At 38.2% G+C, this 124532-nt stretch overlaps 14 protein-coding genes, 1 long non-coding RNA gene and 1 pseudogene across 22 annotated transcripts; 6 read left to right on the top strand and 10 right to left on the bottom strand.

The window, feature by feature from the left end:
- Positions 1-675: 675 nt before the first annotated feature.
- Positions 676-2552, top strand: LOC113711228 (uncharacterized). Its single transcript, XM_027234405.2, has 2 exons — positions 676-1827; positions 1959-2552. Exons 1-2 carry the CDS (start codon positions 840-842, stop codon positions 2345-2347), a joined length of 1377 nt encoding a protein of 458 aa, XP_027090206.1. The 5' UTR covers positions 676-839; the 3' UTR covers positions 2348-2552.
- A 6926-nt stretch (positions 2553-9478) lies between these two features.
- Positions 9479-12492, bottom strand: LOC113711220 (zinc finger CCCH domain-containing protein 66). The gene is made up of 2 exons (XM_027234400.2): positions 12352-12492; positions 9479-11898 (listed from the first exon to the last, which is right to left on the bottom strand). Exon 2 carries the CDS (start codon positions 11871-11873, stop codon positions 9774-9776), a length of 2100 nt encoding a protein of 699 aa, XP_027090201.1. The 5' UTR covers positions 11874-11898; positions 12352-12492; the 3' UTR covers positions 9479-9773.
- Positions 12493-17076: 4584 nt separating this feature from the next.
- On the bottom strand, positions 17077-22802 carry LOC113711213 (protein SMAX1-LIKE 6). Its single transcript, XM_027234392.2, has 3 exons — positions 21104-22802; positions 19249-19495; positions 17077-19128 (listed from the first exon to the last, which is right to left on the bottom strand). The coding sequence occupies exons 1-3, from the start codon at positions 22315-22317 to the stop codon at positions 17266-17268; spliced, it is 3324 nt and encodes a 1107-aa protein (XP_027090193.1). The 5' UTR covers positions 22318-22802; the 3' UTR covers positions 17077-17265.
- Positions 22803-35774: 12972 nt separating this feature from the next.
- On the top strand, positions 35775-40481 carry LOC113711206 (uncharacterized). Its single transcript, XM_027234387.2, has 6 exons — positions 35775-35877; positions 36033-36127; positions 36994-37334; positions 38756-38851; positions 39917-39976; positions 40056-40481. Exons 2-6 carry the CDS (start codon positions 36040-36042, stop codon positions 40263-40265), a joined length of 795 nt encoding a protein of 264 aa, XP_027090188.1. The 5' UTR covers positions 35775-35877; positions 36033-36039; the 3' UTR covers positions 40266-40481.
- An 806-nt stretch (positions 40482-41287) lies between these two features.
- LOC113695882 (putative serine/threonine-protein kinase-like protein CCR3) lies at positions 41288-43881 on the top strand (annotated as a pseudogene).
- A 406-nt stretch (positions 43882-44287) lies between these two features.
- On the bottom strand, positions 44288-48997 carry LOC113711196 (phosphoinositide phospholipase C 2). Its single transcript, XM_027234378.2, has 9 exons — positions 48542-48997; positions 47438-47634; positions 46972-47107; positions 46646-46891; positions 46322-46551; positions 46094-46211; positions 45425-45577; positions 45256-45342; positions 44288-44833 (listed from the first exon to the last, which is right to left on the bottom strand). Exons 1-9 carry the CDS (start codon positions 48860-48862, stop codon positions 44534-44536), a joined length of 1788 nt encoding a protein of 595 aa, XP_027090179.1. The 5' UTR covers positions 48863-48997; the 3' UTR covers positions 44288-44533.
- Positions 48998-55929: 6932 nt separating this feature from the next.
- Positions 55930-57207, bottom strand: LOC113711179 (probable pyridoxal 5'-phosphate synthase subunit PDX1). Its single transcript, XM_027234363.2, has one exon. The coding sequence runs from the start codon at positions 57089-57091 to the stop codon at positions 56159-56161; it is 933 nt and encodes a 310-aa protein (XP_027090164.1). The 5' UTR covers positions 57092-57207; the 3' UTR covers positions 55930-56158.
- Positions 57208-60323: 3116 nt separating this feature from the next.
- Positions 60324-64374, bottom strand: LOC113711170 (uncharacterized). The gene is made up of 6 exons (XM_027234355.2): positions 64089-64374; positions 63045-63646; positions 62393-62582; positions 62207-62271; positions 61527-61737; positions 60324-61007 (listed from the first exon to the last, which is right to left on the bottom strand). Exons 1-6 carry the CDS (start codon positions 64206-64208, stop codon positions 60765-60767), a joined length of 1431 nt encoding a protein of 476 aa, XP_027090156.1. The 5' UTR covers positions 64209-64374; the 3' UTR covers positions 60324-60764.
- A 1917-nt stretch (positions 64375-66291) lies between these two features.
- Positions 66292-71996, bottom strand: LOC113711161 (E3 ubiquitin-protein ligase APD2). The gene is made up of 10 exons (XM_027234346.2): positions 71077-71996; positions 70709-70815; positions 70498-70623; positions 70295-70391; positions 69676-69750; positions 69426-69508; positions 68065-68208; positions 67404-67476; positions 66978-67320; positions 66292-66706 (listed from the first exon to the last, which is right to left on the bottom strand). Exons 1-10 carry the CDS (start codon positions 71357-71359, stop codon positions 66631-66633), a joined length of 1407 nt encoding a protein of 468 aa, XP_027090147.1. The 5' UTR covers positions 71360-71996; the 3' UTR covers positions 66292-66630.
- Positions 71997-76584: 4588 nt separating this feature from the next.
- Positions 76585-79592, bottom strand: LOC140019609 (uncharacterized). Its single transcript, XM_072071540.1, has 2 exons — positions 77367-79592; positions 76585-77274 (listed from the first exon to the last, which is right to left on the bottom strand). Exons 1-2 carry the CDS (start codon positions 79590-79592, stop codon positions 76585-76587), a joined length of 2916 nt encoding a protein of 971 aa, XP_071927641.1.
- A 3969-nt stretch (positions 79593-83561) lies between these two features.
- Positions 83562-86108, top strand: LOC113711129 (E3 ubiquitin-protein ligase NLA). 5 transcript variants are annotated; one of them, XM_027234325.2, is made up of 6 exons: positions 83562-83759; positions 84248-84384; positions 84727-84966; positions 85053-85190; positions 85565-85623; positions 85755-86108. In XM_027234325.2, the coding sequence occupies exons 2-6, from the start codon at positions 84355-84357 to the stop codon at positions 85861-85863; spliced, it is 576 nt and encodes a 191-aa protein (XP_027090126.1). In that variant the 5' UTR covers positions 83562-83759; positions 84248-84354; the 3' UTR covers positions 85864-86108. The 5 variants fall into 5 exon arrangements, with proteins under 5 accessions (XP_027090126.1, XP_071916981.1, XP_071916991.1 ...); XM_072060876.1 differs by having other exon boundaries at positions 83563-83759; positions 84151-84384; XM_027234301.2 differs by having other exon boundaries at positions 83563-83759; positions 84142-84384.
- A 1109-nt stretch (positions 86109-87217) lies between these two features.
- On the top strand, positions 87218-89504 carry LOC113711153 (peptidyl-prolyl cis-trans isomerase CYP19-4-like). Its single transcript, XM_027234339.2, has 7 exons — positions 87218-87472; positions 88037-88115; positions 88316-88363; positions 88465-88488; positions 88725-88907; positions 89009-89084; positions 89195-89504. The coding sequence occupies exons 1-7, from the start codon at positions 87395-87397 to the stop codon at positions 89331-89333; spliced, it is 627 nt and encodes a 208-aa protein (XP_027090140.1). The 5' UTR covers positions 87218-87394; the 3' UTR covers positions 89334-89504.
- Positions 89505-90208: 704 nt separating this feature from the next.
- On the bottom strand, positions 90209-93239 carry LOC113711125 (uncharacterized). Its single transcript, XR_003453097.2, has 2 exons — positions 92345-93239; positions 90209-92044 (listed from the first exon to the last, which is right to left on the bottom strand). It is a non-coding gene; the product is annotated as an uncharacterized lncRNA (long non-coding RNA).
- A 2010-nt stretch (positions 93240-95249) lies between these two features.
- On the bottom strand, positions 95250-103755 carry LOC113711111 (SMR domain-containing protein At5g58720). Of its 2 annotated transcripts, XR_011819790.1 has the most exons (12): positions 102694-103755; positions 102333-102358; positions 101438-101551; positions 100529-100614; positions 98514-98743; positions 97797-97873; positions 97631-97687; positions 96672-96739; positions 96483-96589; positions 96270-96340; positions 95784-95950; positions 95250-95706 (listed from the first exon to the last, which is right to left on the bottom strand). XR_011819790.1 is itself a non-coding variant. In XM_027234275.2 (11 exons), exons 1-11 carry the CDS (start codon positions 103259-103261, stop codon positions 95581-95583), a joined length of 1530 nt encoding a protein of 509 aa, XP_027090076.1. In that variant the 5' UTR covers positions 103262-103754; the 3' UTR covers positions 95250-95580. The 2 variants fall into 2 exon arrangements, 1 of the variants encoding a protein (XP_027090076.1); XM_027234275.2 differs by lacking the exon at positions 95784-95950 and having other exon boundaries at positions 102694-103754.
- Positions 103756-105045: 1290 nt separating this feature from the next.
- LOC113711102 (inositol 3-kinase) lies at positions 105046-110228 on the bottom strand. Its single transcript, XM_027234263.2, has 2 exons — positions 108927-110228; positions 105046-105596 (listed from the first exon to the last, which is right to left on the bottom strand). The coding sequence occupies exons 1-2, from the start codon at positions 109764-109766 to the stop codon at positions 105465-105467; spliced, it is 972 nt and encodes a 323-aa protein (XP_027090064.1). The 5' UTR covers positions 109767-110228; the 3' UTR covers positions 105046-105464.
- A 5832-nt stretch (positions 110229-116060) lies between these two features.
- LOC113711078 (vacuolar cation/proton exchanger 3-like) lies at positions 116061-119621 on the top strand. Of its 3 annotated transcripts, none has more exons than XM_027234231.2 (11): positions 116061-116466; positions 116866-116933; positions 117066-117094; positions 117368-117564; positions 117783-118004; positions 118279-118401; positions 118522-118638; positions 118716-118769; positions 119065-119181; positions 119268-119358; positions 119472-119621. In XM_027234231.2, the coding sequence occupies exons 1-11, from the start codon at positions 116200-116202 to the stop codon at positions 119492-119494; spliced, it is 1308 nt and encodes a 435-aa protein (XP_027090032.1). In that variant the 5' UTR covers positions 116061-116199; the 3' UTR covers positions 119495-119621. The 3 variants fall into 3 exon arrangements, with proteins under 3 accessions (XP_027090032.1, XP_027090041.1, XP_027090024.1); XM_027234240.2 differs by having other exon boundaries at positions 116090-116466; positions 116869-116933; XM_027234223.2 differs by having other exon boundaries at positions 116090-116466; positions 116863-116933.
- The last annotated feature ends 4911 nt before the right edge of the window (positions 119622-124532 follow it).

The raw sequence follows: 124532 nt of genomic DNA, 5'->3' as shown, positions 1-124532 counted from the left end.
TTTCACCCACTCTGCCCTTTCCACTCTCACCATCTTGACTCTCTATTCCGCCTTCTACAGTCCTCTCTCTTGACCTCATCCTCCCACATTCACCTGCACGCATGGAAAGAAGAAAGCGTTTTACCAGCGAAAACGTTTCTAATTCGACCATTTGGTTTATAGACATTAATTAGATACATTGCAAGAAAAGCATCAACCTGAACAATCCTATAGATTGTCTTAATTAGTTGCACCAGCACTTGTTTCGAGATTATCCAATGATTCTTGGTCGTAAATGCCAACAAATTCTATTCATCATTACACTGCATCTCACTTGATTCTATCCCATTGAGAGCAATGCAAGCCAAATCTAATCATGATCTAATAGTAGCAGCATGATCTCTTAGAGTCCATTCGGATTTCAGACCAAAACTCCACTCTATGCAGCCTTTGTTCGACAGATGCTATGACTGATTGCCAAGGTAGGCATGCTCAGTCGTTAGCGGTACACACCATTTGATGGAGCCAATTCGGATAAGACAAATTGCACAAATTGACTGCTCGTAGCGCGTGGGAACATAACTTCCTTCCTTTCTCCATCAAACTGCTTACATTACATTACAATATACAATGCCCTTTAGATTCAAATGTAAAGCCCGCCACCACCGCTTCACTGTCTCCCATCCCTCCCAACATTCAAATCTATCTTAGCTTTTCTCCATTCGCTTTTCCTCGCATTCACTGTTCTCTTTGCCAGTTCCAACTCCAAATAATTCAACTCTCAAACTGACTTTTTCTTTCTTCTTTTTTCTCGTACTTCTCATTCAAACACAAAAGAGCCCTTCCACTTGATCAAGAACATGAAGTTCTTGACTTCCTCTTCATCCACCGCCTCCTCGACCATCACCTCCACCACTGCCTCCACTTCTTTCGGTGGCAATGTCCACAATTCCAGGAGCTCCCCAGCTGGGTGCATTGCCGGGGTCTTCCGCCGACTTCTTTGCCTTAAAAGCCTTCCCACGCACCCCTCTGATCACTTCAAAGACACCGACCACGACTCTGTCTCCGTGGAGCTTGACAGGCTACAATGTACTAGTACTGTAAGTGCAGAGGAGAGGGCTGAGTCCTCCGCCACACCGTGCATCGTGGCAAGGCTAATGGGTTTAGAATCATTGCTGCCTCAGACCGATTTTTCTGCCGCTGAAAAAAGTCCGAGTTCAATTGCACGTAGCCGGTCGATGAATTCTGTGGATTTGATGAAGGAGCTTGTGTCAATTCAGGGGAGGCATAGACGCGTGAAGAGCTTCAGGGAGACTGCTCCCACATTTCTTGAGCTAGAAGATGAGGATTTTTTTGTTCTTAGCTTTGAGAATATTGTAGGTGAAAGTAGGAAATCGGAGACGGGTTCGAAGCAGAAGAAGCAAAGAGGCAGAGGAGCAAACGATAAATCCCAGAATAGTACGAGGAGCAGGGAGAATGTTTATGAAAAGAATAAAGAAAATCAAGATCCCATGAATGTTTTAAATAATGAGAAGCAAGAGCGGACGACGGATTCTAGGAAGGCTTCTCAAAGAGCTGTTTCTGAAGTAATGAGCGACGGTATTCGTCCACTGAGTATTAGTTCTTCCCAAAATTCATTTGAGGGGAAGGAAGTCGAAAACAGGGCAAAGCCCATAAACCGCAAACCTGAGAATGAATTAGGAAGGAGAAGAAGGATGAAGAAGAGAAAAGATGATTGCTTGCCAGTAAAGAAAGTAGAATCAGATTGCTCTGATTCTGAAAATTCCAGCCCAAATTCTGTTTTGGATATCGTGAAATTCCCATGTGATCCAGAAGTTACGAGCTCAGGTTTGCTTCTTATACCCCTAGCTTCACATTTTTTTCTTCTAAATTCGATTTTTCTTTCAATATTAACTATAGTAGTATAACTTTAGTGAACTTCATTGCTCTCTGGCTGAGTTTTGAATATGTTGCGACAGAGGGGCTCTCACGATTGACGAATTCAAAGTCAAGGAGGACTTTAACAGAAGAACTCGAGAATTATAGGAAGCTGAATCATCAGTACGTTGATAAGAGTTTGACAAGCAATGCTTCTGGTAAATCTAGGACTCGCAGCGAAGGCAAATGCGTTGAGTTGAGGAAGAATGATCGTGGAAGGCAGAATAATTCTGCCAACATGTGGGGTGAAATTTGCGAATTGGCAGAAAAAGACACGATTCGGTCGAATTGGATACCACTGAGCAAGGAGATTCAGAAGTTTGAAGGCTACAGAGAGATCAGTGGAGAATTCGAGATACAAATTTTTGAGGAATTGTTGGGAGAGCTGGTGGATCAGCTCGGTGGGGGGACTTGCCACCAAAATCTTTGACTTGTAAAATCACACCAACTCAACGTATTCATACTTCCTTGCTTTTTTTTTTTCTTTTTTTGTAGTATATATATTATATATAAAATGTCTACTATGTAAACCATTACAAAATCTAGATTGCAATATGGCACGGGATAGTATTCCTATGTAGAATGTAAGTAATAGCTAGAGATCTCAGATCACTTCTTGTTCTCCGATATTTGAGTTCTTTCTTTTGTAAAAAATAATAGCCTAGTTCATCATAATACTACTACTACTTCTAATTTATCGTTTCCCTTCTATTTAATAAATTTAGTGTCGGGATAGAAAAGATTATTTGAAGATGTGAGATAAAAGAATGGTTAAAAAGATTTAAAAAAAAAGTTGATTGAAAATTGTATTTGCGATTCAAGTAAAATATTATTTGAAATAATAATATTTAGAATAACTTGTTTCTTTTCTTTCAAGAGCCTCAAGAAACAAATTGATGAGATTTGCTCTGTAGAATCACACCGTCAAGTAATTATACCCCTTTTCATGTGATTAAAGAACGAAAAATGGTTGGGCCCATATCCAGTAAAAGAGCAACCGAGACGGCATGGACAGCTTAGGCTTTTTAGCTGCTTGTATTTTGATTACAACGGCCCAATAACTAATGAGACGGACGTTTTGATGTTGTGACAAGCTGGGATTAAGGAACTGCTAACTTTAATTTTAGGGATTGTTACATTGGTAATTGGTTATTGTTCCTCCCCATTTTGATGCCTCTCTATAAATCTAAAATAGCAAGAAAAAAGACAATTACTTTGCCTACTCTGCTTGTCAAACTCACGCACTTGTAATCGTTTGTACTATATTAACAACGAAGATGTACACACATACTCATTCAAATGTACACAATTGTTAAGAAAATAAAAAAAGTTACATATATTTTTTTACATATGAGGATGTGGTTTCACACACACACACAGAGATATATATATCCTTACTGTACTAAAAGCGCGAGTTGGAGTTGCTACAGTGCTCATGGACCGGTTATCCGGTAATTTTGAGCAACTTCAGTGGCTTTTGCATAGGCAGATAGACTGGTTATGCTGTAAATTTCGACAATTCCAATGGCATTTCATAGGAATTTGTTTGGGCTTGCCCTCTTGCTCCAGAGTTCAGACACTAGAATTCTTTCCCCTCTCCCTCCGGTGGTATTTTTTAGGAAGCATATATGTGCCATATATAAAGCTTGATGCCCTTTACGGTGTTGTATTGTTAGTTCTTTCTTCTTCTTTTTATTTTTTTTGCCTTTATTATAAAGGATAAAATGGATTTATTCTCTAACAAAATAATAAAACAACAATTTTACTATAACTTCGAATCTTCCCGCATTTTTACGTTCAATTTCTCCATGTTTATCTACTATATTTGACACACATTTCTTCAATTTTTCTTTATTAACATCACCGAAATTAAGCCCATGCACTTGTTTCCCCTATAATACTTCACTTTTATAATACTAAAAGCGCGAGTTGGAGTTGCTACAGTGCTCATGGACCGGTTATCCGGTAATTTTGAGCAACTTCAGTGGCTTTTGCATAGGCAGATAGACTGGTTATGCTGTAAATTTCAACAATTCCAATGGCATTTCATAGGAATTTGTTTGGGCTTGCCCTCTTGCTCCAGAGTTCAGACGCTAGAATTCTTTCCCCTCTCCCTCCGGTGGTATTTTTTAGGAAGCATATATGTGCCATATATAAAGCTTGATGCCCTTTACGGTGTTGTATTGTTAGTTCTTTCTTCTTCTTTTTATTTTTTTTGCCTTTATTATAAAGGATAAAATGGATTTATTCTCTAACAAAATAATAAAACAACAATTTTACTATAACTTCGAATCTTCCCGTATTTTTACGTTCAATTTCTCCATGTTTATCTACTATATTTGACACACATTTCTTCAATTTTTCTTTATTAACATCACCGAAATTAAGCCCATGCACTTGTTTCCCCTATAATACTTCACTTTTATAAGAGAATTATTATTACAAATATTTTTATTCTAATTAGTTATACACACATCTGAGCGTGCCTTAATCACTATTATGTATAACGAGAAAAGAATTATTGAACATGTTTGAACTAATTCTTGATAAGAAATTTCAGAAAAGTAATGTACTACTCAACCTTTATCTTTAGATACTTTTATTCGTATTTTATTCATTCAGAGTTTTAATTTTTGTTTATATTCTTAATTAGGTTGCTATAAAAATTGAAACCTAGAAATTGGAACATTCGATTTGTTTTCTTAGGGTTTGGGTGTATGTATGGTGGAAGTTGGACCAGTTTTGAGTGCTTCAACTTTTAGATATAATATGGCATATTCATTATTATCCTCTTTAGTTCTCTTCGTGTAAGGCATTAATAGTGTAATATCATGCAAGCAAACTTTTCTTGCTGCAATAGAACGATGAAACTTGGCATCTTTGTGTTTGATTCACGTTGAAAGCAGCATCTTACATTTCCACTGTTTTGCATATGTAGCTTTACGAAATATTCTTTAATTATCTTACATTTCAACCAAGAGTTTCAGAATATACAGTATACACTGAGTTTATTTGGATGATTTATTTGAGATAATTACTGTAGCATATTTTATGATGTGATATATGTGAGATAAAAAGGTGATTGAAATTTGTGAAGCAAATTATTTTTTTCAAATCATTTCAATCCAAACACACTCACTATCATTTTTGGATACATGTCATATATACAAAAGTTGATATTAGAATTCAAATTTGGATTAAAAAAATATGCATTAAAATGTGAAAATGTATATTGTCAATATAAACAAGAGGGTCCTCCTGTTTTGGAAAAAAAAATTAAAAAAATATGAAGGAATCCCATGGCCATGTAAAAATTTTTTCTTTTTTTTTTTTTTGCAAAAGGATAAACTTTCTTCATAAAAAAATATGCAATTTAAGAAATGGATTATAGTTTTTAAACTTTTACAGTAGTCCCAATTTTTCTTTCGAGCATGAAAAAATGATTCTATAAATACATATTTTCGGATTTTAAACACGAGTTTGTTACTAAAAATATGAAGGTATCCCGTGGCTATGTAAACTTTTTTTTTTTTTTTTTTGCAAAAGGATAAACTTTCTTCATAAAAAAAATATGCAATTTAAGAAATGGATTATAATTTTTAAACTTTCACAGTAGTTCCAATTTTTCTTTCAAGCATGAAAAAACGATTCTATAAATACTTATTTTTGGATTTTAGACACGAGTTTGTTACCCCATTTGTAAAATAGATCCACCACCTAAATTATGGGCAACTTCGGTGGCTTTTGCATTTGTGCTTCAATTGTGTGCTTGGTCAACTTTGGGGGCTTTTGTGTTTGTGCTTCAGAGTTCAGACGTGTATTTGTATCTTCATCGTATAGTTGTAGTTGCTTGAGCTCCACTGGTGAGTGGGCAGTGGGTGGTGTCCGAAGGGGTCTGTGGGAGCCGCACAAAGCTGTATTGCCTATGTAATTTTGAGAGAAAGCCATCTGAAAAGCAACATATTGGATGTGTTTCTTTCTCCAATTGAAGACCTGGATTTGGCGGTTTATGATATATGTATGTACTTGTACATTTTAAATGAATGCATCATTTAGTTATAATATCAAGAATTCGCAAAGATCTTAAGCCAAAGACTTGACTATCTAAGAGAAAATTACAAATCAAATGAGTAAACGAGTAACAACAATATTCAATTTACCTAAAGTCAAATTCTCCCCATTTATTAACACCTATCATGTATTGAATATATAACCATTTTACATTAATTCATTTGCCTTCATTTGATCTTGATTAACATAGACCCAGGGCATCTTCACGCATTGCGTGAGGCTGAAAAAACTAGTATATATATATATATCACACAAATGATCAATATGGTCAACTTGTTTGTTTGATCAATGATGTCACTTATTCGTCAAAAACAAAACATACTCGTTGAATAAATGGTGAAGATGATCAACTTAAAGACGTGATTGCTTTTTGAAATTGGCCCTTGCTAGTGCCGAAAATAATCATGTTTTGGTCAAACAACTGCATCACTCAATTAATAAGAATAAAACTTTAGGACTAAATTGCCTAAAATAAAAGTTTAATTCCATAGACTCAATTTTACGTTCTTTTTTTTTTGCGTATTCTTAATTATTAGAGAAAGAGATAACCATTTCCTTTTCTTTTTTATGTTTTGGAACCGTTTACTTTTTATTTGTGGGAAGGAATAGTCAGATAATCTGGGTTTGTGTCAGTAATTTTTCCTTTGATTTTTGGCAATAAGCGAGATTCTTAAAGTAAAGGGTAATATACCAAAAAAATTCCCTATGAATTGACAAATGTTCAATTTAACTCCCTCTGATTAGGAAACCTATACTATAACTCCTTATAGTTTCGACTAAATTGAAAATTGGACAGAAAGCATTCAATCTTATGGTTATATATGAAATGTCAATATTGCCTCTACCATACATGAGATGTTTTCAATTCAATTTTCAATTTAGTCGAAACTACAGGGAGTTATAGTGTAGTTTTTCAAACTAGTGGGAGTTAAATTGAATATTGGACAAACCATAGGGAGTTCATTTATGTATGGGCAATATTGACATTTCACGTATAACTGTTAGATTGGATGTTTTACATCCAATTTTTAATTTAATTGAAATCATAAAGAGCTATGCTGTAGGTTTCCAAATCAATGGAGTTAAATTAAACATTTAACAAACTATAAGGAGTTTTTTGATATTTTACTCTTAAATAAATAGAGTCGGTCAACAACATTTCTGGCCGCCCCGTGCGCATTATCTGTTTTACAAGTTACAGTTGAGATGGGCACATGAAATCAAAGAGATCGGAAAGGCAGAAAGTTAAAGAAAAAGCTACTACTCCATAAAACTTGAGAAAGTGTTCAGATGTTATCTGGCTACCATGCATGGTTGCACTCGTGGAGTTGAACTTGTCAAGTTCTTCCCTGAAAATGCCACTGCCCTTGAGGGAAAAAAAAATATATTTATAGTCATATTCAGTCACCCCAAAATTCTTGGGAAATGGACGATGAACAAACTACAAAAGAATATGCCAGGCAACAACTTGAAAAAAGGGTTTAGTCGTTTCAAGGGATGTTGAACTCAAGGTACTTCAGCTCCGATAGCCATCATGCAACTTCTCTTTGTTCTGTGATTTCTGTGGACTTATCTGTATAGTATTTGTTAGTTTGTTTGGATAGGCTACATACATGGTGCTTCAATTAGTAGTATTATTTTAAGGATTGGTTACTGATTACTATTTGATTGCGGGAGGAAATCTAAAACTCCTTAAAGCAGTTTGTTTGAAGTCCACCATTAACCAAGTGCATGCAATGCAAAGCTGTGCGTCCCACAAGCCCACGGCCTCAAATTGCCTCAATTTCTCATTCATTTCTGGCGGTCCTACCCACTCATTCATAATCTTTTCAAGAACTTGTACCCACTTCTGGCAAATGTGTTGGGTTGAGAAAGAATGATCAGAGGAGACATATTAATGATGTGGTGGTGTAACATGGCAGAGAAAGTCACAGGATTCAATTCAATTGGACTTCACACAAGAAGGAGTTCCAGTGAGTTTGAAGACAACAAAAAGAACTAATTTTTCTTTTTTTTTTTTTAATCTTTGTTTATAGAAAACATCTCTAGTAGAGTACTCCGGTAGAAATCTAGAATCCAAATGGGAATGTTACATTATTGGTAATTGGTCATCGTCGTCCCGGCCCATCTATATAATGGAGTATTGACTTATCCGTCCAACATTCAACGTTCAAGATTTAAAAAAATTTGTAAAGAAAATTCCAAGAAGTGCAGCCATGCTAATATTGGCATATCCGTCCAACATTGACTAAATCACGTGCTAAGAGTACAATAATCTGTTTCAACTTTCGAGCCCAGGCACCAAATTTTCAAGAAATAGCGATAGCGCACCAAGGCGAGGAACCTCTTTTTTTTCTTTTTTTTTTTCCGGAAACGTTAGAAAAAGAAATCAAAGCGAGGAACCTCTGCATATACAAAAGTTTCCCCTTTTTTTTTTCCTCTTTTGTGTGGTGCTCTCTACATATACAAAATTTCTCTGGTAGTAGACAAAAGATGTCCTCAGTTTCAAATAGGCAACTATCAAATGTGTGCAAGGCCGGCGAAGTTTACTAGCTGTCGCTTTAGATTGAGTTCAGAAATGCTCTCCATTCGGCAGCTGAAGTTCTTTTGTATCCTTGCAGCTCTATAATCCAACAAGTTATGTGACCAATTGAATTGACCGAGTAAAGGCAATTTACAACTGTTGCAAACCAATTGAGCAAAATTTGTTACTGCTTATTTCTCCTACAATTCTGAAAGCAACCTCCTCCTCCTATCCGGCAAAGGAAATTTCCAGTGGCCGATTGAATGACGATCAGCATCAGGAAGATAGAATACTTGAGAAATTGTCCATTAGTAGTAGTATTCTCTATATCTAGATGATAGCTTTGTGTCGTGCCTTTATGCTTTTTCTTCGTAGAAGGTGCGAGAGAATAGGACTGGCAATATTCATACGGCAGAGGAGAGTTGATCCCTAACGAATAAATAAGGTAACGAAAGGAACCCCATCAGTGCTCATCTCATTTCCAACTAAAAGACAAGAAACTTCAGCTCTCGCCTTTTTTGAAATGCAGGACCAATTACCACCATTTTCAAAAGGTAAAGAGAGAGAGGAAGTGGAATGAAACAGCCACACACATGAGATGCCTTGAATCGTCACAAGGATCCATGAATGTGTATCATGTGTCCAAAATTCATGATGGCAGCTGTAGTCATTTTATCTTCATTGGATCAGCCAAGGAAATTTCGGACAAATTGAGTGGGAATATGTATTTCAGAGAAGGGCTGGATCATCGTCGCCATTATATATTCGACAGGTAAAACAATTATGACTTCATCACGAGGGCATTAGAAACAACTAAAATGGACAGGCAGAGGATCTTCCTGGTCTGAAGTAACTGAAGGAGCAGGTCCTACAGCAACGAAATGGAACATACCAGTGACGTTCCATAACATTCTGACAAGTTTCTTGCAACAACTTCTGGTGAATTGGGATAGTTGCGAAAGAACATAAACGCATAAAAAGTGGGGGGACTTGTCCCCTTCAATTTGCTTTAAGGTAGTACAAGATTGAGAACGATATGACATAAAATTTAAGTATTCGAAGGAAATCTAAACGATAACAAACGAATGGACAAAAATCTATGGAAAAGGCAGAATGCTTCTCTCTGCCCTTTTATCTTTCCTCAATTTCTTTCCTCTGAATCCATTCACCTATATATGGTGAACAAAAATGTCAATCAAAAAATGACAATAGAATTTGTTTACGGTCGAACTGACAAAGAATATGGTTGTCAAGACTAGTTTTAAGCCAAAATGTGCTCCTGCTCCATGTATAATTGATCTACCCAAGATGGATGCATCTCAGACCCTCCACTGTTTAAAAGGTATTGCTGATGATCCTTGCCGTGGAATTCAGCTTGCCCAGGCGTTACAGAAGGGCCATCCTTCACCGAAGACTCAACCCAAGACGCGTCCGGCTTATTAGCAGCTGTTGACCTTGAGGCTGCAGTTGACACAAAATTGCCACCACTATTCCTGAACCCAAAAGAAGCAGATTTCCTTAACTTGTTAATCTCTTCTTTCTGGATACCCCAGTCCAATTTTCCATCAGGGGAGCTCCAGTCTGAAAAGGGTGACAGCATCATGGATGCAGAAGAAATGGGTGAAGAAATCCCAGAGTGACGGTTTACTGCACTACGATCAATGAAACTCTGGCTCCGCTTTGCAAACGCAGCAGACCGCGGATTCAGAACTGTAGCCGTTGACCCAGATGGATCCATTCCAAATGCAGATGATGTCCTAATTGAGGATGACGCGAGGTTAGAAGGGTAGCTTGATCGAAGCTGCTGATTCATATTTTGCCGCATCTGATGAGCCGTTGGAGAAAGCAGCTGATTTAAACCAGCATCTGTGGATAGCCCCTGCAACTGAGACAAAATTGTGGAATCAAGACTTCCAAAAACATCATCAAGATTAGTGGGTTTCAAGCCACCATGCCTAATCCCATCACTATTTTGCTCGACAGAGGAAGCAGCAAACGCTCCAGGTGTGCCTAATCCATGGTTCCAGCTAGATGGCGAAGAAAGGCTAGACAAGTCATCCAACAACTGCTGGCGCCACTGACGATTACCATCTAGACCAAGTAGTTCAGCATCTAAATCAATATCTCTAGCATTTATGGCAGCTTTCAACCTGCTGCCAGGCAACTGCAGGGTTGGAGGTGCAAGGGTGGGCTGGTTTGGCCACATAGATCCACCAATAGGGGAAGAGGCTCCAGAAGGAGTCATCGGCGGTGTTGAGGTTGGAGGCATCATGATAGAAGGAGAACCAAGGGCGAGTGGGCTGATTGATGCAATATCAAACGTCGAAGCGCTGGAAGAGAATGATCTAGGGGAAGGCACTGCTGAACCAGTGGAAGCATACAGGGGTCGTAACTCTTCAGGTTTGTGGGCAAAGAAACATACCCTTCTTGTACAATTAGTCTCGTCCTTGCACAGACGAGTACGATATTGGGCAGGGTGAAGCCAGCACTCAAATATTCCATGTGCATATTCACATGCGTCTCCCCTCTGGCATGTACCCTTGCGAAAATCAGGGCAAGGAACACAGCTGTAATGATACTTTCTTGGATCACGCCGCCTAGCATTTTCACCAGGGTGAACAAAGGGACATTCAGTCCAGTCGTGCGAGTAGGCCCTCGAGCAAGGCTTGATCTTAAATGTATACATCCTAAACTCATCCGTCCCGTATATACCATTCTTTATGTCAGGAAGAGAGGGATCAACAGGATACTCTTTCTTCTCCATTCCATCTTTAGAGGGCAAAGGTGGGGACACCCGCCCATCTTCTCGTTCAGTGGGTCGATCATCTGATTCTGAGGCTCCTTCGGTATAATTTCCGCCATTCAATATCACCTCCAGAGCCTTACTCCTCAAATTAAAGGAAGAATTCTGAAATGGAGCAATCAAGTCGACAGGCCGCTTTCCATTAGCATCAACAGAATTTACATCAGCAGAAGCATCAATCAAAAGCCTGACAATCTCAAGTGAAGCAGCAGAACCACCCGCAGCAGCGCAATGGAGGGCAGTAGCACCATCAGAACCACAAGTTTTGTTGACATCAATCCCACCTTTTTCCAGGATGTAATTGACAACCCTTTTGCTGCCAAACATAGAAGCCATCATGAGAGGTGTCCTCTCCTCGAGCCCCATCTCCTTTGAACCAATTCTTCGACCATACCACACAGCCAACTCATCAATACCATGTCCCTCCCTTTCCACAGCAACCATAAAGGCAGAAAGATCATCAGATGCTGAGAACTCGAGCAACTCTGAAGAACTAGAGGCAAAATCCCCCATGGCCAAATCAACAGCACAATCTTTCCTCTTGGAACCGTTGCACATGTTTATATTCAACTCTGTCCTCTCTCTACAAAATAGTCAGAGAGCAAAATTAGCCACACAAACTTCAAATTTTTCAGCACAAAAGCAATCAAAACACAGAAAAAAAAAGGTATAAACTTTTCCTTCAATATAGTAAATTATCCCCAATTAGATCATTAAAAGATCAAATTAAACCGAGAAAAAAAATCATGCATCCAAATCACTTCAAAGGGGCGATTATAGCATTTCTAAGTAACAAAGCTGCAATCTTTATACCCCAGAAGCCTAGCTTTATAGAACATAAGCAAAAATTAATGTGCAAAATTGGCCTACACAACATCAACGAAATGCAAAAAAAGATATAACTATCACTTTACAACCAAAATCCCAGAAAGAGGAAACCAAAACAAATCAAGTGAAAATTTTCATGCGTGTAAACTGTAAGCTATGATACAAACTAGAAAGTACACATAGAAAAGAGCAGAGCAAGAGAAGATACCTCAAACTTTGCAGAGAGAAGAAAATTTCTGAAAACCCAGTTTTCCCTTAGAAGAGAAAATGAGAAGAAAAACCACTACAACTTGATCTTTGCTATTAACGCAAGCAGGCCAGCAGCCCCTCTTTATTAACTACACAGCATTGAGAGGGAAAGCTAGAGAGAGAAGGAATGGCCTAAAATAATTAATAAAATAAATAAGGAATAGAAAATATTTGAGAGAGAGAGAAGGAGAGAGAAAAGACTTTTCTTTCCATTGTTTTTCGTATGTCTTCCCTTTCGTCTTTTTGTTTCGGAGTCAAAAAGACGAGCCTACCAATGTAGTACCGGTACTATTAACCTTCCATTTCGTTTCCAATCAACCTAAATCCAGTTAACACCACCCCCGATTTTCCTGAAATGAAATGCACATTCAAATGCGATCAAATGCAAATTTGAACACATATTTTCACTTTGGGGCCCTTACGTTTTAAATCCTCTCTTAATTAGTCTCTTAAGTTTTCCTTATAACATTCTTACTTCTGCACGTTGCTATTTGTATTTGCGACTTTATAGACAAAAGTGAGATTTTCTTTTTAATGACTCCAACGAATCTACTATTCAAGAAATTTTTTTAAAAATTTTCTTCTTTGTTTTAAATTATTTTTAGTTGGATTGGTCCTAAATATCATGTATTAAGATGACCTTAAACTTTCAATATTGATTATTAGTCTCTTATCTTTTTAAAGTTTATTAGTTGAGAACATTGAAATAATAAATATTTGACTCACTTTATAAAGAATCAAATGTTTATAAGTGAATAAAAATTAGTTAAAAAATTAATTGAAACAAGTACAATGGATATAATCATTGAGATTGGTTCAGTGTTTACAAAAATACTCTTAGAGGTTCATTTCCACAGGTTTAATATTCAAATATTATATTTAATAGATAAGGGTGAAAAATGTATAGGAAGGGATGGGAGGTGGAAAAAATTGTTATCGATGAACCATTGTGATACTAAAATTGTGATACTGGGAGTGTTTGGATACTAAAATTATTCCAAATAATATTTCGCTTGCATTACAAACACATTTTCCAACCTATCTTTTTATATTTCCAATCACCTTTTTATCTCACATACATCATATCACAAAAAGTGCTACAGTAATTATTTCAAATAATATTTTAAATAATACACTATCCAAACAAGTACTATTTTTAAAAACAGTGTGATTGTAAATAGTACAATTGTTTTTTTTTTTTTTAAGTACAATGGATATGGAACTAAATATGTGATAATTTTAAGCGATGATCTCAAACTAGTCCAAAACTTAAGGACTACAGTTGCAATTTTCTCCCTCACATTTATAGTTCCGCGGGTCATTACGGGGACTGCCCGTCTTTGTGGTGCTTGAGTGCCATGTGTAATTAGCACTCTTAATAAAATAAAATAAAAAAACCGGCCGGATTGAGATCCCTTTTGGAGTCATGCTTTGTGTGTTCGTACTCGACTTGCATTCAATGACGTGGACGTACCTGTTAGAATTTTAGCTCAATCCCTCTAGGCTTGCAGGTGATCTCGCTGGGCTTACGGTACACATCTCGGACGTGGAGAGCATTTATTTGTCTGTCTTCGATGAAGTCACCGCGCTCAGTTACTTTAAGAACAAGTCATCCGCTTTTCAAAAATAGTAATGCTCAATTCGACAGCGTTGAAGCCATCGACAAGTTGTATTGTATGACTTGTCTCCAGTTTAGTACATGACATCCGGCGATTACACTCGCCTAGAAAGTCTCGTTCGCTCTGATTTTTTTTTTTTTGGTATTTCTTTTTTCTAGTAAATTGTTTTCCGGGTATCTTCGCGTTCCTTTTTCTTTAAAAAAAAATTAAGAGGATATTTTGTATAACTTTAAATATATAAGTTACGTCAAAATAATTGTATCAGTCACAAGAAATACTTTAGTTGACAATCTGACCTGTCTAGAACTAATTAAATCACGGGATCTTATGAATATTTAATCCCTTCTAATCCTTCCCTCTTTTAGAATGGCAAATTTTCAAAATTATGGAGGCAACTGTATGGTCCATATGGGTGCGATAGCGGTTCAATTCTCATATGATTCGATAGTGGTTTAGTTTCTGTCGATTTTTTTTGATTTATTTGGGTCACTCCCTTAAAATATATTAAAGTAGGAGTAGGAATAGATGGTTTGATAATTGACAAAATAAAATTTAAAAAAAAAAAGCAACAATGGAAGAAACTCCAAGAAACAAAGAAGCCTGGTCAATGGCAACATTCTAAGAAGACTGGGCTGGCCCAATTAGACTTGGATCACTTGCTTGTCAATTATCAACAATAAGCTGACTGGGCCTTCAAAAACCTTTATTTTTATTTTTTCTTTTTGGTAAGTTGGAGGTGTTGAAACATAATTTGATTACTTCTAATAGGGCAATTACTGTTCCTATCTTTTGTTCCGGATTTAAATAGTTGACTGATTTTATTACTTTTATTATCATCGTTGACTCTCTATAATATTGGCCTGTTTGACAATTGAGTTTTTTGGGTGTTTGTCTAAAATTTTATTGTAATTTATTGTAGAAGTTTTTTAAAAATTTTTGAAGTGTGTAAATTTTTGAATATTTTGAAGTGTATAGTTAAAAATTTTTGAGAAGTTTTTTGAGTTTACTGTAGCTAAAGTTTTTAAAAAACTTGTAGCAAACAAACTTGACAAAAAACCTTTTCTGCCAAACAAGGCCTTAAAAATCTTTTACTCTGGACCGTCTTTAGTTCCTTTTTCCCCTAAATCACCTCTCCCCCAGAAAATTGCTTGGGAAACAGAACCACAATCATAAACCTCACGATTATCTGTGCATACTCTTTTGATTGTGTGCTGTTAGCCTGACGTTTAGCAGCATAATAAAGGGATTCGAGAATTCCTTGAAGTTTGGCAGTAAAATAAAGGGAGTTGAGAATTCATCTGTGTCTTCAAGTGTTGAAGAGTTCACCATAGGGAATTTTTTTTTTTTTTTGCTTTTTTTTTTTCCAGTTTAAAGTATACGTAAGATTGAAAAGTATTTGAGGAATGAGGAACATCTGGTGTGGTCTCCGAGGAACAATTTTTTTAGAAAAAATCAGGCATCCAAACCGAAAGCTTCTGAGTTCCAAATATAGCAGGGTTCATCTCCCAGATGCAGCAAATGTGAATCCCTTGGGCACTGCTGTTCTGCTGCTCAAGTATTCAATCTACACTTTTACTCCATTTGACCCCCCAAGTCCCTGTCCTTATGCCCTTAATTTGAACGTCTTTCGGTTGCTTTACGAAAACAGTGTAGGATACATTTATACTATCATTATCATTAGTATGAATCTTGATATTAGGGAGTATAAGTGTAAGCTTTTTTTTTTGTCTTAGTTTTTGTTATCCCTAAATTACCCTCGTGTCTTTTAATTAAAATTATTGCATTTTAATGTGGCATTGATTAAAAGAAAGAAAACAGTCCAATTGATTACATCTTAATAGTGTTGGTAATTATAATTAAACATTGTTCATTAATAACTATTTACCTACCCTTGGACTCCATCGCCAATTATTATACATATCAAAATTTCTTAATTGAAACATGAAAAATTTCTCATTAGTCATTAGTTGAGATTGTTAAAAAAAAAAATCAATGTCAAAAAATAGATATTCTCTAGAAAATGGAGAAACATACAAGGAGAAGAGAGACCTTATTCATATGTATATCTTTATACAAATATCACGAGCAAATTTTACAATTATGCACGTTTATCAATATGAAGAATTTTTCATATTGCACCCAATGGAATTTCAATACACAAAAAATGATGACACCTTTATAATTGAAATAAAAGTATTAAACTGAAAAAAAATCTGAAATAGTACCAAACAAATCACTATTATCGTTAACAACAACCAATCAAAACAAGAAGAGCTAAAAAAAATTGAAAACCATTTATAAAATGACATAAAGCAAATAGCAAATGAATTAAAAAACTAGAATTGAAAACCAATCAAAAGTGTTTGATTCACGATTCTAAATTTAATCTTATGGGATATGTCAACTGCATTGAAATATTTTGTCTCTTTTCATTTAATAAAATTTTTAAAAGTAACTAGCTAAAAAAAATTATATAAAAATACGATATTATGACGTTGATGATCAAATTTTCATAAAAAAATTGTAATATCTAAAAAAATAATATATTTTAAAATATTACAATCACGCAAAATACTACCAGTAACATAATGAATTGAGTCTAAATTGGATACGAGGCAGGGACGGTCATCAAAAGGACTGTCCCTGGACAATTCATGACCAAGATTTGGTCCAAAAGATTTGTACGGTCCAAAATTTATCTTGTATTTCAATTTTAACAATATGTGTGGGACTCATAAAATGTTTTAAAGTTATACGTTGTTGACAGTAAATTACATCAAATGCAAACAAAGTTGTACCGCTACTCTCGAAATAGAAAGTCTCGACGATATCTGACAACTGATTGTGGGGCAGGGCAAAACAAGATGCTGGTTCCATAGAGTTGACTCTGCAGAAAAAGCAAGAAGCCCACGCATTGTTGCCTTGTAATTATTATACTACATAAAAGCATTGGGAACGCCAGAGAAGCACATAAATGATATGTATAGATTCTGTTGCTAGAAAGGTCTGCGAAAAACATGGGAGTTCCGTGGCTGGCAAGTACAAGAAGGTCAGAAAAAGCTATCTCAAGAAAAATCACATTCATAAATGGAGTAAAATTTTCTATTGATTAGCTATCCAATTATACACTAATCAATAAAAGTGGACTCAGAAAATTACATCGCACCTCCGAAAACAAGGCCAGGATACTAATTACATAACCATTCATATACATTCATCAATTACATGCAAACCTACCCAATCAGGGGAAAAGATCAACTTATAGTTAGTCTCGAAGGAAGCCGGATTAAAGCACTATGGTCTTCCACAAGGAGATCTTCACAAGCAATTAACTTCATTACATTTACAGTAACAGGGGTACGGGTGCACCTTTGTAAGGCTTCCTTAAAGCTCGTACAGAGAACTCCTTCAATCCAATCCTCCACAGCTTTCTTTCTCTCTGATAACCAAGCAGCTGCAAGTATCTGCACCACTATTTCTGACTCAATCTCCAGGCGAAAGTTAGATCCAACTATCTTCTGGAATCCTAGGCTGATTTCCTTCAAAACTTTCTGAGCAAGAGCATCAAAATCGAAAGGCTTGAAGGCCACATTTTCATCCATTTGGTCCAAGAAATCTTCCAACCACCCCTTTGTATTCTCAGAGCCAGAGTCATAGTCACTGCTATTACAATCATTGTCTTGTTCCATCTCCTCCACAGGCATATTTAAATCAAAAGACGACCTTGTAGCTTCGGGCTTGCGTTTTGGTACTGGCAGCATCCTATTTTCAGCAGATTCAAGATCATCACTCAACTTTCTTTTACCTGCAGATAGAGAGGCTGATTGTTTTTTTGAAGTGATCATTAAATTTGTACTTTTAACTCTGACCACATCAGCAGAATCACATCCAACTGAAATTTGCATTTGCACGTCTTTGGCTGCCAGAATTCTTTCTTCTGAGAACTCAGTGGATGTCTGCCCAGAGAGGAAGCCATCACAGCCTTTTGAAACCCTTGAAGTAAACACAAAAATCATATTGTTCAAACTGATTTCTCTCCCATGGGAGTTTGGAAACTTGTTAGATCTGATAGCTTGAGACAAACTGTTCTGAAGAAGGAAATCAGCCTTATCTATGTTCTCCAAGAGCACAACTGAATGAGACTTCTTGCTCAGCTCCTCAGCAATGTAGTCAACCATGGTCTTTCCCCTAAAGTTTAGCTCACAACCTTTCAGATCTTCACGGTCAAAAATAGTGCTTGAGCGTCTAACTTTATCTATGAAGCAAAGGTCAACTTGAAACAAGCTTTCTCTGCGGCCAAAAATTGCCTCAGCGAGTGCAGCAGCAATTCTTCTCTTTCCCACCTTGTCTGGTCCAAGAAAGCTGAGCCAAATATTTCCTTTGTTCGAACCATGTCTTTTTCCATGCCCATTTCTGCAAGAAGCCACAGTTTGGTGAATGGTATAAACAGCCTTATCTTGCCAACCAACTTTTTCAGAAAGAACCCTCCAAATGTACTTGAAATCATTTCCATCTGATGGAGGCACAGAGCAGGGAGAAGATTGGGCAACATGATTCGAGGTGTTCTCACTAGATGTATTAGCAGAAACTGAACCTGAATTGTCAAGGCAATCTTTATACTCTTGAAATATTGGTTTAGTAGGCTCTTCCAAAGCAGATGTGTAAAGGGTTCCAAGCCCCAAATCTGTTGTAACAGAGGTTATAGACGATGATGTTGTTTGATCCAGGGCAATGCCTAAATTGTGGAAAGTACCATATGGGTTTAAAAAATTTCCTGTCTGCAATCCCTGCGCTGGTGATTCTGCTGGGGAATCAGCAAAAGCATCATGAGGAATTTGCTTTACAATGTTCAATTTTGGCAGGGAGGTGGGTTGCAAGTCCAAGGGCATGCAAGAATTTGGTTTTGCAGGTTTTCTCTCATCAAGCAGTGAATCTGTAATACTGCTCTCACTCCTAGCAGAAACAAACTGAAAGGTATCAGCTTTTGGAACTTGCAACCTGGCCTCTGAAATATTTTGCTGGAATGACATTTTCTGATGAAGATGCTTGCATATATCATTCCACTTTTTTTCAAGGGCCAATAGCTTGGCATTCAAATCTGTTCTATCATCTTTGGCCTGGACTGAAATAACAGGAACATGTTTATGAAAATATTCAACTGACGAACTATTTGAATTGCAAACTTTTGTAGCTTTTCCCAAGCTGAATTAAGAGGAGGATTTGAAGGAGCATCACACCTCTTCTACACCCAATCTCTTGTTTTTGTCACGCTCCATAATCTGCAGCCAAGGAGATAAATTTGCTGAGCATTGATCAGCAACTGAAATAGTGGATCCTCCTTTCTGTATGACAGATGCTTCTACTTCACACTTTTGATTGCATACATTGCACCGACCCATGGGTTGATTCTTGATACTCCATGGATTTTCATAATCAGATGGTGTAGAGAAAAAGCCACCAAATGGGACAAATGACCCCATCAAGCTGCAAGTATGTGAGCACCCAACTGTCAGATCTAACGAAGATAAGTCAGAAGCCAAGATGAATATATTACCACAAGCATTTTTTCTTTTCTTTTTCTTTCTCCTCACTTTTCTTTCTTAATTGAAGTTAGTGGCAACATTTAAGCGGTCTGCCATCCATAAACTAAACTCATTTAATAAGAATGAATAAAAGATTGGCAAGGAAACCAACAAGGTCTGAGAATCTCAGCAGAGGCTGCATGAGAAATTGCAATAAGGGATCACTTTTGAGCTTGACCAATGACCCATAGAAGAAAGAAAATCACCATTACTAAACCCCGCCTCCTAGCTCCACAGCTAAATAAGTTCTGATAACAATAGAAAGATAAAAAAAAACTTGTAAAATTCTTTCTTAGTTCAAAGCACTTTTAGGAACAACACCTACTTATAATAGCAATCTGTCAGGACAATCTAAACCTTGGTTAGCCCTTTTACCATCTAGATGATTATTGAAAATATCAAGCACATCGAGGGTGGGTTTCACATGAACTCTTGCATTTTACAGTGTGGAAATTTTACACATTCAAAAGAGGGTATAGATGACAAAAACCAGAAGGAGAGGATTCATTGGAGTTCAATACTATCAGCTGCTTCAAAAGTTGGACATACACCTCTGCATGAATGTAAGTTCTGTGATACATGTACTTTTTACTTGAGAAATCTCAAACTCCTCTTCTTACTCCAACTAGAACTGCAACTTTATCTTTATTGAGATACCTCACTTTCTTACCTACATTGCTGACTTTTATTGGATTTTTAGATATTTGACCTATCAAATACTAGACATACATTTAAGAATCATCTCAAATTACTTTTCTCTCCATGTTGGAATTCTAAAGATAGGCAATAAATTCAAAATTCCCAAAAATGGAAAGAAAAGACCACAACAAGAGCATTAACACTTTACAGCAATGATAGATCAAGACATGTACTTTTCTATATTTATATCCTCCCACCCTATTTTGTTCAATTCAAAAGTAAGGATATTAATACCATAAGCTAGAAATCGTAAATCACAACATAAGATCCAGTTTTCAATCAAAGGATTCATTATCAAGGATCCAAGTAGCTACCTTCAACCTGCAATTAAACAGACTACTCCGCTTGTTAATTTGAAAAAGTTGCAACATAAAAGAATGATATGGCATGGTAGCAAACAAATGTTCTACATGGAAAAGAAAAGGGGCAAAACTTGAAGAAATTTTGTTGATTAAAATATGTAGTCCTTTGTACAGATTAATAATCCCTATAATCGACAAACAACCGTACATGCTATCTGTGATGACAAATCCATTCGACAAAGTAACAAACAAATGCCACCCTGAAAGGTAATATTGTTCCAGCTATATAGTACTGCAGATTGCTTACAGCATACCGATTTCTTTAATCAACCCTCTTCTACCATCCAATTGTGTATACTCATATTAAAATACTATGCAGCTGATAAACTAATCAAACAATTTGCAGCCTTATCCCATTCAAATATAACACGATAACACATGCTGCATAACAAGACATGGGAAACAGAAAAGTTTAGAACAAAACCAAAACACGAGGACTGAACACTAACCCGGGTCTGGAGTAGACTCCTCCCACCAGAGGTTTGGATGAAGTAATAGGCACCAAATGCAAATCCCAATCTTTGTCAATTGATGGAAACCGACCTAAAAGCTTCATATAAGTATCATAACTAGCCGCACATCCGATTAACCATAACTTCCCACAGTGAACCTCCACCAATCTACTTAATTGAGAAACGACGTAGTTCACTGCCTCCCCAGATTCCTCATCGCCCACAAAAGCCTCCAACTCACCATAGCTAACAAGTAAACCATTTCCTTTATTAGCCTTAACTAAATCATCGACTTCCTTAAACTTAAACCTCATCATTTCCTCATTCCCACCCGCCTGCAAAAACTCGGATATCTCCTTTTCCAAACAAACGACACCTAACCCATCAATTTCTCTCCTCAAGATTCCAACTTTACCTTTCTTGACAACATCTGTGAAATCATGAAGCGCACCATCAGCACAAACCCCAACCAATAACGGATTTTTCCCAGTCTTTTTCACAAGAACCTCACCAATCCTCCGAGAATTCTCATCCAAACTGTCATTTGCCAGAGCCCCAGAAAAAGGGAAGCTAAACCCACGTTTACTTAGCTCTAAATCACTCAAATTACACAAGAAAAGAGGTGGGCACCGAGCTTTCGAGTACCTCGAAACATTGGGGGGATTTAAAATTGCCATCTTTATATCGAAGCTCCGAAAGCCGGCCTCCCCAAAAACCTTGCTGACAATCGGGTCATCAAGAATTGACAGCATAAAATGCTTTAGTTCCACTTTGACGGTTGAAATCGAGGGTGGAGATGACGAGCTAGTGTTATTACAATTAATAATATTATTCTGGTGCTGCAACTGCTGATAAAGGTGAAAAGTTTCGGGGTGTCTTCTTTGATTGGCTTGGGATCTTTTGATGGCGGCCATTAGCGAGTTGGATATCGGCGGCTCGTCTTGAGCTTTAGTCGTGGGCAACCGGTCGAGGGAAACGCCGACGGAGAGCTCCAGAGCTCGGAACTGCAATCGTGGGGAGTAGGCGCTGCTCCTGGCGCGTGCACAGGCCTCGCGGAGGGTGGAGGACGGGAGAGCTAAAAGTGCTGAGACGGCGTGTAGTGAAGTCGTCTGCGCGTGGCTCCGCCGCCTCGCCACGGTGACAGCATCGTCCAGTGCACGCGCCGCCTCCTCCGTCAAGCATTGCCTCGCTGTGCCGACCGGCGTTGGCATCACCCGCCAAAGCTGCTATTACTAGTTAACAAAATCCCAACAGAAAAAGGGAAAAAAAAAAAAGAACGACAAGAATTTAAAAAAAAAAAACAAAACAAAAATATGGGTCGTGAGATTTGTATTTTTTTTAAAAAAAATTTCCCGTTTTTTAATGAGGGAAACTGGGGAGGAAAATAAACAAATTGGCAAGAGTGTAAAATTCAGAGGAATTCCAATTATTTATTGGTGCCCCGGGAGAGGTGATGGGGGGGGGTGCTTTTAGCTGATTTGAGAGACTTTGTTGTGGTGGCGTTGTTGGATGGAGGGGCCCAAGATTGCGAGGAGTGGACAAACACATGGAGAGAGTATAGATTCTGTTAAAACATTATTATTATTTTTTTTTTTTGCCCTTTCTGAAAAGATCAGAAAGATCTTCCTTTCAGGCATACTACTAAAATTCCAGTAGTACTATTATGGTCATGTAACCTTTTTCTGCAAGATGGAAATTGGGGCCGATCAAAAATTTAATAATTGCAGCAGACACTTCACCGCGGCCTGATCATCATCAACATCAAAAGTGGAATCAACAATTTGTGAATTGCGAAGCTGTTTTCACCAATACATACATATATACATATATATATATATATGCGTGTGTATGTGGGTTGGGGAGCATTAATTGGCGAGGAGAGGAGGAGGAGGTACAGTCTGTCTGCATAGATATGGGCGGGCATTACATTATATTATAGTATTAAATATGGTGATGAAAGTTTGAGTAGATGATTTAACGTGATGCGGAACTTGTAACGTTGACTGCTGTAACGGTAAAACTAATATGTTCCAAATTGACCTGTTTGTACTACTCATATTATTAATGTCGGTCATTTCACATACAGATGTATGTACTGACAGTTAAATAAACTGTGTGGTGGAAGTGAATTTGAAGGCGGTATGTAATGTAACTACTAACTACTACTACTAGTACTACTCTCTCTCTATTTGTTGGAATGTTGAGCAAATTCTACCTGGAGTTCCGTTGTACAATTATTCATGGCAGTTATTAGTGATTGTTTAATTAATTGTAATAAAGACAGCTTGTGACGATTTAAGGTTAGAAGTGGTAAACTAACTAGGATACTACTCTCCAGCCAACTAAGCCCCCCTCCCCCGAAAAAAAAAAAAAGAAAGTAAAAACCAGAAAGAAAGAAAGGAAAGGAAGAGATGCCGTGTCCACTGAATAATCACTCAAATGAGGGCCAAATCCACAGTAAGCGTTGCGGTCAGTGTCAAGCTTTTTAAGTCGTAAAAGAGAGCTTTCTAAGGTGATAGGAGAGAGAGAGAGAGAGAGAGAGAGGGTCAATTCAAAGCACAATTTGCTAAAAGATTGCATTTGATAAGGTGGTAGGGATGGGAGGGAGAATTATTAAGCAGTTTTCCACATTCTCCACCACACACGCATATGGCATATATCTTCCCTCTTCCCCATCATCCCATCAGCTTCTGTATTGCTGATTCAATTGGTATAAACGTACTAGTAGTATTTATTCTTCTCTTCACCTTGAAATTTTGGTAAGATTCCCATTTGTAGGGTCTCATGATCGATCTCCTTTAGGCCAGCCAGGGTTGTTTTTTTTGTCTTAAGGAGTGTTCAATGTATAATCTCTTTAATGCCCTTAAATTCTACTAAATCTATTACATATAACAATTAGTACTATTTTTTCTTGTATTTATATATTTTTTTTAATTGATAATCTTATCTTTTAAAAAAATCTGACACTTGAAATATATTTTAACGACTATCTAACGGACGCTCATTGGACAGACCTATATTTTATTATTATTTTCTCGCTTCTCCTAATTCATGCATACATATACGCAGGTCTAGTCATTTTCCTATTGATATTAACATGGGAAATTATTAAGATAGACGAATGAGACGTGCAAATTTTATTATTTTTTTTTTTTTAGTGGTCGCGGTGTGAAATTGGAAATGCCTGCATGCGCTAACACCAAACCTGTCCGAAGATACCGACCGGGGGTTTGTACTCGTTAATCGTTATAGTGTCAATCCTTGTCTAATAAATTTTTTCAAAAAAAAAAAATCCTTGTCTAATAAATGTATGACACTAGAAAGTCATCTTTTTCGCATGCTACCCCGCATTGTTAACCCATAAAAGCCGGGGAGAAAACCATAGTCATGGTTGTTTAACGGGTTAACTCATGCAGGCGTCATAATTTTTTTAAACACTTGTGTTAATATACGGATTAAATAGCATCAAATTATTATCCTTGTCTTGTTTCATATTTGGTTTACCTTTGGACATGGAATAACTATTTTTACTTACAACGCTTATTCCACTCGTTTTAGCTCTATTGGGATTGCTTTTTTTTTTTTTTTTTTTTTTTGCAGGAGATAGTAGGAAAATATTACTATAGCACTTTGTTGAGAAATTCATCTATATGTATTATTTGGACGGTACTTGGAAAAATATTTTAAAATCTGTTTTAATTATTTTTACCTCAAATTTATCGTATCATTAAGATGCTAGCTACAGTAAAAAATGTTTGTAAAAAATATAATCCAAATTGCCAATTTGGAAACTTAATTTATTTAAAGAATCTTTTGAAACAAAAAGAAGGTGGCTAAAATATTTACTAACAGAATCGTTTGAAACAATATGTCTAAAAATAATAGCTATTTCAAAAGAGATCGACGTGTCAGCATCAAACAATGAGGATAAAGTTAATATATTTCCTGATTCGTTGCTAAGATACAAATTCATATTATTAGAAAAACCACGGAGTATTTTAGTTTAGAAGGGAAGAATACTTACTACTAGTTTGTCGTGTTTGGTGATCATGGTCCTTTTTTAATTGGTTAGGACAATCCATCCGCCTCCTTTCCCTCCATGCGCCCCCCGCCTTTCTTTGTCAGCGTTCAATTATTCTCTTGAAAGACCCCGTCAAATTTGCAATTGCGACGACAAATGGAGGCAAGTCACAGGAGCTGCAAGTAGCACGGATGACTGCCCTTTCTTTCCTTCTCGAAGCGGCATAAAGGCGTGATTATGACCTCTCCATTTGTCTGGTCCCCTTCGCTTTTTCTTTGATATCTTCTCCTTTTTCTTCCACTTAAATATTTGTAAAACGTTGAGGCTGAGAAAAGTAACTATCAAAAAAATTTTTAATAGAAAATTATTTGAAAATTGCTGTGGAATAATAATTTTGCACTGATACTTTTCATGATGTGATCTATCATGTATATAAAGTAAGAGGAAAGATAAAAATTTGATTGAAATTTGAAAAACGTATTTATGATATAATTATTATTAAATTTTTTTTAACATACAAACATATCCAAACATGTCCGCATGCAATTTACATTTTTCTTTTCCTTTTCGTAAGAGATAAAAAGAGTCACTTTCAAGTGAGCAGAGAGTGCTTAATTATGCAAAGTTCTTTTTATTGGATATGATATGGCTAAAACTCCGCAATTAACCCAATTTATGTGGTATATATTCTTTCAAGATTTGGAGATCACGTCCTTGAGCGGCCAATTTTATCATCATCCACGCGACCACGGTAATGGTTTATCATAACTTCTCTCGCAGACGAAGAAAATGACCAATGAAAGTTAAGCTGAGGTTGTACCGTAATTTCTGTTCCGCAACTATCTGTCTCTCCACACACCAAAATTTTCACGTTTTCATGTTTATATATGTATCCTTTATTAGAAAAAATATAAAATTTAGCATGGAAACGAAAAGACGTACCTTTTTTTTTCGTATTTCATTGGTTTTAGAGAGACCATTATTTATTTACTGTTAAGATTAATAAGGTAGCAAATGTTAAGTGACGTTGAAAACATAAAAAATTTTTGAATTGTAGCGATTTGATACATGCAAAGTGAAAAATGAGTTTATGAAAAATGTAAAAAATTTTTGATCAAAAATGGCTTTCCAAACAAGGTTATGAGCTGCCCCTCGGGCACAAATCGGTTGGCTATGGAATAACTTTATTAGGCCCCAAGTCGTGTGATCGATTCTAACTCTCTTACTGTCTCGTATATTCTTGAGGGACGGGGTGCACGAGCGCAGGAAAATTAGTCTGGCAAAAAAATTGGGACACTCCTTGTGCTGACAAAAAAAAAAAGGTTAGGAGCTCCTCCTCTTTATGAACCCAATAAAACATGAAAGAGAATTGAAGATAGAAACAAATTAAGTAAACAGTGTTAATCCACAAGTAAACTTACGTTCAATGAAAGGAATGTAACAAGACATGATGCTAAATATCCCCCAAGTGACGACGGATCATGATCATGATAGCTCAGTATACCGAATTATCAACCACAACCAACATCTGATCTGCACAATCTTGTGCCATATTGTTCAATGGTCTCCTCTTCTTTTCGGCATATGGTTTGAAGTTTGATGGTGCCATTTGAACCAGTTGGTGAAGGACACGCCCTCACCTTTACCAAAAATTTCCTCCTTGTCCTAATTCGTTTGCTGAAAATGGTAGAGGAGAAATACGTGTTTTATTGTACCGTCGCAACGTCACTTTTACTTACTGCGAATCGAGTTGCTTTTTAAGTCTGCCAGGTCAAAATCCATGATCCATCGCCATCAATTGATTAAGGAAAACAAACTTCTAAGTAAATCTATGATAGCATAACAAACCACGATTACCTGAAACTTCAGAAGATCCAGGGGACAAAGTTATACGTGTTAACTATGAGAGAAATGCAGTTTTCGTATCCAAAATTTGACAAACAAGAGATTTTAATTCCCAAATTTTAGATAAAAACAAATCTAGTACCTCATCTTTCAACTATTAAGCATATTTAGTGCCCTTGATGGATTTTTTCCAAATTGCTACAAAAATAAAAAATAAAAGTCCCGTGATAATCACATGTTTGGCAACTATTGTACAAAAAAATATCAAAAAATGTAAAATATCATTTTGACATTAAGGATGCGTTTGATAAAATTAATATCTGAAATTTGAATTTAGTAAGTTATTGAATTGTTAGGTATTAAATCTAATACATTTGAGCGCATATCACATTTAGTGATAAGTGAATAGTTTATCACTTAATTTTGGGAGTAAGTTTTGACTAGAAAATTCAGTGCTACTTAATTAATTCAGATGTTTAATTTTTTATTATCAAACGGTCTGAATATGTTAAGATCCAAATTTAAAGTACTGAATTGGGTTATCAAACAGGGCCTAAGTGTCATGTAAAATATCCCTTTGACACTAATTACAAAGTTTAAGGACTAATTTTTTTATCAAGTAAAATATCCTTTTGACACTAAATTTAAGGACTAATAATTTTATCAAAAGGATATTTTACATTTTTTTTGATTTTTTTTATATAATAGCTTATGGACATATAGCTGTCACGTGACTATTTTTTTATAACAATTTGGGAAAAAATCGTTAACGGTACTAAATGTGCTCAAAAGGTCTGTTTGATAACATAAAAAAGTGTTGAAACTGAATTCATTCAGACATTCAGATGTTTTGGGTGTTTGATAAATAAAAATTTTTCTGCTGAACTTATTAAGTAGTGCTGAATTTGTATGTATTTTTTTCAGCACAAGAATCGTAACTGAATGCTTAATTTGATAAGAATCAAGAGATTTACTTCAATTACTTTATTTTATCTACCAAATCTATCATTGTTTGTTAATTACATTCAAAATCCTTATCTAATTAAACAACCTAATATTTTCTATCCAAAATCCTTATCTAATTAAACAACATGCCATTCTCTGTCTAATGGCTTTCTACTTCTATTTTTTCCCTATTTAATGACTTTTTTACAATTTCTCCATGCTCCTCACATCTGTCTACTCCTTATTTTTTTTCCATCTTTCTACTCTTTCATAATTTTGTCATTTTTTTCCTCCCAATTTTTTTTATTGCTACCGCACTCACCGATCTCAAATTCATTATTTCCAAGGTAAGTGACATTGATTATTTGTTGTTTTGCTTCAACATTTTTCCATTGAAGTAATTAAATTTCTAAATAATTTGGTATGAATTTAAAACTTGTTTATTGCAGCTTCCTTTTGCTTATATTTGGACTTTTCTTATCAAACTCTGATTTAAAAAAATATTTGCACCGATATTTGGACTTTTTCATAATATATTTATTCTTTTATATTACTTTGATTTAAAAATAAATATTGTCATTTTCATACCTAACAATTTTAAGCTAATTAAATCATAGGTTCCATTTCCTTTTTGGATTAAAAGATAGAAGGGCAAAATTGTACAATTTAGCTTATTAAGCATTAAGTTATAAATGTTTATCAAACAGTATAAATATGTTCAGCATTAAGATTCAGATATTCATATATCTTTTTTCAGTGCTTAATATTCAGCAAATTAATTGTTTCAGTATTCAGCATTCAGAATTCAAAATTCAGAATTCAGATTCAGTTTTATCAAACGGAGCCTAAATGTGCTCAAAAGTTAAAGGTTTGGGTACTGGATTTGTTTTTGTTCAAAATTTGGGGACTAAAACTGCTCATGAGTCAATTTGTTTGGATACTAAAACTGTATTTTTTTCTTTTAAGTAAATAATTTTACTTTGGTTTTGGACACTCAACATGAGGGGGTCAGGTTTTACAACTCGAGGGGTACAATAAATATGATAAATATGAGTGTATAGGTAATATAATAATTTAGGTGCTTTAACGTATTAGATATCTAATGGACACTATTAAAAAATCTATTTTACTTCGAGACAAAATAAATGCATGATCACATTTTTACTTTGTTCCCCACCACATTTCATAGAAGACTTGAGACTCTGGATTTTTTGTTTGCTTTATTTCGTTTTCTTAATTTCTCCTTTTTTTTCTGATTGGCGTAAATGATTCCAATGGTTGAAATTCTGAAAAGATCTATGTTGTTATCATTTCATGTTTACCCTGTGAAGAAGCAAAGAGCCAAAGCTCCCTCACAAAAAGCTCAGCAATGTGACAGCTTCCTTTGGATCTACGCGCAATCAATCTCTGGAGCTAGCAGGAGGCTCTATAGCGCCTGTCTTAAGCTATTAACCCCTGCTGGTCAATTATTGGTTGTACAAATTGATAAAGTATAAATACTACTGTCGGTAATATTTATTAAGCAAGTAAAATTTAGAGCTAAAACGCGTACAAGAGCTTCAGAAAACCCCAATCCTTATTTTTTCAGTGGCTATTATTATTATTATTTTTTTTTTTTTTATAAATGTGAGATCCAAAAGGACCCGAACTTATCATTTATAATTCCTCTCATCTTACCTTTCCAATCCTTTTCCTCCCCACCTTTTTTTAAATGGAAGGTTCGAAACTCATCAAATCTTTCACTTATATTGTAACACCTAATCCATCCTTCTCCTAACCATTTTTTTTAGCGTTTCCTCCCACTTACATCTTCATCTTTCAAACCACTCAATCCATCACTCCACGCCAAGTTGAATATTTTGTATTATACAAGTGTAGTTAATTCATAAAACATATTTGGCTTGGCATTTTGTAAAAAATTATATGTGGATATTGGTTGTTGAATTACATCTTGTTAACAAGGCATGTATGTGATGTTTAAAATTCCCCTTATTTATGTATACATACGTAGGATGGGTATTCATTTCGATGGACTTGGTTTCTTCTGAAAGCAGTCAATGGTGGAATAAAGATTTTGAAGAATGTAATGATGGGTTGTGTATCTAAGTAGAAATGGAACGGGCTCATGGATTTCGCTTTCTGCTAAAAAGATGCTCTTGCTTTAATTGTCATAAACAGTGTGGAATTCCTATCCAAGTGTGTTTAGGCATCTTCTATCCTTGCCCACTAGAAGGTCAAATCAGAAGGATGTTGGAGGGCAATTGGGCATTCTTCCCTTTTCTTTTTTTTTTTCTTTTTTTTAAAGAGCCAAACAGAACCTCCAACAGTTTACGACACCGCCTTCCACCTTGCCATTTGCCTAGGCCTGTCAATGGGTCGGGTCTAGACCCGGATCCGTGAAATTAATGCGGGTATGGGTAGGGATTTAATTCCGTTTTCCGGATCCGGATCCGGATCCGTTTTGTCAAACAAAAAACGGGTCGGATACGGAATATAGTATTCCGGCCCGTATTAGACCCGGATCCGGATATAAATGAATTAATAATTTAAAAAATATATATTTATCAATATAATTTGATTAGGGTGATGTATTTTAATAAAGTTAATTTGATTTGATTTCTTATTTGATTTTTTCTTTGCATTAGTTAGAAATTAGTTTACAAATATATTTTTTTCTCATTTTTATTAGAAATTATAAAATTTGGTAAATTTGTTCGGGTAGACCCGGATCCGGATCCGGAACGTAGAATAAAGGACCCGTCGGATAAACGGGTCGGGTCCGGATCCGGCATAGTAATTCGGGTCCGGATCCGGAATAATGAATTCCGGCCCGGACCCGACCCGTTGACAGCCCTACATTTGCCACTTGCCACCCCAACTGGCCAGACTCCGCATATGATAAATGCACTAAAAGGCATGAATGCAAGCATAGACCTACCACGTCCGTCACGATCTTTGGGAATATTTTCGACAAATTTGCGAAGGAAAACATAATCAAGACGCCCCATTTATTGTCAAAACACAGGAAAAGGCACAAACAAAAAGAAATGTGTTAATGCTCGAGATCCATTGACTTAAATGGCAGTTTCTTTTTCAATTTGAGCACGTAAATCATTTGCTCCACTGGACCTAGATTCATTCGTTGGTAAACTTAATTATACAACCGATAACTCCGCTATAAAAGATAATTTATTTAAATTAAATGTGACGTGTGTTACTCTGCATTTTTTTATGAATCTAGATTCCCAGTCAAATTAAAATGTCCTCTAGAATTAACAAGGGTCTTTTTAACGGGTGTGTATTGAGCACTCGTTAAAATGTATTTTAGGTGTCATATTTTTTGAAATGTAAGATTAATTAGAAAAAGTAAATAAATATAAGAATGAATACATAATATTAAATAAAAAAATATATGAATGTAAGAATATATGATAGTTATTAACATATATATATATATATATATATGATATGTTAAATAAATTTTAGACGTAGTGCTTATTAAGCATCCGTCGTCATATAGAGAAACCCAATTAATAAATGTGTTTCTACCATTGGTAGTTGCGAACATTCTAAAATGGAAATATCCTTTGGGTGATAATAATGAGTCGGGAGGGAGGTTCATCATCTAGTCTTCCACTAAAAAAAGACCTTGACAACTGTGTGATACATTTGGTTGGTGTCAGGCGACAGGCCCACCCACCAATAAGCCTACAGAGGTTCATGCCAAATTGCCAATGGCTGGGTTTCTGCTATTATCTGGCCAGGTCGTATCTCTATGCATAATATCGACGTCAACCATTTCACTTCAGTGCACTGGTGATCCAGGTCCAACAAGTAATCTTGTCCACTCGAATCTAATCACATTTGCTGCGTGCATATACTACGAGATCTAATCACATTCTCCCTAAAGCTAAAAGTAAAAAAAAAATCATCGAGATCAATATATCGCTTTTTTTTTTTTTTTCCTGTTCGTGTTTCCCTGTAAAAAAAAATAATAATGAAAATAAAGTCCTGAGGAGTACTCGTGTATGTCATGCGTATTCATTTGTATTTTATATCAAATTTGTCACTTTCCAAATTTCTTATCGAGAAAAGGCGAAAGCAAATGAAGCAACGGCCAATTGAAAAGGAAAAAGGACACGTATGGTAGCAATGAAGGGATGATGCGTTGGCTGCCTTTCCTCATTTTGTTGTGAGCTTTATTTCCTATAGTTCTTGGAGTTTTCGCTTTAATTTGATAAGCCACAGAACCAACAGCGTGCGCATATGGTTTCACTCTTTATTCCTGAATCTTAAAGCTGCATAAATTTGGTGAAAAATAAATAATATGATAGTACGGTAGGAGTATTTTATACGATAAAAATAAAGTAAAGGATGATCTATCTTTTGTTTTTTTCAGCTATTTTCATATCTGTATTATCTTGCACTTTTTCAATCACTTTTTGCAGCTCATAAAATTGGGCAAACCGATAGGGCATAGGTGTGGAGTTTTTAAGGGAAAAATATGCAAGAATGGTGGTAACGTCAACGTGTATTGAGGACTTAGAACGCACACCATACATAGTTGGGTGTTGATAAGAATCATAAGATCACTCCAATTAATGGAATTCATGATGTGACGGCTTTGCTTTGCCAAAAGCAGATTTTAATAGTAAGAAAGAGATTTTGCAATTCTGCATATGATAAAAGGGAGAGAAAAGACATGACTATTGCTTGTGAAGGGAGAATAATGGCTGGTCGGTTTGTGGAGGGACCTATCATGCAACTTCATTCACTTCATCACCAAAATACATAGGTGATAGATGATAGATCTACTACTCCCCCAGCGGCCTAGACTCGCAAGATTCTTCCCCACTAGCTAGAACCTCTTGTTTTATTCTTGTATGATGTAGAAATTAAAAAGGCTGAAGAGTAAAGACTTTAGCCTGATGTTTGATCCAGCACTAAAAAGTCAATTGTTTCCAAACCTAGGCGTAAAAGGCTAATGTAAAAACTAACAGGCGCTGCACCAAATCAGAACTCATCAATGCCTAATAAATACACAATACTTTCCTGTTATATTTATGATATTCTTGGTCACTGTAGTTGATTGAAATGTTTGTCATCAGGATAAGATGGATGCTGGTTAAATGGGGTACAAAGACGGATACCGTTTTCAAGCTTCCATCAAATTAGACAAGTTGTCTTATTACTCAGCGGTGTTTTTGTGGTCGTAGAGCCTTTCCTTCCCGCCGCCCACGCCACAAATCCCTGAAGAAGAAAATCAAATGAAAGTGCCCCCCCCCCCCCCCCCCCCCCCCCCGTGATCGATCAAGAATCAAATAAAAATGTGCGTGGAGTTTTCTATTTTTTTTCCCGCAGTTGTTATTAGATTATCATGTTTCCCGGTGGTAATTAATTAGGATATAAGAGCATCTCATTCATACTAAATTATAATACTTTCGTATAGATGCCGGAATTGTATGAAATGTTTTGCTCTTTAGTCCATGATTTAAGCCTCTAAACTTTTTAAAGTGACGCATCGTATTATTATTTTTCAAAAAATTATTATTTTTTGTTTCCCTAACTGATTTTATTGGGCTTATATATCATAGTATGAAAAGTGTTATAGTAAATAGATAAATTTCAATAAACTTATAGTTATAAGAATTGGGAAATGTTTTTTGTTTTTTCACGATGCAAATGACTGGCATTTCCCAACTATACTACCCAACACACTACCCGACCCACTGTTGTGTTGTTAGATTAATATGAACGGGAGTTCATGAAAGGAAATAATATAAAGAATTAATCTTTTGTACACTGATAATATATATGCCATGATGTATTTGGATTAACATTATTTATAAAAAAATTATTTGCATGCATCACAAACAAACAGACACGCTCTCTAATCAAAATTTTTTTATATTCTCAATTACCTTTTTATTTCATTTACATCATCTTATAAAAAGCGCCACAATAATTATTTTAAATAATATTTCAAATATTCTCCTATACAAACATACTCAGTAAGTTAAATATTGGTTTTAAAGAAAATAAAAAACAAAGAATAATAAATTACTTAAGTATATTGGGTATTGACTCCATCCTCAACACTAATATAAGCGCTGCACTACTCCTAATATTCGGTTAGTTATTGACAGATAGTTGCATGATGATTTAGTGTTAAGAAATTCATTGGGCTGACTATCCCGTTATTCAGTTATCAGATTTTAGAAATTAATTCCAAACTAGTTTTTTTTTTTTTTTTTCTAAAAAAATTTTACCTAATATTTGATAATGAACTTGAAACATATGTTCCCGACTGTTCAACCTTTCAAGTCCTAACAGGTAAGTGACAACCATAGTTGACAAAAAAGCGATAAATTGAAGACTAACCGATTAGTGGAAATTTTGCGATTAGCCAAACAGCGAGGATGACTCGACACCAAAGCATTGCTGATTGGCTCATGAATCACAAGGTGCCTTGTATGGTTTTGGAGCAAAGGCAAAAGACCATTGGCTATACTTGGGATATCTATTAGTAATTGCTAGTAATATGTTGTTGTTTCGATCTCAAGAACTTAACTTCTGTGTTTTTCAATCAACAGTCAAAGTTAGAGGGGTAGATGAATGGTGTAATCTCAATTTGATTTTAAAATCTAAATTTTGTGTAGGTGTAATTCATTTAATCATCATGATAGTGTATATTATCAGTGCATATAATATTAACTTTAAAATGAAATCATCAATAATAAAGTTCTTGTTTTATAAAAAAAAACTTTAAAATGAAATAACTTATATTTTTACTCGTGGATGTGATGGAATTATTCAATTTCTACTTTTATTTTTTAATCTTCTCTTGACATACGACTAAAATGATTGATCCATATATCTCATAGTCATTGGAGTACACAACACTTTCGAAGAACACATGCAGTTTCCTCTGAATTCCAAAGAATTTGTGTCTAATATCAATCCCTAGAAAACAAACAGCAAATCATCCTAGCTTACGAAACGAGAGGATAAGAGTAAAACTTCATGCTTTATAATATTTCACTTGTATTTTTAATTTTTATAAGCATGAATAATTTAAATAAAAAATTAACAACAATCCCATGTGTTTATTCATATTAATTTTAGAAAATTGATTTATCTAAATGTTTAACTATCATAGTAATTTTTAAAAACCTCTTTACATAATCTCACTATAATATAGCATTATTCATCAAATATTGTAATGCATGTCAAAAATATTGATAGATATCCTTTTAAAAAATTAAAATTTTTAAAATGAGCATAAACCTAGAATGACATATTTGATTAAGCACCAAAGATCCAGCAATTTATTTTCTTTATTAACAAATATTCAGCTTCTAACAGTATTGATAAATCTATCAGTGTAAAAATTCAAGTTTTTTTTTTTTACACTAAGTTAATCCATATGGATAGAAAAATTATACAAATTTATCAAAAGAGATGATATTGTTAGAATAGAGTGGAACATAATAACAAATTACTCAAATTTATTTAAAAAGATAAAACTGTTTGAAGAGAGAAATTGTAAGAAAAACTAATTATAAAGGAGTTGAATACAAATATAAATAAAATCCAAGCATCCAAATAATCAGTTAATTCTCTTCAATTAGAATATGGATGATTAATATAACTTTTATCATATATAGACTCACAGACACACACACACACACATGCACTACTCCTCTCAGCAATCAGCATAAACATTTAGTCAGGCGCAATGAATTTTAAGAGTTACACATTAAAGGTCAATACAGGCCCAACATGGTACACAAATCCAGCCCGAATACAAATACATCATACCGTCAACGTTGGGCTTCACCAAAATAGCCCACTAATGAGTAATACACCTACTCATGCATTAAAATCACACTCTCGAGTCTTGAGCGTTCCTGGTGCTTCCATCTGCAGTTCTGCTGAACTTAACCATCGAAGGCGAAAGGTCCTCCTCGTTATTTTTCTCTTTGTCTCTCAATTTATTCGAATAGAAAACTATCCGGGTTTCTTTTAGTTTTTATTCTTTGAAATATTTTTCTATTTGACATGGGTTGTTTTGAAAATTTTTTTTCCCTAAATCTTTAGTGTTATCAAATTCAGGTGAGAGATGAGACTGATAACGAGGGTTTTGCAGTCTGCAAACATTCAACTGTCTCAAGTATTCAGAAGTTTCTCTACTTTTAGTCGGTTTCCTGGTATGTATTTCTTTGTATGTTCGTTTGTTAGCATTTCTGAGAATATTTCGTTTTAGTCTAGAAAGGTTTATTGGTTGGTTTAATAGTTTTTGAGTGTTTGGTTGATGCTTTGACCATATTTATCTGTGTTTAACAGAAAAATGCTAACTTGTTGCGGAACATTTTCCTTTTTTCACGATGAACTAAAGTTGTTTTATTTGAATGCGCTCTGGTTTATGAGGGAAGTACGTAGTTCTAGATGGTGTGTTGTTCTGCATCCTTCTAGTCTGGGCTTGAACAGGACGAATATTGGTGTAAGTAATGGTAAAAACTAAAAAGCTTTATTCTGATTTTGGTGGTCATTGCGTGGATAAATATTCGCCTTAAATTTGATTTATACAGTTGTATCGTAGAGTATCATGTCTTGTAATGTGTACACTAATTTGAGAGTACAAAGTCTGAGTTTGTTTGCGTGTTTTTATAATATGCGCAATTTTGAATAATCTGAGTTTTTTTTTCCTTTTAATTAATGATACGGGTATATTTTAAAGAAAACGTCAATAGCATTGTTGAAAAATGAGAGAATTCTTAGAGAATATCGGGAACTTGAGATGGGATACGTTTAATTAATCATAAGGTTTCTTCAGGGTATTTTATGGAAAGAAGAATGGGTCTTTAGACAATTGGCAACCCTGGAGTTTAGCAGAGATAGTGAAAACCATAAATTGCTGAATAGGCTTTTACATATCTGTAATTATCAGTTCCTGGCTCTGGTTCCATAAACATTAATTTGTTTTTCTTGGTTTCTTTTGACACAGCCTCTGTTTGAGTTTCTCCATTGTTCTATTGTTGTGTTTCTTCATTTTTTTTTTTGGGTGTCAATACAGGTACTCGTAATGAGAACAACTTTAACTCTTTTGAATCTCTTGATGATTTTGAGCGTCGGATTTTTAGCGATATTACTGGAGACGAGGGAGATTCTAGATCATTTTTTCAAAAATTAGATAGGATTGAGAAGGCTTATGACAGATCGGGACTGAGCCCTGGAAACAGATCTGGAAATTTTGACCGTCTGGATGAAACTTTTAACACACTGTCAGATGGGATGGATGAGAAGTTGGGGGAAGCTGCTAAATATTTCGACGTTGATTCTGATGAATTGGAGAGCGAAGATTATTCCTTCAGACCAGATGTGGACCATCAGTTGGGAATGACATACGATATTAAAGTACTTTCCCTGATCTAAAGCTTCTCTCATCTTAGTACTGCTGTTCTGGCACCATATGCAATAGATATGCCTTTGAACTAATGCTTCTCTATTCTTACTATTGCCTTCTGGTATCTGTAAGAGCTGTGCCTTGCTACAGGGTTTTGATATTATGCTCTTTTACTATATTGTGTTTTAGTGTTGTCTTGTGGTGTTTCTGCATCTAGAATACAAGGCCCAGTGCTTGACTTGGGAATGACTTATGACACGAAGTACTTACCCTAATCTAATACTTATCTCAGCTTAGTATTGCTGTTCTGGTACCATCTGCAAAAGATATGTATTTGAACTAATGCTTCTCTAATCGTACTAGTGCTTGCTGATATTGTAAGAACTGTAACTTGCTATAGAGTTTTGATATTATGCTCTTTCACAATTTCACGCTTTACTGTTGCGTTGTGGTGTTTCTGAATTGCAAATAGAATTCAAGGCCCAGTTCTTTTTTTGCCTTTTTTAACTTGTTTGCGTCAAGATCTGCATTTTGTTAGTCTAGCTAGTTGGGCTAGATTTGCATGTTGTGCAATTTATTGATTTGCATGTGACCTGAACTTTCAATTTCCATTTTAATGTTGTTTTAGTTGTGTCCACCCAATAAAAGCATCATTTTCTGTTAAAATGGATCTTTAGGTACCTCACAGACTTCGACTTGCATGTTGGAGCCTAATTTAGTTGCTAAGATTTACAAGTGGAATAGCTGACTTCCTAAACAGAAAGGTAATATTGAAAGTTTAAGCGCTTGTAGATGGCATTGCATTTTCATCCATAACAATCTAAATGGACTACTCTTCTAAAACAAATAGTTGGGCATAAATCTGTTTCTGTCATTAAATGAGTGTAGAATAAAAAAAATTTTAAACATGTAGGACCTGCAAGTTGACGATTCAAGATGAGATTTTTTAGCATTTAGCAATGTGCATTTGATAATTGTTTTGATTTTAAGCAGGTGTACTTGGAAACTAATCAGAAAACTCAAAATGAAATTGCAAGAAGATTAACTGCCTATTTTCTGATGTTGCTGTTTTCTTAGCTTGGTATATTATGTTCTTGTGTTTAGTATCTTAATAAACCACGTAAATCTGTCTAATTCTCTTTGGGACTATATTCCAGTTGCTAATATATTTGAACCCACTGTTTCAGCGAATCTAATGAAACACTTAAGAGTAGAGATTGAATTCTATTTCTTATGCCAACTTTGTAGTTTGCAGCCTAATTTTATCTCCTGTCATAGTATTTCCTTGAGCTAACTCTACATCTGCAGACAATCTGTACAATCTTGTATAATTCTTAGATGGTGTCTGTTGATGCTATTGTCATTCTTATTATTTTGAGCTCTTTCTTTCTTCAAGTGAGACGCTTATATTATTCATACATGACCTCTGCAGGATCTTGATCTCAGAAAACCAGGTGTGCAAAAACCTTTCAAGTGGGATGAGTTTGAAACTACAACAGCAGAAGTTCTGCAAAAAGCAGATTTCAGGGTGCGTATTCTTTGATCTGCATCAATATGTTTGTTGAAATGCATGCTCATATAAACTCAGGCTCATATCTTGAGCACCTAAGATATACCCAATACCAGTTTATTAATTCTTTTACTTTTACAGTTTTGCACAATTAAGTCATGGCTGTTTTGCATTCAAGATCATCAATGATAATTCGTTTGGTGGAATGCTGATAGCTTTTCTTTTGTTGTCTTGCCTCCAAAGAGAGTTCGTCATATTTTTAAGAGAGTTCCTAGCTTTGGAAGTGTTATCTTCCTGCAGTTTTTTTTCTCTATGTTTAGCTACCTATATAATTGAAGATTGGATGCTTTGGTCTCATTGTGTTGGACCTACTATAAAACCTGTATACATAATCAAATCGCAAAAGGGATGTGTAATTAAATTAAATCAATGGCATTGATGACTATGATTGTTTGGCCAATTTTATGCAAGTGTTCAAGCGAGGCATCAATTCTTCTCCACACCTTACTACAAATTCCTTCCATTTATAGCTAATAGGAGTTTTGGCACACTAAATGCATGGGCAAGGGTTTTACAATGTTTTTCGATGAAATGGAAAGTAATCTTGGACAGTTTGCAAATTTGTAAGAACTATGGGCATTACAGTATTTCTTTTGATTGTATGAAAATGATTTTCTCTTGCTTATTTTGACTACTTCTAGGCAGTGGAAAATGTTAGTACATCATTTTAACAAATTCTAGTCCATTCTGTAAGTAGAAATACGAGTCAAAAAGCAGAGATTTAATGAGTGTGCTGTCCATGATACACTAGCAAACATGTCACTTCATGAAAAAGTGGATTATATGCACCAAGAAGCATTGAGCTTTTATCGCATAAAGAGGCAAGTATGGGTATTAGCATACAGATCGTGTAGGAAACTTCTTTTCTGGACTCTTTCTGTGCATGCTGGTCATCAGTCTAAGCTAATTGCAAAGGCTTTAAGATGCCATGCCTGCTTAAACGAGTATTTCTGCTTTAACGCTTTAATGCTTTAATCTGCAGCAGTTTGCTGTGTACTGATTATGTTTTAATTCTCACCCCAGAATGTGAGATTTCTTGCCAACTTTATCACTGAGGGTGGACTCATCATCAAGAGGAGCCAGGTAAACTTAACAGTGTTTAAATGCAGTTGAAGCTAAAATAGAGGGACTGGATTTGACAGCATTTTTCTTCTTGTTTTAGACTCGAATTAGTGCCAAGGCCCAGAGAAAGGTTGCTAGAGCAATCAAGACTGCTCGAGCTTTTGGTTTAATGCCTTTCACCACGATGGGGACCAAACAATTTGTATTTGGAAAAACGATGGAGAACCGTGATGAAGACTATGAATTCCAGACTTACAATCCTCACAGTTTTGTTGACATGAAAGGCTCTGAAGATCCTGTAGAAGCCTGAGTTGTTTGTTGTATTTTTGCCTTGTTTGAATTAATGCTGCTGGTAGTGTCCACAATTGGTGCTTTTAGACATGAGGGTGCCCATATTGAGCACCACCCCCCCTCCCAAAAAAAAAATAAAATTGGTTCTACTCTGTTAGAAGTCTGATAATTTTTTATCCTTAACAAGTATACGTGCTTGTAGTCCTAATTTAAGTATGGTTTTCCATTTTGTTCATCCTTGAGCGAGCAAGCAAGCTTGTATTTGGAATTTGCTCTTCTTTTAAGGGACCGGGCATCGTTGATGAATGTGATATTGCACAAGGAAATGATTACTGTTTGGAATTTTATAACAAAATATTTCAGCTTCTTTCGTCTTTGGTCACTCTTCTCCCATTTCAATGTTCTCATGGGATTTGAAGAATAACTCCGGTGATGATGGACTATGCTCATTCACGTACAGCGATTTTCTCTTTCAGTCCCTCCAACCTGGATGCTTTAAGTCCAAGAGAGGTTCTGGTCTGTTAGTTGACCCAATTGGATCCAGACTCTAAAAAGTACGAAATTCTGATTTGTGAGAGGTACAAGCATCAGTTACTAACTTGTTTACCGTTTATGTTGAGCTATATGGCCTCACCACCAACAGGGGATCCGGGTACCAGAAAAGTCAGGGTTGCAAGTTGCAGCCACCCACCTAGGGGAAACTGAAGCAACAAAGAAGATCCAAAACTTATGTCCTTAAAACTATGATTAGCATAGGCCCTGAATTAGGGTGAGGCAGTGATCAAGTGGGATTTGCTGGCTGGGATACAAAAGACATTCTTCAGCTTTGGCAAGCCACCTTCCACATCCCTTGTGTGTATGCTATCTTCACTTGTCCCATTTAGGGTAACTCCAATCGAAAATTTCAACAACTGAAAGAATGAAACTTAATTAGGTGCAGAATTCTCGTCTGCAGATAAAATCATCCCCACTTTCAGGGGACCACCATCCCTCCAACCTGACCTGTGTCTTTCATCTTATTCCCTTTCAATACTTCCACGTAGTATTACCCATCTAGCTTTCACTTCTATCATCCCAACCAATCTTTCTATCTCTTCTCTTTCACAATGAAGAACGACAGGAGAGACAATTATCTCGAAGTGCACATTCATCTGCTGACATGAATTCCCCAGCTTTTCCCTCCACCACCATCACCCTCCTCATCATAATCATTCTTACCACCTGTTGTCAACATGGAGTTACCAGCCTTGGTTCAGGCTCCACCATTGCAGTCAGCTACACGTCTGGCTCCACAAACACAGTCTGCGGCATCATTGCCAGTAAGCTTACACAGAATCCCTTGCTACAAGAATTGCCAAACCATTTCAATCCAACCAGAAATTTCCTACAAATCCATATCTGGAGGTCTGGGCTATTTCTGTGGCCTACAGTCCGGCGGGTTGAGCATCATATGCTGGGACACAATGAGCTTTCGAGCCAAAAGAATTTACTATAGCAAGGATAACCGTTTAAAGGGCTTATCTGTCGGAAACTATCAGGTCTGTGCACTTCAGTTCACCACAGGTGCGGCCTTATGCTGGCGGTTTCCATCATCCGAGGAGGGAACGAAATTCCGGGCAATAACTTCAGGTGAAGGATTCTCTTGTGGAATATTAAAGAACGCTGGTAGAGTCCACTGTTGGGGTCGTAGTGAAATTGGAGCAGAGATTGAAATACAGTTTAAAAGCTTGCCAATGCTCAACTTAATTGCAGGTGAGTCTCATGCATGTGGAGTGACTAAAGCTGGAACTTTGATTTGCAAAGGTAGTAACATTGGTGGACAACTCAATGTTCCTTCTCATTATGCTTTCGAATTTTCGAGTCTGGCTTTGGGAGCGAATCATAGCTGTGGAATTAGTAAGAAGAATGGTTTGGTTGTTTGTTGGGGAGGAGGTTCAAGAAAATTGGAGTTTTCCAGTAATGTAGTAGATGAAGTGTCTTTCGAAAACATAGTTGCCGGATTGGATTTTACATGTGGATTGACAACCAAGGATTTATCCATTATCTGTTGGGGGCCAGGATGGTCTAGAAACCTTACTGCAGGAGATGTGGTTTTACTGGAACCAGTACTTCCTGGACCTTGTATGCAAATGTCATGTAGTGTTTGTGGGGTGTACCCAAATTCAGGCAGTCTTTGTGCTGGTTCGGGGAGCATATGCAAAGTGTGTGAAGTTGAGCTCCCAATTCCAGTGAATCTACCTCCACTAATGCCATCAACCCCCGGATCACAAGTTCCAGAGCTAGCATCTTCCCCTTCAAGGACTAAGAACAGGCTCTTCTTGGCATTTGGGGTTGTGGGCTGTATCGGGGCTTTTGCCGGCATTTGTACCATTGCCTACTGTTTCTGTGCTGGATTATGTGGGAATGGACATAAGAATGTCTATAAACCCGTGGTTCTGCAACCCACTAGTGCTAGATCAAATCTGGAAGACTATTTAGCTGCTTCCATTCTTCCTCCATCAGGATCATCATCCATCAAGCGCAACAATTCTTGGGTTTTAAGGGGTCAGAGGAGTGGTACTTCATCAAGGCAGACTGAGAGAACGGAGAACTTTACCCTGTCAGAGCTTGCAGCTAATACCAGTAATTTTGCACAAGAAAACAAGATTGGTGGTGGTAGCTTTGGCAGAGTTTACAAAGGCAAGCTTGCTGATGGTCGTGAAGTGGCTATTAAGAGAGCAGAGTGCAGTTCCAAAACAAAGAAGTTTCAGGAGAAAGAGAGCTCATTTCTCTCCGAAATAGCTTTGTTATCATGCCTCAACCACAAGCATTTAGTTGGACTTGTGGGTTTTTGCCAAGAAAATGATGAGAGACTTTTAGTTTATGAGTACATGAGAAATGGATCACTGCATGATCACCTGCATGGCCAAAGAAACAAGGATAGCAGCATGCTAAATTCTTGGAGAATGAGGATCAGAATTGCACTAGATGCTGCAAGGGGAATTGAGTATCTGCACAACTATTCCATTCCACCGATAATTCACAGGGACATCAAGTCCTCAAACATACTTCTTGATGGAAATTGGACAGCAAGAGTGTCTGATTTCGGGTTATCGTTAATGTGGCCAGAGTCTGAAGACGAGCCCATGTATATGAAAGCGGTTGGTACCGTTGGCTACATTGATCCCGAGTGCTACGTGCTCAATATTCTTACCGTAAAGAGTGATGTATATGGATTTGGGGTGGTGTTATTAGAACTTTTGACAGGGAAAAAAGCAGTATTCACGAATGAAGGCGCTGGCCCTATGGGAGTTGTTGAATATGCAAGGCCATGGATAGTAGCAGGAGAACTGGAAAAGATCCTGGACAAGCGAGTGGGACTGCCAGAAATGAACGAGATTGAGGCGGTTGAGGTTGTGGCTTGCACAGCTTTGCATTGCATAAGCTTACAGGGTAAAGATAGACCAACAGTGAGTGATGTTGTGGCTAAATTGGAGAGGGCACTTGCTCTTTGCGATGACAGTTCAGCTATGGTGATTGCATCTCCAGCTTGAAATTGCAGTGATCCCCAAGAAATGTTCTACTTCAAATCCTCATGAAGTGAATTTTCTGTTCTTCGTATAAAGTAATATTTTCTTAAACCATCGTTAAGTCCAGATCCCGCTTCTTTGCAATTTGATGAGGCAATTCTTTTCCCTCACCATGTTATGTTGGCTTTCGTGGATTATCTTACGCGTTTAGTAAAGCAAAGATGCAAGAGAGTTTATCATCATTATCTCTGACCCAAAAGCGGAAAAAAAAAAAAGTGACTAATCCACATTTTTGGGCTTTCGGGTATTTGGCCAGACATGGATACTGGCTCAGCGTGAGATGAAGCATACGATGTCTACGGGGCCTGGTCAAAATTTGACCAAAGATTCCAGCAGATAGCATCTTAATGATTCTACAGGAAATCAGCTGCTAGAAGAAGCTGTGTTTACTTGACCTCGTACAATAGTACAAGCCTTTAGACACAGATTGAAATAAAAATAATCACTTTGCAGAAACATCTGACAAAAATCGTACTCAAAGATTACAATCAATGCATTATTAAGTTATCGTTATCAATACAGAACAGAACCATTTTTCTACGAGCCTATGTACAAGCCGCCATAAACACAGATACAGCACTTAACACTTGATACCTAAAATAACTACATGCAAACACAGAAACAAAAGAACTCTAATCCAGAAACAGCTCACAAAGATGAAAACAAAAAAGGCTATATCACGCGATAACGTCAGACACCAAGGGGGAAAAAAGAAAATTTAACATTCTACAAACTCAAAGCGCATCAAAAGCCTCACAGAGTTGTACTTCTCTCCTTTGTGATCACATAGAGGAATTGCATGTATCCCAGGCTTTAATTCAGAGACAGGTAGACATGTTTGGCCGGCAAAATCATCCTTCTCAGACATGTCATACTCGTGCACTTCAATTCGCAACAGAGCTAGCTCGGGAACAGTCAATGGGAAGGTAAATTCTTCTTCCCAAATTGGTGTCCAGTTATCCTCCTTTTTCTTGGTTTTCTTCATGACAACATCAGCTGGCACTCCAGCTATGCCAACCTGATTTTATTAAACAACCAAAAAAGGACATAAATATACTCTGACATATTGCTTTTTCTGCAGAGGAAAAATTTACAACTTGTTCCATGTGCTTTTTCTGCAGAGGAAAATTTTACATGGGCAGTTTTTTTCCAAGTGGTTGATGATCAACTTGTTAGTCTCCCAGAAATATACCTAAAAAAATCGAGCATATGGAAAGGCCACATGGAAAAAGAAGACTCTTCACTGATAACTCTTCTTAGCACCAGCATTTTATGAGAATGTCAACTTTCTGTAAGTATTCTTCAATAATTGTCATAACTAGCAAATTTTGCCATTCTCTGGAGAGAGTAAAGACTTGTCCAAATGATACAAGACTTGGGACTTATATGAATTGTGTGTCTTAAAAGTAAGTGCATATAAAAAGGAGACAAACAACTTACCCTAGTGTAGAAATCAGGTGGAGAATACATATCAAAGTGAGTTTGCTTAAAATCCAGATGCCATCCATCTCCCATGTAGACCTTAACCTGTGAAAACAAACATTAGTTAGTAACAGACAATCTTTTTCTAACAATTGAACAACTTCTTCAGCTTTTGCATCTTCCCCACCTTCAAAGTTGTCTTCACAGGCTGCTTTTCTTTAGGATAAAACACCTGACCATTTGGACCAATTTTCATCAAGAAATCGGGCTTTTTAACGTAGCCACACCCTCCATTCGCTTTGAACATCCCTTGCATCAACCAAAGTGATCGACCATAGCCCTGGATCAGCATATATTAGTCATTCCAACTTCAATGCATATATTAGTCATTCTAACTTCAATGCATCTCTGCATGCTTAATCATGCCTATCAAAATGTGTGCCTGTTCCTGTCGTACATGTTCTAGAATATCTGTGTGTAGGAATTAAACAAGCAACCTCAAGTCATTGCTTTTAAGGGCAAGTCAATGCAAAACTAAAATCATTATCCAGAATGAGAAGGCAACTTCAACCAACCTGTAATAGATATGAACTAAAGATTGCTTTTCTATATATTACTTTCATGATTTGCAACGTTTACGTAATTCCTGTGTAAATAAAATTGTGCCAGCATCACTTTTTGCATGAAAACTTTAAATAATTCAAGTCACTATAATTATCCTTTTGTCATACACAAGATTCAAGAATAGCTCGGGTTGATTTCAAAAGATGAGTAACATGCAGCGAGGGCAAACAAACAAATAACTTAAGCTACAATGAATATGAATATGACTATGAATATAAGGTGTTTCAAAGACCTGCATGTTAAATGCAACCATCTGAGCTCCGTGCATCCAGCTAAGAAGTGGTTTGTAATTGGAGGAGGTAACTCGCATACCTTTAGGGTAAACCCTAAGAATATTTTTCTGGGTGAACCTATTAAAGTATAAAGCAACTATCAGAATGCAAATATGTAACAGATGGTCATGTCAACAAATTACAAACATTAAGCCCAGCACTTATGCACTAAGGATGTCGACCTATACCTCACAACATCCATTCCATGAGATTCGGCAGCCTTTTCAAGAGCCTGTTCACTCAAACTCAACCGTCTCACTTTATCTGGTTCTACCCTCAGTGCCTCCACTAATCCACCTTTGGGTTTGCCAGCATGAATAGCAATTAGACTCTTGTAAACTGGTGCTTGGTGTGGTTTGTCATCAGAGTCGTCATCATCTTCATCGTCCTGGTTACGATCACTCCCACCATTGTCAATCTGCAATGGGATATGAGAAATCTCAAAACACTTGAGCTGCTAGCCTTTAGATGAAACCAAATTCAAGACCAAAGACTTCCATGTTCCAACCAACCTTGTCATCATCTTCTTCGTCAGCTGCAGCGTCAGTGCTTGAAGGCTCTTTTCCCCATCCATCATCATCAGACTCCCTTTCTTTTTGTGAATTTTGTTTGTCAGCAAGCCTTTTAGCTTCAAGGTACTCTTTTGGAGGTTTAGTTGAAATAATAACACGATATTTCAAATCTTCTGGTGAAGGAAATTCTTTTAAGGATTCTGATTCAGGACAGAAGAGTATTTCTCCAAATGTTTCAGTAAGCATCTATATGAAAAATGAAAAGATTAAAATGACTTCTCACATCAAAAAACGCATGATATGAATTGACCAAACAGGATATTCACCTGAGCAACTTTGGCTTGAAGGTTAGCTGGAAGGTGATCTTCAAGTGTTATTACAACAGGGTATGGAGAAGCTGAGAATGCATGCTCTTTTATTGACTTTAAACATCTTATGAGTTCCACAGGCGTCGTAACCGTCCTACATTTAATTTGAAAAAAAAATATTCAAAGAAGTGATGAAACACAATGAAACAAATGAGAAAGAGAATGACAAATAATTAAAGCCAAAGAATGATTATTCCCTGCCTAATTAGGAAACAAGTTCCCAAAAACTGAAGTTTACTCTCACCAAGTTAAAGAGCTATGAATAGTTTAGTAAAGGGAGTGAACTCAAACGATTACCACGCACACATTCAGTCTCCAGGCAGGCTCATATCGTGTATTCTATGTTACATGAGGTAGGGCCGACAAAGTGCTGTATGATAAATAATAGAGCTTCAAGTCAACAACATCTCATAGGAGGTCGTACCTTCCATGGAGAACGTGCACATCATCCTTTGAAGAATTCGGCCATATATCAAGTTCTATTACCCGCACGCCTTTTTTCAATGCCTCAATAATTGGGACGTCGCTGCAATCGCTGGTCAGTTGGTTTCCAGTCAAGTAAGAATTATGCCCAGTGAATATAAAATAATGGGACAGAGGAGCAGTCATATCATGGTGAACCTGCAATGAAAAAATGAAAATCTTTCAACAATAGCAGCAGAAATCCTGAATTCAAATAAGAATATAGTCAACACCATATCATAATACTAAAAATAAGGCAATGCCCTTCTATAATTTCAGATGTATCAAGACAATTTATTGGATAAAATTCCATAGTAACCAATATGGATGATCCACAAAGTAAAATCATTGAAACCTGACAAAAGAAATTGACAAGTGATTATGCAGTGGTTGTAAGGGCTAGCTGTAGTCGTAAAGCTACTCTTCCCAATGAAACACGTCAGGTTTTGAATCTCAGTTTCAAAGAACCAATGCAGCAGCCAATGCTCCCTTCCGCTATAATTTTTAATTGATGTTCTTCGAAAAATAAAATAAAATAAAATAAAACTGAGCCCCTAACTATGGCATAGGAGGTGTTACAGACTCAAAAGAGGAGGGCCAGCGACACACAGGTAAGAACACTCTACTTTTTGCTTGTGGCATTCCACTTACTTTTTTTACCTATAAATAAGGAGATGGAACAGTCGCTAGCAGAACATAGATTGCCAATATCCTTTCCCCAGTCGGAAACCTGCACTAAATCCGACGAAAAAAAGTTTGCTCCCAAGGTTGGAACTTTAACTACTTTACTGATAATTCCATATCAGGAACTTGAATACAACAGAAGATCGTATCGGGAATAGATACACCAAAACCTCATCAAATTGATGGAATTGCCTATTCCAATTTTTTCTGAAAAATTCTAGGCCAAGATCCTAACTTTATACTGCAAAATTTCGAAAACAGGCCTAAATTCTTGCGTTAAGGTCAAAACTAAACGCGAACCCGGATTCCTAAAGTAGGAAAAGGTAAAAGGACGATATGATGAGATATATAGTAGTATCAGAGAATCATGAAGAGATCAGACCTTGTAGCGAATTGGCGGGTTAAGGTCAACGCTGAAGAGGAAGTGAAAGAAATCATCAGAAGTGAGAGCGTGGCGAGTGAACTTAGTAATGTGGTGCCTCTTCTGGAGGATCTGCTGCAAGACTGCCTCCGCATGGGCCAAAGTGGCCTCAGTCTCGCCCTGGACCTCCACCAAGAAGCGCCGGAGTTGCTCGGCGTTCATGTGGGTCCCTCCTTCTGCATACTCCTTGAAAGCTTCTTTAACGTCGGACGGTGGCTGCACCTCTGCCACCTTGAACTTGCGCGTAAAGCACACGCAAACTCTGTAACTAGAGCTCCCCATTGCACAGACAACAAGAGACTCCCTCGATGATCAGCGGAATTATTGTGGAAGGAAGGAAGGAAGGCAGGAATGAATGGACAAATAATATGGGATTCCGGGAGTGAATTGTAAAAGAAGACTAGGACAGTCTGATGATGGGTGATAGAGAGTGGACTTTACGTTCAACGCTCTTTTTGAGTTTTATTTATAACACAACAATTTATACGAGATGAAAATGTGGTTCGAAAAATAGAAAAACAATGAAAATTTATGAAATAAATTATTTTACTTGAAATCATCTCAATTCAAACAAACTAAGCTGCACAAATACTTTATATTCCGCAACAAAATAAATATTCACAGGTATAAGGATATCTTTACAATAATAAATTTTGTGTAAGTTAAAATCTTGTTCGTTTATACCTAAAGCAATGCTCGTATTGTAATGATAAAAATGCATTCTTTTAGAACTTTATAAAGACAAATAACAGAATATTGGACATTATTTATACATATTATTCCTTTTGTTTGGATTGTAGTTTTCAGCAGAAAAATTTTTACATTTTCTGTAAATATCTTTTTTTATCCTACACACGCTAAATCGCTCCGCACATGTGTTTACGTGTGGAAATGAATTGTTGTACAGTAGTATTAATTAGATTAGGTAACGGTTTCCAATGGGGTAGATACTAGATAGACAGTGAGTTAGTAACTATAAGCTTTATTGGGGATTTATTTATTTTTCGTACGTTGTCCGGGAAGATGATATGACCTGTTGGGATTCCTTTTCAATGCCGGGAGCCTGGACATTTTTTTTTTTTTAAAAAAAAAAAAAAAAATTTAAACTGGGGCTGGGGATTGGATGGACCCTTGGTCTTCCCGCGCTGATCTTCTCATGAGCTGTTAGCATTTGACGTTGGCTTATTTTGTTCAGGGAGGAGGAGCACTGCTACTAATTTAATCAACCACGGTATAATTACTTGCATGGATTACAAATTTGTGGCTTAAAGTTAAAATCAAAAGAAAAAAAAAAGTAGGGAAAATAAATTAATTGTTTAGTGGGGGGGGGGTAAAGCCTTTTGAACAAGCGTCCTTCGATATTTTGAATTGAATGATATTTCCTTGGATATTTTAAAAATTACATTCATAAAAGTTGTAAAAATTTTTGCAATCCAAAATGAACAGCTTGAGAACCTTACCAAAAATTATTGGACTAGTACAATAATGTGGTTTTGCGTCTTCCATTTTTTTTTTTTTTAAATCCTTACCAAACCTTATCCTCTTTATTAAAGTCTTAATCCTGGGATGAGTCATTGCGGGGTATTTTGTCTAAGGTTTAAATTCTTTGCCATGTCTTTGGTCTTTTTAGCTGACGATTAAAACAAGAGGGAAAAATAATAATATATTAAAAGCCACGGAATGCTGCTGCTGCTGTCGGACTTGTATGCCAAGTAGTAGTACTACTACTGTGCGAAACCAAAAGTTATAATAATAAGAGTACCACTCTTCTACGCATTCCACGTGTACGGGGCTCCACTGCCATGCTTGATGCTTATACTCGTTCGTTCTAGAATGATTGTAGTAGTAATCACGACTTATAAATCATTTTTAAGAGTTAAATGCCTTTTAATAAATTGTCAATTTAGTACTTTAAATTTATGTTAGAATTTGATTTTCACTACTTGCGGATCAATTGTAATTTTTTGTTAAATAGCAATCAAAAAGTATTGTGGATTTTTTTTTAAAAACAAAATTTATCAGGGGAAAAAAGAAGAGAGGGAAAGAACTGAATAATTATCTTCAGACCCATAAATCGGTGGAGACATGATTGAAAAGAAAATAAAAGATGATGGCTGTCAAAGCGTCATCTTGGGCATCAACCCAACCCAAACAAACAAAACAGTCAAAAAAGTGATGGAACAAAACGAGGATTTTGTTGAAAGCCAAATTGCTGCAAGTACGAGGAGAGGACCACTAATTTTGTTTGTTTACCCCATGAAGGGGTGGATATGAGTTTATTCGAATGATTTAGTTGAAATAATTGCTGTAACAACTTTTTTGTGATGTCTATATATATATTAATTAAAAAATAAGAAGATAATCGAAATTTGTGAAATAAATTATTTTATCTGAAATTAGTTCAATCCAAGCAAACCCTGATTCTTACGCCAACACATATTTTTTATATTTACCTCTTTTTCTTTTATTTGCTCTCTAGAAAAGATGCGATAATACATTAAACTCTATTTTTACCTATATGCCATATTGCCATGAAGTAAAAACTAGAAAGCGTACTAGTACCGAGTACGAACACGCTTGGTATGTTAATAAAGAAACAAGACAATAGGTACGCACCGCGTCCACATCAATGCAGAATTCTGCTGCACAATGATCGAATACCGGGGATGACACTTGTCCAACTGCAAAAGCGATCATATCGTGGGCCTAACTCATATTAGTCCCGAAGCAACAAACGCTCAAGTAGACAGCACAGATCATGTACTTCAGGTCTTCAAAGCCCAAATGCTTCCGTTGCCTTAATTGGACATGGCAATGGAGGCCCAACTTTCCTGCCATTCCTTGGTCTGTTTGGAAGCTGCGGACAAACCCGCCACAAGCAACAGGTTATGTAAAGCCGGGCCATTATTGCACTTGTTTAGTTCCGATAAGATAAGATTCCAATTCAAGCAAAATATTTCAGTAAAAATGTTAGGCAGCTAGCAGATTATTCAACTTCAATCATCATTAAATCTTAGCTGAGGCTTGTGAGAAACAAACAGCTTTTTTCGCTTCCTCAGAAGTAGGATACGAGTCCGTTTAATGTTTGCCACTGAGGCCTACGGCCATCACAATGCGACTGCCAATGCCAATTTATGTGAAGGAAATTAAGGGATTTTTTTTCTTCATATTTTGAAGCAAGGAACTACAAAGACAGCGTGGCCAAACAGGATCTCACATAACTGGACCTATGAATCCCACTGATTGAATCAATGACACGAGGACCAACCAAACGAGAAATTTCGTGCTCAACTTTTACAGCTTAAACCATAAGCCGTAAGGCTTACTGGACAAGAAGCATCCACGGGGCCTGACAGTAGTACATGAGGTGAGATTAGGGGTGAAATCGAGCCGAGTCGAGCTCGAGTAGTGGCGTACTCGAGCTCGAGCTCGACTCAGACCACCAGAGCTCGAGCTCGACTCGAGCTCGAGAAATAAAGATCGAGCTCGACTCGAGAAAAGCATATGCAGGCTCGAACTCGACTCGATCGAGCTCGACATGTCATTCGAGCTCGATATCAAGTCGAGTACTCGAGCTCGAATGAGCTCGAATAATCTAAAGAATCTAGTCTCTGTATCTTAAATGCAATACTACTAATTTGTACTAAACAATAAACTAAGTTGCACTAAACATTCGAATTAAAGTACATTAATATCAATTGAACAAGATTAATTGCAATGCAAAGAAACAAAACTTAGAAGCCAATTAAAGTCCTGGAGCCACATGGACAAGACTTAGAAGGGGAGACAGAGCAATATGCACGACAGGGGAGACAGTGAACTTCATTGCTTTAATTGGATGAGCATCAACTTCCTTTTCATTGGTCAAGGTTGCATTCTTGGTGATGAATTGATCCAAACCAACCATAGCAACTGTGTTACCACATCACATGGCACATCCTCAACTGTTTCCTGCTTCTTACCCATCCAAATAACTGTTCTTTGGACATTCTTAACATACAAGTCCTTTTTCTCTCCCGGAACATAGTTGGGACCCATGATTCTAACCTTCATGCCAATGACAATTTTTTCTAGAAAACACACGGCCAAAAGCAAAGAATCTACCTTTGTCAGATGCTGGAATCATCTTGGATACATAAAGCATAAGAAGTCCCTCAGGAAACACCTGTCCACACCTGTCCATGTTGTTGAGATTTTAAGACTTAAGATAGGACGAATCCTTTCTCCCAGAGCCTGTCGAATGACAGTTTCTGTTTGGACACACACACCCTCAATACAATCAACCACCACCAATGCACCATCAGTAATACGAAGGGCAGCAGTCACCTCAGATGAGAAATCAACATGCCCAGGGGAATCAATAAGATTAATAAGGATTCAAGATTCAAGAATTCTAGCTTCTAAAATTCAGAAATTCCGCAAAAGAGAAACCAATGAGAAACAAAAGGACCGGCAGATTAAAGAAACACCATATGCATGCAGAAACTAAGTGGCCATGATCCACATTAACATTTCAGCAATATACATAAGCAACAACCTGTTCTCAACCTCATCAGAATTTCATGAAAATACAAAAAGGAGTGCAACCAATTGAAAGGAACAATTTAGGGAAATTTTCTGGAGTCTAATGAGCATTTAGAAGCTCTTGTTTGTAATCTGGTAAATGAAACAGCTTGTTTGCTCCTTATGCATCTTCAAACTTTGGTGTACAATCTACAACACCTAGCCATACAAATATGACATCTACATGAAGCAAAGGGGAACAAACCCTGAATTGAAAAATGAGGCATTTCTGTCCATTTAAAAAGAAATTAATGTCAAAATGGGAAGTCCTCACCGTGAAAGAAAGTTATCTACGAAAATGGTCCTATCATAAGAAAGTTCGATTGAGCCATTTAACTATAGCAAAATAAGCATCTTTCGCACTTTTTGCCCATTTTGAGTACAAATACCCAAAAAGAAAATAACACAAGCTAATCAATTGACAATACCCAACTTTGATGCATATAACAGACAATTTCCATTATCTAAACCCTCAAAATCCATCTTTGTCTTAATTCCAGCTAAAATCAGTTTCTCTCCAAGCCTCCACCATTTACATTTATAATTAATCTTCCCTAAATAGTCTCATCTCAAGAGCATGGCAATAAAACATAAACAGGGAAAAAAAACTGAACGACAGTAAAACAAATCCCATATGCATTACACTCTGTTAGAATGGCTATATTATTAGTACTTGTACAGCACTTTTAGGCATATTTCAAAGGAACAACCTTCGTGGCAAACAAGAAAGAAAAAGGGTGACAATAAGGAACTACCAACAGTATTGAAGATTGTCTTTAAATTTTCTAATTCCTAGAATAATTTGTTGCGTTAAATAAAACTGCATAAGCTAGCATCAAAATTATTCTCCAGATTCCTGACCTACTTAAGAACATAACTGAATATTCTCATTAATCTCATTAATATACTAACTAGTTAACATTTAATAATCCAACTCAGATGTAAAGCAAATTTCTGAAACTTACCAATTCTTGAAGCTGTCGCGCCAACCACCGAATCACTTGTTGAAGGAATCGAGCTGCCCTCCATTTCCTCAAAGTTCCAGTATAGCAATGGAGAGGGAATGGGATACGCAAATGGAATATATTGAATCGCAGGCTGCAGCCCCCAATTTTTTTGGTTAGGGTTTGGAGATTAAAAATTAATATTACATTTATAAAATTGAACCTCATAATGCACATATTTACTACACAAATGCACAATAAGTACCTTAATTTGTCAAATGCAGCTGTTGAAATTGGTGGGTTTTGATTTGATTTCAAACCCTCACTCAAAGGTCGGCTACTCACGCTGCTATCTACTCCATTTTGAGCTAAACTGCTGAAGTGTTTAAAGCTTTAGATGATCGACTGCCTTGTCAGTTGTGGCTTGTGACAGTTGAGAAGATGAGCCAAAGAATAAGAGATTGAAATTTGAGAGTCAAGGTTGAAGAGTGAAGACTGAAGAGGAACGACCGAACGAAGAAGAAGAATGAACTATGAAGGATGGAATGACGGATTCGAGATTCGACGGAAGCTTTTTCATTTTTCGTTTTTAGTTTTCATCATTTCATCATATTTTCCAAGCCAAAATTACTTATTCACCCTTCATTATTACTACAACATAACTGGTTAAGCCCGTAAATATTCTAGCTAACAAACCTGAAAGAGTAAATTGATATATAAAATAAAATACAATATATATATGCTATCGAGCTCAAGCTACTCGACGAGCTCGAATTTCTTACTCCTAACTACTCGAGATCGACTCGATATACTGTAGCAAGTAGATCGAGATCGACTCGAACTCGAATTAGATCGAGCTCGAGTCGAGTAGCTAACCAAGCTACTCGCGAGCTCGATTCAAGCTACTCGATTTCTCTGCACCCCTAGGTGAGATTTCCTTAATAACATGAAGAGCTTCATTATTCTAAGTTCCAGTTGCAAGGCCATTAGCCATCAACTGGCGAGTGAATGGATTGATTAGCAGTGAAAGTAGCAACTAGCTGTCATATCTGGTTTCATCTAGACTTAAACCATGATGCTGCAGCAACTTATAATTAGAAAACGTCTAGGATACCTTGTCAAAACTGATATATGTGATCGACCACTAACACAGATATCGATCGCATCAAACATGCCTCAAGCAATTTTTCATAGTCTGAAAAGATACATATGTTTTGCTCATTACAGATTGAACAAACTCTTGCAAATTTGTTCATAGTCATTTAGTCTTGGGCTCACTCACACGGATACTACTTTTACACACGCCATGTTTTCAAGTACACATCGTGCATCAGTCACCAAAATGATTATGTAGACTAACCCATGATTGACCCACAAATTGTTCATAGTGGTGCAAAACATCCATTCAACAAAAAGCGTTGAATCCCAAAACACATGCAAAACATCCAAATAACATGAAACAGATGATGTGTAATCCGGAAACAGATAGTACAAAGCATGAAATATGCAACACTCAAAATCTACCCCACTGATCCACCCAAACCCACAAATTAAACATCTATTCGGCAAGAATCCCAGAAGACAAGTGCAAAAACATCTCAAAACCTAAAAAAGCGAAATAAACAGGGAGTCAACAGAACAAGGCGGCGCTCACTCTGCAAATAAGCTTCCAATCCTTGAAGAGTTAGTCAAGCCCAATGACCATTTGAAGAAACCGTATCACCTTCGTTGTATGATTACCATAAAGGCTGAGCATCACATATCCGTTTTACAACTAAAGAAGGAAATCAAATACTGGGAAACATGGATAATATGTCTACTACGAGCTGAAACAGATAGAAATTAAAAAAAAAAATCAATTAAAACGTATTTCCAAATTCCAATCATACGAAACATCGAAACCTAACAACACAAATGGTAGTAAAGGAAGCTAAACTACAGATAGTAAACTGTTGGTCTACGCATGAAAGAGGTTCCTTTAGCCCTCATCTCACAGGCTATAATCACTAATACTATCAGAAATCCAATTCAATCAGGTCTTTTCTTCCCGGTCATCACCTCACCACATATTTTACTCTGAGCGGTTCGCATACCTCTCAACCTTATCATCATTAAGATTAATGCCTACCATAGCCTCGCCAAGCCCGCAGCTCACGTCCGCCAGCACCTCCGGGTCGCTATAATGCGTGACCGCCTGCACAATCGCCCTCGCCCGCCTCGCCGGATCTCCGCTCTTGAACACCCCTGAGCCCACGAACACCCCGTCACATCCCAGCTGCATCATCAGCGCCGCATCCGCCGGCGTCGCAACTCCTCCGGCTGCAAAGTGGACGACCGGAAGCCTCCCCAATTGCTTGGTCTGCATCACCAAGTCATACGGGGACTGAATTTTTTTGGCAAACGAGAAGACCTCATCGTCATCCATGTTTCGGAGGACTCTGATATCACCCATCACGGAGCGGACGTGGCGGACGGCCTCGATGATGTTACCAGTGCCGGCCTCCCCTTTGGTACGAATCATGGCGGCGCCTTCCCTAATGCGGCGGAGGGCTTCCCCAAGGTTGCGGCAGCCGCAGACAAAAGGGATGCGGAAATTATGCTTATTAATGTGGTTTTCGTCGTCGGCAGGGGTGAGGACCTCCGACTCGTCGACGTAATCGATTCCGATGGCCTCGAGGATTTGGGCCTCGACGAAATGGCCAATCCGGGCCTTGGCCATGACGGGGATGGTAACGGCTTGCTTGATTTCTTTGATGAGCTGAGGGTCGGACATGCGGGCGACGCCGCCCTGGGAGCGGATGTCGGCGGGGACACGCTCGAGGGCCATGACGGCGCATGCACCAGCCTCTTCGGCGATGCGGGCCTGCTCGGGGGTGACAACGTCCATGATAACGCCGCCACGGAGCATCTGGGCAAGGCCCACTTTGACGGAGAAAGGGGATTTCTTTGCGGTCTCGGTGATTGCACCGTTGCCATAGACCGTTACGACACCGCTTCCGGCCATTATTGTTTCTTCGTTACGAGGGGGTGTGCGTAGATCGGGTGCGTGAAAATGTGGGGGAGGGATTGAATGAAGAATGGAGCTAAAAAGAAGAGGGCAGGAAATTCTTCTGTGGCTGTGGATGGCTTGGCTTTAAATACTAGCAAAAATAAAAGAATTTTCATCTGGAGGTTTTTTTTTTGAGGTTTTATTTTTCGATTCTTTCATAATGTAGCATTATTGGGCTTCAATCCCTCTGTCCCCAAAGCAGTCTCTGTCCCCTCTGTTCCTTATTTGTACATCTGCCATGTATCTTTAGCCTTTTGTTACTCAAGTTAGCCTTTTGATAATAATCTATTGACAAATTTACTCAAAATCAATTAAAACAGATAACTCAAAACTTTTTTTTATTTTCTTTTTAACAAAGCGTCTTGTTGATCATAAACATAGAAATCAACTAAAACTCTTCTTTATTTTGTTTGAGTTTGGATTAACAAAACTTGTCAACAGATTATTATCAAAAGGCTAACTTGAGTAACAAAAAGCTAGAGACACGTGACAAATGTACAAATAAGGGACAGAGACTACTTTGAAAACTGAGAATTTGAAGCCGTATTATTGCCTTTTGAGTTTTGAGTTTATAAATAGGAAATTATATTTTTCAATTTAATTTTTTATTTTGGGCCAGTACTATTTGTTTGTATCGTTCGCACTGTTGGTGCTTACTGTTTTGTTTCTTAATGCGGCTGCTGGCTCCCCCAATATCTTCTTTTTTTTTTTCCCGTTTATCTTCCGAATTGAAATACTACTAATTATTAAAACATGCTAGCATGAATAAAAAAAAAAAAGGAAAGCTAGAAGAAGAAAAAGAAGGGGTGGGAGTGGGAGGAGAAGATGTGGATGTTGATGGCACACGGAGACGCAAAAATGCTTGTTTCTAATACCGTCTTGGTACTGCTAGCATGGGAATATGGCAGAAGCTGCTTCCTCCTTTTTTACATAATAATAATAACTTATGTGATAAAGAATGGACAACAAAAAATAAATAAATTGAGCACATTTGAATAGCTTTAATTTTGATGCCAACCTTTCTTTTTAGTTTTCCTGATGAAGCCTTAAACACGGTAGGCTGCAAGGTTCACTCCATAATCACGAAGAAAGTAGTGGTGCTGCTATGTTTTACCCTCAAATGTTTACAAAAAAAAAAAAAATCGAGATATTAGATAGGTACTTGTTTCTATTTTTCAGTTATTTTCCAATTTAAAATTGGAGTTCTTAGTCCCGATCATGTGTCATTCATTACTCATGCCTGGAAATGTCATGCGTCAGAAATGGAAATTGGATATCTGCACAAATTTCTTCCAACCAACAATTTGTTTGAATAAATCTTATATACACTAAATAATAGTGTATGTATACACATCAAAGAATGCTTGTTCAAAGATGAAAGTGTATACACAATCGGTGTATAGAATATTAATTAGTAATTCAAATTGTTTTGGTGCACTAATTTTTTTTCCACCGATGATCATAGACAGTAATAAATTGGTTAAATTCTGTTAGAACAAAAATAAAAATAAAAGTGGCCTCAAACAGGGAGCTTTTTCTCCTTAAAGGCTTAAACTATTTAGAAAAATTCTCCTTCTCAAGCACTGTGAAACGACATGAAAAGCAAAAGGCAATTAAAGGATCACTTTCGCCCCTGGCCATTTGGTCCAGTGGTCATCACCATTAAAGGTGATGCTGGAGGTCAGGGTTCAATCCCTGCCTCCCACAAATTTGCCACGATTTGTGGCGGTCTTAATTGACCTTCATCGATGGAGTCTGTACTCACATCGAACCCCCTCCCCTTCCCCTTAGACTAGGCTAGATTAGGTTATAGGACATCTATCGTTTCGACAAAAAAAAAATTAAAGGATCACTTTCGATTGTACATGCACTTTCGTTTCAAAAACAAAAAAATAATGGAGTAATAAGAATCTCTTAAAAATTTTGGGTACTTCATTAACTAGTTGATGGCATGGTGCGCATGATTACGAACTCCATTCAGGGTCGGTCAAAGGCAAGTCTAACTACGCAAGTGATAAAGGCGGCGAATTGTAGGAGAGTTGTAATCAAACACTGGATATAGATTGTGTTGTATCAAACACTGAATTTAAGGTCCTCAGCCGCACTTTCAGTTATCAATTGGCTGGATGGTGTTAGTTTGTGAGCTCTAATTTAAATTGTGTTTTGCACCAGGATTTCGATTATCTCTGAGCGTTTCTTATCTAATTGTTTAGGATTAATTTTTGACTTGTTGAAAAAAAACTGGATATAGAAAGTATTAAGACTATTAATCACACTTTGCAGCCGCCAAATCTTTGACCGCTTTGTTGTCCTAATTCTAATCTTTTTCTTAACTTCTTTCATTCTCAGAAGGAATCTCTCCCATACGCACATGCCGTTTGCTTTCCAAGAAGTTGCTTCTCCTTTTCATGCTTTCCCTTTTCACCTTTTGTTCCTTTTTTTTTTTAAATAATTTTATCATTTGTATTTAAAAAAAAAAAGAAAAAAGACGACCATTAATTCCTTTTTGCCTTTAGGGTTTTTTTTTTTTTTTTTGTCATTCGTCATTTACTTACTTTACTCATATTCTAACATAATATAGAGGAAAACCCAACTAGACCTATAGAAGAACTGATGAAAACTGAACTACCGTCAGATCAAACGAATACATTACGCACCCGTATGAATTTGAGGAAACCTCGTCTTGTGGCAAATGAGGACTAACGGGTGCCTTTGGGGGCTGAGCAACCACCATTTCCTTTCACTTGTTATAAGTAGCACAATTAATGAGTCGACTCCTTCTGGGAACAAAAGCTGTTAAATTCCAGTTCTATTACATGCCACTCCAGCTTACCAAAGTGGTTTAAAGGCATAACTATGATTTGTGCAACTAATGCTACAAAATACTTCACCACTCTTCTATCGAATTTCAATTTGGCATTTCTAGAAAACTTTTACGGGCATATCATTTTCTTGACGCTAGCAAGTCGCATCATTTTCTTGACGCTAGCAAGTCGCGTCATTTTCTTGGCCTTGTTACTTTAAATTTCTAAAATACCAATTGCCAAATCTCCTCAGCCTCATTTTGAACCTTTCAGGTTCTGGGATTGATATGGGTACCGTATCAAATCCAGTTTCTGCCTATTTGTAAACTTTTCGTGGTGATTGTCCAAACACAGATCTTTTTCAAGTTCATATAATGCCAAGCTGAAAAATACCGACATATCTTATTCAACTTTGATAGTAGAAGCTAGAACAACTGTTTCACGTAGGAAATAATAATAATAATGATAAATAAAGAATAACTGAACTAATTAATAAACAGTCAAAAGAAAAGAAGCACTACTTGTCTATCTGAACGCATTTTCGGTGAACTTATCCCTCTACTCTTTCCGTTTGTTTCTGATTTTTCTTTCACGATTCTAAAGATCTTTGTCCAATCCAATGAAAAGGGGCCAAGGCTGGAATTAGCTTGGACTGCTAACAACTTATACTCTCTATCGTTCCTTCTGCTCAACTTATAAACTTACAGAAGCTGTATGACCAAAAAAGCAAATGTCAAACTGCGTATTTCTGTGACTCAACCCTCAGTATGATGTAAACTTGTTTGTTATCCCTATCAATGGTGATCAACGTTGCCACTTGAAAGCTAAATCGAGCAAGGGAGTGATGAAGAGGGGAAAGCAAGCGACTTTCTAAGGAATCGTCTTTGATTCTCATCAGCAAAGCAGAGCACTGAATCCACGCACACCTCCATGGCAGCAGGAGGTTGACGAGGTCTGAAATCCAGCAGCTTCGAGTATTCCACTAGGAGATGATACATGTAATCGTAGACCCTATCCATCGTCAAATTTCCAATGAAATCTTGGGCAGCTCTTCCCACTGCTTCAGCCTATTTAATTAAGATGTTGCGGAGAACTATTCAGTTTATAAATGCCAATTTTTGTTAAAGGAACGCAAGGATGCATATTTGTACACAACTTTTCTCTTGGCAACATTTCCTCTTTATTTTTCACTTGTTATAAATGTTTAGAAGGGGAGAGGGGCGATTAGGAAGTAGGAAATGGAGAGAATTGAAAACTCATTCTAAGATAAGGAATAAAAATTTGGCCCTAAGCTAAATATCTATAGAAATTCTATTCCGATCTATCCGTGAATGCAGAACAACAGTATTTTAGCATGACTTCCACTATGGACATGCTGAAAAATCACACACACTTGCAAATTGAAGGGTAACATTTCCTTATTTCCTTATTATTTTATCCCTCCCAGATGTGTGGTCGAAAGTGTGACTTATATCAGATTTTGCCACTTAAAATTCCAAGTTTGAAACCAACTAACATCTCACGATAATCCTGGTCAAGGAACAAAACAGAGAAAACTTTAATGCAAGATAAGAAAGAAGTGGTACCATATCAGGATGTCCATAGCCCCACTCAACAGCAAGCTTTATAGACAAGCACAAATCAGATGGACGAACCGGCAAATAATTTTTCTGCGGAGTCAGCCCACGACTGAAAAAATCTAGATATTCTGGTGATACTATAAGTGGAACTGAACCACATGCCAGAATGTATTTCAAGCTCACTGACCAAGCGTATCCTTCAGTATAGATCTTGTACCTGCATATTAAAGAAAACAGACACTAAAGGATCAACTAAATAGAGAAAAAGCTCTCTAATGATACACTTTCACAGAACCAATTAGGACTCATAAATTTGGTACCTTGCCATGTACATACTTATTTATTACATACTTTGTACAAACATCAGTGCAATGCGATGATGAGACATGTAATCTGTGGCGGGTGCCTCCAAAATCTAAGTGATTTGAATCATCTTCCAAGCTTGTGCATTTGGCAGGGTGATCAGAAGTGAGTGAATAGCAAAGACAAACCTAGATTACTACCAGACTATAGTTGAGTTTTACTCAGCTATCAGTTCATCCTCAATATATGGAGAAAAAAGAAATCTATAAATGAGGTTCCACTCAATGTTTTTAAACCAGTTGCAACCATGGCAGTATGTCCCAACTGCCAACTCGCTGTGGTTCTTGAAGTGGAGATATTGCAAGACTTGTAAAGCAACTTACTGATGGTTACACTGATCTGATAGTTTTGACTGCTTAAAACCTCCTCTTGCCGCTTCTCCCCAGTCCTGTGATCAGAAAGGTAAGGGGAAAAGGGGAAAATTTAGAAATTCCTTGCCTTCATGGCTCAGGATAAAAATCAACGTATGCAAAACACTGAAGGGGTGATGAAAATCGAAACCCATCAACCTGTCGCATTATTTGTGCTCTCCACATCTCAGTGTCATTGCATTGAAGCAACGCCATCCTAAGAGGAGAAGCAACATCAGGGTTTCCTTTCCAGTATGCTATAGGCGACTTCTTTCGCCAACTGTGAGCTTGTGAACCTTCTTTAATGCTTCTAAATTCTTCTTCCCATGGCTGTATATTGATTTCTGACCTGTCAAACATAGTTATTATTAACCATGAATATCAGACAGAAAATGTTCAAGCATTGAGTAAGAGCTTATGACAGAAAGACCATGCAACAATCACTGCCCAGAGTTCATAACAACCTTGAATTGAAACAAAGAAAACTATAACTAGAATATGACTATTGACAATTACAAATAGGCAGTCTTATAAACAGGAAAGGATGCATTTGGTGCTTCAAAAAACTGCATGAATCTTCCACTCAAATAGGATGATCATTGTCACAAATACATGTGAACTCCTTTACAACATGCTGTCTGTGAGCTTTACAACTCGACTAAATGCTTATTCAGTTCAAACTCATATTAGCCTAGTCACATAAAAAGAGGAAAAAGAACCGTATCATTGTGCCTGTAGATTGTACTTAACTACAATCACTTTACTTCTAAACATAACCAAGATTGGAGTACATAAAATTCCAGAATCTTACCAACCCCAGAAAGACCAATCAGGGAACGGAATATCAAAGTGTGCTGGTGTCGTGCAATAGCGAAACAATGGTAGAGGCATCGAAGCATGCTCAGTGCGATTAATAGTTGGCTTATCCATACAATCAAACATCAAATCCACATCTGGAATCTTGCCAGGGTACCTCCTAAGAAGCTGCAAGAAACTCCAAATAGTGAACATTGCCCGGCTCTGTACACAGGCATAATATAAGTCCACATACAATTTACCACCAATTATCAGAATCCTAAAAGCTGCAAAATTTTGAGCCCCCATAATGTGCCTCGCAGAGATCTTAGACTTAGTCCAGGGCTCCAAATCCCTGTGTATGTATTTAAAAAAATCAGGACAGCTTTCGCTTTTGGAAAGATCATGTTTTGGCGGGTTATGCTGTGAAGTGTTATCTGTGGTGCTGCGACCACAAGAAAGGTAAGAACACTGCAGAATTTTGGAAGCGACCGAGTACTTGGATTCTTGGTCTAAGGAGGATGGTTTTGGCGGGAAAGGATGCCATGGTGTGGGTTCCAAGTTGTGTCCGGCAATTGTTTTGGTGCTTGAAACGAAGCTCTGCACAAATGAATCCACCTGTTCAATCAAAAAAAAAAAAAAATACCGTCATCAATTTGGAAATGCAAAATTGAATCACTTGCAACCTTCCAGTCAAAGCTTTTTTATTTTTATTTTTATCTTTTTGGTGGGGGTGAGGGTTGGGCGTTCAGAGAGATCATGGATTTATAGACTTACGGGCCAATGTGATGCAACTAAGAAATCAATTTATTAGATAACAGACTAGATTTATTGTGATGCAACTAAGAAATCAATTTATCAGATAGCAGACTAGATATCAACTAAGAAATGGTCGGGAAGAATAACTTTCTGAGCAAAGATGAAGGATAGCGCAAACGTTATATGTTGTTCCACTCTAAGCATGCCCAAATAGGTAAAGAACAGAACCAAACACGTCCAAATAAAATACTAAGCAGTAACGACGTAAAGAATCAAACGAAAAGAGACCAAAAAAGGGCACCTCGAAGAAGAGGAGGATGGTGAAAGAGAGTGCGGCAACGACGACAAAGAAGCGGGGAATGAAGAAGGATGAGGAAGGGGAGCGATTGGCAGGCCTGGAAATGTTTGATAGAAGGCCCATTTTGTTAGTTGCTGGCGCTGGCGTTGGCGGTGGTGGAGATTGGGGATGAGGAGGGGCAGCAGCATTTTTTTCATCGTCGGCGAACGATTGCGTGTTTATTTAAAAATCTCTGTCACCAATACCATGCGAGCTCCGTCTCTTGAGCTCTTTGCTCTCTCTCCCATCTCTTTCTCTTTCACTCTTTCTTTCCTATTTTACAGTTGGCGGTTTTTGTTTTATCGGCCGGTACACGCACCCATATTCCACGTGGAATGTCCGCCTACTCCGTCTCCTCCCAATTATTTATTTATTTATTCATCCTTTGGTTTGCAAGTGGAATTGTTTTGGCGTCATCTGAAGCCTTTAACATATTCTTTGTGTGGTCAATAAAATAAATCATAACCTTTTTAAAAGCCAACAACTTTCATGCTGTTTTTTTTACCCAAAAAAAAAACTTGTGTTTGGATAAAGTATTATTTAAAATAATTATTATAGTATATTTTGTGATGTGATGTGATGTATTTAAAATAAAAAAATAATTAAAAATATTAAAAAAAATAAATAACATAGTTATGATACAAACGAAATATTATTTGAGATAATTTAACAATTCAAACACACTCGATCCTATGTATGTTTTTCTAATTAAAAGTTTGGTACCAACCCAAAGAACCGTAACCGGCTGACGCACTTAATTTATCATCCATTTAACGAATCCCATTTATTCTGTTAGTATTAATATCTTCGCCGCAGTCGAATATATCCTTACCAAAATATACTACCAATTAAATTACTCGCTTTAAATTCCCAACCTGCCGTTCATTTGAAATTGTCCCCACACTCCGAATTTGATTGGTGTACTAGAGGAGAGGAATGTTTCCTTCTTCTTTTTTTTTTGGCTTAATTACATTTATAGCGTGATTTCCTTTTTGACCCTATGGTAGTGGTGATTAGGTGAGATCCAATTTAGATGGATATCCAATTTCGGTAAAATGGAATTCAAAAAAATTGATTAATATCTAAAATAGTTTGAGAATGGATGTTTAATTTATTAGTAAATAGTGTTATAATTTCAGCTTCTAACAAATATGTGACATTAATATCGTACTAAGTAACGTATTAGTAACTTCTCTACTGTCAGTTACATATTAAATATACTTAACTATCCACCTAAAACCCCAATTCAAAACTTTGGATATTACCAAAATATCAATTATCCAGTCACAATGTAGTTATCAATATCCAAATTACCAAATAAAAGTTTGGACGATAATTGGATGTCAATTTTTTATTTTTTTTTAAAAAAGCAAACTTTTTTGTACTAAATTATTGATTATCGGCCGATGAACACCCCTAGTGGTTATCTATACAATATATAAAAAGAGGGAGTTGACATAAACATTTCGTGTCATTTCCTTAAAAAAAACCATTTTTTGCCCTAATCACCAACCACATTTGCTCGCATAAGTACTTATAATTATCCCAAATACTGAGATTACCAAATTATGTATTATTTTATTGAAGAAACACAATTATAAGTTTTTTAATGACACAAATTGAATATCCCTTTAACACTAGTTTTTATTATGTAGCTAAACCATTTTATGGTGATGGAATATGTGGATGGTTCGCAATTTAATCTTAAACGGGAAATATTATTGTTAGCCAATTAGGCAACTATGCTAGGGCAACTGGCAGGTCAAGATTTGAGCTATTGATCCTTTTTTTTTCAATAAAATGTGTTGGAAAAAAGTCTTTGGCAACTGGTAATGTTTTCAAATAGAAATGGAGTTTAAGTGGGAAAAAATGACGAACTTAGGGATCATTATTACAATACTTAATCCGAGTTTAAGTGTAGCCGCCGAGGAGATACTCCGCGTAGGGGCAAACTCCACCAGTCCCTTATTCCCCATTAGATAAGAGAAATTCCTCCACCTGTTGCCGAAATTGTCCAGCGGGCTTCTTAGGGCCCATGAACAAAATTTGACTGCGAAACAGAGCCCCAACGTTTCAAGCAGAAGACAATAATAACTGACAAGAGGGCACCAGTACACTACCGTACACCCAAAAAAAAGCAGTCCTATTCTCTTAGAATAAGCAAGGATTCCTCCAGAAAATCATGTACTTCTATGTTGAATACCATTCACTTACAATAATTGTCTATTTATACTGATCTAGGCACGTAAAGAAAGCCATTATGCTTCAAATTTGTTTGAAGCTTTACATGGAAGACTGAGGATTCCTATCAAGAAAAAATTTAGCTACGATTTACATGGACCTGTAACTGTAGTCAAGCTCATGCAACCCAATCTAAAAATGGTATGCATCTTCCTTGTGCTCCATTTCTGATGCATCTTCCAGCAAGGTTTCCGCATCATTTTTTCAGTGAGCAGTTTCACTTCACTCGGTGCTAGACTCGTTTCCCAAACAGGAAACTCAATATCTACACGCTAAAAATCTTCCTCACCTTCTTCATTGCCTTACGGCAGATTGGACATTTACCAGCCTCCTCCATGGCCCTGCATAAAGACACACGGAATTATGGATATGAGATTTTGAAACCACAATTTTCATCTTAACGAACTTTCCAACAACTAAAATGCCATTCGTGTTTTGTCAATTCCCCTTCTCCCCCTTCCACTGCTCCTTCATGAAGGCAGGAAAAAAAAAAATGAAGGGCATAAATTTTTTAAATTTCTTTTCCAAATATGGCACCGGCATTGATAAAGAATGACCATTCCAAGAATCCAAGATTTTCTCGGTATAAGAGCAACAGTGAAGTCAACTAACCTTTTCCCACAAGTAAAGCAGGCAGCACAATGCCCACAAGGAAGAAAGAAACAGTCACGAAATGCATCCGAGCAAAGGATGCAAAGCTGTCTATGATCTTTAAGGCCGTCTCCCTCCTTTAGTTGCTTTCCATCAGGGGTGGCTATTGAGTCATTCAACTCCTCTTCATCGTGTGACATTGAATCAACAGAGCCCCAACTAGAAAGATCATCATCCTTCTGAGAAAGCAGTGGGGCTCTTTCAGATGCTGTCATCCCAGCTTGGAATCCTGTCTCATATTCTCCAGTAATCCTAAATGAGAAGCAAATTTTTGTTGCCAGTATAAGGAGGACGGTCATTGAGGCTGCAAATATAGCAAATCCACATTCAGTGTCACACACTTTTCTGGGTGCCGCAGAAAAAATATCAAATTCAGAAAACACAAACCTGATCCAACAAAGTATGAAATCCATCGTTGACCATAAGATACTTGTGCATGCCATATATAATTGGTCATACCCTGGAAACATTGAATCATGGATTAATATGTGGAGACACTACAATTTAGATGGATGATAGAGGTTCACTTTGACAAAAGACAAAGCTAATATTCTTGACTGCACAACACATTAATGTTGATCAATGCAGCAACTTCCTCATACTGAGCATGTAATATACTTTCTTATCTACATCTAAGTGATAATATCATTAGCCCAGTCGCAAAGGCATAAAAAGTAACAAATCTGGGCCATGAAAATGTAGTGATTAGCCAAAACATTGAAAAAAAAAACCAGCAAGATCTTAATCTGGCGTCCACCTTGGACATGAAGTCAATGAAACAGAACCGCTGAACTTGGATAACTCTGTGTTTGATTTTTTTTTTTTTTAAAAAAAACCCACGATATATTCTAATTAGTTTGAAAGCATTTGTTTTCATGACTGCAGTCATAATCGTCAGGGATAAAAAGCAATCTAACTTGCATAATCAAACTAGAGAGAGAGAGAGGGAGGGAGGGAGAGAAGAATACAAAAAATTAATGTTGACTGTCATGAACTAAATTTCTGCTAAGAATAATAGTAAGACACACACTGAAAGTAGCTGCCTTACCAGCTCTGGGCCAGGAGTAGTGATGATAGCAGCATTTCCCATGAAAAATAGCCTCCAAATGCAAGGCCGATGACTCACTGAGCAATTATAATTGGCTTGAGTTGTATTGTACGTCAGAGCCTCTATTGTGAAGTTCAACTGAACCTATACAATTTGATTGAATTCATCAAACGGCATGATGTAAACTGTCAGATACTGTTTTAGCTCTTTGTAAGGTACAACTAACAATAACCTTGCTTCCCCATAATGTCCCCACATATGGGATCAACTGACCTTTGATTGATACCAGGCATCTATTAACTTTCAAGAGCTAGTTATTCAGATGCAATAATGTTAAAATTACCCTTTCCTGGCCCAACCAAAAATGCAACATGAACTTGATCCCTTTAGTAAGACAAACTAGTTTCATTTGCCCTTGAGTCCTGGTGGAACCAAATATTCTATTACTGTTATTCTTAAACTTAAAAGGTAGTGGACGTGCATTAGATATTTTTAAAATGCTTCCCTTTTTCATCTGTAAAATTCCAGAGACGCATTTAAAGTTTCTTTATTTTCAATAAAAAGAAAAATCTGCTAATTGTCAAATTGTCACCGTAATTGTTGATTTTAAGGGATAGAAAAACTTAAGCTGTAAGACATGCTATAGGGAACCTGGTAGTAATTTCATAAATTAATATCAATCTGCATGAGGCAAGAGGGATTGTGATGATATTACCTCTACTGACAGAAACTATTTTCAGAATTATTACTAGTAATGAAGCACAATAATTCTTTCATCATTTCTCAAAAACATCCATGAGCAGCCTAAAGAAGTATCCTACATGCTTTTACCTTAGTTGAGTTCAGTTCCATCGAGGTATCCTAAGTAATGCACAAATGATGGAAAGCAGTTATACAGAACGAAATAACCTTATGAAAGTCATAAGAACAGACAAGAAATTCATTTGTCTAAACATCTGCATTTAGAGCTCAATGGAATGGTTTTTGAGCCAACAAGTAACAAACCAAATGTCTATCTAAAGTAGCCTAAAGTAATAAAAGAGGGAGGTTGCCAGAAGGGGGGGAAAACAAAAAGAGTATGCTTGACTTTTAACTACCTTCAGAAGCCAGGTCAAAATCATTCCCACAAGAAATTTACAGTGCTGTTCGCTCTTTTCTGCCTTGGAGGAATGTCAAGTAAACATCTAGCACATTATGGGACGTCAATACTTCTACCATAATTTCATTGAAAGATATTTAGTCTATGCCACTGCAGTCGTTCTAATTAATTTCCAATTTTAAAATATGCGTGCTTGAAACTTTTAATCTATAAAAGTGATGTAATCACGAAGTATTTATAAGAGTCAAGATGTTGAGCTTACCTGCACTTCCTCAAAGTTCAAGTTCCCCAATGCAATATAATACATTTTGGATCTCAAAATTTCCTGCTCTACTGTTCCAGTTCCTGCAAGGAGTATCAAATGAAAAAAGAAAGGAAACAAAAGCCATAGATGCTCAAAGCAACTCAAAAAAAAGGGTAATGATGAAACTACTACATCTGTTCTCTCTCTCTCTCACTCACAGAGAGAGAGAGAGAGAGACAGAGAGAGAGAGAGAGATTTAGCTGTTTACCATGGATAATGTTCCAGGATAAAGTCGTAGTGGGTTGTGATGGGTCCCCAATCCAATCAACAAGGTTTCCTTTTCCTTCAAAATAAATTACAGGAAAGTTAGACCAGAAATGGGAATGTAGAAAGAAAAGGGAGCAGTATAAAGCCAAAATTTCAACCAGTTAGAATTAAAAAATATCTCTAGATGGTTTCAGATGAGGACTCTTTAATCAGGATCTCAAGGACAGGATTAACCTAACAGTAGGTCTAGAAACTCACCACCTGCCTTCCTGTCCCAAAAAGCAAGACACGCACACACACAAAGCAACCTTCAAAGTTTTTCAAGGTTCTCAAAAATTTTTCGATGAAGATGGCAAAGATTCTGAAATAGGATAAGTCCTGAAATTCATATTTGAATCCTTTCAGGCCTAGAAATTATATTCTGATACAAATCGTGCCTATTATCACAATCAGAAACTCTAGTCAACACGATCTAATTTTTTTTAAAGACTCTGACCCATTGGATTTTTACCATCAAGCCTTACTAGATCAAACACTTATAAACAACAATTGAGACAGTTGTATGCACTGAATAACTAAACACAGCAATCAGAAAGATTCCAGAGATCCAGAGCTTTTACCTTCAACTATTACAAGGGACAAAGCAGCACCAGTTGGACTTTTTACACAGTATGAAACACGTATTTTCGACCCTTTGTTCAGAAAGTATTGCCACTCCTGTAGAACAAAGATGTTTTCAACTACGCACTTTAGTCAAAAGAGCTCAAAAGACTCAAGAAATCATTGAATTTTGAGACCCAAGAGGCAACCGAAGAAACTTTACCCTGTGGTTTCCAGGTTCAACAAATGCAACATGTGCCTCTGTCCAGGTAATTTTAACATCCAGAGGAGGTAATTCATTAAACCCATACAGAACTGGTCGGTGTTTTGATTCATGTAATTCCTTGACCTGTATGTATATAAACCAACTCAAACTCTCGTGTTTTGCGCCAGAGAAAGCAGCAAGAGTAGAAGAAAAGCATCCAACAACTGACCTTGATTGACTGCACGAAAAATGGATTGGCATCTAAAAGGCGTGAACTATTAGGACCCAACTCAATGTTTGAAGGTCCATAAAATCCCAGTATCACAGCAAGACAAGCTGTCAAAAATCCAAATAAAAACTCAAGATTCGCGCATATGTTGTATGATCAAAATTTACAGAAATACGGAGTCTTTCACGCCAAAAAACAGCACTACAACTAATTGGGTTTTCTCTATTCAAAATCACTATCTCTCTTGACAAGACACCGGAAACACATTTGTTGAGTTCGTCAAACAAAGAAAGAATAATAGAGCAACATTTAGACAAATCATGTGCCCAATTCAAGAAAATTTCAAAAAGAAAAGAAAATAGTAGTACCCAAAATCCAAAGAGTGACGAGGACTATGAATGCAGCACACGCCTCATCTCTGATACTTGCGTTAACCACCTGAAATACTGAAACATTTAGGCGATAAGATACCGGGCGATGGCGGTGCTGATGCGGGGGGTGGTACTGCTCAAGGTCGTTTGGGGTTCGATCACGGGCAAGAAATGCATTCTCCTCTTGTTCTTGAACATGTGCAGAAGATGAAGATGATGGAGCCTCGTGGTTTACTGAATCAGAAGAAGCAACCGTAAGCCCACCAGTAATGACGTCCATTCTTGACCGCAGCACGAAGACAACGAAATACTGGCTAGTACTAAAAGAAACAAATATGGAGTGACCTGGATTTGGATTAGTTAAAGATTGCTTGACAAGTTATTGGAAGTTTGAGTGCAGATAAAGGAAAAGGGAAGTTAAATTGGAAAGAGATAAAGACGGAGGGAATGACAAACTTTCTACTGCAGTGAATACCAGTGCTTTTTCAAGAAAGTAAGGAAAGAGGAAAGTGGGCTTGATTCTGATAGTGTAGGATGAAGGCTAGAGCAATTAACATGGGCAATTGAGAATTCATGGTGGAAATTCATCTGTTTTACTAAATAGCCTTCTTCCGGTTTTTGTACATCTCCTATATCTGATTCTGTATCAGTTTTCGTACTTCTCACACAAATTTCAAAGGCTCTGAAAAATGAATCTGGAAACAGCATCAAATGGTGGACAGTGGTCCAACAGAATTGTTTGAAAAATGTGGACGAGGTGGTTGGGATGGGTGGCAGCGCTGAATGGGGCGATGGCACTTGATGCACTCACCAACCGGTCTCTCGGGGTTTCGCCGTTTCGGTGTGCACAGTTGAGTGACTCAGCTCTAAACTCCCACCAGTTGGGCTGGGCACTTTGGTGTCGCGGGAAGAGTGTTAGTTGTTGATTTGACCCCTTATGCTGAGCCAAAACTGAAAACTGTAACTGATGGATAAAAGTAGGCCCTGGCGGCCTCTGATCAGTGCTCAACTCCAATTATCGTACATCATGGCCTGGACACCTCCTCAGTTTGTTACCTTGTATTCGCAGATAGTATATATATTAATTAATCAGCACCTTTAAATGCGTGGACATATGCAAAAGATGAAATATGCTTCTCGTAAAATTGAAATCTGAAATTATCAAATTAATGAATTATTCAATATTAAATTTGATATATTTAAATATATATCATATTAAATGATAAACGAATAACTTATCACTTATTTTTTTAGACCAAATTTTGCCTATGAAATTTAGTGGCCGCTTAATGAATTCAGATGTTCTAATTTTGATGATCAAACACGTCTGAATATGTTAAAATTTTAATTCATTATATTTAAGTGCTGAATTAGATTGTCAAACAAGATTGAAACCTAAATTCAAATTAAAATCAAATAATATGTATTCAAAATTACTAGTATATACACTACTAACACAAAAGAAATTAATTCTCTTTTAACAGTGTCAATATATGTCTAGATTAAGTAGGGATGTGACAATTAGATTCTCCTAATATTATTTTCTTTCATTTTTAAGTAAATTGTTTCACCAAGATGTCGTAGAGACTTGAGACTCGCTTAGAAATCTTACTTAGGGCTGCTTGGAGTTGCAGCAGTATATTGAAAAGTACTTCTCTAATAGATCTTTTAATAAAAGTACTTATCAACTGCTTAAATGTCTTTAAATATATTATTTGGATATACAATTCAATAGGTACTTATTATATTAGATAATGTGTAATTTAAAAATCTTTAAAAGTATTTATCTTTTTATTTGGTTCATAAATTAGGATAAGATGATTAAATTTGGTATTTTATTTTTCAAATCACAAAAGCTAATTTAAAAGCACCAAATTTGAGTTTTTGCTAAAAGTACTTTTAACACTAAAAACTCTGCTTCTAATTTTATGAAATGATGTTCACCAAACACTTTAAAAATAATTTTAGGAGCTAAAAGTAACGTGATGCGACTGCCGAAAACCGTGTCCGAGCTGATGCGGCCGACCTGATTGGAAAAGTCGAGCTGGGATCGTGCTAGGTGACCTGAGAAGAAAGAACGGAGGCGGGACTGATGTCCCTGGGATAACTCCGACGGTCAAGTTAGTTTGGCCGTAGAATGATATAGTAATAGTAGAGAATACTTGTGAGCGTACCTTGCGTAGTCTTGATAGCGGAGTATATATAGGACCGTTCGAGTTGTAGTTTCCTTATGGGAGTCAAAGTTCCCTTAGGGTTCGGAGTCTTCCTAGGGTTTCCCGCGGCGGCCCCTAAATGTTCGGAGACGGCGGCCCATCAAGCCCATCATAGGAGACATTCAACATGCCGAGCTGGCTTTCTTAGGCCGAGCTGGCCCATGCCAGCCTCGAGGTACCTACTGCCGACCTGCCGCGTGTGGTCTACCGACCTGACACATGTCATGCGCGGATTTGCCCCACTACACTAGCCCCCCTTGAGTCTAGAGTCACCGAGGGGTCGCGTGAATGTAGACCAAATCTCGAGGCGTCAGGTCTGCCAGGGATGGGACCCACGATCCCACGACCGTGCACCTTGTACGGATAACCGCCACGCATGCTGTCATAACCGTTACTTCAGGGGTCACGTCCGCCCATGACGGTAGTTGTCAGCTCAAACGTTTTCCAAGGTGACGGTTTCTCAGCAATAAATTTTGAGATTTCAATTCGGGACTCTTCATCTTCCCGCCCTGGTGGCCTATAAATAGGCCCTACCAGACGTCACTTTCATGCTTCCTTTCTCATTTCTCCTCCTTCACAAATTTTACCAGCTCGCTCCCTGTCTAGAGAGTTCCAGAGTAGCGCTTTCCCTTAAGCACATATCAGCTCTTCATCCACTAGTAAGTCTTCTTTTCCCTTTTATGTCTTCTTCCTCCACGCACTCAGACATCACCAGCTCGGCACCTAGGCGTAGAGTAGTCCGACCTGCACCTATAGAAATAATCTCTTCCTCCTCTAGCTCTTCTTCTTCCAGCTCGTTAGAGTACCTACCTTCCCCCATTCATTCTCCTGCTTTAGAGATGGACCAACCCACCCAACCTGTCCGGCCTGACGCTGGAGCTGCCGACCTAGGGATTCCCCTAGAGGTAACTCCAGCTCGGACCAGGGCGGGACCTTCCAGGGGGCCGGATATCGACTTCGGGGAAGTCGAGCTTATCCCCCCTATCCTAGACCAGGGAAGTGTCGACGAGCTGGTGGGGAGGTATGATATCCCCCTTCAGTTCGAGGCCAGGGCTGCCCGACCAGGGGAGTACGCTTGCCGACCTCCTTCTGAGTTTGTGGCTATCTACAGGGATCAGCTCATAGCTGGTCTCCGTCTTCCCATTCCCCAATTCCTTTACCAAATTCTAACCTTCTGGGGAATTCGTATAACCCAGCTCGTTCCAAACGCCATCAGATCGATCCTCGGCTTTTTTATTATGTGCCGAGTCCTCGAAATTCCATACTCTCTAGACCTTTTCAGGTCATTCTTTCAGATGAAAGTGAGCGGGCCAGTTCATGGCTGGTTCTATTTTGCTTGCAGGAGCGGGGGAGAACTCCCAACCCGCGAGCTGTTCACGCACACCCCCTCTTCCATTAAGGGCTGGAAAGCTCAGTTCTTCTATGTGAAGAACACGGGTTTCCCTCCCCTGACCTGGAGGGAGGAGACCCAGGTGTCCGACCCCATTCCTTCACCTCTTCCTGCGGCCGAACTGGACCTCCTGGTCAGCTCGGATGCTCGATTATCGGTGAAGGAATTTAGCAATGCCCAGCTCCGGTCGGCGGGGCTGATTCGAGCAGAGGTGAACGACCCTGCGCCTGACCTCCGACCTCTCACACCCGAGGAGCTTACAGCTTGTAATCCCTTTGATCTTCTTTTCCTTGCTTTCCTTTCTTTTCCTTTGTCGCACGAACTGACCCCTTTCTTTGCTCTCAGTGAAGAGGTTCTCCCAGCTTCTGAACATAGGAGGGACAGGCAGCTCGCGCGCGGCTACCTCGGTACCCTCCTCAGCTCCTGGTGACGTGGCTCCTCCCCCACCAGAGCCTATTCCCGCAGCTCAGTCTACCCCCTTGGAGGAACCCAAAAAGAAGAGGAGGAAGACCACCGCCAAGAAAGCCAGGACCGAGGTGACCACCTCGGCTACACCTACCCCCCAACCATCTCCTACTGGCGCTTCCACGGAGCACTATGGGGTCAACACTGCCGAGCTGCAGGCCTCATCTGAGTCGCCCCCTTCGATGTGGCGGACGAGGAACATCATTCCTCTCAAGCCCCCCACCGAGCTGAGCACACATCCCCACCCCCTCCATTTCTGCCCGAAGTGGGGGTTGTCGATGAATGACCGAGCTCAGTTTCCAGAGGCTGCTCGAGAGCTCGTCAAAGGTTCGGTACTCCCACGCGACCATCACTTTATCCAGCTCGCATCCAACTCCGAGTTGCTGTCGCACTACTACCTGAGCGCAGCCCAGGTAGCTTCTTCACTTGGTACTTTATTAGTATCCTTAATCCATAGACTTCTCATAGTTGGACCTGCAGCTCAACGTCGCCGGTGCCGAGCTGGCTCAGCGATATGAAAACATGGGAGAGAATCTCTCCCAGGCTGATGCGGCCAAGAACAGGCTGTCCAGTCAGCTCGAAGCGACCGAGGCAGAGCTGGAGGCAACGAAAAAGCAGCTTGCCGACTCCCAGGCCGCCTGCGAGCTTGAGAAGAAAAAGTCCGCCGAGCTGACTTCCCAGCTAGAGAGTGAGCAGAAAAAATCAGTCGAACTAGTGGAAGCGGCCAGGACGGAAGGGCGCCAGCTAGGCGTTCGAGATTTTAAGAAGTCCGAGGCCTTTATGGATGATTTGGCCATCTTGAATGGCCCCGTCCTGCAGCTTGGCTACACCAAGGCCATGGCGGATGTTCAGTCTTTGAATTTGCCGGGCTTTGACCTGAGCAGATGGCCTGATTATAATCCCCAGGCTGCTGACCAGATTGACAGACTCGTCACGGGCTACTCCAATGGGCGCGACCTGGCTGCCTTGGTCGCCAACCCTGCCCTGCCTGCGACCTCCCCTGAGCAAGAGCAAGAACAGCAAGGGGAGAACTAGGGATAGTGACTTAGATAAGTCTATTAGACTAGGGCGAGCTCGGCCAGCTCACTTTTTGTATGGCCCCCTCGATGTTTTTCCTCTTTTTGAAATGAAATAGATAGCCTCTGATGGCCTTTCTCGTCCAACACTTGTAAAAATTTTCCTTTATTCAAAGTCTTTGGGTACATAAAAATATCTCAGCTCGGGCATTGAAACCGTTCTAATACGGGCCGAGCTAACTAATGAAGTGGAGATCAGACCTGTCCAGCTGATTACCTCAGCTCGGACGAACTATCAAGAAAAAACCTCAAAACTGAGTGGTGCCAAGATAGGCCCAACTAGATAAAGTGAACCAATAAAGTGAACTAATAAAATATAGAGCCGACCTGTCCGGCTGAGCACTTCAGCTCGGGCAAGCCCCTAAAGGAAAAGCTTCAGATTTGAGTTGTGCCAGGTACGTGGAACTTCGCTTCCATCCTGGCGGGCCAGCCTACAATAACCCGCTCGGTCAGCCTCTTTTACCACGTAGGGACCTTCCCAGTTCGGATCCAACTTACCGGTGCCCACAGCTCGGCTAACGGAGTTTTTGCGTAACACCAGGTCTCCTGGCTTGAAAGAAATGCGCCTTACCCTAGCATTGTAGTAGCGTGCGACCTGGCCCTTGTACTTAGCCATCCGTATAGCCGCCTCTTCCCTTCGGTGCTCGACCAGGTCCAAATTAAGCCGCATCTCCTCATCATTGTCTTGAGCCACAAAGTGTTGCACCCTACCTGAGGGTACCCCAACCTCTGCTGGAATCACCGCTTCGACCCCATATGTTAGGATAAATGGGGTTTCCTGGGTGGCCGTCCGAGGTGTTGTCCGGTAAGCCCATAGTATGGTGGGTAGCTCCTCCAGCCAACTAGTTCTCACGGACTCTAATCTTGTCCTCAAGCCATGCAGGATGGTTCTATTTACGTTTTCGACCTGCCCATTGGCCTGGGGGTGCCCTACTGAAGTGAAGTGCTGCTGGATGCCGAGCTCCGTACACCACTCTCGGAGAGATTGATCAGCAAACTGTCTGCCGTTGTCCGAGCGAGAGTCCTTGGTACGCCGAATCGACAAACTATGCTTTTCCAAAGGAACTTCTGAATAGACCTGCTGCTTATCGTGTTAAGGGGCTCGGCCTCTATCCACTTGGTGAAGTAATCAATGGCTATCACCAAGTGCTCACAACCCCCTGGAGCTCGGGGAAACGGCCCCAACAGATCAATTCCCCACTGGAAGAATGGCCACGGGCTGCTGAGAGGAATCAATTCCTGAGTGGGGGCGTGATGGATCGGGGCATGTAGCTGGCAAGACCTACACCTGGCTACCAGCTCGGCTGAATCTTTAAAGATGGTGGGCCAATAGTACCCCGCCAACATCCCCTTCTTGGCTAATACTCTCGGGCCGACATGGTTGCCGCAGATGCCCTCATGCAGCTCGCGTAAGACGTAATTACCTTCCTCAGGCGTCACACACCTCAACCAGGGCTGCAAGTAAGATTTCCTGTATAAAATCCCTTGTGTGAGTACATACCTCTGTGACTTGAGGAGGATCTTGCGGGCCTCTGTCCTGTCTGGTGGAAGCTCTCCCTGAGCTAAATACTGAATGACAGGATCCATCCAGGAGCTCACTACCTGAATGACCGCCGTGCTGACTTGGTCATATGCTCGGCTTTTAACCATCTCCACCAGTATTTCCCGACCTATGCCTCCTGCCGAGGTGGAGGCCAGTTTGGATAAGGCGTCAGCTCTCCTATTTTGGCTCCGCGGTATCTGCTCAAGCGCAAACTGCTCGAACAAACCCTTCAATTCGTGTGCCTTCGCTACGTACCTTCTAAGCGTCCCCTCTTTGACTTCGTAGCTTCCCCACACCTGGTTCACTATCAGCTGTGAGTCACTATAGATTTTTATCGACCTGGCCCCTAACTTCCGGGCTATCTCCATCCCTGCAATCAAAGCCTCGTACTCTGATTCATTATTAGAGGCTCTGAAGTCGAATCTTAGTGCATAGGGCAGTTCTTCTCCCATAGGGCTAATAAGGAGGAGACCTGCTCCGCACCCCTCTTTGCTCGACGCACCATCCACGTACAATGTCCAGGTGGGACCTGCTCGTTCCACCGCCTCTGCGTCCTTCCTAGCCTGGATAGTATCCCCTGCCAGTTTAGCATTGTCTGCTTTTCCAAGATGCTCGGCCTCGTCAGCATCGGCGGCCTGTCCGACCTTAGCTGCCTCCTCGGCCTCTCCGACCTTGGCAGTTCCCTGGGTCTGCTCGGCCTCCACTGCTTTTCCGGCCTGCCTATCCTTGACGGCTTTTTTGACCTGCTGAGTCTCATCCGCTTCTCTGGACGGTCTGTCCTCGGCAGCTTCTTCGGCCTGCCGGGCCTCAGCTGCTTCTCCGGACGGTCCTCCCTCCGCTACCTGTGTGACCTGGGTGACCTCGGCAGCATCTTTGGCCTGTAAGACCTCTGCTGCTTCTTGGGCCTGGACGGCCTTGGTAGCCTCGTGAGTCGGTAAAGCCTTAGCTGCTTGCCCGGCAGGTACCTCCTTACCATCTCCCCCGCTCCTCATAGCCTGCATGTCACTGGCCTGATTGACCTCCGCTTCAGGCGATCCCAAGGATACACCATCTGCTATGAAGTCTGCCAATGCTTGGGCTTTGATGGAGGTCCGGGGCTGGTAGCCCAAGTCATACTCCGACAGCTCCACAGCCCACTTTACCATCCGTCCCGAGGACTCGGGTTTGGAAAGGATCTGCTTCAAGGGCTGGTCCGTTATGACCACTACAGGATGAGCTTGGAAGTACGTCCTAAGCTTCCGAGCTGCATGTACCAATGCCAGAACATAGCGTTCTACCGCCGAGTACCTTGCCTCGGCCCCCTGCAGGGCGCGGCTAACGTAATACACCGGCTTCTGCGTTCTTTCTTCCTCTCGCACCAATACTGCGCTAATGGCCCCCTCTCCCGCAGCTAAGTAGATGAACAGGGTCTCCCCCAACTCTGGAGAGGTCAGGGCCGGCAACCGTGCGAGGTGGGCTTTCAGCTCATCGAATGCCCTTTGGCACTCCAGGCTCCACTCGAACTGCCGATTAGCTTTCAGGGCCTTGAAGAAGGGCGCTCCCCGAACTGCCGATTTGGACAGGTACCTGTTCAAGGCGGCCATCCTCCCTGTCAATCGTTGTACCTCCTTTATATTTCGGGGAGGAGCCATGTCCGTGATAGCCTTGATTTTGTCTGGGTTAGCTCTGACCCCCTCTTTAGAGATCATGTAGCCCAGGAATTTGCCCGACCTGACCCCGAAAGTACACTTCTTGGGGTTTAGCCGCATTCGCGAGCTCCGAAGGACCTCGAAGATCTCCCTCAAGTCGGAGACGAACTGCTCCTGGGTTCGGCTTTTTACTAACATATCATCCACATAAACTTCTAGGTTCCGGCCGATCTGTTTTCTGAACAGCTTGTTCACCAACCTCTGGTAGGTTGCACCTGCATTCTTCAGCCCGAATGGCATGGTAACGTAACGTAGGTCCCGTCCTCAGTGATGAACGAGGTCTTCTCCTGATCCCCCTCGTCCAAAGCTATCTGATGGTACCCCTTGAAGGCGTCCAAAAAATAGAAGATCTCGTAGCCCGTTGTCGAGTCCACGAGCTGATCAATCCGTGGGAGTGGGTAACAGTCCTTCGGGCAAGCCTTATTCAAGTCAGTGAAATCCACACACATTCTCCAGGCTTTCTCCTCCTTCTTGACCAGCACCGGGTTGGCTAGCCAGGTAGGATAATAGACTTCCTTAACGATCTTAGCCTCCAGTAACTTACCCACCTCGCTCTTAACGACCTCCTTTCGCTCAGGAGCGAAATTCCTCTTCTTCTGCTTCACTGGTCGGACGTTGGGATCTACATGTAGTCTGTGGACTGCCAGCTCGGTGGGTATTCCGGGCATATCATCAGCGCTCCAAGCAAAAATCTCAGCATATTCCTCCAAGAGAGATTCCAAAGAACTTCGGATCTGCTCACCCAGGCCGGCGCCGACCTTCACTGTGTGCTTGGGTCGGTCGGGCTGGACGGGTAGCTCGACCAATCCCTCATCTGTCTCCAATCTTTCCCCCTTCTCCAGGGGCTCCCAGGATTCCAGACAAATCGTCTGAGCTACCAATTTTTCTTTGCCCTTAAGGGTGGCAATGTAACACGCCCTTGCCACCTCTGGATCTCCCAGCACCTCAGCCACCCCATCAGAAGTAGGGAATTTCATACTGAGGTGCAAGGTGGAGCAAACAGCTCGGAGGGCATTCAACGTGGGACGTCCCAGGATCATGTTGTAGGAGGACGGCTCCTTAACCACCGCAAAGTTTACCGGAATCGTTCGGCACTTCGGGGACACCCCCACCGTGACCTGGAGAGTGATCATCCCTTCCGGTCTCACCGGAGGACCAGCAAAGCCGATCAACGGAGTTCGGACCGGTACGAGCTGTCTATCCTCCAGCTGCAGCTCCTTGAAGGTCTTATAATACAGCACGTCTATGGCGCTTCCATTGTCTATATACACCTTCCTCACCTTGAAGTTACAGGTGATGACTTCTATCACAATGGCTTCATGGTTATTAGAGGCCAAAGGGACTGCGTCTTCAGGTCCATAGATTATTTCCTCATACATCTTCAAACGCTTGGCCGAACTCTCCCCCGTGGGAGGGGGACGGTTATGCCGCCGAGCTGCATGACTATCTCCACCCGCAGGTCCTCCGGCGATGGTGTTAATCACCCCCGCCAGGTTCTGTATTTCCTGCTCGGGAGTTCGGCCGCGGGGCCCCTGAGGCCGGTCCCGCGGGTAGCTCGGGCGTTCCGACCTGGGCCTTCCCCGTTGCTGGTCAGCTCGTTCCTCTCGTACAAACTGCCCCAGATGACCTCGTTTGATGAGCTTTTCAATGTCTTTCTTGAGGTGACGACAGTCCTCCGTATCGTGCCCCACATCCCGATGATAAGCACAATACAAACCTTTGAGATAGTTCATGATTGCCTCGAAGGTGGGCAGGTTTTCGGCCACGGTCTGAACCAGTTGTTCAGGCGGGATTCGTGAGGGCCCTGCCCCTCCTTCTCCGGGTGTTGGACCCCGAGAGGGGTTTTGGGAGCCACCACGCTCGGTCCCCTTGGACCCGCCAGCGTTCCTCTGCGACCTAGTTTTCGGCATGACTCGCAATGAAGTGTAACGTGTTCCCACAGACGGCGCCAATTGATGCGACTGCCGAAAACCGTGTCCGAGCTGATGCGGCCGACCTGATTGGAAAAGTCGAGCTGGGATCGTGTTAGGTGACCTGAGAAGAAAGAACGGAGGCGGGACTGATGTCCCTGGGATAACTCCGACGGTCAAGTTAGTTTGGCCGTAGAATGATATAGTAATAGTAGAGAATACTTGTGAGCGTACCTTGCGTAGTCTTGATAGCGGAGTATATATAGGACCGTTCGAGTTGTAGTTTCCTTATGGGAGTCAAAGTTCCCTTAGGGTTCGGAGTCTTCCTAGGGTTTCCCGCGGCGGCCCCTAAATGTTCGGAGACGGCGGCCCATCAAGCCCATCATAGGAGACCTTCAACATGCCGAGCTGGCTTTCTTAGGCCGAGCTGGCCCATGCCAGCCTCGAGGTACCTACTGCCGACCTGCCGCGTGTGGTCTACCGACCTGACACATGTCATGCGCGGATTTGCCCCACTACACTAGCCCCCCTTGAGTCTAGAGTCACCGAGGGGTCGCGTGAATGTAGACCAAATCTCGAGGCGTCAGGTCTGCCAGGGATGGGACCCACGATCCCACGACCGTGCACCTTGTACGGATAACCGCCACGCATGCTGTCATAACCGTTACTTCAGGGGTCACGTCCGCCCATGACGGTAGTTGTCAGCTCAAACGTTTTCCAAGGTGACGGTTTCTCAGCAATAAATTTTGAGATTTCAATTCGGGACTCTTCATCTTCCCGCCCTGGTGGCCTATAAATAGGCCCTACCAGACGTCACTTTCATGCTTCCTTTCTCATTTCTCCTCCTTCACAAATTTTACCAGCTCGCTCCCTGTCTAGAGAGTTCCAGAGTAGCGCTTTCCCTTAAGCACATATCAGCTCTTCATCCACTAGTAAGTCTTCTTTTCCCTTTTATGTCTTCTTCCTCCACGCACTCAGACATCACCAGCTCGGCACCTAGGCGTAGAGTAGTCCGACCTGCACCTATAGAAATAATCTCTTCCTCCTCTAGCTCTTCAATGGGCCATAATTGTAGGCCTCGAGAATCTCTTTTGATATGTGCATACTATACAAACGTCCACGGATCTAGTGGCTGGAGGCGGGCCACCGTCCCATCTCGTACGAAAGTTATGTATGTTTTTGTTCTCTTCAATTGAAATTATTTTTAACGATATCCATATTTCTAACGATATCCAAAATCTATATATATGTATGAAGTTCGTCTCTTAAAATAAATTTTAAGTCCTACGAACTCTTTAATTGTACAAGAATTTGTAATGTGGTGGTGCATGCATTAGTGGCTTGTACCAGCCATACCCATTTTTTAATTTCTTGGAGTACTGGACCCATTTTATCTTGAAAAGTCAACTTGTCCGAACAGATTGGATCCAGACCCGGGGATAATTAACCCTGATTCCGCCGGTTTTGCATGGATCTCAAAAAAATTACTTTCATGCATGAACTGCGAAGGGAATGTTCCAGTGATAGTTCACCAGCAGAAGCTCAACTTGTAACAGGGAAGCGTTTGGTTCGCTATGGAATTTGAGGATTGGGTTTGGAATTGAGAACCCAATTCCAATTCTGATGTCCAATTTGCTATATTTTTTCTTTGTAAAATTAAAATTCATTGAATTATAATTCCTCAAGCATCCATTCCAATTCCTGCTATATGGGTGGAAGAGTTCATGTGTTGGGCTGGGCTGAGTGTACACATAGCAGAGTACCAACTTAGGCATAAAATCTGTTTCACTTCCTTAATGATGCTTTAATGTGTTAAATGCGGTATGTAATATTATCTATGCTTTCCTTATTAATAGTCAAAATTATTAACCATTAGGTGATTAATATGAGATCAAACGATCTTTCCTTCAATATCTCTCAATGATATGTATTGACCAAGAATTCAGTTGGAATTCATTGACACGGTGAATGTGGATGCACACGATCGATTTTTTGATTGAGATAATGGAAAAGTGAAAGTGGCCGATCGAGCCTCTGTCAAACACTAATGATTGTATTCGTAGAAAAGGTTAGTAGGGGTCCCCAAGAGGGACACATAAACACAAAATATATTGTATTGTGATGATCGATAGGAAAGGAATAATCCAAACCAAATAGCGTCTTTGGATTTGGATATAAAGATGGAAACTAAGTCCACTACCTACACAAGAATGTGAAACTTTTGGGGAATATGCTGGGGGCCGAATAAATTCTCCAGCTGTTTCCCTTTTTTGTGTCCAGACTTCTTGCTGTTGCAGTGACTTCCCTAAGTGCAGAACCTCAGTGAACGTCGAGAAGCAAGCCAGGAGTTGAGTAGACGGCTCATTACATCAACTGTCTCCCCGAAGTTCCTCAGGTCTTCATCTTCCTTTTTGCCAACCTTCATGTTTCCAATCTTTTTCTTGAAAAAAAAAATGAAAGAATTTGTTCCCTTTTGTCAAAACTAAATGATTTAGGTTATCCAAAAAGCTCCGGTAACTTGACTCATAAGGGAGCTGGAAACGAGATATGCATCTTTGAAACTGAGAAATATTATTTTCTTAGTTTGTCAAACTCGTTTATCCTCCTGGTCAGTACTTGGAGAATACTTCGTAAATTGCGGCAGGATGATGTTCATATGACCAAGTGGCATATTCTCACTGCTAGCTTAGCCTGATTTTTCCTCCCGCTTTACATATTATTTTTCCTCCCCCCCCATATCCAGCCCTTCAGTTTTTTCATCTAATTACATGTTGTAGCATGCGAAGGGGCAGTTTTTACGTCAGGTACAAGAAACTCCTCCGCAACTGTAATCTGCTTCAGCAAACCATATGGCTAAATATCTCAAGACCTTGTTGGCTTCAGGATTCCGGAAATATTTCGTAATTTGTATAAACAGGGTGCGAGAGAAGCATGCCGCCCTGGCACTAGAAAGCAACGCTTCAACGTCATCTGATATCAGTACAAAGGCCATGGGAGAAGTCCTGAGGAAATATGACAAGGTCATTGAATTTTTATGATTTGAAATGTGACGAGGTCATTGAATTTTCATTTTTTTTTTCTCAGTACTTTTCAGGTTCCATTTTCAGCTCTGTATAGGTTTTAAAGAAGTCAGATAGCTCATAACCGCATTGATATCTCCCACTTCCAGTATATAAACTACTATATCAAAAGGAACAAACAGAAATTAACTTGCAAATCTTCAAGACAAACAAATTGTGCTTTGAAATGCAGACCGCATAAAGGCAGAATTATGATGAATATGCAACTAAATTTCATCTATACTTGGCCCCTTCATATTGTCGATGCATTAATCAGCAAGATCTGTCTTTTTCTGCCTGCAGGTTCATGGCTCAATAAACAACCTGAAATGCCAAAATGTGCAGCTTGAGGACCTTAAAAACCCTTGCCTCTGTGAATTGATGGCATGGCACATAAATGTGCAGGAAAAAAAGAACAAAACTACTATTCCTGGACTATTGGATGACTGCAAGCTGCAAATAAGTGAAGGAAGATTTTCCATTTCAGCATCTCTTTCCAATTCGAGGGTGCTTGATGTTGATCTAACTTGTTCTATCTGTTTGGTGAGTTAAATGTTTTAGTAGTAAGAAGTGTTCCCTTTAGCTTCAGCACCGGTGAAGTTGAGACTTGTGCATATATTTGACAACAGGAAGCATTATTTGATCCAGTTTCTCTCACATGTAGTCATATGTTCTGTTACATGTGTGCTTGTTCTGCTGGATCAGTATCTACCATTGATGGAATAAAGGCTGCAGATTCAAAATCAAAATGCCCATTGTGCAGAAAAGTAGGTAACTTTACTTTTATGTGAATTCACTTGGTAGATGTATCGAACAAGTGCTGAACATGGTTGCAAAATCAAGAAAATGAACCCGGTTGCTAGAAAAGGCAGCAGGAAGTAGGAATTACCCTCATCAATTGCAAAAACTTCTTGCATATGTTAATGCGAAGTCTGTGGCTACTCATGTTAGGTGTAGGTAAAATGGCCAGCACATAAGCTCTAAAACATAATACACCTGATCTAAGCCAAACTAGTGCCTAAGTTGATGGTAGTTTCCGTGCAAAGTTCTGTTTCCTGATTTTGGTGTCCGAGGCACGTGGATAAAATATTGAGAACAAGATTGTGACAATGTCACTGATTATGGGATTTACTTCCATCAGAATGGTGTGTTCAGTGGAGCAATGCGCATGTCCGAACTAAGCATTTTACTGAGAAGAAAGTAAGTTGATTCAGTTATTGGCTGGTTTATTTTACAGTGCAAATCTAAGTACAGCAATACTTGAGGAAAAACCAAAAAGAAGGAGGTTTACATTAGCTGCATTTAATTGAGCCTTCCTGGTATTTGGATAGATTGCCAGAATACTGGGACGAACGGCGGCAGAAGGAGCGGAAAGCACGGCTGGAAGAAGCTAAAGAATACTGGCAGTTACAATGTCGTGCCTTCGTTGGACTTGACTAAAGTTGGAGACCGAGAAGAAGATCAATCTTGGCAGTCCTCTTTCCTCTGTATTGAGAAGAACCAAGAACTAGATGTCTTTGCTTTTGTTTTGTTTTTCTTCAATATTTCATAGAAACTGTGCTATATTTGTGGAGTTACAAGTGGGCTCATGCTTCATAGTTTGAGCAGAAATCAGATGGTTAACCAAAGAGAAATCTTAAAGAAAGAAATGTTCAATACAAAAACAGCAAATCGCAGTTGGCACTCGTAGAAATGCAGCAAGAAATTAAGTTTTTCTTTTGGTGAATAAGGATGCATTAAAAGTAAACAAAGAGGTTGACAGAAGTAGTCATTATACAGTCATCCAGAATCATCAGAAATCACATCCAGGATGCCTGGAAAGATAACACCCCTAATATCATCTAACACAAAAAGAAGTATGAAATCAGGACAACTATCAAAGCCTGGATGTGTCCTATACAGCTCCTTCCATATTTTGCCAGCACGTCTGCGCATCTATTTGCTTCCCGGAAATTATGGTAGAAACGTACCTGCTAAAATGCAGTCAATAGCTCCCGGCAATCAAAAAGAAGAGGGGAAAGCTCATGAAAAATTAGAGAATTATTTTGGATAAGAGAGACTATAATTTTTGAATTCGATTCCATTTCAAGGGAGGAGATATTAAGCAATTTTGCCAGGTGTAATCCTTCTCTGAGTGCCCAAAATTCAGCACAAGGCACTAAACAAGCTCCCAGTGCGAGCAATCCAGAGACCATTGCAATCCCTGATGATTCCTCGAACACCTGCCTTACTGAGTGAACCAGGCAACCAGCAACTGAGCCATAAATGTTGAGTTTTGCTTAGTTAGGGAATCCATCTAATATAGGAATCTACCTTGCTGGCAATGCAAGTCTTGTTTACAGGACCCAATAGGAAAATTTCATGCGCAAGGTTTAGACGAGCAAGAAAAATTAAGTTACCATACGTTCAGAGTTATAACGATTTTGATCCTGTCACCAGCCAAACCAAAAAAAAAAAAAAAAAAAAAAGGATAGTGAAACTCAAATTTATAGATTATTTTTAGCCACTAATATTTTTCTAAATCCATCATTTTGTACTTCTTTATTCCTATATTTTAATTAAGTTACAATGTCAGTGATACTGCTCCGGAAAAAAAAAACACACACACACACACACACACACACACACATAGTTCATTGCAGATAGATGGAGAGCCATTCCAACTAAAGCGTGAAGACATTTGAAGGAACTAAAATCACGCCTTAGTTATTCTTGCTGCCGTAGAGATTCTGGACTTTCTCGTCCTTTTCTTTGGGCCTTCACGTTCCAGTCTTATTAGTCCATCAAGTCCAAAATTCTACTCCAAAGAACCCCCACAAACCTCTAACCAATAGCATTGATCAGCAACACCTCAATACGTTACGTGTCGCTGTTCTATTGGTGGCCTCCACAAAACCCCCCGGGTCATATACCCTTCCTTCTCCGAGTGGGTACCCGAAAAAGTTGAGGAACACAACTTCGGCAGAAGGATATGGCCAGATCGAGCTCGCAAACTCTCACAGTACTCTTTTGCAGTCTACTCATCCTCGGACTGACAGCCGTTGCTCAGGTTATTTTCGTCATCCTCATCATCGATATATTATAATACACTAATTCTGAATCAAAGTTTCGATCTGTCTTTATCGGATTGATTTCAACTGCAATTTTAGTTGTTGAATAGAGCATAAAACCAATTCCAATATTTTGTCCCGACGTTTTAGGTGATCCTCATTTTTGGCTTTTTGCATGATGGAGAATTTAATTAGTATTATAAAATGATTGACCTGGATGAGGAACTTATAGTACTCTCCAGGATTTCGATTTTTAACGATCTATGTGGATAATTGCCCGCAACTAATAGAATTTAGTAGTAATAGTAGTAATAGATTCTACCGATATGGCTATCGTGTTTGTGGATTGGTTGTTTAACAAAATCGTGAAGTTGGCCGAAGGAAAAATGAAGATATTATTTAACTATTGAATTGCTTTTTCCCGATTTAATGGAGTTACTGAGTATCGTCCGAGATAACTAATTCATGGAATTTTATAATTCTTAAGAAACATTTAAAGTTTGCAATTTGTTCGATACTTGATGTTCGACTACTTATATTTTACTACATAATTACACACGCAGGCTAAAAAATCAGACAATGACTTGAAAGAAGTGACTCACAAAGTTTACTTCGATGTCGAGATTGATGGAAGACCTGCTGGTATGCTCTTGGTCTTCCTTTTCATGCTCTTATCAGTTGTACTTGCATACAGATCTTATATCTAAATCTAATGCTGCGAGTTTTACTAAGAATAGGCCTGAGTATGAAGTGAACCACTGGAGCTGCTAATTTTATAGATTATCGCCTATTTCTTTTTTAAATTTTAGACTTGAAAAATGATCTTTGTCATTCGTGTTCAGGGCGGGTGGTGATGGGTCTCTTTGGCAAAGCAGTTCCTAAGACAGCAGGTATGATGGTGTGATATAAGATAAAAAATGGGTGATCTCATCAAAACGTTCTATTTCCTGATTTTTTTTTCTTTCTCAAACACATTTATTTTGGTTGGCAGAAAATTTCAGAGCATTGTGCACAGGTACATTCTATAATCTGCTTCCTTCTCAAAAATTATTCACCAACTCTGTGAATGCTTAATCCATTGTGTCTTCAAATGATTTATTGATTCATTCTGGTGAATTCTGGTCGATTTAGTGGTTAACTTGATAATTATACCAGTCTAGGATATGTATCTCATCAATGATTTGGCCGCAGCACAAGATTGGTTTGTAACTCAATTAAGCACATGATTTACGGGTAGGATTTTATTTTCAGGGGAGAAAGGTACTGGAAAGAGCGGGAAGCCTCTCCATTACAAAGGAAGCAAATTCCATAGAATCATCCCCAACTTCATGATTCAAGGTGGTGACTTCACCCTTGGAGATGGTAGGGGTGGGGAGTCAATTTATGGAGAGAAATTTGCTGATGAAAATTTCAAAATTAAGCATACCGGACCAGGTAATTTTATTTTTTCAAGGGACTGGTTTACACAGAAGTTTTGAAAGTTCAATGATTCCCCAGCATGATGTAGATTGATTTCACTCTTATCTAATTTCCAGGCCTGATGTCAATGGCTAATGCTGGTCCTGACACCAATGGTTCACAGTTCTTCATAACAACTGTCACAACTAGCTGGTAATTTTCATGCATCTTATGCCATTGTGCTTTTAATCTTTAATAGTCAAATAAGTGGGCCTTTTCTGTTCTTTGTCGGTTCAATGTTGCACAACTTATCCTGCTTACAGGTTGGATGGTCGGCATGTAGTCTTTGGTAAGGTCCTCTCTGGCATGGATGTAGTTTATGCGATTGAAGCTGAAGGCAGGCAGAATGGAACGCCAAAAAGCGAAGTTAAAATTGCCGACAGTGGTGAACTCCCATTATGATGAACTTCTGCTTAGGTGTCTTTTTTTGTTCTGCTAACTGTTTGGGTTTGAATGGCTCAGTTGCAGTTGCATGATTCTGTATTAGTAGACCCTCGTTTCTTGTGACGGTTTCAAACTTCATAACTTTTTATTGTGGAGCTCTTTGAAGCATTATCTTTTTGTTTTCTTGAACGAGCAGTCGTTGTTCTAAAGTTATATTTAACTTGTTAAATTGCAGGAGTAGAATAATGTTGGGTAGAATTGACTCAAATAAAGAAGTAGACTAAGATTGGACAGAATTTGATGTACTCAATTATTTGCAAATTTTACAATATTGAAGTCCTATTGTCGTCTACTCTGCCTGGGAAAAGAGTCGAAATCTAATCTACCACTGAGTACAGTATTTGAATTTGTCTACTGTATAGGTCGCAAGAGATGGCATTGGGTTTTAAATGCTAACACCTCGCCACAGGATCCATAATTTTCACAAAAACCTGAATTTGGACGCATCACTCTTGACACTTGATTACCATTCCTAACTTGCTCTGTTAGGCCTGTGGCGTTTCTAACTCTGAAATTTAGAGGCGTGAACACTTTTTTTTTTAATCTTTAAGAAAAATCAGAGAGAAATAAATCACTTAATAGAACCTGGTACGAGTACTGGGATTCAGTAATCAAATTGCTTTATGACCATCTTTTCCAACTTAAGGAATTGGCCGAGAATGGCTCCTCTCATTTTGTATACCGTTCTTTGAAGTTTGGAACAAAAATGGCATTTGTTTATCATACTTTTCTCGTCATTTTTGTTAGTCAAAGATCAGTCACCACCACCCAGGAGATGTCGGATGCGATCAAGGTGGAATCAGGAATGTAGAAATGCCGAGCTCAATTAGACGTGTACGTAATCGAGATTAAATAGCACGATGCTGTAACAGCCAACAATTTGAAACCTCAACATTGACCATCCTTCTAGCTAAAGACATGAAAATTGAACAAAATGTCGGACGGGGCAATGCAGTTATCCAATTACAAGAGGCATAAAATCCAACGGCTAAAACGTGTATGTAAATGTCACTAAGAGAAAAATAAACAAAATTCTTCCCTATATCACACTAGGTCGAACTTAGCTTCAGTCTTTACGAGTCTAATATTTTGCGATGCAACAACAAAGGTCTTCTCCAGCCTCCGTAACAGAACAAGCGGCTCAAATCGGTAACGTATCAGATTATAGAATAGTAAGGACATTATTTCAGAAAACATCGCACTAACTGAGAAGAAGCTCACCTTCAAATGAACCATACGATCAAGTCTGATATATGCGTGTCTTGTTAACATAAACTCTCCAACGGTGTCGTCAGGAAGCAGATCAAGTGATAACACCAAAGAGAAACCTCATCCCCAATCGCACTAAGTAGACCTCATACTGTCCTGATCCCCGCAGCTTTGTTACTATCACAAAAGCAAAGCGCAGCAAGATAATTTCCTTGGCATATGGCTGCTTGGATATCCAGCAATAGTGGCTAGAATCCAGTTAATTCTAGGAGAAGTTAGTATGATAAATATCAAGAAGCCCTCTCCTTATAGGCACTTGACTGATAATAGCTACAAGTTTTTCAGTACAAGAAATTACAGAAGACACAATAACCTGCTAAAATGATTGTCAACCACAAAAAGTTCTGCATATTCTTTCAGAATCAGGCCAAGCTATTCCCTGATGAACAGTCAAAAGAAAACCAAGTAATGGCAGGAAATATGGTCTTGAAGCTAATGATGTGGAACAATCAGAAAGATACATGTAATTGTGGATCCTTCTGCTAAACGTCCAAAGAGGAGTTCAGAGTCATCGTGATCCCCAAATAATTTTAGCTAGACCATTGAGAATCCCCTTGTTAACTGTTCCGCTTTCTGTTTTCCCAGCACTAATAACCCCTCCACAAGAAGCTTTCTATCTTTACTTTCCCACTACTATTGCTAGATCCCCCGTCTCAAACTGAGATCCTAACCACCATGTTTGACAGATGTACAGCCTCCCCAGTAAAATGAACTTTTTCAAGGGACTCAAAGTGGTAGAATTTGGGAGCATAATCTGTAACACGATTATAGTAGTCATGCCGGGGCTAACCTTCATGAACCCCAGGGGTTGATTGGCCAAGCACAAAAGAGTAAGTAGAAGATGCTATACAACAGTAAACCTCCTACTCATCACCAATTGCAGAGTCTTTTCAATTTCATCCAATTGCCTTCTACTAGTGGTGAATCATTAGTATTTAATGGCAGCTGAGGAGGGTAATAGTGGCAATGGCAAGGGAAGAGGATGACGTTCGCAACAAATTTAACAGTGGCATCAATATTTGTTCTCTTTGTGGTCATATCTTACTGGAAATGCTTTCTCTTTGGGTAGTTTCATCCATTTTCAAAGCTTTTGCGGTGTATCATGTATGAGACTGCTCTAGGAAGGGAGGGGGAGTTCCGGGAGATGAGAAGGGAGCCAAATATCAGGCTTCCTCTTACAGATGGGGACGGGACAACATGAGAATAACACAGGCAGAGTATTTGGCGTTAACAGCAGTCAATCCTAAACAAACATAGCCGCTAACTAAAACAATTGCGCGCCAAGTCAATTCTAGGAACCAGCTGCAGGAAAACAATATCAACCAAATTAAAACATAAATACCTTAATCATGTCTTTGCACAGTCAATAAGCATCCCTGCAGCTCAGCGACTAATCGTTCCTTAATGTCACACCAGAAAACATAAAACCAGAAAAAGAACAGACATAAGCATCACATTAACCATCAGTTCCATCGCCACCATATCACAAAATCAATAACTAGTACAGTCAGTGACCGACTGAACGACACCTTAAAACTTATCCAATCCATACCAAACGACTCAAAACACAAAGACAAGCGTGAGTCAACCAAGCGACTCAACCAATAAAAGACGAGACAGCATAAGCATAGGTTTGACAAGTGAGCTCTAGAAAATGCTTATTAATTCACCAGAGGTATAAAAGAGGCATCGGAGATTACTGAAATTTCTTGAAGGATCCACCACCGATGACTTTGATCAAATCTGATAGTTTCTCGGAGAGTCCCCCGGCTGGCGGTTAGCTATTGCTACTGCTGTTGCTGGTATCGCCACTACTCTTGGATAGAGCTTGTCGCTGTTGAACGATGCTGGAGAAATTGACAGAGAGATCAGAGTAAATCCCCATGACTTTAGAAATATTACCGTTAATCTCCTGAATTAGGGCAACATTTTTAACCAAATTATCTGCAACTTTAGACTGGTGATTTTCGTTGACTTGCTTGATCAAAACTCGATTATGATCCAAAACAGATTGCACGTCGTTAAAGCTCTTGCTCAATGTCTCCCACGCCTGCACATCACAGCCCTCGTCCTCCTCATCCTCGTTCTCACCGTCATCCTCGTCGTGTTTGTCGCCGCTTTTCTTCTCGCCTACTCTGCCTCTGCGTCCGAAGCGGCGCTTGGCAGCTCGAGAGAGTTGGTAATGTTTTTTTAGGGATTTTGAGGTGTCCTCCATGCTCCGGTCGAGTCCACGGCCTTTCACGACTCAGTTCTTCTCAGTCACTTCCCTGCAACAACATAATACTAATAGTAATAATAGGAAAAGGTGCAAATGAAGTGGTTTTAATTTATAGGGAGAGGGAAATGGAGGCGGTGGTGGCATCTGGAAAAAAAAAATAGTACTTTAACCGACTCTTTTAACTGGAAGTAAAGATTACGGTGACAGCAGGCGGAATACCGAAGGATGATCATGGACCGTTGAAAGGTGGTGATGATAGGCTTGATGATTGGTAAAGTTGAGGTGGTTCCCCACAGGCATGTGAGGTCTAACGAGTTTTGCTTTTGGAGCGCTTTATGGATCCGGACTTTGTCATTGGGCGATGGATCAAAAATATCTTCCACCAACTTGGCAAGGAGATATTTAGAAGTGGTATGATGATGACGTGGATGGACATAAGTGGTCGCCAATTGTATAATGAAGACTGAACCAAGCTGGCAGCCAAGGTGGATTTATTCTATTCCTTTGACTGTTTGGGACCTTTGGGTTGGGGGAACCTACTTTTCTTTTCTTTTTTTTTTTATAATTTTTTTATGCACTGTTACTATTTGCAACTATGAGAGGCTGTGATAGTTCATAGATTCTTTGTCCGATGGTTCCCATTTTATGTCAATAGATTTTTGCTGAAGTCGTTAACAATTAGAGGGTCGATGTTAGTTGTATCGCAGTGGAGATGTAATTGTTATATGCTTCTGATTTTGAAAGGTCTCTTTGTAATTTGATCAAACTTGAGAATTTGTTTGCTAATTTGACCAAACTTTGAGGGAGGTAACTGTAATTTATACTTTTATTAATGTTATATGCTATCAAAATTAGTGTTTATTGTCAAAATAACTCTTCTTCCAAGACATATACCCCAAGTAATCTAATTTTAAAATTTATTACTTTTATGATCCTTTTTTTACCGCATAAGTTACACATATGTCAGATAGATGCACGCTCCATTTCTCTTTTCTATCTAATATCTTCTTCTATTCTTTTTTTTAAACCTTCCCTGGTTTTTTCCTTTCTTTATCTTTTCCTTGTTAAACGTAATTTTGAGAAGCCAATATTTATATTAAGAGTATCTAAAACTTTGGTATCACCCTTGATATTGTTTCAGTGGATGAAAATATTCTTCTTGAATCTATAATTTCAAGGTAAATGAAAATTATTCTCTTGCCTTTTCTATTGTGCAGTTTTTGGAACATTTCTACGGTCACCAACAAAAAGTTTTGAATACTAATTGTTTAACAAATGATTTCTCATACCGTATGTTTGATAAAATGTCTCGGAAGAAAATTACATAACAACATAAATTCATGTCTGGGATGACATTTGCCTTTTATACTTGTTAATTACTTATATAATAATATGGTAGTTTTTGTTTGCAAGAGAAAACTTTAAAATTTCAGCTTGATTACTTTTTGTAAAAGTTATTTTCAAGAAGTAGGAAAGATAACATAGACAAATGTGATAGCTTTGAAAATTTTGTAACTTTTCTTGTTATTGCTCACAATTTTTATTGCCATTTTGTTGCAATTTTTGTGCTTTTCAAATCTATTTTTTTAAAAAAATATATGCAATAATTTTAATACATTTCAAAAAAAATGCAAATACCAATAATAGCAAGGTCAATAATGATAGTATTTATTTTAAATAATTATATAGAAATTGTCAAAGCTATGCAATCTTCTTCTGCCTCTGTAACAAAAAAAAAATTTAAATTTTCAGTTCATGTTAGAAAACTATAGATTAGATTAAAACATTCCTTTCTTGTTATCCAACACAGCAATAAGAACAAATAGGTAATAACAACATCTTCATTATGGAAATAAAATTTAAAACTGAATCACATTGACAATATTTTTTAGAAAGTGTTATTTTGACAAGAAAAACTCATCAAAATTAATTTTTCTCACACTAACATATATGCAAAAAAAAATTAAATTTAAATAGGGACCAACAGCGCAAAGAAACTTTAACACTGACTGCACAAATACCACTATTTTTATTGCATGATTGTTTGACAGACACCCCTCAGACCTTATCTGCCGAAGGTATGGAATAACGTAAAGTTAACAAACAATTGTTCTTTCCTTCCTGACATTTTCTTACGAAAGTAAGAATTTCAACAAATAAACCTAGATCCGAGCAACCTTCAAAAGTTGCCACTTTTGAAGGCGCCAGGACTTATCCACCCAAACAATTGCTCTTTCCTTGTTGGAGTCGTCTTTGCCGCTTTGAAAAGTGACAGGAGATGCCCAAAGAAAAGTAAAAAAAGCGGTTCTCAAAAAGAGGGAAAGAAGAGTTAAAAAGACCTTTTCTCTTCTAAGTTCCAACTACACCATCAGTTTGCACTTCACAAGTTACATAATCTACAACATGATTGATATATATATAATGTCGCTAAACATGCCGACACGAATTCGATACAAAAGACACAAAGCATAATGTACATTAAAGTTCAAGCTCACAGCATAGGCTAGGATATGCTGTTAATCTGTTCTGGCTCGAACTTCCGCAATCTAAAGTTGGATGTAAACATAAGTCTGAATCTAAACTAGCTTCTAGATGTCATCTGTAGAATTAGTACTCACAAGAATTAACAGCAAAAGCTAAATAGTACTCACTATTAACAATCTAATTAACCATGCTTTTGCTACAATTCTAAAAATGCGCAACCAAACTGCAGGAAGATTACTCGCCCTCATTGTCAGAATCTAGAAAGCTAAACTGTGTCCGCTGATCAAGCCTGCTGATGAGCAGTGTTCCACTATTTTCTTCACTCCATTCAATACCTTCCCTCTTCAAAAGATTAATGACCTGTACATATGAAAAGGTAAAATTATGGCATGACCAAAGCATTTAGGAAAAAAGTATTCAATATTTGAGTAACATGCATGATATCTGAATCTTCTCAGTTCCTTTCCACACGTATCCAGAGATGGTCTATTATCTCTCCTTTCAAGCAATGATCACAAACACAAGTTTAAGAAATCCGTCCACTTAAGAAATGCTAACAGACAGACTTCTGGCATGTTAGATCAATATCACTTCATCAACCTTCCTGCAAAAATCAGCTGCAGTGAACAGGCTACAACTTTCAAGCTGATTAACACATCTGTGTCCGAGAAGTAAGAACTCCATCCATGAGCAGTTAAACTTTACCCAATTATACAACATATGAAAATCGAAATTCCAAATGTAGGTTGGCTGTGCTGGAACCCATTAGTCCTTAGTCTATAATAAAGGAAGCACACTTTACTAGATACTATATCGGAGTTTAGTGCTAACATTAGTGCTAATATTAGTGTGTGTCCAACATTTTCTTTCAACATTTTTTCCAAATTCTAGTACGAAAGCAGAGCAAGGTTGCTGACCCATACCGACTGTTTCAGCTGTGATTTCCCTACCCCGTGCCTTCCACATCCAGTGATAACCCTGAGTGACCGCACAGCTACAGCACAGGGAAACAAGAACATAACAGAACACTATTCAATTGCTCTGACACAAGAAATCCCAGAGACTTGTGAACATGTTAAGAGAGAGTCTAGGGGAACTTTTCTGATTTATAAATGAGACATTTTACAGAAGCTTACAGCGCACATATGCCCCAAAAAGAAGATGAAGTTTTAAAAGCCTCGTCGCTTCTTTGACATGTTGCCCATGCAAATCAATCGTTATCATATTCTCTATGCCCTTGTTTCTGCAGCACAGATACAGCTCAGTTAGACAATTATCATAGAGCACAGATGCTGAAACTAGAGTAATTTATCCAACAGGCAAACCTTGCTTGGAAGATATCCTGGCTAGCCTTTTCTTCTGCCTCCCGAGCCATCTTACTGTGTGTCCTCCCCTGAACCAGAGCAGGTATGGTCAAACATTTCATCCATACTCGTGGAAATATGAAATAGCAAACTCTGATTGAGGTTTACTAGCAGCTTAGAATACTTATTTTGACATTAAACTAGGCACCATTGACATAAGCACCATTCATATTCTATTTGCACGTCTACTTCATGCTACCTTACAGAGTTTTCCTTATGTAGGTTGCTCTTGATAGCATCACAAAGTTTAGTAAAATAGTCTAACATTGAAGGTAGAGTATGAGAGGCATAAACGAAGCATACAGAAGTTTTTTACCCTTCCAAAAAAGCAACTATTGATGCCCAAATTAATTTCCAGCCAAACCAGAAATTAAGTGGAGTACATTCCAAAACAATCCAAATTTAAAGCAGCTAAAACTGCAATTTTCTATAACTAGCAAATTACCATCCACCTATATTTCACATTCTATCAACGACAAAAACAAAGTTTTATACCTAAGAACCAAGTTCAAAAATGAACATAGTTTCTTATTACATTTGATTAAACTTTATAGGTTGCTTCAGTTTTTTTACAGAAGATAGCTTGGTCAAGACTTTTATACATGTCACCCAAAAGAAATTCAAAAGGAAAGTATAAACATAAGTAAAACACAGTAAACTTGGAAGCTTCGGCCTATGTCACTCATTAACAGCACAAGCAAACCAGCATATCATGAAGGATCAAAAGTTAAAAGGAGAAACAACAGTAATAATCATAAAAGATATGTGCATCATCTCAATGGACATTCTCTACATTGCCAGACTATGGTAATAAGTTGACAGTACAACTTAATCTGATATTTGTTCACGTCTAACTTGAACAAGTTTTCTACTGAAATATACATATGAAAGAGCACAGATATCATCTACTAGATACACACCTTCTCAGACAGAACAGCTGCATAATCTCGTTCTCCATTAGAAAATGCACTTGCAGCCTACAGAAAACTGCACAGGTCAAGCTTATATAGGTTCACGATTACAAAATAAAAAACATACCATAGTAAGATACTCAAAAAACTCCAAAAAGAAGAAAGCATCAGATACCTTTTGATAGCAAAACTTCATCGACTCCCAGTGCTGCTTTGCAGATTGTCTGAAGACCTGATAGTCATCTCCTTTAGCTACAATTAGAGAGACGTCATATGTAGTAGTTCAAAACATAATTGATTGAACAGGAAGAAAGCTCTCTCCTTCTCTCTCTCTCTCTCTCTCTGCTTGCATAGACAAAAAAAACCGACGTCTACAAGGAAACAATAGACAATTGGTCATCATTAAAAGTACTCATGCCTATAAAGTGCAAAGACATGAGAAGGTTGAGGGATGTGCAAGCAAGACAATCCCAAGATTTTACATCAGAAGTTCACATTCTTCCCCAAGTTGCTGCAACATGCAGATGCTATATTAATAGGAAATATGTCAACAGTAGGTCTTGGCAGAAATGCACATTCTTGGAACATATTTCTTGTAAATGAATCACCTATATGTATCAAAATGGTCTTAAGAAACCTGTTGTCTAAAGAAGTATGTTCAGTATACCAAGTGAATCATACCTAAAGAGTAGCATACCATTTACAAATACATGTGCTTCCTAGGAAAATTAAATACACATGAAAACCACAGAAGAAAATCATACCAAGCAAATGGCAAAATAAAGTGGAAAATTCAATAATTGATGGTATTAATAGCAGTTTTGAAGTTAACTTGCAAACACAGAGTGAATGCAACCAGGATTATCAGCCCATTATTAGAAAATACACATACCAAGGGAATTCCGCACTGATGCACCATCTCCTGGATGAGGACCCTGTCCCAAAGATGTCATTTTTTTAACAATGTTCCTCCAGTTCATAGTGTTAGGCTCACGTTCAGCACTCTTGGGAGTCGGCATATTAAACAGGGATTCCAAAACCTGTTGAGAGAGGTCTGACTCCATATGCGCAGGACTTTTTGAAGAATGATTGTCAATACCAGCAAGAACTTGGAAATGACTCCTGAAACATAACATCAAGTGGTGAACTCCTGAATGATATATGGAAAAAAAATTCATTATATCATGAAAAACAGACCAAGTAAAATTCAAATGTCAATTAAAAGTATTATCATCTATCTACTAGGAAAAGAATATACAGGACACCCCACTCGCTCTCAGTGGGTCCGTTATGCTTGCACAATGAGACATCCCAGCTAACCTCTTTTCTCAAATCTCCTTTCCACATCCACCTTCTGGGAGTCTCTTGAAAATAATGTGCTTTGTAGCTTGAATACAAATACCATCAACTTCTTTAATTCCTTCCTAAGACATCTCCATTCTCTATTCAATTCAAAGTCCATGTTTAGCCACCTCTGGGGAACAAAGAAGACCTTCATACAAAAGGAACATGAAAGATCAGGTGTTAGACTATTCTACTCCAGACACACTTCCATAAGCTCACCATATCAGACACCCGGTGCACACAACTCTGGCATTTTTGCGGTCCACTCTTCTCCCTTCTTTGTGTTTGTGTTCAAAGAAATATCAAAAACAATGTTGCTTGGACTCACGTACGGGTGTCGGATATGGGCACATATCTAGGTGTCAGATTTGTTGGACTCTAAATCTAGGATACGGGGACACGTCTAGAGACTTGGACACAAGTACGCAGACACAGCACTAAGTTTAGCAAATTTAAGAGTAGTGACTAGTCATTTAATCAAACACATTTGGAAGGCTCATTAACATTCAATTGTTGGATTTAATATAGCAAATCAAAATTAAGAAAGAAAAGAAAAGCGCGCATCTTAATTGTTAGCTTCTTCCATGCTTCAGCAAACTCAAAACTAAAGGTTGGATGGATAATTAAATCTTGGAAATTGACCTACCATATAAAGTGTTATTTTATACAATCAAATCTTTTAAAGGATGAAATGGGGTATGGTGAATTGCTAAACTCACTTAAAAGGGACCAGCTTCCGGTGACCAACTAGTAAAACAGAAAATATGGACATATTATTTATCCAATGACGGCAATGGTAACCTCTAAAAGGTCACCAGAATGTCACTTTAAAAAAATTCTATTTTCTACTCCTTGTTATTTCCGTCCACCAGGTTGAATCAAACAGTGACTCTAACTCCCAAGACTTGTTTGCAATTGCAAACCATTCTCATCCTCTCCATTTGCTTTTGAAGAGCTTTCTTCATCATCCACTCTGTAGCATCTAATCACCTTTCATCTTTCATCAGTGAACCTCCTGATCATGTGATTAAACCCCTCCAAAATCTCCTATTGGTACTGGTGTATTAGGAGACCAGTTGCCATCCATAGATCCACCACCACTGCTGCCATTTTCAGGTGATGGCCCAGCACTTGAGGATCAAAGTATCCATGGATGAACAACAATTTTCTGTGAAGCCTAATCTGAAGCAGTCAAAGCACCCAAATATTTCTGACCGGATCCGACACGTATCTGCGCCCACCCCCATGTCGTGTCGTGTCGCACAGGTGTGTGCCGGGGCTAACTGGCGAGTCCAGGTAACATAGATCAAAAACACACTTTATTTATTGCAATTTGGAAAAAGCTTATGGTTCATTTGTAATGAAGCAAATGCCTTTTTTATTTGGGGTAAGTAATGAAATAATGCTTGAGGACCAGGATCACAAACATTTAGAACTCTAGAAACCCTATTAGTAATTCATCCCGATGGGAAAATGGAATGCTGAGGAAAAACCAGGTAAAACCATTCAACCGGGAGAGGAACCACTAAAAAAAACTGTGACCCAATGATGGGAATGACTTACCTGCCAATATGTTCTGTACACACCGCATTTTCTGGAAAGTCGCTTTCAGATGAATAAGAAGTTGAGTCAGACGTCCTATCCGTAACCTGCCGAGGGGAAAATAGGAAAAAAAAGCATTTAGAACTTAAGAACCAGAACAGAAACTTTAATATCATACAAGCAGAAGGAAAATCATAAAGACCTCTACATGGACAAGCGTGCTTGTCTGAAGTTTGTAATACATTTAAAGTACCAATCCACAGATTGTGATTTAAGGTCTCAATTTTCTGCACATTCAAGCAAATACAGATAGTCTTGAAGTACAGAGATCATTGTGCCATTAAAACTCAAAAGAAAACTTAGAAATAGTGTACTTGTTCCTCTATCATAGAATTGAATGAGGGGAAAAAATGAGGATTAACAGAGTAACTTCTCTCAAACACACACACCCCACCCCCCACCCCCCCCAAAAAAAAAAAGAAGACCACCAGAAAGTAAAAAGGGGAAAAGTCAAGGGGAAAAGAATGTTCAGCAAGTATGGATTAAAGGGAAATAATGTTTTAACCCCTTCAATACCCTACAATACGAATAGATGGCATGCCTATACTTGAGCATCAAAGTACCATTTAGCCAGCATGAGTCGTCAGGATCCTTGCTAAAAGTTCTTATGAACTGACACATAAAACTGAATCCATTGTTAATTTCCAGCAATTCTTAATATTTGCTTCAGAAGCTCAATTCACACAATAATTTCCAATTCCAGGCCAAAGCCTACATGCAAGATGCGCATACATAGTGAAAGTCAAAGGATTTAGAATCTACTATTTTTCTGCAACTGAATCAAAGTTCAGCAAGAAAACATCACGGTTGTCAAACAAACAAGGAAATAACAACCCAATATAATAATGACACGCCAAATACCCAACTTACACTGCTGTTTCCTTCAAGATTAGAACAAGCATCTTCTCTGATGTTAGCATTAGCGTTGCCAATGTGGGTTTGCTCACCCAAAGAGGAAGATAATTCAAGCAAAATATTTAGAGCCTGAAAAGGGTAAAGAAAAAATAATAGTAACCAAAAGCAATTGTTTCTCTCCAAGAGCATAAAAAATAAAAGCCACTAAACCATAGTGCAACCTAAATGTGAAAGACAGTGAGAACAGATCAAAATAGCTATTACAGTTACCAACCAGACATCAGGGACATAATCAATAGGTTACTAGATAAACCAAAATCCCTGAACCAACCATAACCAGAAATAGAATGAGAATAAAAAATCTAAGAATTCAATGAATACCTCCAGGTAACAAAATGTTCTTAGTACCCAACAGGTTTGACAATTCATTGGCATAAAAAATGCAGAGATTCAAAAATACAGCACTGTTATTCAAGGTGCCGTCTTCTCAATCAAGAAAATCATTGAACTAACTTTCACCCCAAATACTTTAGTCAGTTTTAAAATACGAGATTGAAGTGTTGTGAAATCTTGAGGTTGTCAATGGAATACCAGTATTAGAAGTTAATCACTCATGAAATCTTACAAAACTTGTGGCTGAAGATGTAACGAACTTTTAGTCTGACACTGTTACAAAACTTCCACAAGTTTGGGAGGTGACTTCATCCTACACAATTCATTCTAAGTACCTAGATGAGACCCAAGCAAAAGTACAAATTCATCTAACCACTAAATACCATCGCTTTCTCATAAGAAAGTAAGTACTGTATCTAGAATCAGACAGTGCACCAAATAAGATCTTTTAGAGGGACAAAAAGAACAAACTGTAAATTCAACAACCTTTAGAAAGAACTAAAGTAAGACTGCTCACCTTCTCGACATCATACCCACACCCACCTGCCAAAGCCCAACTGTCAGTCATGTAACAGTCCACTAAACTTTAACTCAAGAATGTGCAATAGCACCTATTATATATCAATAACTTCATAGCATGATATTCCAAGCATCCTCACATACTGATATAGGCATTACAAAAGCATTCCTCAGCTCATTTTTGGCTAGCAATGCTAAATATAAAATTATCTTGATGTAGTCGCAGGATACTTTCCTAGTCTGCTTCCTATGAAATTTACAGCTCTACTACATATGTATTTAGACCCAAAAACAATCCCCCCAGAGTAGCTCAGTTCCATAACCAAAATTTACAAGAAAAATGAAAATTAAGAACTTACAGAGCACATCGCTGACTACAGGCATGCCCAATTCACAGTCCTCCCCAAGCATCGAGAGCAAAAACTGCTCCACGTCCTCCTTATTCCAACTTCCCTTCGATTTTGAGGAACTTTTCTTTGTAACCGACCCCACATAATCCTTTCCCAGCACCGTTGAAACGATCCCAGCAGCTGCCACAACCTTTTTCTGCCTACCTTTCTGATTCCTAACCCCGTTTGGACAGACAACATTAGCCTCAGCAAACACCTCGGAAGCAGACGACGAGCCCGACGAGGTAGATGCAAAATTTCCACTGGAGCTAGAGCAAGAAGTGCTTTGATCCTCGGTCGGACTCTCCTTCACATACAAATCCCCTAAAATCTCCGCCGCCTTGTTGACATCCCCCTTGGCTTCGTTATAAGCCGCTTCAGCTTCTTCGACAGAAATTGTACCAAAAGCCTCCACCAGACTTTCTACAACCTTGTGCTTTTCTTCTTCTTCAGCTTGGTTGCTCTGAGGCGGAGGAGCAGCGTTGCAAACCCCACCGCCACCTTTCTTGTAAGCACGCGATCTCTTCTTCTTCCTCATTTTTCACGAAAAAAAAAGGGAAAGAAAATCCACCATACAGATCTCTAATTATAATATTAGTACCGTATTTACATGTACAACAACAAGAAGGACAAAGAAGGAGATTGATCAGTGGCTAAATTTGATTCAACCGGGAGGAAATAGAGCTAGAGGGTTTTGGAGGACAGAACGTATAGGTCAAATAAACCCTAGCGATTGGCATAACAGAAGGTAAAAATGATTTTTTTTCCTGAAAATCAAGGTGTTTGAGAAGGATTAGACATCAAGGATTGAACGGGGACAATGAACACGTTGGAGAAGAAGGGAGAAAATGGGGACCGACAAATTAGAGATGTGAAAGGTGGGTAGTTTTCGAAATTTACTGTAGCCGTCATTTTGAGAATCCTATTCCCTCTTGATTCCTGGAGGATACCAAGGAGGGCGTGGGAGGCGTGGGAAATGGGGTGTGGCGGGGCCGAGGACTGCCGGGAATAGTTTTTTTTTTTTTTAACAGCTTATATCTGCTCTATTCTAAGTTTCTAACCAAGGATTGCCGAGAATAGTTGGTTACCTTACCAATGTTTTCTTTTTTCTTTTTTTTTTTTTGGCCACTCTTTGGACTCTCAGATCCTCCTGAAATTCCAATATCCAACAAGTACTTAAATTGGTATTATTAAATCATGAGTTTAAATTACTAAATTGTTAAATACTATGATTATTTGTTAATTCAATTAATACTTAAATTTAATGAATTTAGATTTTAATATATCTAAATACGTTTGATAATCAAATATAGAATATTCTTGTAAATTAAGTGTCATTGAAATTTCTAAGCAAAACTTGCTCCAAAACATAAGTAACAAGCTATTCACTTATCCACTTAATGTACTATACGTATCAAATTAGTACTTAATAATTCAATAATTTAACAGATTTTAATTTTCACATTCTAGTTTTATCAAACACATCCCAAGTCCGATACATTTGAATGTATATCAGTGATAAATGAATTAATTAAATTTCACCAATAGATGCTCTATTTTTTATTACCAATTGTGTCTAAAGTATTAATATTTAAATCTATTAAATTTAAGCGTTGAATTGAATTGAGTTATTAAATTTGTTTCTTTGATTTCAGATTTAGTGGATTGAAAGTTGAACTTGGGCCATAGTTCCGCTTCTCTTGCCACTTACGGGCTGATCTGCTACGCTTTTGACGTGTTTTCCATTTTTCCTAGTAATTTTATTTACTTTTAAGTCCTAAAATCTAAATTAGATGGCAAGTTTGACTGCTGAATCCCTTCTTTTCCCCCTTGAACGAAAAAAACCAAAAAATGTTCTTTCAAGTTCATATGGTATGGGCTCTCGGGCAGCTTATAAACCGCTAGAAGTGGGCTTTTAGTCCAATATATCGTCAACTTGCATTCACCTGATGAATGTCAAAATGTGGATATCAAATTGCAGAAGCATCCCTCGTTTAAGTCATATGCCGGGAGAGGAATTGGTGTTTGCTTGCATTTGTGTTAATCTTACTTTCATCAATTCCATTTCTTTTCCGATTGTACTTGCAGTCTACAAGATAGTAGTATATTGAGGATCTTTTTAGTTCTTCTCTGCAGTTTGCTGTCGCTTATCATCCTGTACCAGATACTGGGAAGCTTTACACCACAATGGGATGCTTTTCACCATAACGCAGTAGATGCCACCTTATCTTTGGAGGATTCACAAGAAGGTGAAAGTAAAGATTAATGCAGCAATACAGGCACACTAAAAAACAACTAAAAAGTAATAAGCACGATCTCCAATTCCCTGTAAATTATGCTAGAATTAACTATGCAAGTTCATGCTTGATATCTGTTCATTACAACAACAATTTTCTATCCAAATTTTCAAGAAATCTCTTTCCAAGCACAAGAGTATTAAACTTCGGAGAAGGCAACATGACAATTTTGTAATGGTCAACCGTCAGCAGACCTAACTGGTTTTTCATAAACATAACAAGTAACGCTTTCTGCTAAACATTGGAGTGCTGGTGCATTGCTGCCCTACTGCTAGTCTGCCACAAGAGAATCAGGCAAACTTCAACTGCTATCTTTCACAGCATTAGCGGAACTTGTATCGTCGCTGCACTAAGTACGGTATGGAACTCTTCATGATCTAGTGGCTTTACAAACTTCAGCCCATTGTCTTGACCCATGTGGCTGCACTAAGTACGGTATGGAACTTATTTGGCTTTACTAAGTACGGTATGGAACTCTTCATGATCTAGTGGCTTTACAAAGTTCAGCCCATCGTCTTGACCCATGTGGCAGCCAAGACACTGCAGCCTTCTCCTCTCCACCTCATCCTTGACTCGCTGCAAGTATAAAGAATGATCTAAGATAGAGTCATTGCAGAAAGTTGGAACATCCTCAATGCAGAAATGGCAATAAATCATCAGAGATTCTCAAAAAGTCCTGCTAAAGCTAATTGTGGACAGCGATAAGTTTTCATATAAAACAATAAAGAGAGCCATTATCCTTCGTGCAATGATCAGGCATAGTAGTGGCAGACCAATCCCCAACAAGTCAATCCAAACCAGGACAAGCCAGTCAAAAATACATTTGCAATTGCAAACAGAATTCTGCATTTCGAAATGTTGACACTAAAATCCATATATTCAATGACGTAACACATTTGAATGCTAAACAGCGTCGGTGGCCTTAAAAATTCCACTCCAGAGGTATATGCAGCAGTATACCAAAAGAACAGCATCAATAGCAAAGCCCGCCATTTTATCTATCACCATGATAACGAGAGCACCACGTAATACCAATTGGCAAGATTTATAAAAATCAAATAATTTAAATTTTTGACCAAATAGAAGAACATCGTGGTTTTAAAGGATACATGTCAACCCCCTAGATAGAGCATAGTGGAGACATCTAGCTAAAAATGAAGGCTTCAATTAAATGGACAAGAAGTTATAGAGGAAACTTGTTTGCCATGATACAAGGGAAAGTAGCCTTATGGTCATGCATTTGTTTCAATGAAAATAGCAGTTAGAAAGTGCATCGCAGGCATAAAAGTGCAAACCTTCACATTTAAGAAGTTAATGTGGCGCTGGCATAACTTCAACTAGAACTCTACTATCTTACAAGAAAGAAAGTAAACGAGAGAACTTCACCTAATTGCGCTAAGAATGCTCCACACTAAAATCCAAAGGCTCAAGCAGTATGCTTTAATAATATTTTATGATAAGCTAATTCAACACCAGCATAACTTCAAGTAGAAGACCTTTATCATCTTAAAAGAAAGAAGGTGAACGAAAAGTTCACTCGTATTGCAAGAACAGAAAGCACAGCCTAGTGGACTACAATCAAGTCACTCAGTTTGCTGTTCAGACTATAACTACTATGTCAATTAAATCCAAAGGCACAACTACTATGTCATTTAAGTTATCATTATTACAAAATATTAAACGAATGCAAGACAGAGAGAAGAAGTTCCCTCGCTAGACGGCTTAGCGAGGAGCAATGTTATTTATGATATTCCATGAAAGGTGTAGAATTGAATTCACTCAAACTTCACTGCTTGCTCCATTTTCTCTATCCAATTTGATAGTGCAATAGCTTCATTTTTGTACTCATTCGGTTATCGCTAAACTATTTAGAATTCCACTATATGGCGCTTTGTTAAAATGTTTTTGGGCTGGGCAGTACCATTTTTTCTTAAAAAAAATATGATTAACCATCTTGTTAAAGACAAAAAGGAAACACAGATTAAGAGTACAAATTTGTAAACAAGCTTGTCAAAGTTACCATATAGAGTATCGATTCCTAAATAGTATGCTTATCTTGAGATATGTTGTACACGACAAATTATCAATGTTGCAGTAGATAGTGGTGCGCAAATTCAGATCTGGGATCCTTTCTTTTGATTTAGAGCAGAAATTGAGTTATATTAAGTCTGTATTGAATTCATGGCCTCCAGGAATAGAAACTTGATATTAGGTTCATTTTGGTTAAATTCTCTTACCATTTTTGCCATGCTTTTAACAGCCTTTTTGGAAGTAAGAAGATGGCATTTATTAAAAAAATTTATCACGCTCTTTTTTTGGCCATTTATTAAAGTTAAACAAAAGCGAGAGAACCAGAAAGAGTCGAAACAAGAAACTGTTAAAATGAAGTGGGTGCTATACTAAGTGGTCAGGGCATGAAAAAAGGAGAAATCTATGAAGCCATGGAGTAGAAGCCATATCCATAGACTGGCATGCTTGGACTGTCTGCATAAAATTTAATCTTCAGTTACTACAATGACATTGAGGAAACAATATTAATTTTTAATTTCTTAAGTTCAGCTCATATAAGGTATTTGCTTCCTGCAGTGTTTCATTTTTTCTATTGTTTACTAACAAATATTCATATGCTATTCAACAATAAAAGATTAGCCAGAATATTTCTTTTAATGAATTTAGTTATCCTATTTCAGCAAATGAGTTGAATTCTTTGGTACTACTAAGACACCGATGTTATTCCATTAAAATGATATGTTATTCTTTTTAAATGAGTAAATGTTTTGAAAGCTTTGCACATTGGAGATGAAAATGTTATGTGCAAGAAGTTCTTAAATTGATACCATCAATTGGTGAATAAAATATATGAAGGGATGGTTTGCATTTGGTCTGTAATATCTAGTTTTATCAAACACTTTCTGAATACTTCATGTACAAAAACCCTCAGCTAAGAAGAAGAATTCTAGAGTGCATGTGTGGAAGCACTTCTAAAGGTAGTTACTTGTGCATGTCTCTGATTGAAAGTCGTCGTGCTTCTACATTCTTCTATCTCATAATAACATTTCTTTTTTAATCAAGAAAGCTTGAAGAAGCAATTGACCAATTAACTAAACCAATCTCACTTAATATAACATCAGCAACAATGTATGCTTCCAAAGTAACATTGCTTTCCAGTGTATGTTCACACGCTTGCACTCAAAATGCTCTGCATGAGTGTCATTTGAAAGTTACTAACATTATAAACGAGTAAACAAACTTCTACTCCTTCAAAAACAGAGAGAAGTTCTCAAAAGGAGCGCGGTTGCTCTATTGAATGAGTAGATCATTCTATCTAAGATGATACTCCAGAAAAGATGCAGAATCAAGTCCAAATAATAAAACTCGCTCAAACTTCACTCTGCACTGCCAAAACCCAGCTATTTGCAATGGAAAAATAGGTCACATTCCATTGGCATCTTAATGCTTTAACATATAGGTAAGTATCAGTATGACACTAATATACAACTTGAAATGTGCAGCAAAATTTTCTAGACCACTAATCACACAAAACAAACTGCATAAAACCAAGTAATTGTGCTCGATAGTACAACTTCAATGATCAACTAAGAAGAGACACCAGAGGCTCAATTTCCCGTAGCATCACCAGAAGAATCAAACTTCTGAATGAAGAACGGAGTCTACTGCTTTCTGCTTGCTTGCATTAGGCACAAAAGTGAACTAAAAGCCTCAATTCAAGTATACCATCACCCTAAAATTACATTTTCGTTCACCTTATCAAAAACAGCCAATTATAGAAAAACAGACTGCGACATGTATGAACAGTAAACATCAGGGCAGACAAATTAAATGAACTAATTCGCAATTGACAAAATTCTTAAGTTTAAAAAACATCATTTCAGGAACGGAACCAACCTCCAACAATCTAGAATCGAATTCTGGAAGCCCCATTTGGGCAACAGTCAGTGACCCAAAATAGTTCCCCAACAATGCAGCATCAGGAACAGCCAAACCGTGAACAAGCCCAGCTACAAACCCTCCTAAAAAGCTGTCACCAGCACCTGTTGGATCAACTTGAATTGCCGGAAAAGGCGCAATCTGCAGGTCCCCATCCTTCCAGTAGACAGTACACCCATCTTTCCCATTAGTCACCAACACACAACACCATTTCCTCACTTCCTCCACATCCACGTACGGCGCCTCCTCCGCCGATGCCTTTAAGACCCCGATTTTCGGCAATAACCGGAAAAAATCAGTTTGTTTCAATTCAACAAGCCTTAGTGTTCCGTCCACCGCATCAAATTCCCGAATCAAAGCTTGAATATCGACCAGAACTAAGCCGCACAAGTCAATCATTTTCTCTAAAGTTTCGGGCAAAATCTCTCCCGCAACTCCGACAGCCAACCCGAAATCGAATTTGGAGTTGAACGAGAGATCCGAAGAGGAAATCGAGTCGCATGCATGGACCCGTTTCAAGACCCGATCCTGGCGACTGATTTTGGAGGAGAAATGGGCACGGAAAAGAGTGGTCTTGGAAGAAGGGATTAGAAGGGGTTGGTGATCGACCGGGTAGGCGAAGTCGGAGCCCACCTTAGCGACGCAATGGGAGGGGACGGAGAGGCCATCGAGGGTGGCGGAGATGAAGGAGACGGCGCCGCCGAGAGATTCAGCTAATACAGCGTCGTCTTTAATGAGAACGTCGTGGCAGTAATTGCCAACGACCAGGCATTTTGGGTCTTGGCTTTGTGTAACCATGGCGGGTGGGGTGAGGAAGGTTGAAAATATCGGAAACGGAGTGACTTTGAGAATTTTTTAAAATAAAGCTGGGGAGGTGAAGGTGATGGCTTTGAAAGGCGGGAATTGGAACCATTAGGTTAAGTAGGATCAAGATTTGAGCTAAGTTGAAGATTTGGCCATTAAATTGGCTAAAACAGAGATGGTGACAAATTGGGGGTTAGTATTGTTTTTTTCTTTTTCTTTTTTCCCCCCTCGTGTGAATACTGAATGGTGATGTCAAGAAAGAAACTGGCGGCGGCCAGTTAAAGAGAGATGTTTCGGTGGTATCAGAGGCATGAGTTTTGATGGCGAATGAAGCTGCGGGCAAATTGGGGGGGAATATGTGCTTTCAGAATGGGAAAGGAATAGGGAGAAGGCCAGAAGCAGAAGTGGGAAGGGAGACGAGAAAGGAGGAACAAAGGCCGCTGATGCATTGAAGTGCGAACCTCAGGAAAGCGATTCTTCAATCTTCATCACTGCCTTGATTCTGCACTAGTCATGGTGGAGAGCGCTATTTTTTTTTTTTTGGGAGTTCTGATGGTAGTATTCCACTATTCCTGAAATGGAAAACAGCATGCAGATACAGCTAGCTGAGTCCTTTTGTACGTATTCTGACGGGAGTCTGGTTGTTGTAGCTGAGTCCTTTTATACGTGTTCTGACGGTACACTGGTTGTCGTCCGAAAAGGCAAACAACAAATAATCTACCAAAATGGCTGATGCTGTAGTTTTTGTAGTACTTTGTGTTTAATATTTTCGATGCTACAAGAATCTGTTCCTATTTAAAAGGCATTGGCTCTGGGCCGGTGATTGAGACACAAATTTTTTTTTTTTTTTTTTTTTTTTGTCAATTATCAACCCTACTCCTACTCCTACTCTATCTAGAGGGAGGCTCAGGGGACCGATGGGGACAGAACCACCACCGAACCAAACGGGTGCACGACGCACCCATCTGGATTTGAAGCAAGCCACAAGAATGGCATATTGGTGGTGGGAAGCAAGCCACATGAACCCTTGCCTCCCACCCCACCAAGCAGCTTGGTGGTGGCCACCAGCCCAAGGGCTTGGTGGTTGATTGAGACACAATTGGAAACTCTCTTTCTCCAAATCCATGGACTCGCATAAACAAGGATATGTGCCTTCCGCCATCTAGCATCTAAGCCACAAGAGTCAAATGAAATATTTGAGGGTAATCCATTTTTATTGCTGCTAGATATTTTCTACTCCAAACTATATGTAACTTGTAATTAAGCGAAAAAGAAAAAACCCCAATTTTGAAGGACATCAACTTGGGGCTGTCTTCAATCTGAAATTTTAGTATTCAAAACAAAAATTTTTAGTGCACATACAAAATTGGAGATCAATGAGAAAGAAAAACAAAGACAAGGTGATAAGGGAAGCAGATGAATGACCCGGGAAAAAAATAGTGGGAGTACAATAGCAAGAAGGGCAAAGATGTTATATGTATCTATCACCGCCGATTATATTTATAAATAGATGATGAGAGCGTTCATGCTCAAGTGATATCAATGGTAGATCGACGATCTTGAGCGATAAGATCGACGAAGAGAGGTGGTGTGCTAGATAACCATTAGCGATATAGGGAATACAAACAAGAGGAGGTGGTAGTGTTGGGATGTAAAGGAATCAAAGATGAGAAACTCTTATTGTTGGAGATGGATCTGTAAATTGCAAAAGTGAAATATACGATGAATGCGAATGAAGATGCATCTATATGTCTTTATAGCGATCGACACAAAGGGCAATTGAAAGTTGTAAAATATGTGTATCGTGCAATGGTATGTATCATTTAAGAAAAGATGTATTGATAGCTTTACAGGAATTGGTTCCACTCTTTATGTAATAAATAAAAGACCTAGTTTTTCAAACACTTCACATCAAATATAGCATGAATTTCCTTGGTACAAAGATTGATCAATTGACTTTATTTACTCAAAGCAACAGCTCATTAGCTTCGTGCCCAACACTGGATGATTTGATTTGTAGTGGGAAATTGAAGAAAATTGGCACTTGAGCTGCAAACAAAGAAAATCTGTCAAATGTGAGAAATTTGGCAAACTTTATGCCCACCCCATTTTCTTCACCAAACCAGAAGCTCCTCCGCCCATTTCACACTTTCAAAGCGAGTCTTATTGGGCTGAAATCAGGTCCTTCTCTTTGGGTTCTATTATAACTTCCGCTTTCCGGATGTTTCGAACTTGCTGTTGGAGTAGATCCAATCCACAGGTTACGTTCTTAAGGTTGCAAATTCACAGCCCGCAGGGTAGATGTCACCGAACACACAATAACTGAAAAAAAAAATAATAATGTTAAAAAAATTAGTAATAAAATCAGTTGAATCATGATTAGCACCGCTGGAACTAAATCAAGTTTGATGTTAGATCACCCAAGAATTGCTTACTCTACTATTAACAAGGCAAGTGAAAAGCTATTTTTGATCGGTTGAATCCACATGCGCCTTTTATTTTATCAGTTTAATCTTACCAAAAAGCTATTTTATCCGTGAAATGAAAGCATCAACAGCCAAACAGCATACGGCCGCGGATCTTGTCTTGTCAATACTCTACCGATTCTTTTCAGAAATGTAAGGTCAAGCATGCTTGGATTGCTTGTTTCCGTCGGAAAATATTATCGTTTTTCGTGATCACATTTCTCTGTCATCTTTTTTCCTCACATATATCAAATCGCTACAGTAATTTTTTTATGAAAAATGACGGAAAATGCAATCCAAACACAACCTAAATCCGCATCCCTAAAAGGTCGACGAATTTGTTGGATAGTTTGGTATTTTGAGTTTCGACTTAATTTTCAAAACGTAATCGAAAGCGAGACCTCAACCACACAACAGTGTGTTAGCATTTCATACGTTCAAGCTAAAACAACCAATTCGCCTTAAGCGAGTTGATCATCAGATGAAAGTATAAAATACAAAGAGTGTATACTAATACATCTCTTTGCTCTAAAGATCAGATTTTTTTTCCTCTAATTTTAAAGGGTGTACAGTAGTACATTTTTTTACTCTAAAGATCGGATCCTCTCCATCTAACTTCACTGGCTCAATTCGACCTTTTTCTAGTATAGGTTGCAATAGAATTAAGAGTACAGGTGAATGATTAGATGCAAGCTTGTCAATTTGAAAAGTTCTGTTCCATGCCTACATGGTTGAATTAATGATTATACACAAGCTTGTCAATTGGCTAAGTTCTGTTCCAAGAAAGCGGTACCGGGGAATGGGGATGTGGGTAGCGGATTTCACGGGCAAAAAATTTGGCCACTGGCTCGCGTATGTGGGAGGAGAACTCGGGAAGGAAATTTCGCGTATCCTTGGCAAATCTGACCAGAGTTCAAAGTGACGTTTATGGTACTTGTTGTCCCGACTGTGGACTTGAAAATTCTAGGAAGCTTCTCAAGAATTTAAAGCACGAAGAAATACTGCTGCTAGTTCTGCTCTGCATGTCTTTATTTTGATGGTTGGTTTACTTTCATAATATGTCTATGATTACGGGCTTTGATTGAGTTATTTGTTTGATCTTTCCACTCTCAGGAGTATTATTTGGTTTAATCAGGGAAAAGAAAAGAGTCGGTTTGGATTAGCTGTTTTTTATGGTATTGTTGAAAAATTTTACTGTAACAGAGTTTTTAGAGTATATTTTGGGATATTTTTAGAAAATATTTTGGAATATTTAAGAGTAGTAGAGTTTTTAAAATATATTTTGAGATATTTTTTAAACATTAAAAAAATTTAGATTATTTTCTAGAGTATCTTTTAGAGTACATTTCAAAAATTTTTATAGTATTTGAAAAACTGAAGGATTCAAACAGAGCATAATCGATGAAAGAAGTAATTGCCTAATTGCAGATTTATAGCTAAGCTAGGAAACTTGCTCGCCAGTATTATTGCTTTGGATACCCCTTTTTATGCTTTAGGTAATTAGGTGTTACATTTTCTGTCACCTTACATATCGGTGATACATTACTCTCATGACCTATATCAGCAGTTAATCGGATATTAAATAACGAAAGAACGTGTTATTTACTTGTATATCTGAAATATACTAATCTAGTACGGTTATAAGTGACAAACAAATCTATTTAACTAAATTTATTTATATCCGCTTATGAATAGATGAACATGTGTATCTTAAGTTTTTATATATGGGTATAAATGGATTGCCCAATAATACCCATTTAATAAATGAGTATTATTGGGTGGCTTATTGTCAGGTAATTTACTAAATCCAATTAATCCATTTAGAATTATCTTTCCCAAGTTTTATCTTTTCCCCAACTCATTTAGAAGAAATTTGAGGCTTGCGTCTAATTATTGAACTCATTGTTGGAAACTTTCATGCATTGATATTGTTGAAACCTTGTATACAGTGGAATGTTTTATTTTTTAGCCTTAACAAACATTTGATGCATTTTTCATACAGATACATATCTTCCTTAATTTTTTTTTTTTGCAGATTCTTCATTTTGTCATAATGTTAACTACTTCTGTTTCATTATTATTATTATTAGTATTATTATTTGTCGGTTTTATTTTATCATTTATTTTCTTGTAGTTTGTTAACTTGCTTATTTTTCATCATTACCAATTCATGACAAGTTTTAGCCTCCTTTCCTACCTTTCCAAAATAAAATTTTAAATTTACACACGAAAAAATGCAAGGGGTTCAAAGTTTTTGGATTAAATTTTTATATTAACTTTCATAGTATTTAGTTCAAAATTTTATATTCTTATTGTTCAATTAGTAAATAGTATGTAATTTTCTGACATAGAGCATGGAGGGGAAAAAATTGGTAATTAGATTTATTGAGCATTATAAGTAAATATTTAAAACTAATGATGGGTGCAAAGGGTAGTATAAATTGATAATTTAGTTTGCAAACATGAATTTAAATGAATTTACAAAAAGTTAAAATAAATGGGTAATTGGGTTACCTAACTCATTTTTTTATTTACCCATTTATACTCATCTAATTAAATAGGTACAAATGAGTTGATTCACTTAAACCCATTATTCATTTTAACCCGTCAAAATCTGTCTAAATCACCTATTTTGACACCTTTAAGTACGGTATATACCACAAAATTTTTTTTTACGGTATCCAATAATTAGATAAGTTATCCAATGAAACTCACATATCTACTGAATCATTTAGCACATGACAGATTTAGTTACAGGTCTCTAGCAGCATACAGGTTAACAGGCATCAGCTGCTTCCCTTGAAATGGAAGCAATTAATGCTGGTGGTCTGCAATGATCGAGAGGAGCTTGCATACACATTGCAATGCTTATTTCTGCCCAACATAATTCCAAGTGGATACCTTTGAACTAATCCTGATTTACAGGACTAATACTTCAATATGTGACGGATTGGAGTAGTTTGGGTCATTCTGACAAGTTTTACAAGAGGAAGTGTCAAAAATAGAAGTTGGAGCTATAAAATAGAAAATTTCTGAGAGTATTTATTAGATGCACTGAAGTCAATTCCCTTCTGTAAGATCATGACTTTTAATGTTTTTACTTTTAATTTTGACAAACAGTTGGCTGCTCAAGTTTTGGCCTGCACAAGCGATAGTTCAAAACTTTGAATTACCAAATTTCGCTATATGTTTGATTAGCAACTTAACTTTTGTGGCAATTCACATTGATATCTGCACAATGCAAGTTCCATACTGTAGTAGCTAAGTAGAGTTTCAAAGACAGAAATGGTTGGACTTGGATCAGAGGGAAGGATCGAGAACGAAAACCAGACAGGAATAAAAGGAAACTGTTGGCTTCTGGTGACAATTCTAACCACTGATTAGACCAGTTTACCGGCAGCAATATACGCATCAAAGTGGCAACATCACATTGCGCGAGAAACCCTGAAGAGTCGCAGTCATTATATTATTTGATCCCTTCTGCTATTCTTGTAGTAATTTGTAGTGTGGGTGGGATATTCTTCAAGCAATTGTCCAATACTCGACTAATTAGTTTTTCTCCACAAGATAAACAACGGCGCTGATTTCCTACTAACCTTTGAGCAGCAGTAGTCTAAACTAGACTAATTACTGCCTCAACATCTCAGCCCATTGATCCGTGCGAGACAAAACTCTGCTATTATAGGTTTAGGCAGCGTAAATCCATTCGACTACGTGGATACCATGCAAAAGATAGAAAGAAACCAATATTGCAGGCAGGTTCCAGGAAACTTCCTCCTTCAGCCTCCTAATCTTGTCCTTTCTCATAAACATTAATAAAAGTAACCGAATACTCGTAACCAGAGGCAAACGAAACTTGGCTTCTTTAGCCTACCGAAACCGATCGAGTGATGATGCCAGTACTAGCACTGCTCTGGTACAAAACGTAAAACAAGCTAGGAGTTAAATCTATTTAAGAAACGATGGCTTCAATGCAGGAACAGAACTGGGATTTGGAGAGTGGAGACTGTATACAGAAAGAGACTAGCAGCAGCAGCCAGACGCCATCCAGCAGCATTTTATCATCTTCTTTTCTGCGGAGAAGACCGAATCAAGAAAGGCCTCCCGTAGGGATGTTTAAACAATTCTTGAATAATCTGCGACTGGTTTTTCTTGGAACCAAACTCTGTGTCCTCATTCCAGCCATCCCTTTGGCCATCCTCGGTCAGTGTTATGGTTTCATGACACGAGTAAGTTGGGACATGTGTAATTATTCTGGTCATCTCCCCATTTTTATGCCATTCCCCTCCCCACCCCCCCTTCCAGTGTCTTTCAATTTCAATTTATGTACAGATAGATATTCATGCATGAAATCTGTTTTAAAAACGGTATAGCAAGAAAAATTGTAATGGCACACCAAGAACAGATCCGTTAAACCATAGGCCATAGCCATTGAACATGGTAACAATCACGATTTATCGTTTGCCGTTTGATGATCCCCGTCTTGTCTCACGATTTATCCTTATTCTTTTCTAGTCCTTTTTGATTGAATTATTCCCCCTCACATTGTGCGAGTAAATGTTAATGCTTCTCGATGTCCTTTTGGGCATTAATTTGTTTAATTACCTTTCTTAACAAATAATTAGCAGCAGTGGATATTTGCGTTGAGCCTGCTAGGCCTCGCCCCACTTGCGGAACGTATGAGCTTCCTAACTGAGTAAGTTCGGTTTCCTTCGGTGCACTACGTCATTTGGTACTAATTAAACTGTTGGCCTTTTTTTGACTTGAGCTGACAATTATTTCTTTTTGTTTTCGGCTGGCTGAACCAATGACATAATCAATTCCAAAGGCAAATAGCATACTTTACCGGTCCAACAGGTATGTTATGATATCCACTGCCGATTTATCACAAAGATAATAGTAGTGGCAATTCACTATTTATTTTTGTCATAGAGACTAATAAATAAATAAAAATTATATAATTAAAGTAATGGTAAGAGCGTGATTGATAAAAATGGGAGTGCAAATAATAATATATTTTTCGCAATTATAGTACCTCGTACGTTTATTCGTTTTTCTTCTCAAAAAAATAGATGAGATCATTGCAGGCCTTAATTTGACACGTGTACGTAAATGTTTGCATGCATGCAGTGGGAGGCCTGCTGAACGCAACATGTGGCAACGCAACAGAGCTTATACTTGCCTTGTTTGCTCTTCGCGAAAGGAAAATACTTGTTTTGAAATACTCTCTTCTGGGTTCCGTCCTTTCAAACCTTCTTCTCGTATTGGGGTCCTCTCTTTTCCTCGGAGGCTTGGCCAATCTTAAGATGGAACAAACATTTGACAGGGTACGTAAGATGACTGTTGCCGAAGAAAACTAGATAATTACTAGGCTATACCTGGTACCATGAAAATTGTTGCACCCGTAATCCCTTATAATAATACAGAATAGATTATATACGGAGGAAAAAAATTAAGTCGGTTTTCTTGCCTGTTATCCCCATAATTAATATCAGATTCTTCTCTAGTTTTAGTTGTAATTAATTTTAATTTTGGATAAACGCAGAAGCAGGCTGATGTAAACTCACTTCTTTTGTTGCTGGGACTGCTTTGCCATGTGCTTCCGCTGATTTTTGGAAACTCTATAGAACCACAACTACTTGATGATATGGACCAAAACTCGGTCGTTTGGCTGTCGAGAACCAGCGGCATTTTAATGCTTGTGGCCTATGGGGCTTACCTCTTCTTCCAATTGAGAACCCACCGGCAGTTTTTTGAAGCTGAAGGGGTAATTGTTACGATATCCGCTGCTAATCTGCCTAATGCCTCGCATAAATTCTTGTCTGGGAATATCAAAGTTCGATAAGGGTCCCAAAATGAAGTCATTTCTAAGTAAATGGCTACTGAAACTTCTCACCAAAAATAAAATAAAATAAATAAAGAAAACCATCGAAAAAGGGATTACTACCCTTTATCATAATTTGTCAGTTCCCAGAAATTAATATGTATTTTGCCGGGTTGAAGTTAGGAGCAGACTGATACTATTCCTATTACATTTGCAGGAAGATGAAGATGAATTGTCCGAAAATGAAGCAGTGATAGGCTTTTGGAGCGCCTTTATTTGGTTAGTCGCGATGACAATAATTGTTGCTATTCTGTCCGAGTACGTTGTGGGTACAATCGAGGTACATATACATATATAATCCGCATAATTTGCTGCGGAATAAAGCTTTATTTATTTACGGTACCCCTTTTTTTTCATGAAAACAAAGAAGTTACTACTATATACTGCTTCTCTCAATCAGGCTGCATCAGATTCTTGGAAAATCTCCGTGAGCTTCATAAGCTTAATTTTGCTTCCAATCGTTGGGAATGCAGCAGAACATGCAGGATCAGTCATATTTGCTTTGAAAAATAAGCTGGTAAATTTTACTACACATTGCCTTATAACTATTCAGCTAATGTAGCATCCTCATGCACATTTGGGATGCATGCGCAGGATATAACTTTGGGAGTCGCCTTGGGATCTGCAACTCAAATTTCGATGTTCGTGGTAAGGAACAGAAAATCATAAGTGATATTCTTAAGACCTTTTTAACGTAGAAAAATATTATTTGCACTCCCGTTATCATTTTATTATATAGTTTATATTTATTGAATTATATGATAAAATAAATAGCGAAAGTGCAAATAACAAAAAATAAATTATATTTCCCTGGGTAGATAAACGCTTCCCTACTTGATCATTGCATGGTGATCCCAGGTTTTTTTTGGCCAGAGAAATTAGCTAGTTTAACTGAATTGTTAATTTTATGAACTTGAAGTCCTAGCACAACTCCGCCCTGCAGGTTCCAGTCAGCGTTATAGTGGCATGGACAATGGGAATCCCAATGGATCTGGATTTCGGCCTTCTTGAGACTTCTTGTCTCGGTTTTTCAATCATACTCACAGCTTTCACCTTGCAGGTAATCCAATCGGTCCATGTACATTTAGTTCTTATATATGTTCTTTCTACAAATTGTGATGCACATAAATGTTGTCATCTGTGTAGGATGGAAATTCACATTATATAAAAGGAGTGGTTCTTTGTCTGTCCTACGCTGTAATTGCTGCGTGCTTCTTCTTTCACAAAATGCCAGCCGGTGAGTCCCTCTACCAAAGATGAAAGTAGGATGCTTTTCTAGTGACTATTACTAGTTGTCTTTTACCTATGTATAATCCAACTTTTTTTTTTTTTTTCCTTTGTCATTGCTAGATCCAACCAAAGCCGGTATGTGAGAGAAATCAACTGGTATCTTGGTTGCATAAGCCGGTTTCGCCCTACCAAAGGGAGCTTAATTTGTTGTTAATATGATAACTTTGGATTGTAATTTTTTTTAATTGACAAAAAAAATTCAGTTTAAAATTTGTGCGCGAGGATTAATGTGGCAAGAAAGATTTATAGTCGTTTCAAAAGGAGGGCTGAAATGAGAAAAAGAAGTCGGCAATGGGAGTTTTAAGAGTTTTTTTTTTTTTTTTTTAAAAAAAAGAGTCATCAGCTCAAAGAACATGGGATATAAGAGGCATCGATCGGTAGCGCGCAGATGAAGAATACAACAATTTCTGTAATAAGACCTGGGGAAGTAAGAACTTTCGACGTGTCAGGAACAAATTAAATTTGATAATATTTTGTACTCGAGGCAGCCCAAGGCATCTTTCCTGGGTATTGTCTCTATGAGCTGGTCACATAGTACTTTAACATTGACGAAGAACTACTTTTCCATCCACCATAACGGAGCATATATTTGTCTGCTTGTGACTTGATCCCTCATAGATAAAACTGGATCTAGCTTGCAACTATAGCTGCCAAACAAACCTATTTAACTAAATTTATTTATATATGCCCGTGAATAGATGGATATGAGTATCTTAAATTATTGCATATGGATATAAATGGGTTACCCAGGATAACCTAGCAAACCCAATTAACCCATTTAGAATTGTCTTTCCCCAAACCTCCTCTCTTCTCCCATCTTTTTTTTTTTCAAAATTTTCATTTTGTCATGATTAGACCTGACAATTTTGCTCAAAATCCAACAACCCACCCAATCCACCATTAATTTGAGAGGTCGGGTTGGGTAAGTTGGGTATTGGGTCAATTTTGGGTTTGGTAATAAAAATCCACATATATTTTGAGCGGTTTGGGTATTTATGTTGGACACCCATTACCATTTATGTTGGACATCCATTACCCAACTTAAGTTAAAAAAATAAATTAACAAATTAAAATCAAGAAACAAGAAAAGACTAGCGACTATGTAATGAAGCCAAATGTTGGATCAAGCAAAACATCCCCTGGCCAAAGTTGTATTCGGCAGACTTGTCCAAGTCTTATCTATAGTTGCTTCCTATTCCATGGCTTGAACTTTTCTATAATATATACATATTAGCAAAGTAGCATTTGCAATTTGTGAATTGTAGCAAAGTAATAATTGCAGACATTATATCATATCATATTAGAAATTAGATTTTTTTTTTTGTTTACATTCTTTCAGGCGTACTGCTTTAGTCATCATGGTGACATCCTAATATGCATCCTAGACTATATTGAAGCCAGATATGATCAGCTAAAAATCCCTGCAAATTGTTGTTGTATCCAACTTGGACAAAAAATTGTTGTTTCGGTCTCTTAGTTTTGGACCAAAGCTATACCCAATTTGAAAATCCTTACTTGTATAAAAAATAATGAGTTCATCCAAGTAATAGTGTGTATTTTAGTGCATTTATATGTGTAAAAATAACGTATTTCAAAAGAACTTAAGAAGTGGGTGTGTATTTGTATTTGTGAGTGTTTTAGTGTGTGAAAATATGTTTATTTATGTAAAAATATGTTTATATGTGCGAAATTTTTTTATATATAAAAATGTATTTGTGAAAGTTTATGTTTCAAAATCTATTAATTCATATATTGGATTATATTTGGGTCATGGGTTTGAGATAATCCAATATGACCCAACCCAAAATTAACCCAACTAAAGTTGGACGGGTTGGGTGTAACCCATTTAAATGAAAACCCAATACAACCCCGCCCAACCCGTCCAATTGCCAGGTATAGTCATGATGTTAAATACTTTTGTTTCATTATTATTATTATTTGTTAGTTTTATCTTATCATTTTATTTTCTCTTAATTTGTTAACTTACTCATTTTTCAGCATTACCAATTTATGACAAGTTTTAGCCTCATTTCTTACTTTTTCAAAATAAAATTTTAAATTTATACACGAAAAAATGCTAGAGATTCAAAATTTTTGGATTAAATTTTTATGTTAACTTTTATAGTACTTAGTTCAAAATTTTATATTCTTATTGTTTAATTATTAAATAGTATGTAATTTTGCGACATAGAGTACAGATGGGAAAAAATTTGATAATTAGGTTTATTGAACATTATAAGTAAATATTTAAAACTAATGATGGGTGCAAAGGATGGTATAAATTGATAACTTAGTTTGCAAAAATGAATTTACAAAAAAGTTAAAATAAATGGGTTATAAATGGGTAATTGGGTTATCCAATTCATTTTTTGACTTACCCATTTATACTCATCTAATTAAATGGATATAAATAGATTGACTCAATTATATCCATTATCCATTTTATTCAACCCAAATCCGCTCAAATCACCCATTTTGACACCTCTACTTGCAACTAGGACAAGTGGACTGTGAGTTTAGATTGGACATTAATTAGATCAATTTGCCATGTCGTATCCATGAAATTTTGTGATGCCTAGTCCATGAATTCCAAAATTATAACTGGCTGAATGCTTGTTGCAAAAGGTGTCAAATGATTTCCAAATGATTAAAAAAAGAAAAAGGGCTTGAAGTTCCTTGAGATGTGATTCGTGGAGAAAGGGCTTTGTACGCTGAGCATGGAAGCATTTTCCGTGACAGACAAGTAAAACATTATAGAGTATGTGATTGTTTTTACGTATGGTTGCAAATACTCAAGATTCACATATGGTTTTCCTCATTCCTCAATTACAATTGTAATGAGAAAGAATTTGGTGATTGTTTTTATTGGCAAGGATTAAAAACATAAGACCATGCAAACAGATGAGAAAAATGTAGTTTTGGTATCCAAACTTTGATAGATGAACAGTTTTAATTCTCAAACTTTGGACAAAAACAAATTTGGTACCCAAACTTTTAACTTTTGAACACATTTAGTAGTTTTGACGGTTTTTTCCCAAATAACTGTTTGAAAGAGTCACGTGATAGTCACATGTCTAATAACTATTAATAAAAAATTGCCATAAAATGTAAAATATCTTTTTGACAAAATTATTAGTTCTTAAATTTAGTACTTAGTGTCAGAAAGATATTTTTCTTGATAAAATTATTAGTCCTGAAATTTAGTACTTAATGTCCAAAGGAAATTTTACATGACACTTAGTGCCAGAAGAATATTTTACATATTTTGGCATTTTTTTATATAATAGTTGTCAGACATATGATTATCACGTAACTTTTTTGGATAATAATTTGGAAAAAATCCGTTAAGGGTACTAAATGTGTTCAATAGTTAAAAAAATGACTATTAGATTTGTTTTTGTCCAAAATTTGGGGATTAAAATCACTCATGTGTCAAAATTTGGGTATCAAAACTATAAACAGATTGCCCCCAGGGCACATGGCGCAGCGATTGAGGGGTCGGTCTTGAGTTGCTGGCTTCCCCACTGACCGGGGTTCGATTCGTGTCCGTTGCGCTGCACATCCTGACTCGCCCGGGAAAGTTGTATGGGGCTATCGGCTTCCCTCCGATTTGGTATGCCGGCTCGGGTCCTAAGGGTTCGGATCGAAGCATGTTCCGGATTACAAAAAAAAAAAAAAAAACTATAAACGGATTTGGTCCATCTGCGAGCATAGGCCCATGGTCCAATTTAAGTAATTGATGTTGGAAGTTCTTTCAGTACCGAACGGGCAATATACACATGCAATAAAATCTTCATTCATTGTACGGATTCTTCCAAAATGTGCAACCATTTTTCGTCTGCTATACACCTGATCATCTACCAATAGACCGAGAACTTGTTAGTCTGGTATCAAAATCAATCTTTTGAAATTAAATATTGCACCCAATTTGGGATTACTCCTTTTCTTTTTCTTTCCAATATTCCCTCTGCTGTGGGTTTTATCATGTCTAGCCCTTGTTGGTTGAACAATCATGTTTAGAAGTCGAACAAAAAGACGTAAAAAGATTTTCAGCTGGTAAGATCCATGAAAATCCTGTACATTTGCAACAAGCTGCAAACGTGCATCCTTAATTTTGCTGTACTACTCGTACAAGTTTCCTTCAAGTTGTGTAAATTTAATTATGACCACATTTCAAATTAATATTGTACATGCAAGTGATACTATATATAACTACGAGACAATGACCACAACGCAAACCAATGTGAAAAACTGCATGGTTAATTATGTGGGCACGTCAACCTGGAGAAGCAATAGGGCAACGCAGGATATTCGGATTATCATGATCCCATGACTAACTTGTAAGAAAGTGGGCATATCGCCTCGCTACTTCTATTAGCTAGAGGACGCACTGTCAGAATAATTCTAGTCTAATAGAAGCGCAGGCATGATGACTAATTGCGGTCTTCACTTGAGAAATGTTAAAGAAACTCAATTGGCTAGTCCTAGAAGTATGTTAAAGATCCTCATTAATTAGTTTAGATCATCATACATAGCCGACCATATCAAATTACTTTGTTCAACCAGGGGGAAAAAAATTGGAATTTGGAAGTCGGTACTTAAATTAAAATCCTCCAACCTTTGAACTTAAGAAAGATTAACTGGAGTTTTTATGGTTATGGTGACCTAAATGAACAAGCACTGACTGGATGCCATCAACAACTAACGTACGTGTTTACATGTGCGGGTGCATGATATGGCAATTCGCATGATTCAGGTGAAGATTATTTAACTCATGCTTTCAAACAATTATGGTGCATCACAAAATATGGCGTCTAAATTGTTGTGCCAACAACACATCCACTGCCACATAAGTCGATTAACAAAGCCAATCGGCCTACTTTTCCCATGTATTATTAAACAAAGCCAATTCTACTAGTTATGTGATGCTATATATGGATTGGAAGTTAAACAAATCTATTGTCAACATTATTGTCAGTCTGTCCCTATCTTGATGCCCTGTGTTTAGCTATTTTTTTTTTTTTTTTTAAAAAGAAGAGGATAAAAATAACGAACACTATGCTGCACAAGCTTTAATAATGGTTGTAACTGTAATGCCAACAAGGTAACGGCTGGTGTCAC

Source organism: Coffea arabica, chromosome 1e (genome assembly GCF_036785885.1).
Source record: "Coffea arabica cultivar ET-39 chromosome 1e, Coffea Arabica ET-39 HiFi, whole genome shotgun sequence".
Taxonomy (NCBI): domain Eukaryota; kingdom Viridiplantae; phylum Streptophyta; class Magnoliopsida; order Gentianales; family Rubiaceae; genus Coffea; species Coffea arabica.
This window is presented reverse-complemented; position numbering and strand designations above follow the sequence as displayed.

Bases quoted from the DNA above. Each gene is read 5' to 3' on its own strand.
- LOC113711228 (XM_027234405.2), top strand. From the start codon at position 840: ATGAAGTTCTTGACTTCCTCTTCATCCACCGCCTCCTCGACCATCACC. The intron at 1,828-1,958 runs GTTTGCTTCTTA...ATGTTGCGACAG, and splicing joins TCCAGAAGTTACGAGCTCAG to AGGGGCTCTCACGATTGACG.
- LOC113711220 (XM_027234400.2), bottom strand. From the start codon at position 11,873: ATGTGCAACGGTTCCAAGAGGAAAGATTGTGCTGTTGATTTGGCCATG.
- LOC113711213 (XM_027234392.2), bottom strand. From the start codon at position 22,317: ATGCCAACGCCGGTCGGCACAGCGAGGCAATGCTTGACGGAGGAGGCG. The intron at 19,496-21,103 runs GTTAGTGTTCAG...ACATACTTGCAG, and splicing joins GGAGTCTACTCCAGACCCGG to CTTGATGGGGTCATTTGTCC. The intron at 19,129-19,248 runs GTGTGATGCTCC...ATTTCAGTCCAG, and splicing joins AGAGATTGGGTGTAGAAGAG to GCCAAAGATGATAGAACAGA.
- LOC113711206 (XM_027234387.2), top strand. From the start codon at position 36,040: ATGAGACTGATAACGAGGGTTTTGCAGTCTGCAAACATTCAACTGTCT. The intron at 37,335-38,755 runs GTACTTTCCCTG...TGACCTCTGCAG, and splicing joins GAATGACATACGATATTAAA to GATCTTGATCTCAGAAAACC. The intron at 39,977-40,055 runs GTAAACTTAACA...TTCTTGTTTTAG, and splicing joins TCATCATCAAGAGGAGCCAG to ACTCGAATTAGTGCCAAGGC.
- LOC113711196 (XM_027234378.2), bottom strand. From the start codon at position 48,862: ATGGGGAGCTCTAGTTACAGAGTTTGCGTGTGCTTTACGCGCAAGTTC. The intron at 45,578-46,093 runs GTCTTTGAAACA...ATGCTGATCCAG, and splicing joins TGGTTGCATTTAACATGCAG to GGCTATGGTCGATCACTTTG. The intron at 44,834-45,255 runs GTAAGTTGTTTG...TAATAAAATCAG, and splicing joins CACCTGATTTCTACACTAGG to GTTGGCATAGCTGGAGTGCC.
- LOC113711179 (XM_027234363.2), bottom strand. From the start codon at position 57,091: ATGGCCGGAAGCGGTGTCGTAACGGTCTATGGCAACGGTGCAATCACC.
- LOC113711170 (XM_027234355.2), bottom strand. From the start codon at position 64,208: ATGGGCCTTCTATCAAACATTTCCAGGCCTGCCAATCGCTCCCCTTCC. The intron at 62,583-63,044 runs GTAAGATTCTGG...TATGTTTGACAG, and splicing joins GATTGGTCTTTCTGGGGTTG to GTCAGAAATCAATATACAGC. The intron at 61,008-61,526 runs GTACCACTTCTT...TTAATTAAATAG, and splicing joins GCTATGGACATCCTGATATG to GCTGAAGCAGTGGGAAGAGC.
- LOC113711161 (XM_027234346.2), bottom strand. From the start codon at position 71,359: ATGGACGTCATTACTGGTGGGCTTACGGTTGCTTCTTCTGATTCAGTA. The intron at 70,816-71,076 runs GTACTACTATTT...GATTTTTGACAG, and splicing joins CGTCACTCTTTGGATTTTGG to CTTGTCTTGCTGTGATACTG. The intron at 70,392-70,497 runs GTAAAGTTTCTT...TTTGTTCTACAG, and splicing joins TTGAACCTGGAAACCACAGG to GAGTGGCAATACTTTCTGAA.
- LOC140019609 (XM_072071540.1), bottom strand. From the start codon at position 79,592: ATGTTAGTAAAAAGCCGAACCCAGGAGCAGTTCGTCTCCGACTTGAGG. The intron at 77,275-77,366 runs GTGATAGCCATT...CCTTTGGAAAAG, and splicing joins CAGGGGGTTGTGAGCACTTG to CATAGTTTGTCGATTCGGCG.
- LOC113711129 (XM_072060876.1), top strand. From the start codon at position 84,214: ATGGCTAAATATCTCAAGACCTTGTTGGCTTCAGGATTCCGGAAATAT. The intron at 84,385-84,726 runs GTCATTGAATTT...TTCTGCCTGCAG, and splicing joins TCCTGAGGAAATATGACAAG to GTTCATGGCTCAATAAACAA. The intron at 85,624-85,754 runs GTAAGTTGATTC...GTATTTGGATAG, and splicing joins AGCATTTTACTGAGAAGAAA to ATTGCCAGAATACTGGGACG.
- LOC113711153 (XM_027234339.2), top strand. From the start codon at position 87,395: ATGGCCAGATCGAGCTCGCAAACTCTCACAGTACTCTTTTGCAGTCTA. The intron at 88,489-88,724 runs GTACATTCTATA...TTTTATTTTCAG, and splicing joins TTTCAGAGCATTGTGCACAG to GGGAGAAAGGTACTGGAAAG. The intron at 88,908-89,008 runs GTAATTTTATTT...TCTAATTTCCAG, and splicing joins AATTAAGCATACCGGACCAG to GCCTGATGTCAATGGCTAAT.
- LOC113711111 (XM_027234275.2), bottom strand. From the start codon at position 103,261: ATGAGGAAGAAGAAGAGATCGCGTGCTTACAAGAAAGGTGGCGGTGGG. The intron at 96,590-96,671 runs GTTTGCCTGTTG...TCTGTGCTGCAG, and splicing joins CAGGATATCTTCCAAGCAAG to AAACAAGGGCATAGAGAATA. The intron at 95,707-96,269 runs GTATGGGTCAGC...TCATATGTACAG, and splicing joins AATCACAGCTGAAACAGTCG to GTCATTAATCTTTTGAAGAG.
- LOC113711102 (XM_027234263.2), bottom strand. From the start codon at position 109,766: ATGGTTACACAAAGCCAAGACCCAAAATGCCTGGTCGTTGGCAATTAC. The intron at 105,597-108,926 runs GTTGGTTCCGTT...TTATACTTGCAG, and splicing joins TCGATTCTAGATTGTTGGAG to CGAGTCAAGGATGAGGTGGA.
- LOC113711078 (XM_027234223.2), top strand. From the start codon at position 116,200: ATGGCTTCAATGCAGGAACAGAACTGGGATTTGGAGAGTGGAGACTGT. The intron at 118,005-118,278 runs GTAATTGTTACG...TTACATTTGCAG, and splicing joins AGTTTTTTGAAGCTGAAGGG to GAAGATGAAGATGAATTGTC. The intron at 119,182-119,267 runs GTAATCCAATCG...TCATCTGTGTAG, and splicing joins TCACAGCTTTCACCTTGCAG to GATGGAAATTCACATTATAT.